General features: G+C 38.4%; 3 protein-coding genes across 9 annotated transcripts; 2 read left to right on the forward strand and 1 right to left on the reverse strand.

Annotated features, from left to right (window-relative positions):
* The first annotated feature begins 9943 nt into the window (after positions 1-9943).
* SERPINA10 (serpin family A member 10) lies at positions 9944-15207 on the forward strand. The gene is made up of 4 exons (XM_040559024.1): positions 9944-10649; positions 11929-12202; positions 12989-13136; positions 14528-15207. The coding sequence occupies exons 1-4, from the start codon at positions 9944-9946 to the stop codon at positions 14717-14719; spliced, it is 1320 nt and encodes a 439-aa protein (XP_040414958.1). The 3' UTR covers positions 14720-15207.
* Positions 15208-15832: 625 nt separating this feature from the next.
* On the reverse strand, positions 15833-90599 carry PPP4R4 (protein phosphatase 4 regulatory subunit 4). Of its 3 annotated transcripts, XM_040559020.1 has the most exons (25): positions 90386-90597; positions 89822-89895; positions 66485-66587; positions 57950-58097; positions 56597-56670; positions 54432-54538; positions 50938-51045; positions 46375-46496; positions 43681-43803; positions 40903-41072; positions 39758-39877; positions 37785-37862; positions 36255-36341; positions 34813-34995; positions 32157-32262; positions 31244-31391; positions 28864-29008; positions 27959-28000; positions 27793-27867; positions 25224-25299; positions 24728-24808; positions 24305-24398; positions 23814-23884; positions 23057-23204; positions 15833-18461 (listed from the first exon to the last, which is right to left on the reverse strand). In XM_040559020.1, the coding sequence occupies exons 1-25, from the start codon at positions 90491-90493 to the stop codon at positions 18437-18439; spliced, it is 2616 nt and encodes an 871-aa protein (XP_040414954.1). In that variant the 5' UTR covers positions 90494-90597; the 3' UTR covers positions 15833-18436. The 3 variants fall into 3 exon arrangements, with proteins under 3 accessions (XP_040414954.1, XP_040414957.1, XP_040414955.1); XM_040559023.1 differs by lacking the exon at positions 37785-37862 and having other exon boundaries at positions 90386-90599; XM_040559021.1 differs by lacking the exon at positions 27793-27867 and having other exon boundaries at positions 90386-90599.
* Positions 90600-100219: 9620 nt separating this feature from the next.
* On the forward strand, positions 100220-114989 carry DDX24 (DEAD-box helicase 24). 5 transcript variants are annotated; one of them, XM_040558863.1, is made up of 9 exons: positions 100220-100319; positions 100588-101331; positions 104226-104603; positions 106071-106224; positions 106610-107125; positions 109285-109360; positions 109946-110134; positions 111956-112085; positions 113818-114989. In XM_040558863.1, exons 2-9 carry the CDS (start codon positions 100605-100607, stop codon positions 114060-114062), a joined length of 2415 nt encoding a protein of 804 aa, XP_040414797.1. In that variant the 5' UTR covers positions 100220-100319; positions 100588-100604; the 3' UTR covers positions 114063-114989. The 5 variants fall into 5 exon arrangements, with proteins under 5 accessions (XP_040414797.1, XP_040414798.1, XP_040414799.1 ...); XM_040558864.1 differs by having other exon boundaries at positions 100226-100269; XM_040558865.1 differs by having other exon boundaries at positions 100248-100343.
* Positions 114990-144179: the final 29190 nt, after the last annotated feature.

Consider the following 144179-nt stretch of genomic DNA (forward strand, 5'->3'; position numbering starts at 1 on the left):
AACAACAAACCAAACACAATGCTCAACTATTTGCCAGCCACTCTGGACACTGTGGCTAACACTAGCTGTGCTTTTTTGGTACTTAGTAAACCTCAGCACATTTCACAAGAGCAAGGGAGCATCTTTTTGCTTGACTTTTACAGAGGCCAAAGGACAGAGATTTCTTCATTACGCCAGGTAATTGCTTCAGGCCAGACAGTCAAATAGTATAAGACACAGGAATTCAACTAGATTATTGCAGCAGTAAGGAGATGCATACACAATGCATGTAAACACAGAATATGGATAAGCAATAGCAGGAAAATACATCATATTCCAAGTTCAGAAGATCACAAGCAGTTGATGCAATATTTTCTGTGACTTTGCAAATGCAATAATGCCTTCCTTTTTCTTTCCCTAGACATACAAATCACTTAGACCCTTTGTAATTCATGCCTTTAAAGTTGATTCTTTCAGGAATTTAAGATAGAAATGCACTTGCATTTCACATCTACTGGAGAAGCTTTGGGATGACCTCCCAAGAGGACAGAAATACTTTCTAGGGATTTTTGTTTCAGTTTGTCTCTCCTGCCTGCTTAAGTCCTGCCTCATGATACAGACTTAGTAAGGCACAGGAAAGGGCAGATGTCCCAGCACCCAGAATTATCCTTCTTCCCATCGGAGAAATAAAGGTTCTGATGACACCTGCTGGCTCCATAGGGACTAGACAAACACCAACCACTCTGCTGTAGGTCTTGATTCTTATATGTAAAGGCACATCTCAAATAAGTTATTCAGAATAAAATTGTTCCTTTGTTGTGAGTCAGAGAATCACAAGAAATAAAGCTGGGAGTGGTTTTAAAGGTAATTTACTCCATTCCCTGGAGCAAAGCAGGATTCAGGCTACTTCCATCACAGCTGGTGGTTGTTTGTTTTACCTGCTATTGAAAACCGATAGTACTTCTCTGGACACACTATTCCCATACTTAACCATTTTCATATTCCTTATGAAAACTTTCACAGTAAGACGTCCTACTAACAAGAAATTACATTTGTATTTCTGTGCTCAAGGACAATTAGACTACATTTGACTGTGAATTTGAAAACAGAATGGTGATGCTTTAGCTCTATACTAAAAATCCTACAGTTTTACTACTTTGTCCATCCAGTACTACTAAGCACTGTAACACAGACAACCCACCCCAAGTGTGATACAGGAATACGTGCCTCTCAGAGATGCTTTCACTGTCACCCCATATGAACAATTACATGAGCCTAGTTCTCTATGGTCAGGCTTATAAGCAGCAGAAGTATGGAGCCATCAGGGTGTTTACATCCAGCTGATTTCAATTATAATGCACACTCTGAGTGGGAGAAGCATCAGCCACCTTGATGAATCATCTAGTTGACAAACTGTGCTCAAGAGACTTTATAAAGAACTGTTTTATAACTGTTAGAGCATGTTAGTTTATGTGTTATGAGTAATCTCACTGTGACACTTCAGAAGAAATAATACAGATCCTTGAAAATCATCACTATGTCTCTCCTGCACTACTCTTGGTGCACTGGTATTTGTTTAGTCTAGGAAGAATGGAAGAGGTTGGATCACATTTAACTAAAACCCAGTCCCAAACATTTTCCTAAATTAACAGTTTTTACCTTAATTCTTCTCATCAAACTCCAGCCTGCACAGAATTTCTGACTGACCTCAACTAGCTCCATCAAGACAGGGAATTATCATGTGTATACCCTTAAGAAACTAAATGGGTAAGAACTAGCTGGAAATTCCACAGTGAAATGTATCTATCTGGTTACTAGCAGGAAACAACCTTGTTGAAAAAAGGCAAGAAACACAAGTTCAAAAATCTCTTACTGTGACCCTGGTAGTGATAAACTTAATTAAACCACCAGCTTCCTCTCTGGAACTTGATCTTTCGGTACTGGGATTATGCCCATCATATAGGCATTGGAGGCTTAGCTGTGGTCAAGTTACAGACCATTGCTGAAATGGGGCATGGCATGTGAAACAGTGGCACTATCAAAGGAAATACGAATGCTGTACCAAGGAGCTTGTAATTGGAACCATAGTTAGCACAGGGAACATAAACCCAAAGCAAAACAAATACTAAGATAACACTGATTGATAACTAAGATGACTGATTGCTCCACTGTGTCTGTGTCTCCTAAACCAGACTGAGAAAAGTAACATAATTTGGGGTCAAGGAAAAGCAGCCACTGAAGCAGAGGAGTTGTCAGCCCCTCAAGAAGAACTGCAAAAGGATGAAATGGACTTGAAACAGTATTTGGAACAAGCATGTGAGCTTGTCTGTGCTGTATTTACCCGCAGGTAGCCAAGACCCGCAGGGTATTTGACAAACAACTTGATGAGAACCTGGTCTACATGTCACTGCCAGATTTGGCAGAGTTTGATATGCCTCCAAAAAAATTTGTCTATCAGAGGAGAGACAGTCTTCAGCTCCACTGATGACTTTGCAGTTGCATATTGCCCATCCTCAGCACTGTGGCAATGCTGTGCTGCCCGAAGTTCCTACCAGAGATGCAACTGGGTGGCAACACATATGTACTGTTATTGCTGGTTTTGGTCCCAGGGGTGGTTTTGCCATTAGCTGCAGAAAAGTGCAATTTTGCCAGTGTGACACTCTGGCAATCCTCTCGCAGAAAATGACTCTTTAAGTATGTATAATTTGGGTGCTACCCATATGCTGTGTGCTGGTTTACTGCTCAAAAAATTCTGCTGAATTCAAGGGGTGACTGACAATATAAATAGTATTTGGTGGGAGGAATGTGCTACTCCTGGTCGTGTGTGGAGGATACTCTCAGCAAGGTGTTACCCAGCATGAAAACTAGCAGGGGCTTCATGAGTAACTAGAGAGGAAGACAGCTCCCTCTGAGCTCTGTGCACAGCCAGTACATCTCATAATAGCCTAAATAACATATATGTGTTTTATGTGCTCCGGAAAAGATTTAACTGAGAGATTTGAAGACTTTAAGATCTCTTCAAACCCTTCTTTTCATCACCTTGTATACACAAGACTTCAGCTGTTGAATATCAGATATCACTAGTGCTGTCTTAACTCAAGCAAGGCTTCCGGTGGTGACTGTGCATGCCAGGGGCCTGGAGCAAGGACTAGGAAGAGGCTCTGTTTCTATCATCATTGCTAATAACAACGTTAATTTTGCTGAGTACAGAAGCTCGGTATTGCTTTGTACAGATCAGGTTTTCCTTGTATTGTGTTATTGGGCCAAGACCACAGTACAATGGAACACACACAGATTCAGACCCACATTACAGAAATGTAGTTTTCTTCGACCATATCTGATGCAAATTTCCTCTGTGCAGTGAGAAGAACTTTGAATTTCAAGTCCAACTGAATTAACCATAAGTAAATATAGACCAGAAAGTAGAAAAAAAAATAAGTCCAGTCATCACAGAACTGAAGTTGTGGAGTCACTGGGGCATTTTGGTGTTCCCTGTTCCCTGTCAGGGAACTGTGGACATTTTGGTGTTCCCTGTTCCCTGTCAGCGAACAGGCCGTGTGATGTTAACTCTGTAGCCCAGTCTTACATTTGTGTATTCTTTAATAAAATGCCTATACTTGGGGCTTATTAGTAGAGAGGAAGGATATTGTAAAAAGGAAGAATATTTTAGAAGAACTTAAACTAAGGAATAGTCTGGGCACCTAGAGCCAGTGACCATTCATGGCTCTGTTGTACATATTAAGCACATAAAACCTACAAGTGCCCCCCAGCAGTGCATCCTTGCGATGTGGACACAAAATGGCCACACCAGGGAGGGCTATGTTCAGGTCTTAAGCACTTCCTCAGTCAGTCTTGCACTTTGTACACAAATGCTGTTGTCACTTTTAGAGAAGTAATGCTCGTCAGCAACACACATCAGCCTTTTTGCATTGAGTCCTGGATGCCCAGCCCCTTTGTGGGCTTTCCTTTGACTAAGCTCCCACTTAGACTGCAAATGATCTTTTTTTTTTTTTTTCAGTTCAGTTGACAAATAGAGACCAGTTCTGTCATCTCCAGTTTTAAGGCCAATTTTTTTTTTCTTTAAAATCCAAACCAGAATGAAATGTTCTATTTCATTTGGGAGTATTTTAAATGTAATTTAGGAGCATGAGGGGGAGAGAAGGAGTTCCATGTTTACATTTTATTTGGAATTAAGCCAATGATCAAAATAGTGAAGAGTTTAGATCATGCCCACACTACAGCAATTGCTGAGTAAACACTCTGTCTTAAAGTATGTGCCTTGCCCAACTTACAGTGCTCAAGACCCAAGAACAACCTGTCAAATCCGTTCAAGCAAGATCAACTGAAAGTTCAAGCAGCTTACCCTTATAGCTCTGCACAACTTCTGCAGGAGTACCCGCTTCCCACATTCGGTCATTTTTAGGAGAAACATCACTTGGTGCCTATCAGTTGGTTAATTTTGGCATACTGCTACTTTACTGAATAGACGGTATGCTCTTGAAGAGGGAGATGAAAAGGCCCTGATTTCTCCTTTGAAAGGAACGGCCTCATTGCAGGGCTGGGGAGCTGGCAACACCCCTACAAATGCTCTGCATCTGCTCCCTCCCTCCCTTTTGTTTCCTCTGCCTCAGTGAATATTGACCTATTCTTTTACAAAATGGCACATGTTAAACAGGATTGGATACTGCTCCTGCCACTAACTACTTTAGTAACATAATTCTCATGGGCTATTGGATGTATGGGACCAAATCTTGTTGGGCTACTGAAGGGTTGGATGCAGAGAGTTTACAGTTCTCTTGTTTCTCATGAAATATATAATGTATTTACTGGAATATAACCCTCCCTCATTATGCCATTTATGGGAAACACAACACTCAGTGTTTATCAAGCAGTTAATTTATAACAGACAAAACCAGGTTATCACTCTTCGGAAGAGCAAATATTTGATGAAAAACTTCTATATGGGACAGCCACCTTCATTTGGTTTTTAAACGTAGTTGATTAAGTAACAGAGGAGCTACCTAATAGGTAAGTCAATCTTTAAATGAAGCATTTGTATTGTAAGGAGGAGGATTACATTATTACGTATATTGTCATTCATATATTATATTTGTCAGCTATTCTCTAAGATGCGATGTTTTAAATGGTTGTAGATCTTAATCAATATTCTAATATATTCAATTTTTCTCTTTCTATAATGCCTTCAGAAGAAAAATACACTTGAACAAGAAACTTCTTTTATATTTGAGACTACTAAAAACATTATTTCTTAAAACAGGGAAAAAAAAAACTAACTTTTCTCTGTCACAGATGTTTATTAAGGAAGTGCCTATTCTTTTTGTAAAGGTTCTCAAAATTAGTAATAAGCTTCACTCTAGAAGTCAAAAACTGCTAGCCTATAATCTGCAAAAATATCACCTTATTGTTGCCAGAAATGTTTTTCCCAGTCCTAGAGGACATGATGTGTTTCTAACTCTGTTGTCAAAGGTGAATGACAAAGCTGATGTAATGTGTGTTTTAAAGTGCTGCAATCTCAGTCTTTTAGTTACTGTTTAGTGAAATTGTGAGGTTCTTACTCCCGTGATGTTCGTGACATCTGAACCAGTAGCATTTGTGTATGCCTGAGAAAGCAGGACTCTTTTCTTGAGTGCTGAAGTGGTCTGGGACGTCTCGGTAAACAAGGGCTTCTGAGTTTGCCCCATCCTTTCAATCTGAAATTTGTTTGTGCTAGGGTGGCAGAGCCACCTGCAAGGCAGATCATGGCATTCCCCTTTCGGTCCTGGGGGGGCGTTTGGTGGCCCTCCCAAGCCAAGCACCAACCAGCCTGTTCTGAATGAGACACAGCAGTGACGCCTGCCAAGCACAGCACTGTTACACAGCAACAGTGCTGTCCCCAGAGAAGGTGGAAAGAGATGGTTCTCTGCAACCTCTAGTGAGCAGTTAGGCCTAGCGCTCTTTCAGGGGAACTGCTGCTGTTGCAGAAAGCCCTTTCTCTGTGACGGGTTATCAGAAGTGATGCTTTCCAGTCCCTGCCTCTGTGCTAAGCCTGACTCTGCAGTGTCCTGTTACCTCTTTGAAGAAGGGATGATTTCCTGGGGAAAACCAGCCCCAAACATGATCAGATCCAGAAGAGGTCCTTCTCTGCTGGAAGTGCAGGCATAGCTCTGGGGCAGGAACATATCCTGTGCCTATCTTCCTTCCCACAGAAGGGGGTCACTACATAAGGGGCAGAGGTGCTTTGCAGTTGCTGTAAGAGCTCTTAACAGATTTATTTATGGCCCATCAGGGAGAGCAACTGTCCCAGCCCCACAGAAGCAGCTGGTGCTCCACTTGTTAAGGCAGGAGCTGAATTCAAGGCAATCCCTTCCCTACTGGGGTTGTGCAGAATCCAGACCTCCTGGGTGCCAGGAAGGGCTGCACATCATCTTAGCTGAGAGCCAGCACATAGAGCTGAGAGCTGGGTTTTCATGTGAGATTTGGGGATTACATCAAATGAAGACTAAACAAACACGAAGATTTGCACGATCTGCCTCTTTAGCCAGTAAAGGCAGTAGGAATATCACTGCAGATAAAGCAAGAGTTAACAGGAAAGAAAAAGAAAGAAAAAAAATATTCACAAATGCAGTAAGCTGCATATTTTACTATGTTCCCTGGCTGTCATGCACTCAAGAGGAGGCACAACATTCAGGGATCTCACTGCCTCCCGATTAAGTCATTACAGCCCATCTGTGTTTCACCAAGTACAGAACGTGACCTATTATCTCAAAAGAAAATAGCACACCACCTGACTGCCAAAAGCACCCTGTGACTTGGCACCCAAATGTCTCAGTACTCACATCAACATACCTTTTCAAGACTAACTCCCACAGCCTGAATCAGGCAACTGTGAAATTCAGTTGAACTCTAAATAAATGGCAATCAAATAAAACCAGCTTTCCCATATGCCAAATCACAAATTGTACAATGACTGTAATTTGCTGTTATAGATCCTTAACTAAAAAGGAGTAGTTAATAGTTGCCATGTGTTTTCTAGATTGTTGAATCACTTACTACTTTAATGATGGGCCATACAATCCATCTTTTCATCTCTTTTATCTATTAACATGCCACTGCAACACAAAAGGATTCTGTGCAGGCTTCATAGTGGTCTTGAACATCTTGTTTAATTTGCAATGGGAAAATGAAGTTCCAAAGATTTTAGCCATTTAAAATTTTTCCATAAGGTGCAATTCAACACTGCTTTAAGGGAGAAGAGTTTGTATATTGCTTTGATGGAAAGATGAATGATGAGCATATTTGCATTTTATGCTTGAAAATTGCATTTGCATGTGCCACTTTACACAAGCAATGTGTAAATGATGCTAAAGTTTGCCTTGAGTCTTTCTGGAAAATGTGTCCAGTTCTCTCCAAACATATTGTTTGACAGATGAGAGACCCTGTACTAATTTTGCTTAGAAATCACAACTTGTGTAAAAGACTTTATTTGCAATCACAGGGCAACTGTTTCATCCTCATGCTATTTGGCACTGAAACATGGTATTTTCAGGCAGGAGATGGCATTGTCAAACCTGCTCCAGCATTTGCTGGACGATGAAGTGTAAAAGAACAGGGAATCTTATGACAAGTGATTAGGAGTGATCTAAATGGACATAAGATCAACCTGTATCAGAAGAAAGAAAAGTGAACGGAAGTTATGAAGTGCAAGTATTCCTTGTAATGACATTGTATTTTCAGTCCTGAGCCTCATAATCTTTTGGGGGCTTGGTAAGTATAGGCAGTAACATGAAATTTCATGTTGACTTACTAGAATAAACTAGAAAAAACTGCACTGCAGGCTGCCAACAGGAGTACATTAGCAGCTTCAGCACTTCAACACATGATACTGAGGTTAGAACTTCAACCTGTTTTCCTGTTGAGTTAGAGGCTGGCCCTCTTGATAGAGCCACATACCAGGATGTTATCACTAGGGATTCAAACACAGCAGCCACAATGTTTCCTTGAGTGCTGCCCTGTATGTGGCACAGAAAACCTTGTATGTCTCAACAATATTTATCTGGGCTTTCACAGAACTTTCTGATGTTGCTTTTGGCAGTGGAGTGCTGATCAGGTTCACTGACAAAAATTTCCTATGTCTAAATCTTCCCTGTTTCTCCAGGGCCACATTAGTACTCTCCTTCACATTTACAGAAATACTTCACCTACTGATTGTACACTGAGCTCCAGATGTTTTAGGGATACTAAAAGTGAAATAGATAGAAACTCTTTTATTCTTGTCATGAGAGTAGCTGAAGCCCAGCTCTCCAAGAAGAGTTGACCAGGCAAGAAGTATGATTACAGATACAATTAAAACCTGCAATGTTTCATTTTTTCAACAAATGAACTCTTCTGCAAGTGAATCAAAGAGCATGAGAAAGTAAAAAGCGTTCAAGTTGTTGGTGTTTTGTTTTTTTTTTTCTTTTTTGAGCACAATCATCTTTCAGTAATAGATAATATCTCCAGAAGAATGTTATTACTTGACTAAGAGCTGCTGGTGCCATCTTATCATTAGGCTCTGTTTTCCTTCACGTATGTGAAAGATATCTCATCTTGACTAAGTGTCATTGCTGTCTAGTTCCCTATTAAACCACGGCTACATATTTCAAGACTGTTGTTTGTTTTTTAAACATGGTTAGATGAATGAATGCATAAAAGTCCCATAGGCACAGATTCTATCTTGTCTTGGACCAGCTTTGTGTGATCTGTACGTCAGTGGAGTTAATCCTGATTGATTATGATGAGCTTGGCTTAATACCCTTTCTTTTAAAGACAGACTGGTTTTGTCTGATTTTCACTTTCTCCATAACTAAGTAAACGTATCCTTCCAAAAGTTTCTCTTGGGAAAACTAGGCATACGTTACATGGCAAAACTCGGTTTTTCAAGTTTGCAAAAGTAATTCGTAGTGCAGAACTCCAGCATTCTCCAAGTCATTTCTGAAATATTTAGCAAGTATTTATATACTTAAATATTTTTCTGCTTGGCTCTTGGAATTCACCATTTCTGGAACAAAACCTAGTGGCTGTAATTTGACTTTTGGGTCTAACATACAGGTATTCAAGTGTCTGTTTTAAAAAGAATTTTTAATGGAATGTTCTCTAACTCCCCAAACCAGGTCGTTTTCTGGCATTTATCAAAGCAGACAGTTTTTGTGCTCCTCTAATGCTTATTTTTTCCTAAGGAGTTGTATCTTGTTGACACAACACGGCTCTGACATAAAACAGGTAAGGTAACAAATACGAAGTGTCAACATCCCTACAGAAGGGATCGTGACTGTCAGGCCACCACTGACAGATGGATCCCATAAGAATGGCAACCATGATTAAGCCCCATAACATGGAGACTGCAACCCACCTGTCAGTGCCCATGAACAGCAGAAAGTTACAGGTGTCTCATCTCCTCAGCAGATTGCCATCCGGGATTAGTCTGTGTCAGAGCTGTCCAGAGAAAATATCATTTCCAACGTGTGCCGCCTAGAGAGCTTGCGCTTATGGTTGGCATCAGTTTCACAGGAGCAAAAGCTGCCACATTGTTCCAGCAGGTTGATTTTTCCTCTTTGAGCTGGATGTCTCACTTGAAATCTGGGTTTGATTTTGTAAATGAATTACAAATTAGCAAGGGAAAATCAGCGAAATATTTCTGAAATGAACTGTCAATAGCAGATCATAGCATTTCTTCTGGATTCTGTTACTAAATTTGGAAACTTCTCTCTTTCACTGATTGAAATTTGACCCTTCAGATAGGAACCAGGCCTTGAATTTAGAGTGTATACACTGAAGATGCAGAAAGATCCTTGCTACATCCATGACTTTTCGTGTTGTGAATCATATAACAAACCAAAAAGTCATTGTGTTGCTTTCTTTTTTTTCACTTTTTCTTTACTAGGAAAAAATAAAATAAAATAAAAAAAGCTCATTACTGGATGCCAACATGAAAACAGGAATTTATCTACTCCTTTTATGTGAAATATGTCTTGAAATCAGCAAGGCTGACATCAAACCTAAAACTCCAAAGAAGGAAAAAAAGCATAATTTCTTAGGAAGAAATAAAAATGACAATATTTCTGAAGAATGGCATCGGCATAAAAATTTCTCTAAACCTTTTGAAGAGCAAGATCTTGAAGAGTTCACTCTTTACAACTTCACTGAAAAGACAGCAAATTTTGGATTCAATCTCTACAGAAAAATTGCAATGACACATGATAACAATGTCATAATTTCTCCCCTTTCTGTATCAACTCTCATGGCTACATATATGCTGGCAGCCAAAGGGGAAACACACAGACAAATAGTAAAAGGTCTGAACCTTCACTCTTTGAAGGACAGAGATCGCTATTATTTACCATCTTTGTTCAAACAACTGAAAGATAACATCACAATGAATGAAGAGCTTCTCTTTGAGCAAGGTATTCTTTCCTTTATCCAAAAGGACTTCATAGTCAGGGAGGATTTCCTCAATTTATCGAAGCGGTACTTTGATATGGAATTCTTGCATGTGGACTTTCAGAACAATACACAGGCAAAATCTGTTATAAATCAAAATATTAACCAAAGGACCAAAGGAAAAATCCCAGAGATTTTTGAAGAGCTCGACCACCATAATAAGCTGTTACTTGTGGACTACATTTTGTTTAAAGGTAACTGTTGTTTTTATTTTACAAAATTTTTATTTATTTGAAGAAACAGGACTTTGACTTCATCTACATCAGGGGAAGGTTAAATGAATTCTCGTCCTGTTTTCTCTACATAGATTTCTTTATTCTAATAGGCTTATTCAAAACAAAATTATTTTTCATGATAGGGAACCACATTTTTTAATTCTTTCTTCCATGCAACAAGGAGTCAAAGAGAACAAAAAGCCCTATTTCAATCTTTCTTTGAACAATCCCTCTATGTGACTAAAGAAGTTTAGTTTTTCTCTCAGCTCTTGAAATGAAAAAACCTTAATCACAATAGTTTTCACTGGGCGTGAAATCATTGGCTGATTGTCTGAAGTACACAAAATCAAGACAATAAAACATGTTTTTCTATTTCATCCAAGTACCGTTTTCCCTGAGAGGAAGCAAAGTGATAAGGCAAAGGGGAACCTGACAGTGACAGGGAGCAAGCCCACACTTCACTCTGACACAGCCATATAGAAGTCGTAGAAACCCAGTTAGGTAAAAGCCAAGCTGAAGAGTTAGGACGGCAAAGGGGAAGAGGGGAATGCTCTGCAGAGACCCCAGACTCACAGCCACTGCAGCCCAAGGCACTCTGCAGATGCCATCCACAGAAACCCCACTAAAGTAAACGCACCCATGAGAACAAAGAAAATTATGCTGCAGCCATACAGTCTCTCCACAGACTAAGCTTATTCTTTTAGGTTTACAAAAATGCAGTTCATCCAATGCCAAGGTTACTTTCCCTTGCAGAAAACCAGAGAAAAGAGATAAACGGCTGTGGCTAAGATTGAAAGCAAGTGTAGAAATCGGAATCAATAGCCTAGGAGAGGTCACATTCCAGTGCGCCTTACCAGACAATGCACTGCTGAATCCCCATCCAGGAGATTGTATAATTACTTTAAAAACAGGATGTTGAACAGCTGGTAGAAATTTTCAGAGAAGGTGGGATGTTAATAAAAGACAGATGCTCATATGGCATGCAATAAACAAAAGGGATATCAGTTCTGAACTTGACTGACAACTAATCCACCTTAGAAAAATATTTCCCTCCTTTCTCTGCGAATGAAGCAGTTTATTTTGTGCATTATTTCCTTCTCCTGCTGTAAAAAAGTATTTAAAGCACGTGCAGTAAGTATACTGCAGTTGTCATCTACTTGTCCCAGACACAATTGACATCAACTAGCTACAAAAATGATTATATATATATATATATATATTTAATACACATAACTATTTTGTTTCTTTCTTTCCTCAGGCAAATGGCTCTATCCATTTAATTCCAAATTCACAGAAATGGAAACTTTCCACATAAACAAATACAGAAGTGTACAGGTACCCATGATGTTCAAGTCAGATAAAGTTAATTCAACCTTTGATGAGAATTTAAGATGCAATGTGATAAAACTCCCCTACAAAGGCAAAGCCTACATGCTGGTTGTCATCCCAGAAAAGGAGGGAGATTACATTTCACTTGAAGACCATTTAACAACAGACCTTGTGGAATCCTGGCTTGCAAATATGAAGAGCAGGTACTGCTGTGACATCTCTTGGCCCTAATGTCTTTTATGTCTATTACAGCAAAGCAATAAAGCAAAACAAAGTAGCTGGTCTTCCTGACCCCTCTTAACATGCTGGTGTCTCTGTATCTACAGAGTAGACACCCTTTGATAGCCTACCCACATCCCAGAGTGCAGCGGCATCTATGGGCACGTAACATGAGAAAGCTTCTCTTCCAAGGTGATGAGTCTATGCCTCATCTCAGTTAGAGATGCCTCTCTCTGAGGGCATAGTCAACCTAGTCTGCCCAAACTCCTCATTAGGACTTCTCTCTCTTTAAATTTAGCCAGATGTAATAAATCCATATATTTGTGTTTATGAAATGTATGTATAAACATGTATATATATATGAAAAAATATATATGTATAGTTAGGAAACCTCTCCTACCAGTGGAAACCCAGAGTAATGGATACATTTGAATATGAAAATGTAAAAACAAATTATTCCTGTGAAATGTGATTCCTGGAGTCACAGTCACTTCCACTGGTCTATAAGTGAGTGTGTCGCCCTGGTAGCAGGGCTCTGGAATTATTCATGGAAGTCTTTTATTCTGAGTAGGAAATTATTTCTAGCATCCTTGGCCTGCAACAAAGCAGATGATGTCCTGGCAGCCTAAACTCAAGCAGAGACTCTGTAGCCTTTGCCTCTTGTTGTACTGTCTGTGTGAATCTTAATTCCCAAGTAGTGAGCATTTCAGCATTCCAGTGACCTACATATCTCAAGTTTGTATTGATGTATTTATTTATTTATTTTAAAGGAAAATGGATATTTCATTTCCAAAGTTCAAACTAGAACAAAAATACAAAATGAAGAAATTGCTTTATGCTCTTGGAATTAAAAATATCTTTTCACGTACAGCAGATCTTAGTCATCTCACAGACCAAGAATATGTAACAGTTTCACAGGTAAGCCTTCTAAATTTATTTGCTAAGGGTCATACAGACTTCTAGGCACACTAGTAGGATAGGACCTCATCTGCCAAGTATATGGAATCTGCATGCCTTAAGCAGCATGGATCCCACTGCGAGTCTGAGGTGTGTAGAAGTAAGTGGTGGTCATATTTCACGTGTGCTCAACACCTTCTTAAGCTTGCCCGTCACCGGAGAAGAGCCCTGTCTCAGGAAGTATATAGCTTGGGGAAGGCAGGGGGTACAATTAAACACAAACTGTAAACAAGACATTGTAAGCAACAGTTAAATAGCAAATGCCAGAGTAAGGAAGGAAACCCTAAGAGGGAAACCCTCATACACAGTCCAGGGATAAGTATTCTTCTCAACAAGGACTTCAGAAACCCCAAATAAAAAAATCTCAAAAAGGTAACAGCTAGAAAGAGAAGTCAAAGCAATCCTGCCTTCAATTCTGCACACTTTGGCAGGGAAGAAACAGAATCTCATAGTAAAGCATCACAACACAGCTGTATTCCAAACCATATGAAATAGACCACTGCAGACACTGTAAAAAGGAGCATGCCACCCCTGCAAGTTGTGATGGCCAGCTTTGTTACTTAAGGATATTTAGCAGAGAGCTTGGCACTTGGGAAGTCTTTCAACTGTCCTGACATGAGTCATTCCTAGAACTAGGAGTCTGGGAGTTAGGAATGTACCAGCTGACCAGGCAGCTCACCAATACAGACCCAAAAACAGAAGAAGTACTCAGAAGTGCTGAAGGCTGAAAGAACAAAAAAGGAAAGAGACACAGAGCCTGTCAGGCTGTGGTTTCAGTGTGAAAGGAAGACCCTCGACCAGTGAAGGACTGTAGCCCATTGCTGTCCATATTTACTCTGTGCTACCAAATGTAAGAAATAGAAATATACAGGGAAAAAAAATAAGACTGGTGCATTTTCCTAAGTTCTTACAAAATCAACTGTGAATGACAGCCAGTCATTAAGTGTTTGTGACCAGTGAAATCACACCTCCCACTTACAAAAAAATGTCTCCTGTACAGTTCAGTGTCAAAGAGGAACACTGTACAAATGCACTGGTTGCTGCACGCCACCAGCTGCAAGAACAAAATCTCTAAGTGAGGCTGACACTCGGGAACATAGGAAAGCATAATGATACCTGAGCTAGCATATCTGCACCTTAGCTATTGTGGTCACGGTGCCTGTGCCAACTCCTCCGCTTCTGCAGGAGACAACATATGGTCTACCAGTAACAGACAGTGATAGATTGCACAGACCTACTCATCACAGTCCTTAATATAGGCCTACTTCAACTGAATTTCTGGAAGGTTGAATTTCATTCTTCTTGTTCACATATATTTCTGTCACTGATTTTATCTCTACGTTGCATTTCAGGTTGTCCAAAAGGCTGTAATTGAAGTGGATGAAAAAGGAACTGAGGCCACAGCAGCTACGGGGTCAGAAATAATTGCATTCTCAGCACCTCCTGTCATTAAAGTAGACCGACCATTTCTGTTCATGATTTTTGAAGAAACTTTTAAAACTTTACTTTTCATTGGCAGGGTGGTTGATCCAACTGAAATGTGAATAAAGGTAACAGTTTTTATTGTGATATGTAAGAGGCTTTATTTTTTATTTTCTTTAAACTATTAATGTACATTAGAATAAAAAGAAGCACAGTTTGAAAAGGTGAAAGTCTGTTTTGCCTCTCCAGCTAGCAGTAGGTCATCGTATCAATATTTCTTTAATCCCAAAGTGATGAGTTTACTTCAATAGGGCACAAAATGACAAAAATCGTTTTATTGTAAAACCTACCATGCAAATTCAAAAAACTAAATCACAGAACTGAACTTTCAAAATTCAACATTTTGGTGATAGTTCTGAATGAAAACCAGAGATTCACACACCAGAGTACTCAGGAAGCTCACCCTCAAACACTACAGCTTGATAGTCCTCAATGCTATTTTCTGTTGCAAAGAGACTTAAGAGCCTACTGACATCAGTGTTAACAGACTTCTGCCACTTACAACAACAGAAGCAGGATCAAGCCCTAAAAGAGAATTTACAGCCTCTGCCTAGAGATCTTTAGATCTGTAGAAATTGTCTATCATCAAGCCTGCATCATCCAGGAGGGTGACCTCTTTCAAAGTGTTTATTCGGAGTATCAAATCACCTCATTTCCTCAGGGTACATGATGTGCCTGCTGTTAAAACCTTCTATCTACTAAAGATAAAATAATTCTGAAAAATAACTCAGGTATTCTGTACCTGGAAAATCTGAATCTGTACTACCTCATAACACCAAACTGGACCTCTCCTAAAAACAGAACTTTTGTGTGTATTATCATCTAGGTTTCAGAGAGAACGAGGTCACAGGACTCTATGCTTAAACTAAGACAGACTTTGGTAGGAAAAAAAATACCTTCCCCAAATTGGAATAAATTTCACAGGGATAATCCTAAAATGCAAAAGGTGTTTCCAAAATGTTCCTGAAGACTATTTCCAAGACTATTTCCATTCAAATAGAGTAGTGATTCCAAAAGAACATTTAAAGACAGAATAGGAAGATCTTTATAACATTTAGTAAATTTTAATTAACAGAGTCCATATAGAGGTTTGAAATAATGCAAGAAGCTACTTCTCGCTATATGTAACCAAAAGACCTAAGCATTCCTCTGCTTTCTTATATCTTTCAGAAAACAGCTGCCCAAAAGGGGGCAGAAGAGTTTTCAGAATTATTTGGCAGAGAAACTTCAAAGGTATCTATTGGCCCCCAGATGTATCCACATGAGAAGAAAATTTTCATAAGACCCAGGGAAGGAATGAAAGACAGACTTCAGGATAAAGCTGGTAAACAGCTCTAAAAATAAAAACCTCAGTTACTATCAGTTGTCTATTTACAGCAACCCAGACACTGGTATAAGCCACTCAGAAAAGGATTTATCAGGCAGACTGGTACCTGACTAGACTAATAAAGTACATCTAACTTGACTTCACATTGCAGTATGAATGCACCCAGAAAGAAGAGGAATCACTCCTTCCTGCCTCAGACTGATTAATAGGAGGGATGCTACTAGAGAGAACCACACAATTATTGTTGTACAGTTGACTTCCAACTGACGTTCTGAATTGCAGGTAAAAAAACCAAACAAACTGCAGGTAAAAAATTGCAGGTAAAAAAAATTGCAGGTAAAAAACAAACAAACAAACAAACAAAACCCAACAACAACAAAAAACACTACAGAAGATTCAGAAGTATTGGTGCTGTCCAACAAAAGTAACCCAGAAGTAAGCAGCCCAGGACTGATCAAAAACACAAAACACCGTGTGTATTGTGCACCTGGTGTACAAGAAGATGTACAGACAAAAGATGTACAAGGATGTCTAAATATAGCACTTAAAGATTACATAGCACGAATTTAATACATGGCAGGGTTATTGAGTGGAACATGTGTTACCACCATTAAATAAATTAACCAGTTAAAAAGTGATGGACAAATGACAGCCAATAACAAACAAACGACAAACTGTATACAGAATGCATTACATGCTTATAAAGGGGAGAAATAGCTTGGGTTCAAGTTTCTGAACTTACTAGCTGTTGTGAATAATTCTAATAAAGGCATTTGAGGGTCAAACATAGTTATGAGTCCTGTTCTGCAGCTGGGCACTGCTGACTTGATTTGGTCCCTGGCAGAAGTCAGACTGAGAACAGATTGAGCAGTCTCTTCTGGCCCGTGGGTGAGCAGCTGTACCTGGTATGTTGAATCTGTTGTCCCTGGGGAAGTGAGAGTGGAACAAAAGCCAAACCAGGAGGAGCCAGCATGGGAAGTCTGTATATCTGCATCAATACTGCGTGTCAGAAACATCACGATACTTAAGTAGCTTTTAAAGAAATCTGTGATTTACAAGATCCTATGCCAGGCTGCAGAACAAACTGAAAACTTGGAAGTTTCCACAGAATCCAAACAATGTTTATGACTGGGACAGAGAATACACCTAAATCCAGCAGCAGTGTAAGAAGCCTAAGTATTCAGACAGTAAAACACTGCTAAAGTCAAAGACACTTTTTGTACTCCACACAAGACAGCATAAATCTAGCACAATTGTTATGTAAAATAAATACGTTCTGTAGGTAAATGCTTTTATTTAATTATAAAAGATGCCCTGAGAAAAAAAAATATTTATTTCAAGAACATGCATGTACAGCATTGTCCTAGCTTTTATTTTGAGTAAATTCATCATTCATATTTTTACATTATAAAAAGTAACCACACACGCATATGCATCCACAAATCAGATCATCTTTATCATATACCAACAGATTTTAAAAAACAGTTATTTCTGCTATCAATATAGTTATGCTGCTTCCATTTTGAAATAGAGAAGCTGACAATAGCTTCATACATACAATCTCTGTCAAGTATTGGCATAAATAGAACTTTTCTTTTAAAATAAATTGCATGTTTTTTCCACAGACATATTTTGATAGAAACATTAGCATTAATACAAACAAATGCAGATGACATCACTGAAGCATGATTGCTTGCAATAAGAGCTAATTAAAAACTAGATTCATCATTATAAATTATTCAAGTGAAAATACAATCTGAAATACTAAAAATTAAAACAAGTATTTATACAACAAAAATTATGAAATAAAACTTTTTTTTTTAATATTATCTGGAGACATCTGCTTTTAGACTGCTTTGAAACTTACACAGTATTTTTATTAACTTTACTTAGTACTTGTAAAAACATTACCCCCAAATTCACGCACAATGCTACTGAAGTTTATGTTTTATCTATATAAAACTGATCAATGGTTCTGGATTTTGGTCTTAAATTTCAAAGTTTGAAAGTTCCTTAAAATGTGGGATTACTTTTTCATATTCATAACAATTCCTTCTATTTCTTGCATAAAATATGGATGCTAAGAACTGCTAAAATTGTAAATAGGCCCAATTAAGTAATGGATATACGCATCCTAGATCCAAGAACTTGAACTACAAAGGCATAACTGAAAAAACCAAAATCCTCTCTTTAGCTGCAGCAGTTAAGAGCACATAGCTGAAGTTATATTTCATAACATTTCACTACAACATTAGAATTCTGCAACCATTACGTTACTTACTGGAACATATTTTACAACTTGGGATTTTATTTAAAAGATAAAAGATTTTAACAATGCAAGATACATTTTGTCACTCCAGGCATTATAGAGTCCCATCTGCTGCTCCAGATTTATCGCACAAGAATGTTGCTTCCAACAGTCTCCGGTTCTCTTCTTTTTCTGTCAGAAGATCTAAGAGTTTGATTTTCTGTTTTTTCTTCATACAAAAGAAGAAACACATACAATATGTTGTTGCTATATTATTAAAGAACATAATAAGCTGCTACTGTGTGCAACATTCTAAAATAACTGTTAGCTGCCATGCTTCAAAAATTTTAGCTGCTCTACTGCACTCACTGAAAAATCCTACAGACACATTTTGAGGGCATTCTTCACAGGAAGTGAGTATTTCCCCATTAAGATTGCTACAGTAATGTAGAGATCCCTTTAAGTGAGACGGCTAAGGTAGTACATGCAGTCTACTCATGTCTCTAAATAATGCATTGTTTCCAGCCTTACCCATGATAAAATCTGGCGGAAATGGAGAAAGCAAAGAGAGGGAAGCTTAGAGATCTCTACAGTGTTATTTCTAGGTCTTCTATAGATCATAATGTGATTTGGACAATTTCTGCACTTTTCATAGCCTAAATTTTTTAATCTTTAAAAATACCGGTATTTAACTTCACGAAGTTGCAGCTATGTCAACTAACAACTTTCTGTAACTGTCAGAGATCTTTGGAAGATCAGGACTTAACTTGCAGAACTCCGTGGAAATAATAATTTGCATCAATATTTTATAATATCATTTACAAAGCAAGATATTGTTCTTCTTCACTCTTTAAAATTGCTGGTGGAACCTATCATGACAATACACCACCTTTAGGGTATCTATTAGCTTCACCGTAGAGGTGGAACCCAAACCTCAGAACTCGTACCATTTTACATGGCAGGAAGAAAACATGACTCTAAGCCTTAGGTAATCAACTCAATGGGTAGTATGTCAGTGGCAGAACTGTTTAATCTTGTGCTCAACCTCCTAAAGCAATTATATGACTACTACTTCAAGACACTTCAAGACACCACTTCAAGATACTTATGCATATAATTGTTACAACACACCACTATGGATGTCTTAAAGGTCAGCTGTGGATATCTTAAAAGATACTGATATCAATTTATCAACAAATTGATTTCAATGTAACAGTAAATCTACTCCCACCTTTTAGAGAATGGAAAACCTGTACTCCTCATTCTTGAAGTTAACTTTTTAAATTGAAAATTAAATAAACTCAAGCAAAAGAGCATTTCTTATCCCTAAATCAAAACATTTTCAAGAAAATAATAAATCTATGCAGTATGATAATACAAGATTGGACTACTTTATGGAACTCATTGTTTACAAATGGTGTCAATTTCTGCCCTAGGATGATTCATGATCTAACTAGCATCTCTTCAACAGAAAGTCTGATCAGCACATTTGCTCTGCAAATTGACTTAAGTATGGTCTCCTGTGAGTTGAAATACTCAACCAGTGTTCTTTGTGATTCTTTCCTACTCCATAAGGTGCTCATCTCTTCTGTGGCTCCACCATTAATGTATACAGGTGCATCTTCAGCATAATTCTTGCATTTCCCTGAGTATTGCCTGACTATTACCTAAGGTTTGGCAAATGACACTAAATCCAGCAGTCATTTTCCAACTACCTGCTTGTAAGCACTAGATCAGGCTTTACAGAGATTGTTTTTCTTGCATCTATATTATTTTCAAAAAAAAAGGGGAATATTTTAATCAGTGCAAACTTCTCTGAAGTGGGACAAACGAAATATTTGAGCTCTTGAGCATGGTAATTAAACACCTCAGTTCTGCATCAAAGTAACTTTGGATTTTGGAAAGTTCCTGGAACAGCATGAATACATGAAATATATGGAAACAGAAATTCTTCATCCCTACAAATTGCAAAAGGACTCGTCAAAAGTGAACCTTTGCAGATATGCTTTAGAGACGTTTTATGGAAAAAAATACATTTAGTCATTTAAGTAATATTATGTCCAAACATACATCACTTTTGAGTAAGAATCACTAATTATATCTGCTGGTATTTAATTATTAAACAACACATTATTGCTCTAATCTTCTATTCTTTAAAGACACACGTAATTACTTAGAAAAAGAAGCATATTAAAAGTTACCTTATGCATTCCAAAGAGTGAATAAACTAAAAGGTAGTAAATCTGTGGTCAACAAGGTCATGAGGGAATGCATCTACCACCAACTGTTCCTGAATTTGTAGCTCTTACTATCTCTTTGTGGGGCTGCTCCATTTTTTAATGAAAACAATTAAGTACTAGGCCAGCTTACAAAAAAGAAATTGAAGGTACCGTACAATAAACATAATACTAACTCGAGAGATATGTTCTCCCATAAGAACACAGAATATTAAAACTCACATTCAGAGCTAAATGTAGGCCATCCAAAGCCTACTCTTCTTTTTCCAAAAATCTTTTTCTTCCCCTAGTATATCCTCTTGGCTTCTGACACTATGCAGTTTAGGGACTTTCTAAACCAGAGACAGCATCCAGATCATTTTGTATAATCAGATATCTACTTTCAAATAGTCTGTCAAGATATTCATTTGGGTATGGCACACTGACCCTTGAAGTTGGGCCTCCTAAATTCCATTTTCCTGCCTGAAGTCAAAGGTATAGGCTGCTCTGTGTGGGTCTTTTTCTGCCCCTTTGTATTCAAACAAAATATATTAGTTTTATTTTAAGTTGCAAATAGCAAAAAACTTTGAGATTTGAAATTTTTTTATAAGGTGTGAAAAAATGTCTAATTAATCTTAGTATCAAACTGTTTTGTTAATACTAATCAATTTTCAAAAATCTGTGCAAGATGAATGAGTAATTGGAATTTCTACAATGGCTGCTAGAAAGTCACAATGTGTGAACTATTATTCTAGTTTTAAGGAGAGGGAGCAAAGGTATACAATGATTAGTGTAAAAGAACACAAATTTTTGAAGACTTAATTTTTCTAAGTATGTAGCACTGTATGTCATTTTATGTGTTCAAGGCATATGTCCCATTTACTTACACAGATAGCTGAAAATGATCAGCACATCTACTAATCTAAGGGTTTAGTATGCAATCATGCACTTTGAAATAAGCGAGCACTTAATGACTACCTATCAAAAGTAAGCACTGTGTGGAGTATTTAAGAGAATGCATTAGGCTCTGGCAAGGACAGGAACAGAGTGCAATTTGACTTGGCACCTTAAAGTACTTCTGCTGTGAAAGCACTGACTCAACATATAGTGTCCACTTTCATTCAGTACTCACTGTCCAACTTTTTCTACAAAGAAAATGCAGCTTAAGAAACAATAGGTCACTATGCAAGCTTGATTTTGTTCCAGAATAAATTTATCTTGTACAAAGAAGGTGGTAAAATTCTAGTTGAGAAAGAGCAAGAGACTGTATCATAATGTAATGTATACAAGTAGACGGATGCAAGCTGTTCAGAGAACATTTCTGACATCTGTTAAACTTTTGAGTGATTTATTTTACAATTAAATAATTGTTTAAACTCATCTCTGGGTAAAATGTGGAGGGAATGTCTTGATCTTTTTTTAAGGAACCTGAAAATATTTAAGTGGAAAAATATGAGTTCATACCGATGCTTATTTAAGTCACCAGAAAGAGTGATATCACTATTGTTTCCTCTCTGTATGTAGCAAACTAGTGTCAGGTCTCTCCTCTCCCTTATCTGGCCAAGCATCCATATCTCAGCTCCATTATTTTTGTCCAGCAAGTCATAGCCTCAGATTCTGTACTCTCCTTGGTCTCTCCTACCTTTCAGACTTCCAAGTACCAGCCTGCATTTCCCCATCCTTTTCAAATAGTTTTAATTTCTATTACACTCAAGTCTATTTTTCCCAAATAACCTCACTTTTGTGCTATATCTGGCTCCTATCCTTTCTATCTTTTCTCCATCCTGCTTTGGCTCAGCAAGCAAATATTTGATGGAAAACAAAGATCTGTTTGAGCACCTAAAATTACAGCTAGTCAAATGACAGTAATTCAGAACTATAAACTATTCTGTAAAATGAATCTGCAGGGAATTAGCTACTAAAATCTACGGAGGTTTGACCAAGTAAGTACATATCACAGAGATTTTCTAAGAAAATCGTTACAATTTTATCAAAGGACCAAAGAAATTCATCTTTCATTTTGTTCCTTCAAAACGTTGAACAGTTCAGGCTACCATTTACAGAAAACCAGCCTGAGGAAGATGCCTAGGATTGAGGCTTTTTTTTTTTTTTTTTTTTTTAATCTAAATGATTAACATAAGGCAAAGAAGGCAGCCTTAATAACAACTAGCATTACCAGTTCATCAAAACTCTCTAAAAATCTTTGGATAGTAACACATAAACATATACAAACACATAAAAAGAAGGAAGAGGAAAAATTAAACACATACATTCTATTTCTCCAACTACAGGCAGCTAAATCACAGTGACTATAGTTGTTACATATCAGATGCATTAACCTTCACTTTGTCCCATTCCACCCTCCCCATATCACACCAGCTGAATGCGAACATGTGCAGAGCAAACAATGAGAAAGACTAATTAAAAGGGAACGTACAGCAATCTTGAAAGCATTTGCACACACCACATTTCTATCCTGCTGGTTTTGTATTTCAAAATCTGGGAAAAAAAGGTATCATAAATATAGGTTTAATTTTCCAGGGCTCTTTTGCGTTCCCTTTGAAGATGTTACCAATAAACTTGGCCTAACCTCTTGTCAACCACTTACATGCTCATCTTTCGGGACTGACTCTCTTTATTTCCATTGTTCTTTTGGTCAGCTGAATTAAAGGAGTTGCGAGAAGTTGTGAGGGAGGAACTGGAAGGGAAGGTAGCATTCCCACTATTACCAGTGGAACGAGTCCGGAATGTATCATCTGAAATAAAGAGTTGTGGGTTAGACAAAGAATTTTGTCTGAAAAAAATACACAGAGAATGATCAGAATGAGACATTTTTCCTACAGCAATAACAGGATATCGTCTATTTCAAAAGATTAACTTTCTGTATGTGAATGGTTTCAACTTAACAATTCTTTAAGTACAAAAAAAACAGCTAATTATCTAGTGTCTACTGGTAGTGAATGGAAAAAGACAGGTTCCTCCTGAAATCATTCTAAACTAATAATCCAAACTCTTCAACTGCAAATGGAGAGAGAAGCACTTCAGACAGTGATTTCTCTCACCCAGTTCAGTAGAAGTTGTACACGATATGCCTTTGCTCACATAAGATGGAAATGCCAAATTCATGTTTATTTTTACTATTTTTAACTGTAACATTAAATGAACATGAAGAAAAATATAAATAAATAAAAATCAGAAAAATAGACTAACTAGACTAACACTTATTAAGTGCTCAGACATAATGGATATCTATTGTTTTAAGTTCTTTGGGAAGACAGTATCTTACAGTATGCCTGTTTGACAGGGCCCAGAAACTCATCACCCTCACAAAACCAAATGTAAATATAAAGTAATAACCTACTTACCAGTAAAGGATAACATACAACTCTTCCCCATTCCTGATACTGAAGATGTATATCCCGTAGCAGAGCTTTTACTTAAATAACAAACAAAACAAAACAAAATTGCTTATTCTTCTCAATTGTATAATTTCCCATCCTACTCTTTGATAATATTTGAAGTAATTTCTGAGTTTATCTGAAAAAATTAAGTGGGAAAGATATGCTAAATTTTTAAAAAGAATTTAGATAAAGCAGTTCATATTGAAAAGAAATTTATATGTGATAAAAGGTGGCATATATGAACTTAAAAGGAATTTTTAAGAATTTATAGACCTCAGTATACCTTAAAATGGTATTTCTTCCCTCAGTTCAAAACTACATACCTTACCCAAGTAAACAGAAAGCTGAAAACTTAGGTCACAACTCAGTGAGCACATCACCACTTCTATAGGTTAACATGCCTACAATTTCATTAGAGCTATCTATTAGGTAGCAATTAATATGCAAAAAGATACTTAGGACACTTGTCTATGTTGCTGTATTTTGGATGTAGTGCTTGAGTACTGAAAGACTGGCTTCGAACCAACTTGGATTTCTTGTCTTCTTTGCCTAAAATTATAAGTAGCAACAATTTTTAATATAGAAATCATGCATTTACTCAGTAATTAAGAACACCTTTTGATATTATATTCTGTCAACCTATGGTAACTGAAAAACTGATATAATACCTCAATAATTAATTGAAGTTGCCTATTATACACCAAAGAACAAAATAAAACCAAAAAGCACAGAAATTACACTCAGTTCTAGGAACAGATTATTTTCCTATTTACCTAAGTGAAACTCCGGCCCACAAAAACCAACAGCAGCTTTGCTGGTTTTTAACTTGCTTATATGAAACCAAAGCATTCTAGAATAATTTTTTTAAGAATCTTCACCTGCTGATGTACCAGAAGAGCTCCCAGAAACAGAAAGAGTCATACTTTTTGCCAACACTGATGACGTTTTATTGTCTCTACCTGAAAAAAAAAAAAAAAAGCCTACTATAAATTACTTGTCTCTGTTTAATAGCCTTACGTTATCTAAAGAAAGCAAGCATAACATATTACAAGTCCTGTGGTAATAATCCAGTGCTACTAATACTTTGGAAATACCACAGACAAGTTCTTACATTACATCCTAAAATGAAACATACTAGAGTCATATATTTTATTAATAAAGCCAAAAGTCTTCCTTCTAATATCAGGTCAATTTTCCTAAGTATCTTTAGAAGCATACAGAAAATAACAACAACAAAAAAATAGTTTTCTTGTCACTTTCTAAAGTTCTGGTATTAACTGTATAAGCAGTGTCTCCTTTCTGCTTCTTTCTCTCCTACCTATGTAAAAGTAAGAGCAATAAATGTACAAACAATATGCACACAAATAAACTTACGCTTCTTTTCAAATATTTTATCATTAACATTTGTAGATCTTCCTTCACTTTGCTGCTTCTCTTTTTCAAGCTGTTCCTAAAAAATGAATAAGTTACTGAGATGTTACTCAGCTAAAAAAAATAGTAATAATAACAAAAAAAACATTTGTTTTACAACTAGGCTGGACATTTACAAAAAAGGGCATGCTTCCAACTCACCAGAATAACAGTTAATTTCTACACTTTCCTACTATCACTGCAGAGCCTAATGAATATCCAGAGAACCAATTAAGTAGTACAGAGTGAAATGAGAGCACATATGCTATATCCTATATAAAAATCATGCCAAAAATGTTGATTTTAATTATGAAAAAAACTCGGAGTTAAAGTTCTTGTTTCTAACATATTACTAAAATTATGCCTGGCTTTTTTTTTCTCCCCCTTTTTTTTTTGAAAAGGTACAAAGGATATAGAAATTGACTGTTGCCAATGGAAAACTGTGGTGCTACATACATGCTCTGATAATAGAACATGCACGAAATACTAGATGTGGCTAAAGGACACAAAGATACAGGACTGTCTGCAATTGAGAATATTATTAATTCAAACATCAATTAAAATATTTTTCTCAAACAGTAAGGTGTGTCACATAGGCTTAAACTTTTAAAAGACCAAAAATTAACCTCTAAAGTTGATAGCCTTTATAAAAACCAAGTATTACAGTTCTTCAATTTTAGGGATTTTGTTTTTTGCCTTTCTGTAATATTAGCTAGCCTTAGAATATCTTCTGAGAGCACATCCACAGACAGAAGAGTTAACCCAGATATATCAGCAATTTGAAGCCAACACTTGTCTCATGATTCTTGGTGAATAGGTATCACTCCATCTTCAAAAACCTATCTAATATATTAGTTTATTTTCTGTGCTATATTCATAATGAAAAGTGATAAGTGAACCCAAACTATTCTAAACTTTTCTTCCATTTCACTCTAATTACTACCCAAGTTAAAAAAAAAAAAAAAAAAAAAAGAGGTAATTAATTCAGGTCAAGGTTGCTGGAATATAGTTTCTACTAAGCCATTTTCTAAAATTAAGGAATCTTCTTAATAAACTTATTAAATGATATTAAAAACTGTAGCAGTCAGATACATCTAACTGGGTCCAATAACTCCTCATCTATTCAGGACTGTGACATGCTACAGTTTTCTGTGTACACCTCTGATTCTTCAAAAGTATGCCACTCAGAATATGCTCAAAAAGACCTCTGTGATACAGAAGGCATGTCCATATCCATGTCATACATCATAAAAATACAGGCACTCTTCTGACGTCTAGCTGTAGAAACACGGTAAAAATAAATCTTATGAAACACTACAACACAGGGCTCACTAAAGGCTATTTTGCCATAGCCCCAAATGATTTCACTATAAAAAACAGTAATTGTATCTACCTAAAACCTGCTAAAGCTAAGATCAAGTTTTGCACTAAGATCAAGTGTACATAATGAATATGCATCCTAAGAACAAATGGTTGAACCATAGGCACAAGATAATGGGAGGTGGCAGGATGCACATGAGACAGATACCATATAATTGAGAAAATTAACTGCCCAAGAGAAAGCCTGTAGTACCTATTGATATCAAAGTGGGCCACAAACACAGGCTCTGTAACTATCCTGCAGAGGAATCAGGGAAAATTTTTGGACAGTCTTGAATCTGTACTCGTTCACTACAGAGGAGTTCTATTGCAAGAAGTCAGAGGAACTGTGCTAACAAAACCTGGCCTCTTCTAAAGCCTGTCAGCTTCCTAGCATTGCACACGCTGGGCTGCAGAGGAGGCAACAGAATGGAGGACTACAGTCCTTGAAAGTCATTTAACTGAGGCTCTGTGAAGATGTAGTAGGCTATGTGGTGAAGTGCCTGCTGCAGCTTTTGCTTACAGCCATGAGAGATCATAAATGGTTACCTAAGTTGGAAAAGCACTCTGCAGACTTCTCTTCCAAATCCTAAGTATCTTGTAGCTGATTTTGTTCCATATAACCTACACTAGGGCTCCCTCCGGCAAGGCTACAGATGTCAATGGCCTTTCTTGCTTTCTTTCTGGCTAACAGGAAAGCCTGTAACACATAGGCACTGACTCTTCCTTCAGTGTCCTTAGCACAAAAGAAGTTGTAACATTAACTTCTTTGCTTGTGGAGGCTGTACATGAATTCTGAGGTGTTTCATTCATTGCTGAAAAACTGCTAAGCTCCCTCAAAAGATTTCAAATGTGTATCAAAGTGCTTGGGACTTTAGAACTACAGAGGGGTTGTGTGTGAATATTTATTAAGCAATTCCAGTTTACCTTTCTAATTGACATGGTAAAGTTTAGGTAGCAAAGGAAAGGAAGATCTTGTTATATTTTACATAGTTTATGCTATTTTGAAGGATTTAATCCTAGTGTAAAGGGTAAAATGAAATCACACACAGATTATAAACCTACCACGTTCTTCTGTAATATGCACTTCCCTTCCATAAAACTATTGCCTCAATCATATTTAGCTACAAACTATTATAAATAAGAAAAGACAGGTTGTACTGATAAAATATACCATTTCCAAAAGGAGATGCTCTTGTCTCTCTTTTTCTTGGTCCAATAAATCATTTTCGTAAAATCTTTTCTGAAACTTCAAAATAAAATCAATAAAAATAAAAAATCACTACATGAAAATGGGAATTAGAAGTACTTGGTAAAAATGAAAACTAGTAAGTACTTACAGCATCTAAAGAGATATCCATTCTGTCCAATTCTAACACTGTCTATAAAGAAAATCAAAATATTATTTATCTTTACTCAATCGCAAGCCACACTTTTAACTCAAAAACTTGGAGATAAGAAAGTTTAGAATAGCAGTATTCAAAATGAAACATGCCTTTTCTCCTTAAACACTTGAAGTCTAGGCTTGTATTTTTGTGCTACAAATGCTTGAAGTCAGAAACTGTCAGAGAGTATTCTCAAAGCACTGCTAAGTCTCATAGTGAAGGACTAATAGACCACCTATATGCAACTCAAAATACACTTGAGGAGAGCTTGGAAGCATGACTGCCTGGAACATAAACCTAGGAACCAAGAATGAAAAAATGAACAAGCCAGGGAACTCTAGGCAGGTGCTCATCCAATCCCTTCTGCAGACTGGCCCTGTAATGTAGACACCTCCTTTAGCTACTTCACAGCTTCTTTGAGACTGAGCATGAACATGCCTCAAGAGATTAACCTTTTGTGAATGTTCACATTCCAAAAGTATTGTAACATCTGAAACTACTGAAAAGGTTTTCTCTTTATATTGTAAAATAAATAAATTAGCCAGATACCTCTACCTCAAAGACTTTTGATCATTTTTACTACGGTCACACTAGTCATATCTGGAGACATATGCTATTTTCTCCACAACAGACATTGAGCCAAAATCCTCTATCTAGAAAATAACTTCAATATAAGAAACCAAGGAAAAAACAACTGTTAAATTTGACAGAATGAAATATATTACATCATCTTTTAATTGTCCAATATTATAAAATATCTATAGGTCTTTAGTCTCCTATTCCTATATTAAGAGACTCAACAGAAAGCCTCACTTTGATCATCTTAACTTTTAATAACCCCAACATGAAATATTGCTTACTCTTTTCACAATAGTCAGGACATCTTTGTCTTTCTCTTGACACAGAAGTTTCCGTATACATAACTCCAACTGCTGAAGCAAATGTTTATCACTGGGAATCTTCAGAGTAGATTTAACTTTCGGCAACAAATAGCACAGCTTCATTCTATCAAAAAATAATAAGAATGATAATTCATCTTTTGATGCAGAATTTAATAAACATTATTGATTTTTGACTTGCATGCTGCTATTTGACTTTAAAAAAATAAATTATTAGAAGATAAAGCATGAAATTAGTAGGTGTAATTATTCAGAAGTGATTTCTGCTTATGGGTTATCTCCAGACATACTGTGACATTTTCAAAAAAAATCTCCAGAGATTGGGACCACAGGCACATATTTGAAGCTCAAAAGATTTTTTTTATTTTTTTTAAACCTCAAAAGATAAGCAGACCTCTAGATTTTCAAAATGACCTACATGCCTAGCAGAAGCTGTGAGCTGATATATTGATTGAAGATGCAATTTTAAAGGCAGTAAATTAAGGGAGAAACATTCATACAAAATATTCAAGAACATAAACTTCAAACTTAACAGCTATTCTGCTCTGACACTCCATGGATGCATTTTTATTTGTTACTACAGTGCCCTTGTGTAACTCAAGTTTGGCTACTTGCAAACTGAATGCCATAAAGCACTTAGATGAACTTAACCATGTCTTTTCTGTACTAAGGACCGAAGCAATTATCGGCCTTAAACTCTGGATACTGCTTCTAAACTGGTTATATAAAAAATGTATGCATTCCTTTTTCTAACTTTAAAATCAAAATGCTCCACATATTAATTAAAAGTATTTAATACATTTAAGAAAAGAAAACTCTGCATTTGATCAGACTGTAACAACATAATAGTGAATACTTTTAATCTAATAGAATTTTAAAAAATCAAGAATATGGTGATATTCTCTGTTGTTCTCAGGTTCCACTCGCTTGATCAGAGACAATCCTACGTCAGAGATGACAGCACTGTGATGAACAACATCCTAAAGATTTTTCTTACATGAATTTCTCTCATGTTTTTATACTTTCAAAATATTTTAACCTTCACAACTTCCCATTATAAAGAACTACATCACTCAGCAGAAAGCTGAAATTTCATCTCCCTAATTTTTTTCTCTCTTTTTTTTTTTTCCCCCTTTTTTAACATCAAGAGGTAAGGTCTAGTTCTGACTTTTAAACTTCACTCCACAACAGACTGTGCATTCCTTTTAAAAAAATGTTAGGGAACAGTCCAGCAAAGAATTATGCCAAAAACATAGTAAACAGATTACAAGTCAATTAAGGTTTCCATTAAATTTTAATATTGTATCAGTAGAGCTTTCAACTGAAATGTGTTTAAAAAGTAATAAATTACATAAGATTATACACAAATTAAGGTGGGTTTTGTTGGTTTTTTTAGCATAATCACCTTAACATAAGAACATGAAACATGAATATCAATCTACATGCACAAAATGACTTTTTTTAAGTTTGGGAACTTGTTGACCTAAGATGTGGTTGTTATACTAAACACAAGGTCTATTTAAACACTGTTTTGCTTGGCAATAAACTGTATTTAGTGAACTTTACTGAATAGATACATGTATGTGCAAATTGTGCTTACATAAGCCTCTATGAAGCATTAGTATTGGATGCTTAGACATATTAAGGATGACAATATGATTTATACAAATCAGCAAACAAAGTTCAAAATCCCACAAAATACATGACAAAAACAAACAAACTACCAAAGTAACAACTTTTTTATTGGTAATAACTACTGAACTGCCTGGACTGATCTGTTCAGGGAAGAAAAGATAAAGTCTCTATAAAAATAAAGTAAAAAGTACTGTATGAAAATGAGTAATATACTAAATCCCCCTATATTTTTCTTTTCTTCTTCAATTAACTTTAACAATGAAGTAGAAAATTTACTCATAAGGAAAAACCTATGCTAACTGCTAAACTTCAACCACTGAAAGAATTGTTTGTGTTTAGCTTTACATATTATGTTGAAATTGATGGAAATTAATGGAGACTGCTAAGGTTCAGATTGTGTCCCTAAACCCATGAAACAGATTACTTTCTTCTCACCTACCAGCGTTTCCTTTAGCTTCATGTTCTTTTTCACTCCCAATACCTGACACTTTTGATCAGTCCCCAAACACTCAGACTGACCTGCTTCTGTGGTTTTTTGACATCATGCCCATAAGTCCTCTACACCTTTAGAACTGGTCGTGCTGAAGGCACTGTACCTTCTTATTCAAGCCCCATTATTTAAACAAGACATAAAAAAAATAACAGTATTTGTTAATATATTATTTTTTTTTTCTCTGTACACTGCTACATACTGTTTGCACAGTACCTCACATTTGCCACTGGGTCATGTGTAAGTTCGAGCACAGGCAGAAAGAAGTATTTACAGAAGAATGACTTTGAAAAGAGTTCCATAATGAATTCACAAGTATCTAAAAAACGAAGTCTGTTCCAATAACTTTTTCCTTGGCCCAGTTCTGAAAAATAATCCACAAATATTAGCTGTAAAGTTTTCATTGTCAGCCTTTTAAAGGTTATCCTTTGATTCAAAGATGATAATCACGCTTGTCATGAAGCACACCTTTTCAGCCTGAATTCTTCCCATCAGTGAAAGACTAACCCTCTGAAATCAGTGACCATTCTGTCAGTGAGCTCTTTTGTCAGATATCCAACCCCTGCCTTTAATCATTCAAAAAAAATGAAAAATATCAGGTGAACTTGTTACTGGATATAACAAAACCCAGCATGACATTTAGATGATGTCAGAGGTGTATTAAAATTACTTTGTAAATGTTAAATAATGTTAATGAGAACAATTCAACCTTCTACCTTATCTTTAGAACACACAACATAGGCCAGAACATCAACTTACTCATGTGACTAACTCATTCAAAAATTAATTTCTGAGATTTATTCAACATTTCTTATGTTGAAGCCTTCAGAGGATTATACTTCTCTATACTTCTGCAGCACCTACAACTAAATAATTTTGGATTCAAGAAGTAGGGTTGGAGGGGTCTTGGCATATCAGTTTCCCACATTGCCACTCCCCAGTTCTTTTGCATAAGCTTCAGAGATATTCCTGAAGTATATATCCAAAGTATGTTTTGACTGGTGATAATGTGAGCAACTAAGTATAATCCCACCAATGATGGAAATTACGCTGAATACATATAACCATAAATAGATCTTCAGCCAATACTAACTCGCATCTTTAAGTAATCAAGGAAAAATTATCTTACGTTCAATCAGTTTCTGAATAACCTCATGCCTCTGTTCTTGTTTGCGATTATAACGTAAATAAACACAGAGAGTTCGAGCAGCTGCTTTTTGGACTGGCAGGACATTCTTGAAAGAAAGAAAAGAAATACAGTTAAACATACCTGAAGGAGTATATAACCAAAAATGTATAAAAATCAAGAAGTAGAATAAATAGCTAAAAGTTAGCCCAACTTTATAAATTTTGGTATAATAGCCCCATCCCTGTAAGTGTTCAAGGCCAGGCTGGATGGGGCTTTGAGCAAAATGATCTAGTGGGTGGCATCCCTGTCCGTGGCAGGGGTGGTGGAACTACATGACCTTTAAGGTCCCTTCCAACCCAAATGGTTCTATGATTCTATGATCAATTAAGAATGTATATATCAGACTTGCAGAATGAAAAACTGATATAGCCGTACACATTTTTACTTGGTAAATCAAACCTGAAGAGGTACTATTAAAATTTTAGAATGTGTTGAAATTGCTTATGAATCCAAGCCAAAAAATAAAGTAGGCCAAAAGCTCTGAAAGATATTAAACGTTCTCAAACCCAATGATATCTGATGTTTATGAGGTTAAATTGAGGATTTTCCAAAATCTTGACTTTTCAAAGTCAATACTTGTATTCAATACTTCCACACACTTCTTATCCTTTAATACCACATAATTGGCATTACTAAGGACTGGGCTCTTCTTTTTCTCAAAGTGAAATGTTATCAAACTTTTCTTTTCTTGCAATATAACCCCATCATACTTCTTTCAATTCAAGATTGACATTCAAAACCATTTCATGATTGTTCAGTTTAATTAGAAATATAGTGTTCCCCAGGGCTCAGTAGTGGGCCCAGTTCTCTTCGATATTTTTATCAGTTATCTGGAAAATGGCATCAAGTGCACCCTCAGTAAGTTCACAGACAACAACAAGTTGAACAGCAGTGTTGATCTGCTCACAGGTAGGAGGCTCTGCAGAGGGATCTGGATAGGCTGGACCGATGGTCTGACAGACTGTATGAGGTTCAGCATGGCCAAGGGCCAGGTCCTGCACTTGGGGCACAACAACCCCATGCAATGCTACAGGCTGGGGAAAGAGTGGCTGGAAACATGCCTGGCAGAAAGGGACCTGGGGGTGTTGGTTGACAGCCAGCTGAAAATGAGCCAGAGCGTTCAGGTGGCCAAGAAGGCCAACAGCATCCTGGCTTGTACCAGGAATATCATGGCCAGCAGGAGCAGGGAGGTGATCATCCCCCTGTACTCAGCTCTGGTGAGGCTGCGCCTCGAGTACTGTGTTCAGTTTTGGGCCCCTCACTACAAGAAGGACATCGAGGGGCTCGAGAGAGTCCAGAGAAGGGCAACGAAGCTGGTGAGGGGTCTAGAGAACAAGTCTTAGGAGGAACAGCTGAGGGTGCTGGGGCTGTTTAGCCTGGAGAAAAGGAGGCTCAGGGGAGACCTTATCACGCTCTACAACTAACTTAAAGGAGGAAATAGCAAGGTGGGGATTGGGCTCTTCTCCTGAGGACCAAGTGGTAAGACAAGAGGAAATGGCTTTAAGTTGCACCAGAGGAGGTTAAGGTTAGATACAAGGAAAAATTTCTTCACTGAAATGATTTTGAACTATTGGAACAGGCTGCCCAGGGAAGTAGTTGAACCACCATACCTGGAGGTCTTCAAAAGACGTGTAGATGTGGAGCTTAGTGATACAGCTTATTGGTGGCCTTGGCAGTGCTAGGTTAGATGTTGGTCTATAATGATCTGAGAGATCTTTTCCAACCTAAATGATTCTATGATAGTCCTTTAATATTTTTATTACCTTTTATAACCCAAACTTTTCTCAAGTTGAATAGATATGTGGTTGGCATAACTGCCTCATTTTTAGGTGCAACTACTTGCAAAATGCTTTTTTTTGCCTAGAAATTTGGTCCTGAAAAGTTTAAACATCCATATGTTTCCATCAAGCACAATTTATCATGTACCATTTTGTCTTAATTTCATTTCCCATAAAGCACTGTCTCCCTACATTGAGAAGAAAGACCGTAATTCATTACAGAAAATACCAGCCTACCAAGGAGAATGGAGGAAGAATAGGAATATTAGTCAACTCAAATACAATTCCAGTGAAGCCTGGCAACAGTCTGTGCTTTTCATGACAGAACTGTCATGGAAAAATGTAGATTATTTGGTGTCTATTTGCAATTTTAGTTATTTCTGTTATGCAAATTCAGACTGGTGGAGGTTATGTCTATGTAGAATATTAATCATACACTTTTTGATTCAAATATGACAGGCAAAAACAAAGAGATAGCAGCTTTGTTTAATGATTTTAAGGTGTATCTCAGAGGAAAGTGTTTTGATTTACCTAGAAACAAACTGGTAACAAGCACAAAGAAAGGAAAGAAGAGTTGAGGGAGTGGAACTTGATTATCTGTCAATACAAATTTTGCTCCTCCAACTGGGGGAAAAGAGTTCATGGAGCATTTTTTTTCAATCTTACAGGAAATAAAACACAGCCTGATATACTATATGCAATGGGAAATACTACTTTAAGATAAATGTTTAAATAGTGCTACATATAGCAAATATCTAGTGCTAATTGTTTTAAATACCGTAAACAAATGAAAAACAACAGGAAAGAGACGGGCTCACATTTGTCAAAATGATTGTCAACATTCTGTGAAGAAAACGGTAATAAATCTGATCACTTGATATGATATGAGGGAGACATGCATATTTTTGTAGTAACTTCTCATGAGTTCTCCACTTTAATGAAGTTGCAGCTCTCTGTTCTGCTGTTGTTAATGCAGGAATCAAGTCAGGAATAGAGAGTAACTAGAAATAAAAATATAAACATAATTTCATATCTTCTACCTGTATGACATGTTAGTAGGCTTAAAAACAAAGCAAAACAATGTAAGGAGAAAAAAGATTTTAAGCAGTCAATTAATTGTCCTAGGCAAACAGGATCAGCCGACCATTGCCAGGAGGTGTTAGTCTAAGTTTTTCTTAAAAAAATCTGATCAGAATTACACTACCTCTCTTACACAGTAAATTTCATGGTTAACTACTCAGAAAGCTATTCCAGTAACTAACTAAATACACCTTCAGTTCCAACCCCTTCTCCTGACAATGAAAAACAATTTACTGTTCTCTTTGTAATATCCTTTTACAGGTATGAAGACAATTATGACAGTCCTCTTTGTCTTTTCTTCTTTAAACCAAATAAATCCCCTTTTCCTCCTAGACTCGTAAACTTTGCAGTTACTTTTCTCAGCTTCCTACTTCATTTTGGAAGAAATTGTACACCTTATCTCAGTAGGAAGCAAGGACTTTATAGTAGTCAAGCTAAATTCTCTTTTTCACTAAGCAAAGTGAAATACACTGCCACACTTGACATGGCATTTGTTACATGTTGTATGCATTTACAGTTATAAACATCTGATAAAGTTTAAATAATAGTGTCAACTTTTGTCCATAAAATAAAAAAAAATACATTCTCTATTCATTTAGCTCAAAACAGCATCTTGAAGCAGAAGACACCTTTTATGTTTCATTTTTCAGGTGAGGAGTCAGGGAATAAACCAACACCCAGAGCCACATAAAATTAAATTAAATAAGCAAAGTTGAGAAGTAAATTCAGATTTCCCAAGTCCTAATTCAGTGCCTTTACCTTAGGAAACAGACTTCCTCCTACCAGCAGCCATGTCTGAAAATGGCAACTGTAGGCAGTTGTAACATCAATATACCAAAAAATTAGGTATTAACAATCACTTTCAGTGTGAATCCAATTATTAAAAAGCACTGTCAGTTTTGATTCGACTTAATGACTGTTTCAAAATCTGATCTATTTCAGCAAATCTGTGGTTAATTAGATAAAGACCACTGAAAAAAATCATTTGTACAGTAAGTCTAATCTTTAAAATCTTTTCTTCTTTATTAAAGTTTAAAAATAAAAATAAAAAGCCAGAAGCTCTGTGTTTCTCCAGAGCAGAAGCTAATCATGAAAACCTTATTATACAATTACTGAAATAACTTTGCTACCAGCTTCATTTAAATTTAGAAAGTAGATTGAAAAACATAGGATTACCCACCTTGCTTTCTGATCCACTGTTTTCTCCTCCATTAGTCGTCATTAGTTCAAGGATTTCAGGAAGGTGACCTACTAGTGCATCTAACACCTATTTAAAGACAGGTTGCATGAATGAGGTTTGTAAATTAACTCCAGTCAATTTTTATCTCTCACCACTATATCCCTTCTATGTTACTGCTGCTCTGTCACACCAATGTAGAGGAAAAAAAAAAAGAGGTACAACTTATTTGTACTGATGAAGCCTGGTCTGGGATTTAAAACTGATGTTTTAATATAGTAATATAAGTATTATAGGATTCATTTTAGGAAAACAGAATTATAGCTTTGATTTACATCAATACCACAGTCAGTGCTTTCTAAAATGTTCACAGCATACAATATTTAAAAAGGAACATTCATTTTAAGAAAGATCTGCATTTCATAGACAGTTAAGTAACAGCCTAGACAAACATGAAGAAATGTATTTTGGATATTTTCCATCTGAATCTTAAAAGCAACTTTTCCTCATTTAACTGCCATTGATAAATTAGAACAGAATATTTAGCCTTTATTAATAGAATAACCTTACATTCAAAGGTTGCTAGATTTGAAACTAGACTAGAAAATTATACCATTAAGTATTATGTGGTACCAGTTCTGACTGTTATAGTTTATAATACTGGATATTTTTATTAGTTAGATATAATTAGGATAATTTTTCAAAGTCACCAGCTGCTTCTGAGTCTCAACCTTCAGGTATTTGACTTGAGAAATCTTTTAAGATTGGTCAGAATTTCATAAGCTAAAAGGAGTTCCAGGAACACTTTTAATTCCCTTGAAAATGCCTAACAAAGTATATCAACAGGAGCACCTCAAAGCAAAATTATTTTTTCTATGCCATATCCAAAGATCCTATACAGAAAAAAATGGATCAAGTATTGGAATAACTGGTACAAGAGGAAACAGCAGTTTTGTCTCAAACAAAGACCTTTTTCAATCCAAAAGTTTTGCTACGGTATCTGTTATACATACCTAAGTGACTCATGCTTTACATAGGTTGAAACTAAGGCACACTAAACTAAACCATCTCAAGAACACCCAGAAATTCTGTACCAGAGCTTGGACTAAAAACTTTTCTACGCGTGTTGATCTTTGAACCATAGACAACTTCATCTCCTCTTCAATGGGAGAAATGTAAATAAAAGAAAGCAAAAACCTGGAATGCTATCAACAAATATTTTAACACAGTAGCAAAACCAAATATTTCCACAGAACTTGTAAGGTAATAAACAATAAAACAATCAATAAAATATTTAGAATGAATATTTTTTAAAGGTGCTGAATTCAGCGTGGGTTAACTGAATTCAAACACCTTCCTATATTCCTCCTTTTTATTCACAGAAGGCTTGCATCTTTATGAAGTGTCTGTGAAACAGAAGTAACAGCTACAGATTATTTCAAGCAGTTACTGTCTTATTGCAGAGTTATTAAACATCAAGATAATGTGCCTCAATGTAACAAGCAAAATAAAGTTCCAATAAAAGTATATTACCTCCAGTGACTCATCTTGTAATAGCGTAACCAGTTCTTTATGAATTGTATACACACCAGAATTTAAAAGCTTAGCAACCTCAAAAAAAATGAACAAACAAAAAACAGTGAGATAGCAAGATAAACCATACTTTATTTCCATGGCACTGTAGGAATTACGCTGCATGTGCTTACTTTTCAACAACCATGAGGGGATGCAAAACAATTTTTTAATATCAGCCTTCTAAAGTTATGTACTTTCCTGTTGATCACATTAAAAATATGCTTATATAAAGAATATGAAACAAGAAACGTATCTATTACCTAACCATGAAACATGGTTTTAGAATAAACTCTATTTCACATTTTCCAAAAAAATTTAGGACTGCATTGCAAGGTTATAAAAAAAATCATTCTGGAATATTCAAATATCAAACTTCATGATCCATATAAGTGTAAACAGTCAGATATATAATTTACAAAAGATAAAATATAAAAATTGGCTTAGGCTGTTCTGCATTTCAAGGTTCCCCAACATAAGAAGTTTTCACTCCTTCATTATTTGTTTTGTTTTTTCCTGTGATTCCTGTGATAAGCCACATATAAATTTCTAAAAAACATCAGAAGTCCATCTCCAAACTGTTAAAAAAGTCTTATAGCAAATATGATAAAAATCTGAGGAATGAGATTTTTGCCATACAGAATACTTAGACAATGATTTTTAATGGCTTTCTTTGTTTATATAAACCAAGTGAAGCTAAAAGGTTACTTCCAATCAAGATTAAGCTTTAAGGAAGTGGTTACTGGAGGTTACTGAAATATATATACATATATCCAGCTACCAGTGAATGCCATAAAATACTTACATCTGCCTGTCATGTGGTTGCTTAGCTATGGTTTTAAAAATATATCAACCAGCACTAAATGTACATTCAGACTAAGGTATAACTTTACAGATTTTTCTTAATGAGCTAAAATACTTTACATATATTCAGACAGAACCTTAAAAGTGTTATATATCTGACCTAAAACATGCAGAATGGTATGCTAACCTAATAATTTCAACAATTAGCTGGATTATAATTCATTAAGGCAAGGCATCAACAGGCATGGAGAGGTGGAAATCAATCCATCTTTCTTAAGCTGGTGGAAATAAAGCCACCTTAGCTTCATGGAATCTATGATTCTATGATTCATTTATTTCCCTACTAGCGATTTAAATGCTTTCAGCAAGCTGCTTAGCTTATCATTTTCCCCAGCTACATAATTGCATAAAAGGCTAGTTTGAGGATTTAAATACAAAGATTCTATGTAAAGCACTATTAAAACCTTGAAGATTTCCAATATGGATTACTACAATCAGGAGAGAGTGCACATTCGTTTCTGGAATTCACTCCACATAGCTAATAGTATTTATGCAGTTCAAGAATTTTTTGAACTTTTATGAAAATAATGTACTGGAACTTTTGTAAACTGAGTGGCATAATAAGAATACATTGGCTTTTAGATCTGCATAAATTTCCAAGTAGTTTCATCTGAAATTTGAGCATTCAACCTAGTCTTGATATATATAAATATTCTACACAGAATGGCAGCATAGTAGCACACTGTACAGTTCTAAAGAAGTTTTTCAGGACCAAAGTGGCAAGCTCGTTTCTCCTGTGCCTCTCACAATAGCATTCAAAACATTCAAATATTCCAATTACTGCAATTGCTTATGTTTGCGGTACTAGACCAGCTTTTTCGAGCTTTTGATTCTTAAAAGCTCACCTCACAATAAACCATTGTAGTCTAATGTCACACAACTTAAATACACTAATATGTATACAGGCTATAATTATGTTTTGTAAGGGACTGAACACCTTTGACAAACTAATTTTAACAAGTTTTTTTCAAATCTTTTTATTTGGGTTGAACAGTCATAAATGTAACTTTAAAGAACAAAATATAAACCAAAAACATCTAAGTACTAACAAAGAAGTTTAGTAGACTTACTTCATAGAAGCTTATGGCCATAGTATATCTGACAGGAACTTCAGGGTCATGACAAAGGCAGAAGAATATAGAATATAGTTCTAAATGAAAGTTCTTTGGATCCACAAAAACTATCATGGCCTACGGAAAAATAAAGTCTCTAATTAACTGTATTGCTAAAGGGCTACACTATCAGAGAAGAAAACACTGAATTACAACCAGCAAGACACTTGGAGAAAACAGGTTGATTTTAAAGACAAAGTGTGGTATTTTGGTGGTTGTGTCAAAACACAGGCAACAGACAAGTTAAAGACTTAAGGACTAACTGGATTTACAGATCTTCCAGATGTGCTGGAGGCTTTTTTCTGAAGACAGAGATTAAAAACACAAGGTATAAAACCTCAGTTTTATACATCATGTTAATGTTTTGGTAATCTAGCTAAAGCTGCAATTGGAGACCTCAGAACATTTTAACGAGCGAAAAAACAAGCATCTGAATTTCAACGTAATTGTGTGTGTACATACCTTGCTTTTGCTCAAATAAACCAACAGATTTCTACCTACATACTTGGTGCTTGTCTATAAAAAGTAGAATAAAAATAACTGTCTACTGGCTCTTGGTGCTATCTTATTTTCTTTATAAATGCAGAATGTCAAAATACAAAATAGATTTAGAAAATCATGAGTGGTAAATTTAAATACCTCTTACAGACTAGAAAATCCTTTTTGTATTCAGGCAGGAAAATATCTAAAATATGAATCTAAACATTCACACAATCTTCAAGTCCCTGTAATGTCATGACACACAAAAAAAAACGAGCCTTGGATGGTTTGAAATTAGCTACTCTGTTTCACAGTCATCTTTTCAAGGCCTTTGTACTAACAGTTTGGAGAAAACTTACAGGAAGAATGCAATCTCTTGGAACAGCACTCTCTCAGACAAAATTTTCTGATGGTTTACTAAGAATCTGCAAAGAGGAATCTTTCCTAGTAACTCTTTTGAACAACCTCTACTTTAAGCCGTAATCTTGAACTTTCCAGGGGAGAGCTGGAATCTAGCTAAAATGCATAACCGTTGCCAATAACTTCTCTATCCTTTTCATGGTTCTATACAGTGAACAATATATATGACACAACTTAGTTAACTTCAAATTAATGTTACTTACTGGAAAATTGTAAGCACAGTTCTTCCTCACTGAAATATACTTCTTTTCCTGTTCCAGAGTTTGAAGTTGTAGTTGATTATCATTGTGTCCATTTTCCTGCTGCAAACCCAGTGTGGAAAGCTTCTTATAGAATTCCAAAAACCGTAAGTGCTGCTCAGGAGTAAAAATGCCTCAAAAATAAATAAATAATAAATAAAAATTAAAGAAGCTTACTTTTCTCATTACAAATGCTATTAATAATGTCCAAAACTCATTTACAAATCTTTCAAATATGCCAAGTTTTACTCTACCTTCCCCCCTTGAGCCTAGTGCAGTATCATCATTATGAATTATACAGATAAAGTGATTACAGAAAAATGACACCTAGCTATAACAGAGTGAATCTTAATTTCTGTCTATATAATTTTTGAAATAGTCAGGTTTTTAAGAGCAGGACTGTGTATATATTTGTTTGTTCGATTAATATTGGTTTCATTTTTATTAAATATTTAGATCTTTATGGAACTCAATCACATGAACACTCACTCCTTGCCTCCAGAAAGTAGAAAAATTGGGCCACCTTGCAACAGATAGTAAAGAGGTATAAGAGCAAAATTAGAAAACAAAACAAGCTGGAATGCAACTAGCAAGATGACTTCAAAAATTAAGAGGTCATTTCATAAGTACGCATTTCTAAGGGAGCCATCAAGGAAGGGCTGAGTTTTCTAATCAAAGGAGACAGGAAAGCTATCAGTGATTGATACCAAGAGGTTGAAATGCTTAATGCTTTTATTTTCTTTTTCAAACTTCACTAGTATAATCAGGCTCAGTACAATTAATGACTGACAAAGGTGCCAGCTTCAAGTACAGAAGAAAAAGGTCAGTGAATACTTAAACCATGACAGAAGTTTTCAAAATGTGTAAGGTCAGATGTCCTTCAGTCCACTATGCAAGAATATTAGAATTACTAGCTGCTGAAATCTTACATAAGTGGCATCAGACTGGAAAAGGGCTGAAGTGGTACTGTTATCTAACAGTCAGAGGGGGAAGAACAAGCCATATAATTATAGATCACTCAGATTAACTTCATGTTTTTGAAAAATTAAAAAAAAAAAATCACAAAATCTACTTGTAAACACTGAAAGGGAATCAAGAAAATAAGCAACAGCCAACAGGGCAAAGGAAAGCTTATCAAACTGATTCCATTTCCATCTAATACTGGATAAGACCTGTGAATACAAAAAATACAGTAAAGGGCATGTGTGTTGACAGTTTCGTAAGTAAGGGATTGGGAAATAGAGATGAAGATCGATAAAGTGGCTTCAAAACTGCATGAAAAAGCAGGTAAGAGAAAGTTACCAAATGGTTTGCTCTCAAAACAGACAAATGTATGAAGAAAGGCCTATCCTTGTTCTGTTGCTATCCAATATTTTCACTTTTTTGGATGTTGCATTACAGAATATGCTTATTAAATATTCTGACAACATCAACCTAGAAGGGAGACTTATTCCTTCAGAAGATAGCCTTACAGTTTAAAATGATCTTCAGAACCTGGACATACGGTATTAAAACTTTAGGCTGTTATTCCATTAGGACAGCGGTAAGGTATCATGCTTAGCCAGATATGTTAAGAAAGAGAAAGAGTAACTAGATGACAGTATTATAAAAATAAAAATAATAAAAAAAAGAGAAAAAATAAAATTTTGAGCTGCTTCTGTTCATAGGCTGCACTTGAACAAATAGTGTCTAACTATTGAAAACTATTGAAAAAAAACAAAACAGGCTATTTTTCACAGTTAAAAATGTAAAAAGCAATTTAGCTTGCAAGACGCATGAAATAGGCCTTCCACTTTGTTCTGCTCTACTAGGGCATAACACTTCGAGAAAAATGGGAACCAGTCAGATGGCGTTCATAGGTGAAAAGAGATCACAATTAAAGTCAGTCAACCTTAAGAAGAAGGGGAAGACATGATAAAAACAGGATGGACTCTTCTAGCTCTTCATTTTTGTAAACAACACCTAGGCCCTGTGGAATAGCCCTTTCAAGTTATTTGCAGTGAAGCAACTGTCACTTTGATATTGTCTAACCTGATCATAAAGAATCATTTTAAAGATCTGTAAGAAATATCAAAGGGCTTAAGAATCTAGGGGAAAATTCTCTGTTATTTAAAACTGTGTTCTACCCCTTCCCAGGTAAGCTCTGTGTAAAGAGTCAAAGGTGGGCAGAATGATCAAAGAAAGATCTGCTGAGCTCAAGTGCTAAGGTACAGAAAACAGGAATTATGGGTACAGATTTGGCTTCAGCTGCAGCTGGGAATCCATATGGTATTAGATCTCCTTTCTCCCTTGAAGCTTGAAGAACCTTGAACCTTGAAGAACCTTGAACCTTGAAGAATACAGAAAAGATACCAAGCACAAAAGTGAACGTACAAAGTTAGCATCATACTGTGCTGTCAAAGGTTTCTAGTTTCAAACATTCAGTCACTCAACTCAGATGTTCCAGAATATCCAACAAAGTATCAAAAAATAATAAAATAATAAAATCAGTCAAATCAATACATAAAAGCCATTATGTTTCCACTTCTGTCCCTGTCTAAACATAAAAGAACGATAACCAAACCTTAAAAGAAAATTCACAAAACCCAATATTTATGCAATAGATTATTTCAGACTTTTCATGCCATATTTGCTATTATTTCATTTCATGTATTCAAATCTGGACATTTTCTAAGTGCTTCAAATTTTCTGACCTTCCCTTAATCTTAAAAAAGATTATTTTTAAAGAACATTAACTCGTACCATATAATCCATTGCACAGTTTCCCTAAATGGAAAGACAAAGAAACTAGGATAGATTCATCTGCTTTGAAGGACTTTTCACAGAATGATTTCACTAAGGGAAGCACAGTTTGACTCCTATCATCTGTAAAACAGAAGACATTTTTAAAGTTAGCCATTTGTTATCAAACATCTAAAAAGACCATATAGAGTGGACTTCTAAAAGAAGTTATGACAAATGTAATTTAACATGTTTAGGGGTCTTTTTGGCAGTCACTTACTGAGGCAGAAAATAGGAGGTAAAAGAGAGTGATGAGCACTACCATAACACAAGTCCTGATTTTTAATACCTTACCTGTTTTCTGTCTGTCTTTGTGCATTTACAGGGAAAGGGCACTCACCACTAACTGACGGGACAGAGAATAAATGAACAGCTACTAACTTCTTTGTTCACAGGGAGATAAAGAACACAACAGTATTCCAACAATAAAAATTCCTACAATAGTAGAAATACAGGGACATCTAGACCAAACAGGACCATGATGGCAAAAAGAAAAATCTGGATCTGCTGGAAGTTAATTTTTTCAACCTAGTGAGAAGAAGACGTTGCAAGTCTTTTGGTAAACAATAAATTCACAGAGAAATGAAATAATTGAGAGGAAAGAAATGAAATCATTTAGAAATTGAAGTAAAATCCAGCAAATAGTGGCAGGCACCCTGCTTCCCCATAAAACGAAGGAGCAAATGTTCAAAGAAGTTGATCCATTTCGACTTCTTTTAAATAAAGCCATTGTATTTTAAAACATTCAAATTTTAAAGGAATGAGGATTTTTTTTAATGGTAACTGAATTCTCGAATTCAGCAAATTCATACAAATGAACAACATATTTAGGTTGACCTGAATAAATATTTTTTTATTGTGGGAAAGAAACCCTAGGATATAATTTTGGGTGATCTACCTTCAAAATGTTTGTTTCATAGTTCAGCCATGAAACCAAAAATTATTCAAACCAAACTTCTACAAACACATTCCTTGCAAAACTGTTAATAATCCCTGATTGCTTTCTCTAAGTTTTTTGGGTTTTGATAATTCTTTTTGATAGCTAAAAGCAGTAGTTAAAAGCAATTGGGAAGGTGGGGGAAAGAAAGGGAGGAAAAAAGAGAAGCAGAAATTTGACAGCATCAATGTAATGGCTCAAGAATTTGAAAATTAACCTACTAGTGTACTTGCTAATAAAAGCACTCATTGCTAAAAAGTTCACCGATTGTATTTTCCCTAAAAATCTTATTTTTTTATGTATGTCTCCATATGGCTTATACGCAGTCATGTATTTCAGTAATTCATCACCAAATTCCTGTAAAGTAAATATTTGCTCCTCACTCATGTATCAGAAGGGAGTAGTATAGTCAGTAAGACGGGAGTGGGAGTGGGAAATGTGCAAAATACAGAGTTGCTAATGAAGATAAACAACTGAAGAGGTTGGAAAAAGACTGTATAAAGAGCAAAGTGGCAAGCTACGAGCAGCAGTCAACAATCACTAACAGAGCTTATAATAGAAAACTTTTTACATGTACATTATCAAGGAACTTTTGTGTATTTCACTTCTTTGTACTGCCTCAGTTGTACACAAACAGTGGAGAACACAACTGATACAGAGCCAAAGCTGCCTGCTATTGTCTACCTACATACCACTGAAAAATTTGGGACAGGAATGGTGATTGTAGGACAGGGCACTGCAGTTACCCAGAATGCTACATGGGAGCAGTTACAGTAGCTCTCCTTAAAGTTTGCTCCAATCACTGTTGAACTGAACCTGCGATGGGAACTTGAGCGCCATGAATGTCGGCATCCCACTACCACTAAGCCAGAACCAGATACAACAGAGAATTTCTCCTTCCTCCCATGAAGATGCAGATACTCAACCCTACACCTGGACAAGCATGAAATATTCATGCTGTTTACAGGAACAATATAGAGCTCTGGGAAAATTGCAAGAATTTACATTTTCCATTATAAATAAAATGAAAAGCTTTATATAGTACACACACTTTCTCATTGCAATGAAGAAAACTTTCAGTGCCTTTTATGCACAAATTTACAAGGATTAAAATGGCAATTGCTGATGCTTAGTGCCTCTAAAACAAATCAGTTGTGCACACTGCAGTTTATGGGACATGAAGATTTTTTTTTCTGTTCCAAAACGTGTAAGTGCATTTGATATACAACACTCAGTGTTGAAAATTGAAACATTTACTGATACACACATGGATATAGTGTCATTGCCCCAGCCTGGTGTCTTCAGCTCAGAAGCAGGCTCCAGTCTGCCCAGGACTACCTTTACTTAGATTAAGAGGCAAAAAAATTTAATAGCAAAAAAAAGACAGGCATCTGCATATGTTTAACTAACATTTTTGTATTATGCATATTAATAGTATTAAGTAAGTATTAACAACTCAATATTCCTATCCTTTATACAGTAATTTTACTCATTCAATTTAGTTTCATTATACAGATGCTTAGAATAAGAAAGTAACTTACTTTGTGAACAACTGATTTACCTTTGTTAAAATAAATTCATGCATATAGCATTGCAGGACATGAAATACATACAGGATAAATGAAAAAAAAAAAAAAGATTGCAGAGAGAACAAAAATGTAATTACATTTATAAGATGTATTAAGAACTGGGCTCCCAAACCTAAATTAAGTCCTTACCTGCATCAAACATATCAAGCAGATTCACTAATGTCTCAAAAGCTGCAAGGCGTACACTGCTGCCCTCATCTCTTGCCAGCTCTACCAATTCAGGAAGCACTACAGTTTTGGTTAGTTCTGTCCTGCAAATTGAGGCAAGCATTTAAAGAGAAAACATTATGAAACAATGTTGCCATAGCAAAAAATCATAATAATAATAATTTCCTGAAATACCAATTTAGACATTGTTTGGGTGGCCAAGAAGGAAAAAATGACTAAGTTGTAAGAAAATGAAAATCAAATAACAATCTGCAATCAATCTCAGGACTTTATTCTTCATCAGCCACGGAAATAAAAAAGTTTAAAATGTGAAACTTCATTTATATAAAATCATTCAAATGAACTCAAAATAAATCAGACAAAATGCAATCTGAAAAAGCTCAGAGGAGTCCAGCTATTTCACTAGGCCACTAAGAAAACTGTTCTGATCAAATATTCAGAAAATACAAACGGCTTAATGCAACGAAAGAGTATGTTCCAAAGCCAAAATGATTAAATATGGGTCATAGAAATCATAAAATATCTGGAGTTGGATTGAAGTATCCAGAAATACTATGTTTCAAAGACAAGCCTTCTTTACAAAGGGTACACAACTACTGCTCAGAGAACACACATTTTCCTGACTAGTCCAAACACGAGCTTTTAGGCTTGTTTTAAAGTAGCAATGAAAAGGTTCTGCTTGCCTGTTTTTGCCTTGATAATGACTATCATTGTCTGCGTGTGTGCTGGTCCTGACAACTTCAATCTCAACACTGGCAGCAAACTGCTATACTAGGGACTGAATTAGAAATCAGAGTTTCATCAGAGAGGTGACTAAGAAGGATTGAAAGACTCTTGACACAGAATCATTTCCGCAGTAAGGTGACTGCAAAGTAAGATGAAAAAAGATTCATCTCCTGGAGCAAGAGCACAGCTTCTGTAAAAGCTACCAACCAGCATAACTTTCCAATGTCCCAGTGAATAGCTAATTCTTAATTGCTTGATTGACCCTGTCATGCTCTTTTTTTTTCTTTTTAATAGAAGTCAAGATAATTTGTATGCATACAAGTTAAGAAGCTCACTTTGTTCTGCTCTCATGTACAAGCTCTTGGTCTGACCATCAATTAGTGAAAGCTGTTGTAAGCACCACATCTCAAGAATGGGACCTCAGCAATTTATAACAGCCAGGGATCTGGCCCTCAATGTTTATACTGGGCAAAATATAAAACTGCAGGGAAATGCTGATAGAATTATACTACATAAGCATTAACTGAGATGATAAAATCAAAACTACATTTGACACTTCATGGAAATGTATACAAAGAATTTATATTCTAATATTTCATTCACAGTTTTTAATGCAAAACTAATCACAACCTCTAGGATGACTTTTACAGAAATATAAATGCCCAAAACATCCTTACAATTAGACTAAACAAGTAACAACTATCCCTTTTGTAAGTCAATATGAACAGGAACACTTGCAAATTTTATAAATAACCAGCATCACTGATTTGCACCTTGCAAAGTTTATTATTGTTACTAGTAAATCAAGCTGTAGCTTAAAAGTATTCTTCCAAACAGATGATTAATCATTAATTTAATATTATGAGAAAATCACACTGTCATTTAGTGATAACATCACTAAATAGTAACAACAGATCTTGGAACTGCTGTAGCATTATGCTTTCATCATTTACATGAAGATGTGCTTATTTCTGTTAATTTAATTGTCTTTATTTTCCTATTACCTATTCATCCCCAACACAGAACACAGCAACAGCTTAGACCTTGAAAATACCGACAGTTTGCCACTTCTATGAACTAAAGCATCTAAATCACTGGGGAGGGACCAGGCAGAAAACTCGGACAGAAAGCAGTGCGTATGGGTATATAAATGCTAAAAATACAAGCTGGGGAGAAAAGAATTAAAGAAAATGATACAAAATGGACCACTAATTGATAACTATGTATTTAGCTCTATTAAACTACCGTACTAATGCTGGGTAAATTGACTAATACTGCCATTTGCCACTGAGTAATACCTACCTCATTTTTAGACTTTCATCTCCCAGGCATAATACATCCAATTTAGTTCATTTTATAGACACTCACCAGAATGAGGAAAATGTTATTTCCTTTCCAAAATGGTCATTTATTAGTATAAGGTATTACCCCCTTGTTACACATGAAAATAATTGTATTGTTTCTTCTTTCATACCAAGCATACCTTGAAATTAAAAAGCATTTGGAGGGGGAGTACAGAAAACAACATAAATGCACACATTTCAAGTGTATTTCAACACCTGCCTGTCCATATATACCTGTCTTATATGTGAAACAAAACTACTGAAAGCAAATTCACAGATTCACACAAGTGTTTCCTAAAAGCTGCTACACAAAACCACTTTATTCTTCTCAATAGACTGAGTTACAGGGCAAGGGAATCTATGCAGCTGTACATTTTTTCAAATATATAAAAGGTTTCCAGGTTTATATGAAACCAATATTCCGTGACTATATCCATATACTAGATAAGAGTTATTTTACTCAGAATAACACATAGATTATTTCTAAAAAATTATTTTGCTGTATTACGTGTAAATCATTTTCAAAGACAGATTCATATGATTGTTTCTCAGCTCTTGATTATAAAAGAGATTAACTGAAAAGGTTAGAGAAATCTATGGAAATGCAGATTATATCTCATATGAAAACAAGAAAATCTCATAGTATTGAACAAAAACAAACAAGAAAGGAGGAAGGAAGATGATTGAAAAACACAAGAACATACAGTGTAGAAAGAGCCAGAGGAGAGAAGTAAAGGACTATATCCCAAGTGAAGACTGAAATCAGGAAGCAAAAATTTAAAAAAAATGTTTTGCAGACATGTTTTTGTGGCTTTCCATTTTGGTTGCATCTAAAGACTTCAGACTAACATGACGGGTTAGAACCACCCCTCCCTTTAAAGGAGTTTTTAAGTGGTCAGTCCCTGAAGAAAAACAGAACCCTCTCTTTCACTCATCTTTAATCTCCCACTAAACAGAATTCAATTTTAAGATACTTAAAGATACATGAGAGCAATAAAAATAAATACATTTTCAAATTATTCAGCCAGTTTAGTAAAGTGTATACTATTTTTTCAGTTTTATAAATACCAACAATATCAACAAATACTATCTTTGTTTTCTGCAATCAGGTTCTTTTAAATACAAAGCTGTTCAATATGAAAAATGTTAAAACGATTTACCATGCTAAGCTCCCTTTTGTTATAAAAGAAAATAAATACAAAAACAAGTGAATACTTTACTTAGTTATGAATAACAATGAATAATATTATGTTTTCAACATTATTCACATCCTTTGAATTTTCTACTGCAAGGACCTTGCAGTAGAGCCATCTAAAGCACAAATATAAAATTATTTTATATGCGATACGGGCAAGTTTATCTGGGAATCTAGAAATTACTGTTCAGAATGACATTACCAAAACAATGTGAAATTAAGTATGTTACAGCAATGCTTAGTTCTTGCTGTGAATATTATTTCCCCTCTATCTGAGTAAGCTAAAAAACAGCATGAACATGCGTTTCTTCAGTATTCCCTGACTCACAGGTTAACAACATTGTTTGCAGGAATTTCTGGGTCTTTTAGTTTGTTTTAAAAACTCGGAATCTAAATAACAACATAACTCTTCATTAAAAAAAAATCTACCACAGGCACAGGCATAACTTCCACAAACATCAGTACTAACAAACTGAAGTGCATTTTTACAGTATCTTTCAAATTATGTTTCAGCCTCATCCCTGAATCTGCTCATAAATTCACAATTTTAAAGGCCAGAGGGACTATTAAGATTTAACCTATCCACCTGGGTAACAGCACAGGGAATATCACTTGATTATTTCTTCAAGTCTGTAAGACAAGGTACTGCTTTATTTATTTATTTATTTGTTTTTATTTCCTGGCACAGGAACAGGTGGACAGACCAAGAATTTTAAAATAGCTGTTCACTTAGGGCCTACCCCTGAATGTGTGGTTAATATGGTCTGTGCTATGTTAAAATAAATCTTCATGAACTGTTTCTATTACTATATGTGCATTATGAAGGTCTTCAGAATTAGAGTCAGAGTTGACAATGAACTGAAATTTGCTTGCAAAACACACATTCTTTTGCAAAAAATGGCATAATAATAATTAGAAACAATACTTGCCATAGTTCTCATATTTTTAAATATACCTAGTGTCATCAACATAAAATTGAAATGATCTCAAGAAGCTATTGATAAACTCATTATTTACAAAAAAAAATATGTTTTTATGGTTCAGCAATTCTACTATCATAAAGAAGTAAAAATCTGAAAATGGAAAACAGCCAACTGTAACTCCTAAGAACAAACCCGCACACTCCAAATTCATTATTAAGTATGCAAAAATTAAGTTAGAAATCTTAAAAGGGTTAAAAAAAAATCTCTTTTTAGGTTACTATTAAACATTTCATAGGAAGATTTTGCATTTAAAAGCAGTTATGCAAATTATACTCACCCTATTCCTTGAGCTATATGCTCCAGCTGCCGACACATGCAAGTTCTTACTTCATACTCTACATCCTGGCACAGTGATTTTACCAATGGAAGAATCTCTCTTTTAACACTAAAAACATGAACATTTTTTATTAATATATAGAACAATAATATATAAAATCCACTTTATAGTACTCAAATTATAACCCTATATGACTTGTAAGATCAATTTTTTAACTAATTTATCAAACGTGGCAAATGACTTTTCTGAAAACTTGAAATTACAAACTATACGTTATTAAGAAAAAGAAAAAGGATTATTTATAGTCATTATTATTTCCTCATATTTCATCTATTATGTTTTTTAAACTAACAAAATAGCAGGTAGGCTTAGAGATGCTGTCCGCATTTCATAACTATTTTCAGTACAATTTTTGAACAAGCACTGTAAGAATACAATATAAATGGAAGTGCAAATCCCAATTAATCTTGTCTTTACTTTGAAAACAGAAAAGACAGGAATCCTAATAAAAGTTTTTTGTTTTTTTTTTTTTTTTGAGTCAGAAATCATCAGGGAATAAGACAGGTCTACTGATTCAGATGTGGATTAATCTTTTCTTGTGTATACCAAAGATGCTCCAAATCAGCACTTGATTGATCTCCAAATCAGCACTTACACACTGCTGTAGGTCAGTCTTCTGTCACCTTTTGAAACTTTGCCACAAAACTTAGTCAGCATTTTCCTGAAGATAAACCTAATTCTTACAGCTTGTGAAGATTTCATAGGACCTGAAGTCCAGCCTGGTACATATGCCAAGTAGAATCTTAGCTCCCATGGTGAAAAACAGTGTCTTTTTTTTTTTTCTTCTCTATTTTCACATTAAACAGTCCAAATTGCAGAACCTATTGAACATTTATCTAATTGTGAACTGAAACTCTGATCCATATACTACCATAATCTCAGAAGCCATTAGGCTATTGTAGGATTATAAAATACATAGAAAAGTTTAATTTAAGCTTCACTACAGCTAGGTGAAGGCAGTAATCTCTTCCACATCTTTCAGCCTTGAGGGTGAGATGAACGAAGGATTTCAACTAACGCACTCTTTGGCCTTCTGTCAAGAGGTTGGAATACTACTGTCTACATGTTACAGAATTCAACAGACCAAAAAACATCCACACATAGGAAAAAAAAGAAAACACAATGACTGAGGTAGTGACTAGTAATGCTGTGGGGTGAAAATTAGCCTATGTATTTTTGCCATCTTGTGTATTTGTGTGGCATTTAATACAATGAGATATCACTCATCAAAGCTTTGGGGCCTACTGAAATAAAAACAATAGAATGCATTAGGAGAGACAGCCCACTTGGCAGTCTCTAATACCTCAGCTTTGATATGCATGCATAACCAAAGAGATATTTAAGAAGAATGTAGAACACGAATTTAAGATCAAAAGCTCCAGCACTGCAATGCCTTTAAGCAAGTAGATGCGAGTATTCACATTAAATCAATGGCAGATACAAAACAACTATTTTGAATTCTCTTTAAGTAAAAACACATACTACAACTTGGCAGATTCAGCCTTTGTGTTTCCTTTCATTGCCCAAGATGCTGTCTTGAGTATTCATAAAGTGTCTCTATCCAAATCTTTACATTGTTTTAAAATTCAAAAGAAAGAATATGAAGACAGCCAAGCAGATTTTTAAGTCACTTTGCACAGCCTCCATTTATCACAGTGAAAATTAATTTACTTCTTGTAACAAAATTTGTCTAGAAGTTTCAAAGATTATACATAGTCTTGGGAGCTTGGCACTTCAGATTCCTCTAAAGTAGGGAGTACTTCCAGAAAAAGACTTGGTTTTAGCTAGCTGTTGGAACAGAGGGTAGACAAAGTAATGCTCTATTCCACAGTTGTGACTTCGTCCAAAATCTATAGCATAACCTGGAAGTCATGTGAAATATGAAACATGAAAGAAAGGTTTTTAATTATAGTGCGTATTTTATGAGGAAAAACAGTGCCATTCTGAAGAATAATATGAAGATATGTTTATATATTGACTTCTCCTGAGGCCAAACACATCTCCTTAGCCAATACCAAAATCCGTCCTGTAAGGGGAATGATAGGGTGTTTTGTATCTTACTTGGCCTGTCACATTCTAAACCCGTGGATCAAGGTCTCTTTTCAGCTCTCTAAACTGCACCCAGAGAACTCTACCACAGGATCAACACGTCCCAGAAAATTTTCAACCAGTTTCTTAACATGTAGCTTCTATACAGAAATGGTGCTACTACATTCACTGAAATGAGGGGTTTCATATTCCTAACAGCATGGAATCATACCCAAAAAATAGCATTATTTGAACTCATTATGGCTAACATTATTTTAACTTCTCATAAGATTGCTTGTAATCTGGAAAGCCGCTTTATTTTCACAAGAAAGTAACATCAAATAAATAAGAGAAATTGTTATTCTGCTAGAGTCCTACAAATTTTGTAGAAAAAAGTTTTGAAGTCTTTGATAACATTCTCAAAAAAATTTACTTTACCATGCTCATCAACTTTTTCATGTCTGATATGTGTAATCGACATAGCAAATGAAGGTATAGATAGCTTCATTTTAGTTGCTTCTAGTTCTTTTTTATTGAAGAAAAAAAATCATATTTTAAATAAATTTATTCCTAAACATCTTGTCATACAGTCCTGTTGTTCATGTTTTCTGTTATGCTGAATTTTTGCATTTTGTGGTGGATAAAAGTCACTATCAGAGTGAACTTCCTGAGCTAGACATGGCTGCTGTGAATTTAGTAACCCTCAGTGGATTTCTTTGGTAACAGCAAAAAAAAATAAAATATGACCACAAATGTCCAATTGCCTGGACTGGAAACGCTTTAGGTGAAAAGGTGCTACTATCATAAGACTGGATAAACTCCAAAGAATGCACTGTACCAACTGTTTTGGGCAAATAAGGTATTCAGATTTACTTTTCCTGTTGTGAACCAGTCCAAACCCACAGACACTGCATCTAATAGCTGGATAATATCAGGGAACAACAATAGCTTCTAATGCATCTCCACATAGCTATACGTAGAAAAAAAAATAAAAAGTGTCTACATGTGAAACTTGGTTAGATAAAAAATTAGGAACAAGAGTTCTTAAGGGTTTGTATTTATGACAAGAAAATCTAAGGTGATGAAGTTGTGTTTTGTCTCTCTATGTTGCAGAGACATCCATTCCTAGAAAGACAAACAATATGCAAGAATGATGTTTAAATGGCATCCATTTGAATCTGTGGAAGACCATACAATCTGAAGTTATAACATGATGTACATCAGCAAGTGTGAATATGCTAGTTACACAGCAAACATATTTTATTATTATTTGCTACTCTGATAAAGGGGTCTATAAGAGGAAAGCATTTAAGTTTTGCAATGAAGTCTACTCTTCCTGTGCTAACTTTTGTCTCTGAAAAAGAAATACTGATATGGAAAAGAAAATATATGGACAGTCTACTTACATATGAGCTTCAAATTTGTAAGCTAATTTTCCCATGATTTTACAACTAACCAAGCGGGACTGAAGTGTTTGAGAAATCTGTGCCTTGGAAACAAGTGGATTCAGTATCTATATGAAGGAAAAGAGAAGAAATGTCAGCAGTAAATAATGTATTCCCCTTCTTAAAAAAAAAAAAAAAATCCAGGAAAACATATAACCCAAATGTCATCTAACCCGTTCATGGAATTAAACAGTACTAAAAATAGTAATGCATACGTACATTAATAGTCTATTGGAAACCTGCATTTAATATTCAGTGCTAATTATAGTGTATTGAACCAATATCTTGGCCCAAATAGCAGTTTGTGATTCACATCACAGCCAGTTTTACATCTGTCTACTTGTGTCTTTATTTTGAGACTAAGTTGTATATGAATATTTATAGCTATTAGCTGGTAATTTTGACAAAAGTTTTTAAATATGTTCTTGTAAAAAAAAAAAAAAAAAAGAGAGAGAGAGAGAGAAGTTCTTTCTCGTGAGTTTTCCCAGGAAACACCACTTTTAATGTGAAGTTTTGAAGCAACAATCCCTCTCATTTAAACATAATTTGGGGATCTGTAGGGAAAAAAATTCATTTCCATATAGATGCAGAAAACCAGCATCTTAGCTGTGCTGTCATTTGTTGGATCACCTCTATGGTGCCAGAAACAAACTGAGAAAGGCCAGCAGAACTCCACATTTAGATACACTGTTTTTTGCCCAGAAATAATAAAAGAAATCCAGGTGCCAGGCCAGGGAATACATTACAAAGAGGTTTCTCCTGAAGTCTGCTACAGTTTTTCACTCAGGAAGAACTTCACTTCTCTCTCAAAAAAGACTTTCCTGCCCTGTATATTATCCTAACGGTATTCTAAGAGCATTTCTCTCCTCTTACTAACCAAAATTTTGAGGTGAGAGCATCTTTCCATTGTAAGGACAAGTAGTTCACCTAGACTAGAATTAGTACAAAAGGTATGCTTCTAACTATAATACTTCATAAACAAACATTTCATCAGTTATCTATAAAACTGTATATTACTTACTTGGTCTTTGAACTATGACAGCAAACACACCACGTCTAGTAACTCCACTTACTGATCTAGACAGTCTCTCCCATGAAGTGGCCATTGCCAGAGAGAGGATACTGGGTTAGGCTGACCTTTAGTCTGGCCCAGCACACATTTCCTTACAACCTTGGAATCTAAGATTGTACTATGATTTTTACTTATTTACTAAAAAATTAACTACTAGAATATTCCTAATTTTCTGACATAAAGATCCTTCAAGTAACATAAAAGGCTGGTTTCAGTCGGTATCTGTATAGTTGCTGAATCAACACTCTATCAACTGTGATCTCCTCAAAACATTTTTGTGGAAGCATACAAATGTGTTACTATGTTCTAGTGAAAGATCAGAGTAAAAACTACATTCTGTTTAAATGGCATCTGTAAAATTACATTACACTTAGATTTTGGAGCTGACTGTAGTTTATTTTCACCTTTTAGAAGTTTATTTTTTAAATAGTGCTGTATTTAAATTACCCACTGATTTTAATCGGTATTTTTAAACTACAGAAATGTTTATATATTTGCATCTCTATATTAGACATCAAAATATCATTGTCTCAAAGCTTTTAAACTTAACAGTAAAATATGAATTCTCAAAATAAAACCAAACAAACTAGCTGAGAAAAAGGGAGACATTATTTTCTAGTTCCTTGCTCTTCCTACAGCTACATGGTAAAAAATTAAGTGCTTGCAGGGCATTAGGTTTTTGGTACATCAAGAACAACTGAAGCACACAATGAAATGCATCTCTAGCATTCATTCCTACTCAGCAGAAATACAAAATTTTTGTCCACTATGAAGAATGAGATACTATCCTGTAATCCAAAACTGGATACATGAAAACATGTTACTAAGTGTAAGGGAAGTGTTAGAAAACATAGAGGATTCATTTGCTGAAGAATACTAAAGCTTTCTACGGTGACCTTCCTGTCTCGCTTTAGCACATTCCCCTCTTACAGTATGTTCCATAAACATTACTGCTTTCACAGGCATAGAACTGCAACAAATCGTACTGATGTGAAATGAGCCTGGCAGGAAATCTTTTATTTGTTGCTAGCGTAAGTGGGGAGAATATTATTACCTCGTGTCTGATAGTCTCTTTGGGTAAAGCTTCTATTACAGCAAGAAGGGTTTCTAGCCATGCATTGCTGACACCTGTCAGAAAGAAGTGGGTTATATGTTATGTTGTACATATAATAACAAAACACCCATCAGTTTTACAAAATTACTTCTCTCTTTTTCTATTCACCTCTTCAAGGAGATATATAATTAAAAGACATTAAATTAATATTCAAAATTTCAGACACTCATTAAAACTGGGCTGCATCAAAAGAAGTGTGACTAGCAGGTCAAGGGAGGTGATTCTCCCCCCCTACTCTGCTCTCTTGAGATCCCACCTGGAGCACTGTACTCAGCTCTGGGGTCCACAACGTGGACCTGTTGGGGTGGGTCTTGAGGAGGGACATGAGGACAATCAGAGGGATGGAGCCCCTCTCCTATGAGGACAGACTGAGGGAGTTGGGGTTGTTCAGTCCTGGGGAAAAGAGAAGGCTCCAGGGAAACCTTACAGTGGCCTACCAGTACCTAAAGGGGGCTTATAAGGAAGCTGAAGAGGGACTTTTTACGAGAGCTTGTAGTGATACGGCAAGCTGTAATGGTTTTAATCTGAAAGAGGGTAAATTTAGATTAGATGTTAGGAGGCAATTCTTCACTCGGTGGTGAGGCACTGGAACAAGCTGTCCAGAGAAGCTGTGGATGCCCCATCCCTAGAAGTGTTCAAGGCCAGGCTGGATGGAGCATTGGGCAACCTGGGCTGGTGGGAGGCGTCCCTGCCTATGGCACAGGGGTTGGAACTGGACAATCTTTAAGGTCCCTTCCAACCCAAACCATTATGATTCTGTGATTAAGACGCAGGATAGATGAGAACCAAATTCTGTCCCCATTACTTTTGCCTTATTAATTCTTCTACAGGAAAATAATTACTCTGTTTTGAAAAGACAATTTTTCTCATTTAAGAGCTTAACCTTTTCTTGTCCCCACTGAATTTTCTAGTGTTAAAAGAGGCCTTTTTGTTTTTCCTTTGTATCCTAAAAATAGTGTAACAGAAGTTAAGAAAAACTAACCATTAAAGAAGAAATATCAACTCTTCTCCCTTCATTTTCTCAGCCACAGAATTCTGATACTTCAACAGAAGCGTGGACTCAGTAACAACTTTTAGATTTAGTCTTTCAGAGTAAGTGCTTTTGATTGTTTCAATCAGTATAAAGAACTACTTTTAAAAATCAGTATGTACATGGTCAGCATGCAAAAACCTTTTATTTCGTACAAGTCTAGATATAAAGTCACTTAACTGCTTTACACAGTACTGTACTGTCACTAAGGAAACAAAATTAACAGAAATACTCAGTCATCAGTGTAGCTGTACAGCCCTGACCTGCATCTCTGTGTTCCAGGTTCTGGAGAATGATGTGTAGGAAGGAGTGGGAGTACGTATGAATGGACACCGACTCATCTTGCAGAACAGTCAAAAACGAAACAGCAGCAGTTAACTGCATTTCCACTCCTGCAACATGCAGCACCTCCTGTATAATCAGAAATTATATCGGTTTAGAACATGAGGCAGAATTGTACTGAAAGAACATTCAAATTTTTATTCAGTTTTAAGAATGAGTATGCAAGGACCTGGGTAAACTACAAAATTGGTTGTAAAATTATTTTCCCTTAACAGTGATTAATTGGGGATATTCAGATCTCTGATACTATAAAATGAACTTTTAAAGAAAAATAAAGTTAATTATATTTTCTCTGACTTTCAATTTCATTAGTGTGGATGTTTCTACTTTACAAAATGAGATGCAGAAAACAGGCCAGATAACAATTGCACTTCTGCTTCTCTTTGTGCATATGAATTAAAAAATATATATATTTCATTCATCCAGTGAGCAATACTAAAATAATGGAAGGTAATTTGAATTTCCTTTCTTGCCAGCTCACATGAAACACAAATGAAAATGTAAATATAGAGATTATCTTAAAAACAGAGCAAGATGTACCACAGTATTTACTCAGGTAACTTGGCATTTACTAGCACTTGGTTTTAACACATAAGAAATATAACTATTAGGTTGTCTTTAAAAGCATCACTTCAAAAAATAAACATACAGAATATGGAAATGAAATATTACTGAATTTTTGGAATGAAGCAAAAAGCAACTTTAAATTTCAGATTTGTTCACATCCCAAAAAGCTTGCAGAATGCAATCTAGGACATAGTATTCATTTTAAGTATGTACACATCTATCAGCTACATGAAAATTTCATCAGTTTACTTCTCTAAATGTATCATTCTACTAAAACATTACAATCATTTTACAAGTGATTCCAAACTCTGTATCAGCTTAAAAGCCTGTATTTCCTATTCAGCACTCTATATATTTCGTTTCTGCTTTTTTTAATGTGCTTGAAATAAAGTGCTTTCTCACATCACATATTAAAAATCAAACGATAAACTGATTCTTATGTAAAGAAAAACAGATGTAAACCAAATAAGAAAATGTCCGTTATACACCTAAGCATTATATAGAATTATGCTGAGTTTACAGTTTACAGAGAACACCTGAGAAATGATTTAGACTTTGCTTACTTCAGAGTAGAACAACGAAGTTTTCATTACAGAAATGCCAACCAGTTTGTGTGCGCAAATGTGCAGCAAAGCCTAATTTTTAGTTTATCTGATTTCCGAGAAAATCCTTATTTATATCTCAATAACTCTTTATTTTTAATATATATTTATTTATTATATAGTATTTATTATATAATATATAATATATATAATTATTATATTATTTATTATATATTATTTTTATATATATATATATTTCTGAATATTTGTAACAGCATTCCCACCACAAAAAATGACAAAAAGAAACAGCATTGTGCAGCTTACCGAAGTGTGATAAAATGTTTGCATTCAATAGCCATGGAAACCACCCTCTTATCTCCACAGACTGCCTGTCCTTGCTCCTCTCCTGCTATTACTAAAGCCATAGCCAAGAATAAGACTACCAATGAATTTTGTAATAAAAAATGTTGCTGGGATCAGAATACCAGTGCATACTGTTCTGGGATTTTGGTTTACACTTGGTTTACACCCCCAAAATAACCAAAAGAACTATCACTCACACTGTGGATGCTGAGACTTCACAGATCAGACCATAATGGAGCTGCACTCCAGTTATGGACATACTTGCTTTGTATGCAATGCAAACAGGCTTACTTACTATCAAATCAAGTTTCCAAATAGTCTCCTCCACAGATCCGCACAACTCTGGATAATCATGCGTAAGAAAACATTCTTTGGATGTGTCTCCTCATAGACCTCAGGAGACATTAAATTGTAAATTTCTAGACTGCTTACGTATCTGCCTGCATTGATGTTTGCAGTCAGAACTGTACAGATCCACCTACAAAGATGTATGGGTCTCCCCTTCTTATTTCAGCCGGACTGAACTCAAGCTGGATGATTTAAATATACTTAATATAAATGTATATATTTAGAAAGTAGTGTATTTTTCCACATATGGAATTTCCAAAGGTTCCCACTCTGGAATAAAAAAAGGTTTTTCTGTCTCTCCTATTCAGACAAGCACATTTAAAGGAATTTAAGGGTACTGACATATTCTTGAATTTTCCTGAAGTCTAGAAGTTAAATTCAGGCTTCAAAACTTGGAAAATTTAGAAAGCATGACTTATTCCCTTAATCAGAAAACAGAAAATTAACTAGTTTAATGTGTTTTATGTCCTGCAGCAACAGAATCCTCTTGAAAGAAAGCTGTAAGTAGAAACATAGTCTGTCATTTTAGTAACCGTGGTGACATGACAGAAGTTTTCATTTAGGACTCAAAATACACATCAAAAAAGGAGAATTAAAGAAGATACAATGAGAATGGACCTCAAAATAGGTATAAGGCAGGGTGAAAATCACCCCAGATCTTCCTAAACTATAAAATCAATGAGGAAAAAAGAAAAGCTTTCAAGGGGAGACTGATATATCAGGAAAATCAGTAACAGTGAAAACAAGTCTGGAACTAATCACACAGCTTTGGATAAGGCTTGATTTATATACTTCAACAAGAGTAGCCACAGTTTTATGCAGTTACAGAATTTGGAAAAATCAGATAGACACCTAAAATCGGACAGACACCTAAAATCAGATAGACATTTGAAATCTCCCTCCGCTGCTTCTGGTGGCAGCAGCCATGAACAGAAAATGATAAACCTGCATGTGACTTCCAAGATTCATTGCTAAACCAATGAATTCCAAGATTCATGAGGAGGTGCATGTAGAAACCCAGAGTGGGGACCTCTATGCAAAAGAACCGATACAAGGATGCCACTTCATTTTAACCATACAATTTAAAAGATATTTCATAATCTCATTCCTTTTTTAGCATCTAAATGAGATATATTTGTTTTATTGCCATAACCAAAATACCGATACTCAATTTAATCATTAGATCTTCTTATGTTTAATTCAGTGTTATTTTATTATTTTATTCTGCATATCTCATATTATCTTCTGCATATATATTCTTATTTTATTCTGCATATCTCAGACCTAAAACAATTATGTTAAATATACACAGAGTCTTTGGTATCATTTTAATTGCTTGTTGAAAAAAGATAAGCAATTTGCATATATATGTTATTTTATTTATTTATTTACAAAAGTAACCAGGTTAATAAATTTCCCACAAATTAAATTGAAATTTGTAATCCAGACAGCCAGAAAATTTGTTGCATTTATTTCTGCCTGAATCTGTTTTATTCTCAGCTCTAATAAAAACAGTATTTTTGCTTTTGTGTTTCTGCAAATACACTGAAGAAGTACATTGGTTTTCCTATCCAATCACATGGTGACAATACTTTCAGATAAATACAACCCTGAAACTACATTGTAACTCATTTTTCACATGCAAATTTGAATTTACAAATTATTTTTCCCAATCTACAGTTGTGAAACCAATTGCAGCAATTTAAGTCAACTTAGATCCTTGCAATGCCAGACTACATTTGCAGGAATGTAACTGCAGTCGAGTAGTTGGCTATGCCTTTGTAAACTATACAGTTTCCATTTAATGGTCAGGACTATTTCTCCAATAAAAACTAGGATAAGAAAAAACAAAAAAATCAAGTGACTAGGGATGCCAAATACTATTTTGCAGTCAAAGACACTGAAGTACATGTTAAAAATACAATAAACGTGCATACAACTGTTCTGTTACCAATAATAAATATTAGATAACAAAACAACATTGAAGAACCAGCTTTGTAAGAGTATATCCGCAGAAATAGATTTATCACATATACATATGAAAGTTCTAATTTATAAGGTTTAAAGCTAAAAGGTACACTTGGATTTAGACTGGCTGTCTATAAACCAGAAGCCACTATATTTCACTCTTTCACCTCTGCCTCGAGCCCATTAACTTAAATTTCATTTAATTTACCATCTAGAAAGGCATTCAGTTTGGATTTAAAAGACACTGCAAGATGAAAAATCCACCACTTTTCTCAGTTAGTCTGTTAAAGATTGATCATATTTATTATTAATAATGTCTGCTTCATTCTAATTTTTCTGTCTTCAGTTCCTAACTTGTTTCTTCATATACTGTTTCCAGTTAAATGGCTTTTATTATTATGCAGGAAGATATTTTTACAAAGTAATTAAGTGCCTCCTGATCTGAATAAACTAATCTCTAACTCCCAGTGTACACCCAGATATTTTCCAGGCCCCAGGCCTCAATCATGCTAATGATCATCCTTTTAAAATTTTTCTCCATTCCTGTATAAAAAATAAGACTAGAATGAAAAACTGTATTCCTATGTTAGACATTTTATTAAAGAGAGAGAGGCAAATTCTACCATTTCTCCAGTTATTTCCTGTTCATACATAATTATTTTGTTGCAGAATCAAAGCAGAATTTTCGTTTCCAACAGCTTATCTCGACTCTTAAATTGTAACAAAAAATATTTTTTTCCCTTATATTAATATATAAAAACATCAGAGTTCACTAATACTTAAGAAACATAGCCTGAAAATGGCCTTGATGGAAACACATCAACTCTGTAACACCTGACATATTAAGTTAAAAAAAAAATCACCACAGTTTCTTCTGTTTCTTGTTACTCCCTCATTTCGGAAATACTCTGCTCTCAAAGTAGAAAGACCAGTGACAAGAATTGATTCAGTATTTTAAATAGAAAATTTTAAAAAAGATTTTCTTGAAGCCAGTAGGTTGGTTTAAGAAAGAATGCATTATGGTATGTCAGAATAACATGTGGTAGTAACTGCAGAAACTTGGTGTAAGTTAAAAGGCTTTCAATTACTTTGCAACTTCAAGTCACTCTTTTTCTCAAAGCATTATATATATAAATATTTTTTAAAATAGTGTCTGTTGGCCTACATTTTATAGCACAGAACATGTCAAATAGAAGTACTCAATGTTTTTAAACAATCTGTCAGTCCTCAGTTCTGAGGACAGCTACTTCTTGGCCATTTGCTGAATTTAAGCAATCACATCAAAGTTGGAACAGATCCTCTTAAGAATTAGAAGTCTCCTGGAGTCACAGAATTCTCAGGAGATACTACAAAGTTGAAAGGTGATCTCTGATATTCACAGAATCACCTCCTACAACCTGCTGGCAATATCCTGCCTAATGCAGCCCAGTATATCACTAGCCTTTTTTTTGCAGCAGGGGCACATTGCTGGCTCATGTTCAACATGGTATCCATCAGGACCACCAGGTCCTTTTCTGCAAAGCGACTTTCCAGCTGGGTAGCCCCCAGTATATATTGGTGCATGGAATATTACTGAGTACATCTACCATGCAGAAGCTAAGACCCTCCTGCTGAAAAGTATGTGGTACGGCTTCCATTTAAGTATCCTACAGAAAAGTATTTGCTATATAATCATATTGAGGGCTACATACATATTTGTTCATCACCTCTCATTCTATCAATTCCTAACAAAAGAGCAAAATATCATTACATTTATTTCTCACAAACACTGAACTGTCTCCCAACAGCCTCTCCTCTTTAATACCTTTATTGATGATTTGGATGAGGGAGTTGAGGGCACCCTCAGTAAGTTTGCAGATGACACCAAGTTGGGGGGAAGTGTTGATCTGCCAGAGGGTAGGAAGGCCCTGCAGAGGGACCTAGACAGGTTGGGTCGATGGGCAGAGGTCAGTGGGATGAGATTCAACATGGCCAAGTGCCAGGTCCTGCACTTTGGCCACAACAACCCCACGCAGCGCTACAGGCTGAGGAAAGAGTGGCTCAAAAGCTGTGCAGAGGAAAAGGATCCAGGGGTGTTGGTCAATGTTCGCCTGAACATGAGCCAACAGTGTGCCCAGGTGTCCATGAAGGCCAACAGCATCCTAGCTTGTATCAGGGATAGTGTAGCCAGCAAGACCAGGGAGATGACTGTCCCCCTGTACTCAGCTCTGGTGAGGCCACACCTTGAGTGCTGTGTTCAGCTTTGGGCCCCTCACTACAAGAAGGACACAGGTCCTGAAGCGTGTCCAGAGAAGGGCAACGAAGCTGGTGAAGGGCCTGAGACACAAGTCCTATGAGGAGCAGCTGAGAGAACTCAGGTTGTTTGGTCTGGAGAAGAGGAGGCTCAGGGGAGACCTCATTGCTCTCTACAGCTACCTGAAAGGAAGGTGTGGGCAGCTGGGGGTCAGCCTCTTCTCGCAGATAACTAGTGATAGGACTAGAGGGAATGGCCTCAGGTTGTGCCAGGGGAGGCTTAGGTTGGAAATGAGAAGACATTTCTTCTCAGAAAGAGCAGTCAGGCATTGGGACGGGTTGCCCAGGGAAGTGGTGGTGGCTCCATCCCTGAGGGCGTTTAAGGAAAGGTCGGACGTGGCACTTCGGGACATGGGTTAGTGGGTGACATTGGTGGTAGGGTGATGGTTGGACCAGATGATCTTGGAGGTCTTTTCCAACCTTAACAATTCTATGATTTTTTTTCTATGATTTCTATTACGAGACAGAGGATACAGCTTAAGACTAATTCCACAGGCAATAAGAAATGCACCAAATTATTTTACATAGTATTTTTAAAATTATTTTATTAATATAATAAGGTAGCTGGCTTAATAATAGTAATTTATTTTTTAAAACCTGAGAGATATATATCCACACAGCTTGTCAATAGAAGAAGCAATTAATTTCTTCAAAATTTCAGCAAAGAAAACCACGAAATATAAATGAGAATTTACTGGAACAAACAAATACCATTATCACATGGGCCCACTTTGCAATTTATTAATCATCTCCTCGATAGACAGAAAACTGTAATGTAAGCATGTGACTCAGCCATGTCACCTTTGTTACTAATATAATTATATTCTTTCTTACATCTAACAGTGAGAATCCGATACAGACACAGCAAGAAAACTCACAGCAGCTACTACAGAAGACTGTTTTTCTTCTTATCCCTAAAGTGCTTCAGAGAAAGAGGGGAAGAATATAACTCAAGCTTTCAGTTCTACATATTGAAAATTGTCAGATTGATACTTGAGTCAGTAACTAGCTAAACTTTCCATCTTTTTGAAGTGATCTAAATACTCTTCTCAACCATTGGCTGTTTGCAACAAAAAATTACATTCCTGTTGGCAAACTGTATAAAAAGGGTTAATAATTTTAAATTCACATGGGGAAAAACCCTAACTTCTACAAAATGGCTAGTAAAATCATGACTGAATTGCATTACTGGAAATGTCAACAGCTTCTCTAAAAATGTATGGGGATGCTCAGTCTGTCCATAAAGACATGAAGGCAACTCAGAGCTTTAAAAATACAATTTCTACAAGCAATCCTCTGATTTTCTACCTCCTTTCCCATACAGAGCATATGCATTCACCTAAACAGCTACTAACAAACACAGTGATCTTTTAGCTGATAATTTGTATAAATTAGAAAAAGACTCAAATCAAAGTGATCTGTTGCGTGAGACTAGGCCACAGATTGTTCTAAATCAAAACACTGATTTAATCACATAAAAAATGTTAATGGTACCAACAGAAGACTTGACAATACCCTGATCAAATGAAAGAAAACTCAGCAATTTGCTGTTATCAAAATAAATTTTCAGATATTTTGATACCCAAAAATAATATATTTTTCCACTTTGCTGATCGTCTTAAAATCACTGAAAATCAGGCATGCTAACGTATTTGAAATCTTAATTCCTGCTGTAGCCTTACATACCTTTAGACTTATTAGGCTTTGCATTTGACTTTATATACCTAAAAGGAATCAACATCTGTTTTGTCATGCAGTCGTATTTAGTTGAAGCTGCTCCTAAAACCACACCTTAAATTAACTTTGTCATTTCTTCTAGGCTACATCAACCCATGGGTCACACCTGGGGCGGAGTATAAATACAGAGATATTTTTGTTTCTTAAGATATCCTTTATCCAAATAAATACATGCATAGAAATACTGTTTTAACATTGCATGGACAGCATGCATTTATCACAGCTAGAAGTGGCTTACTAAAAATTTGGAGGGCAGTAAATGAATCTTGGGACAGCTAAAAGCAAAGTGTGTTTTCTGGATTGCTGCATGAAAATCTTAAATGTTTGAATGGGAGGAGATTGAGAATGTCAAAACGAACCATTACGACTGGCTGGTCCTCAGAAAGAGTTCTCAAAAAGCTGTCAAAACATTGGTAACTCTTTAGAATATGTAAACAGTATTACTTCTGCTTTCTTTTCCTGTTGTAACATTTTTCAAAACTACATAAATTCAGTCAATTAATGTCAAAGATCTGTTGGACACACCTCTTCCAATGAGCAAGTCTGCAATAAAAAATATTTAAGTTTTTTTTTTACCCTTTTAAAGTACATGGACTGGCAGGAAAAGATGCATTCAAACCTCATCACACACAAACTTACTCGTATTTTTGGTAAAACACGACGAAGTGTTTCTGCAGGATTCTGTCGCATCAGAACTGGAAGATTTGCCACCACACTGGTTCCTTGGATATCCTGGCCAGAACTTACAAAAACACATACAAACACATTACTCTCTAAGATGATTACAAGATCACAATTGTCATCTAAAAAACGAAAAAAAGCCCCTCGCTCGCCCCCCCGCACAGGTTAGTAAGTCAAAAGAAGCATCACAACTTTTATATAATAAGCAGTAGAAAACAGTATTAAAAGCATATCAACCATAAAAAGCTGTTATGTATCATTTCTAATATGGAATGTTCTAAAATATATAAAAAAATAAAGTTTTTTTTCAAACTGGATGATCAAAGCAGTGGTTTTGTGCAATCTTTTTCTATTACATAAATACGAGTGATAAAGCATAGGAAGAAAGCAGACGGAAGAAATAAACGAAAACTACTCAACATATAATGTTATAACAGGAACCTATGATTTTTGCTTTTTTGAGGGAAAATAATCAGCTGTATATTGTCAAACATGATTAAAGATGTATGCAAAAGCTTGATTAGATTATAGATCCTTTGTTTTTCTTATCCTGTGTCTCTTGATAGTATCCCATAATTGAAAGAGAAAAGAAAAAAAAAGAGAGAGATGGATGGGTAGGTAACAATGAGGAAAAGGCATGAGATGAGAATAAAAACTATCCAAGTTGATAAACTTCCAAAACAGAATCAGAAGAGAAACGATCAAGTATTCCCAGGTGCCAAAATTAACAATAAAACTAAATATCAAAACATTTTTTCCTGTTTAAATGCATAATATCTGTTTTTCTAAACAAAATCAAGTTTGTTCCAACAGCCAAGCTCTTTTTTAAATAAGCATGTTACACTCAACTGTACACACGCAAGCATTTTTCTTAGTGTTTGTAATTAAGTGTTCAATATGATCATACATACATTTTTAAAAAGAAATCCATAGTAAAACTGCATTTAAATACTTCCATATACCACTCTGCATCCCCTGGTCATTCCAAGGTGTCTTAGTGGAACGCATGAGCTCAAGAGGGGAACAAGCACACAAATGGGTCACAAGAGAGTAGATTTACAGAACAACTTTCCAGTTCTGTTCTGCCACTGAGGTACATTGGGCAATTCACAGTTAAGATGCAAACCTTCGTGCAGCATTTAGAGCTAAAAAGATCTTTACACATCCACTAATGCTCTAAATCATCCTCAACATTTATGTCTTTCAGAAGATCAGATGAAATTATAGTTATTTACAGGTACCATCAAGCAGGCCAATTTAAATCTATTTTGTTAAATGCATATAAATGTACTTTTACAAACAAGAATATATTTGTATAATAAGCAAGAAGCTTTGGTTAAAATCAATACAGACTAGAATATCCTAACATTAATATTTTCACGTCCTACTAGATTTTTTTCTTTGCATTCTATAATTTCCTACTGAAAATATTTAACAATTAGATAACATCAACATTAACTTACTTGTGTTTAGATTAAGAAAGAGTATTCTTCACTGTCCTTGCAAAGACAGTTTTTTGTCTAAGACTGGGAGCATGTTTTGGAAGATTAAGTACAGGCTGGAAGGCAGGAATTCCAGAACTCAAATCCTCATTTGGTCTGTGGAAGGTGGAAAGTCACACACACAACAGTTCAGTTTTGTGCTAGGTTTCCATTCTGCAGACAGGTGTAATTACTGAATTCACCACCTGCAAACGATCACACTGTGTAAGGTTCTTAACCTGTGAAAACCTCTGCCCCAACAAAAACCTCCTCTTCCATAAAGTGTAAACCTGGCTATTGCCTTTATGTCTTATTTTTTGTACAGAATAACTTGAAAGTATGTGTCTAAAGCATACATGATGGAATTAAACTAACTTCAGATTGTGCATGTCTATTTCTGAGATAATTTCCCTTAAAAATCAATGAAGAGAATTAAGACTGAATAAGGAGCGATTTATTTCAGCCTAAATAAATGGGCCATGCCCCTGGTGTACCTGTTTTCTTCTACCACCTATAAGGGCAGACACAAACACTAGCTCTCCTGTGTGCACCTGCATGGTGAGCAAATGATGGATCCTGCGCACAGAAACCCATTACACCCCTTAGTCCTACAGGTATTCATGTTTGTGCTGAGCTTCACCATTGTGAGAGGTCCCATTGATTTTTCACACAGTAATATATAGCACCTTCAGAAATCTTTGCCTGACTACAGCAGCTAACAAACATGATGCTATAGCAGCTAATTGACTGATCATTCCTACTTCTCTAAAAGCCCAAGAGCAATCAAGAAGGATCTCTCATGAACTCAGTCATGGCAATAACTGTGTTCTAAATGGGAGCTACACGCCAGGAATCCCAGGAATTAGTATTCTTGTCTTTTATTTTTGGACCATACACATCTTAAATATTACGAAGATAAAAACCCAAATAGAAGAGTTATCATGAATTCTAATACGAGTAACAAGTGAGCAGGAAGCTGCGACCACAGCACTACGGTTATCACACATGCTGTAACCAGGGTTGCAATATTCTGACCTTCTGAGCAGAATTTGGGAATCATTCCCAGAGCAGACACTCCACATTTATTGTATCTGTAGTCTTATAATAAAAAGCAAGCAAAAATTGCAGCTGGGGAGAGAGGTCAACGCAGATGAAAAATTGACTGTGTATGTTACAGCACAACGCTGAGAACTATGTTTGTATCAGCAGAAGCATAAAAATACTCTTTTCCAATAAATATGTCCATTTCAGATTTTCATAAATTACTTCTTCTCTTTGTCAGAGATAACGTGATCCGAAGAAATGTTAACAGAGTCAGGGTCAGAAGATCCTGAGTTCCAATTCTGTCTATACCACTGATTTTCCATGTGGTTTTAATACCAGATCATTTAATTGAAGAATCTTGACTTTAGTTTCTCTTCCCTCGTTTTCCATTTTCTTCACAGCAGTAGCTGTGAAAGCAGCAACAATGTTAATTTAAAATATAGTTTTTTACAACTCAGTGTCATGCTAAGTTTCTCACTTCTCTGAACTTTCAGAAAATTATACTACAATTCTTAAAAGGTACACTGAAATTCACCATGGCAGAGCACAATAACAAAAATATTAATAAACAAAGTTCAGCAACCTGAAAACAAGACAAACTTCAGATACATAATTTCAAGCTCAAGAGAAGACTTCACAATATATAAACAATAAACGTTTCCTATATCTTTGAATAGGAGGTTATCTTTTTCTCCTGCTATCTACCCTGTTTTTGGAATAAAGAATATGACTATTCCAATAACGCATTTTTTTCTAATATTGACTTTTTATTTAATATGGTGCATACTCTAACTGAAAAAAAAATATCAGCATTTCTGTTTTTTAATGCTCTGTTCAGACTACCACTGATGTAAGCTGATGTGATTTTCTTGAGAAGTAGAAGGAGTCAATTTAATGGCTGGTTACCACACACGCCACTACATATTTTTAAATGTTGTCTGTAAACACAAAACTGTTGACAAGTTTTGACAGGGCAAAGCTACACCAAAGCCATTTTTAACACCATTCAAAAACAGTGATAATGGATAAAAGTACAGATTTTTAGACTGATTTTAATATTAGGATGCCTGTGATCTTATTTGGAAAACATGTATGAGTTCTCTCCATAAAAACATGTCTCCCAGTAACATCTAAACTCGATGAAAGAACAACACTGTGCCATCCACTGAAAATGGATTTAACTTAATTAATAACTGATCTATTTACAGCTTGCATTATTTTTGCATTATTCAAAGCCATTTTATTATCTAATTTAATGCAATGAATATTAAAGCCTTTCATGCTTATGGCAAATTTCTCTGAGTATTACATACTAATTCCAACAAAGCTTTAAAGCAGAATTGGGAAATCTAGAGCCCCCAAAGTGGAAAAGGGTCCCAGGGTAGATGAGGCCCACACCTTCTTACAATACAGCTTGCAATCCCTGCAAGGAAAAGATGTACACCTTCGTATTATCTAGTCATAATAATGCAAAAGGTCATAGTAACTTGGAGAAGCTATGCTGTTTTATTTTGAATAATTTATTCACTGTGTATCAAGGTGAAAGAAATCCTAACCACTAAAAAAAATGCAACCAACTTCATCCGACAGAAATGTAAAGAAAAGGGCAGTGTTCCCCTTTAAAGCCGAAATGCTTAGTATCTGGCTTGCTGCCAATTAAGAATGTGAAGCAGGAGGCATTTCAACACCTACACAGCCTGTAATTTTCCAACTGCAGAAGATTTTTCTTCTGTTTCCACCAAAGAGGCTGCACCATACATTCCCTTTCCTTTTAAATATTAAAGTCCTCGGGATTAAAGTGAATTATTGCTAAACACTCAGATTAAGACGTTTTTGTGCTAGTAAATCCATGAAAATAAATACTAAATAGTTATTCTCTTCAGTCACAGTATGCTTAATGCTCTGAAGGTGCTATTCCTTTATTAACAGTGCTAAGTATAGAACTCCAAGAGAGCCCTATACTTAGAAGCAATTTAGCTCAATCTCTTTTGTGCAAGCAACATCCATACGTATAATTTAAAGATAAAACTTCAGGACTCATCTTCTGAGTTCATCCTAGATGAGATCCCAGTGATTTTACGATGCTGGGAATCCTCAACCCAGGAGGAAAGCTCTGCCACCTGACCACTTCTGTCCTAATTCTCACCGTCTCTGCAATACCAGCTGCTCGCTGCAAGCCGCCGGTACCAGAGCTCCTCTAACCACGAGGTTCGTTACAGACCTGGTACTTCTCAAGAGCAAATGCAGCACTAGGCCTCGCCCTCCAGCTCCTGCGTTCACTTTTGCTTGTTTGTCTTTTTCTACCCTCATAAGACAAGGTCTACATTATATGAGACTGCCTTGAGATTGGAGCAAATCCTCCTAGAAACCCATTTACAAACATATGAAGGAAAAAATAAGGTGATTGGGAGTAGTCAGCATGGATTTGTGATGGGGAAATGATACCTGACCAGCCTGGCAGCCTTCTACAATGAGATGACTGGCCTGGATGCTATCTTATTTTAGCAAGGTTTTTGAAAACAGCTCCCATAAACAGTTCACAGATAAACTGATGGAAGTACAAGTGAGATAAACGGAAAGTGATGTGGACTGAAAACTGGATGAATTATCAAGCTTAAATGGTTGTGCTCAGTGACATGGCAGCCAGCTGGAAGCCAGCCACTGGTGGTGTAACTCAGGGGTCCACACTAGGGGCAAAACTGTTCAATATCTTCCATAATGACCGGGATGCAACTGGGTGCACCCTCAGGTAGCAGGAAGATGATACAAAACCAGGAGGAGTGGATGACACACAAGATAGTTGCGCTACCTCAACGTGCTGCAGAAATGGACCAACAGGGATCCTACAAGTTCTTCAATGGGAAATGCAAGTCTGGCAGCTATGTGGGAACAACCCCATGCACCAGTACAGGCTGGGGTCCGTCGGTTGGAAAGCAGTTTGTCAGAAGAGGATGTGTACGTCTCAGTGGATGATGACTTGACCAGGAGCCAGCAAAGCAAGCTGACAGCATCCTGGGCTGCGTTAGGAAGAACATCACCAGCAGGTCAAGGGAGCTGCTAATTCCTCTCTATTCACCAGAAACTCATAGACAGACTGGAGCTAGTAGTGTAATGGGGCCATAAAATGATTAAGAGATTACAGCATCTAATATCTGAAAAACTTAACAGGGATTTTTAACCTACAGCTGAGAAAGCTTTGGGTCTTACTTAACATGTATAAATATCTAAAGTGAGGGAGTAAAGGAGACAGAGGTAGGCTCTTCTCGGTGGTGCCCAGTGACACAAAAAGAGGCAATGTGCACAAACTGAAACTTAGGACAAAAAATAAAATCAGAGTGCTCAAACATTGGAGTGGGTTGCCAGGACATGTAGCGGAATCTCTATTCTTAGATATGCTCAAAATCCCGAGGTCATGACAAAACAGTGAATATATTGTTCTAATTGACCCTGCTTCGAGCAGGGAGGTGGCCTAGATGATCTCCACAGGTCCCTTCCAACAACAGGCCTGTGATTCTATCATTATATTCAGGACAGCTGTTTCCAGATTTTTACAAACTCTTAGTCAAGCTCAGGACAGATAATATTTCTTATCTTTCAAATAGGTACTTAAAATAAAGGCTTAAAAAGTCCAATTTGAGTTTAATTTTAAAAATATTCTGCAAAACAATATAAAAATTAGAGGTCTGTAGGTACTCCATTAGGAACATTTGTATCTGGAAAGGAAATGAAAGGCTACAGCTTCTTCTACAGCGTGAACAAAGATTAGCCACTGAATGTTCCCCAGAGGAACGTTACCACAGAGGAATTTCAAAAGGAGAAGATAGATGTAAATCTTTCTTTTTTTCTCACTTGTCGGCTCTAGCCTGCAAAACACAATGACAGGAACAGAACGCAGCATTGCAGGGAAGCCTGAGATACAATAATGGTTTAACCGCGCTCAAAGTAAAGCACTGTCTTTATGAACTGACTTCATTTAATGCTGTAGCTAGCTGTATCGTTCAGCAAAAATGATTTGCTAAATAGTCATCGTTGAATCAACCACTGAAGTCTGTTTTGTATAATTTACTTTTACAAACATAGAAGTTCTGATGCATGGGATTACAGTGCTAACCTGTCACCCCACAAGTGACATTTTCAGTTCAAGATTCCAGAATGTTTTGTTTGCCTAAATCTCCATTTGTTGAAAACAAACGTAAAAGTTTGCCAACTTCAATGAGTGAGGTATTAGTATAATATGAAAACACTCTTCAAAATCTTATCCTTAGTTTTCACAAAATGTATATGCTTTGGCGGACTGTGAAAGCACAAATCTAGCACCTTAAAATTCACCCGCAGACTTCAGCTACCTAGAAATTTTAGTTTTTCTTAGATTTGATATGGATCACTACTACAAAATTTCTACTTACAGGATCTAGCCCTTTTCACAATCATTCAGTATCGTTTCTTCCTCCACAATTTCTTTTATCCTGCAGAATATAATGGCTGCCAAGGCAAACTAGGTATCCAGATAAATATTTGTCAGTAACATAAAGATGCCTGGCCCATAAGATTTACTTAGAGAATCTTCTCTACTTGTAACGTGAAGATTTTTATATAGCAGTCTTTCCTACGCAGAAGGGGAGAGACAGGCTTAACATTTATTAAGGACTACTCTTGCTAACTAAAAATTAATACTTCTGCAAGTTTTTTATTTTAAAATTTTGTCTTTGATTGTTAAGTTCCAGGGGTTTGTTTGCGTTTTTGTTTTGTTTTTTTAAGAAAAAATCCTAGAAAGTAGAAAAGTGTCCTGAAATCACAAATATTAACAAATGATTTTATTTCAAGAAGAATGCTCATACACTCTGGTATTTTGTGTAATCCTTTCTCAACACTGGTGTAAACCATATGTGAAACGCAGTAATTTTCTTTTTAATTCACGTTATCTACACTCACATTTCAAGCATACTTCTGTAAGCATAAATTATGAGCGTCTAAACATCTATTTGACATATATTGTGTTAAGTATATAATAAACAGACCCAGTTCCACAGAAGGATCTGTCATTTTATTAAAATAACTTTCTTTCAGAGCTTTGGCTGGATAAAGATTTAGAAGCACGAGTTGTAGAAATATTAACAGTTTTGAACTTATACATATATTGCAAGGGAGATTTTATAGACAACATAAGTGCTGCAAAATTGTTTGCACATTATCCTCTACTATGTTGCAAGTGACAAATCAGAGTATCCAGAATCAAAAGTTTTTATCTTATCACTTGAAACTATAAAGATATTCGGGATACCTTTTTTAAAGACAGTTATCAGATTTGTCAAATTGTTTACATTTCTGACACAGTACAGGTGCTAAAAGAGACACTTCCTTTTGAAAAAATGCTCATATAAGAATTAAAAAAAAACACATTGCTCACTCATACACACTTCATTCCAAATCTATGTATCATTAACTATTTTATATGTTTATTATGTATCTTATGTATTAAAATACAATAATGGGGCTCCTACGCCATATGTTGCATGTTTTTCACTGTCAGAACAACTTTTCAGGGTCACAGTTAGCTGGGTACAGCACGTAACAACCTCAAAACTAATTTAAGTTGTCCTAGAAGCCAATGGCCTTTTTCTGTGTGTAATTATACCTGGTAAAATTTGTGTACCCCATCCTTCAATATACATGAAATTTAGGCTACTATGCAAGATTCTAGAATAGGGATATAAACCAGGCTGTAACTAAGCCCAAGACCAAAGTAGCCAAAGTAGCATCGAGCAGCTTTTCCCATCAACTGTTCCTGTCCCATTACCAGCCTCGCCAGGTCAAACAGAAAAAAACTTGTATTTTCAGGCTTCTGTAACTTCGCTGAAAACAAGATGAATCCAGAAATGCAGCACCTGATTAATACTCATTTTAAATGAATTCGGAAGTCCTAATAATATCCCAGTATGACCATCTCCTTATAGCTGGCATTCTTAAGAGTTTTCTATCAAAAATCACATTTTTCAAAACCACTTTTTCATTATCTTCTACTTCAGAACTATGTACCTTTGGTCATTTTAGAGCATATCTGAATCTGATCTTCATACATTATCTGAACATACACCACTACATACGAAACTTCTAGAGCAATTAAAATAAGAACAGAAATCCCCTATTTAGCTCCACAGTAGTTTTGTATTCATACTAACCCTGTTTACCAGGATCAGTTTAGTCAGCTGAAGTTTGTTTGCTGAATAATTGCCAAAGAAAGAAAGGATTTATAATTCACAGTCTTTTCTCTTCCTAAGCCAACTAAAAGATAGTATAATGATACAACAACTTAACTCTTCCTAATATTACCAGTTTTTAGTAATCAGTGTCTAAACTCACAGTGAGGATATATGAAGCTTTCCTGCCTTGAACTTTAAGAAAAGTTTCAAGAATATAAGAAGTGTCTCAAAAGAACATGTTTTCTGTCCCAACTATTAGCCTAATATCAATATTACTATCTCCTAAAAGGTGTTTTCCTCCTTCTTAGGTGACTCGTAACATATTGCATTTCGTATGGTCTCTGGGTAGAACATCCACCTTGGTGGTTTTTATTTTGAGTCTAAATTTGAAAAATAAAACCAGCCTCTTCACTCCAAGATCAAGATAATGCAATTTCCAGTCCCTAGATGATGTAACAAAAACGAGGTAATAGCTGATACTATTCTTCCCTCTGCCCAGTCTTCATCCACGGACTCATAATTTACAACTCTCAGCAAGAATTGCCATTCCACACTATGTACTATATGATATATAGACTCTCCTGAAAAAGTGCAAGGTCTGTAGTTTTTCTGCACAGGAAGTGAGGGGAAAAAAATTACACATGCTACCCAAAGCATTTTACCCTTCTAAGGGTAAATTATTTCTGTTGACCCAAATTTATCTTCTAGTCTAATTTAGGCACAGGATGTCTTTTCATTCTCCAACCTTATTTGTTGTATCACTATTTCATCCACAGAGATAGCTGTTTGTGGCATGAAAGGGATAAACACCTCAAATGACCTAACAAGTACTAAAGTCTACTTAGTCTTCAACTTATGAATCATTTAATTGAGGGGCATTATACACAACAGACCCAAAAGCTTTATTACTTATCTGTGTGTCTGTTTATCATGCATACTCATCCTTTCTGAACATAACATATTCCATCTTTTATCACTTCTACACTGTTTTTTCATAGCAACCCTAATCTAACACTTGTGGAAGCTGATGAAAATCTTGTCATAAATATTTAAATATAAAGATACTTTTTTCTAGATCAAGAACATTTCAACCTCTCCTTTAGAAAATGGACTGGCAGTTCTAAAAAAAAAAGTTCTCTATTTTTTCAAGATGCATTGTCTGATCTAACAGAAGATATCACTCCCTTCCACCTTATCCCTTGCAATGAGTCTCTCCAAACATTTATTTAAAAACTAATTATGCTATACTAATTCCATCAGCAAACCATTATGCAGGTATACCATTATGCACATCGCAGGTTAGAAAAGCAAATGTTACTGGTCTGTTTGTCTGTATCTGCATTGCTTCATTAAAAAAGCTTTTTATGTAAGAGTTTGTTTTAAGGTAAAGACGATAAGTCTGAGAAGGTGGTTGAGCACTGGAACAGGCTCCCCAGGGCAGTGGTCATGGCACTGAGCCTGCCGGAGTTCAAGAAGCCTTTGGATGATGATCTCAGACATAAGGTTGGATTTTCAGGGTGGTCCTGTGTGGAGCCAGAAGTTGGACTCGATGATCCTTGTGTCTCTCTTCCAACTCAGGATATTCCATGGAAAAAGCCTAAAATAACCATGATGTTCTAAGGCTTAAATACAAGTACAAATTTTGAGCCATCTTCCAAAAAAAATTTAAACTTTTTAAAATAGGTTCATAAGATCCAGAATAACAAACTAAGCTGCTGCATCAATCATTGTCAATTTGACAAATTGTACATAAAACACACTTGTTACTGACTGACTTGACTGTCCATTTCCAAAATGACACAGAAGAATGTACCAAAAGGAAATAGAAAAGAGACCAACAGACACATTTTAAGAAATGCTGAGTACAGGAAAAGTCAGTGAATGAATGAAAAGCAACAAGGAATAGAAAAACAAAAAAAGGGCACAGGGAGACTGAACCCAAGGGTTTGAAGCTATTGCTCACAGCGTTTTCATGCACATGCAAGAGAAATACACCTATATGTCTATCTGTATAATATCTAGAGAGATACTGTAGGTAGATGTAATAATATAAACTGAGCTCCTGTTTCAATTTGAAAAATATGGAAGTAAAATTGTGAGCAATGAAAAATGCAGCTGAAATTTTAGAAACTCTTTCAAAACTTTAGCTATACAGGCAGTTCTTTTTCTTCCCAAACAAAGAAATCTGATAGTGAACTCAGAATGACATCAAACCAATAACACTAGATTGTTATTAAACTATTTCTGTCATACTCAAAGGGCCTGGTGACTCAAAAGAAATAAAAAAAATTAGAAAAACACAAACCCATGAACCCTCATACAAGGTACCTTTTAGACAGGTTGGAATTGGTAAGCCTTGCTTGTTCTACCTCTGTTCATTATTCAGATATTTTCAAAAAGTAATGGACATCTACATCAGGCTGAAACAGTTACATGCATCAGCAATACAAAGTCATACAGCTTACTGTACTGTTGCTCTCTCAACCATCAGAAACTGACACAGATCAAAGGCAGCTTTCTGAGAGAAACATGCAAATAACTAAAAATTACTTCAATTCCAAGCTGTTGCTGATTCACATCCAGTCAAACAAGAAAGTGCTTTACTTGATTCATGTTCACTTTGGAAAGCATGGTGAAAATCAGCTTCTTAATTAAAATGAAGAGTCAGAGTCACGTCCCTCAGAAATATACAAGATTTCTTCCATTGACAGCGTACAGTTTGGACTGGACCGATAATCAAACCAGGTAACACAGTGAACAGAACGAACAAATTGAAGCGATGACAAGTCTGGCAGATTTCCACCTCTCTGGCAAAATAATTTCAAACAGTAAATAAAAATACATATTATATATACAGATAATTCATCTGTATTTACATTCCCAATAAAAACCATTAAGAGCAAAACATAAGAATCCTCCTGCCTACCCAACTAGGTTTAGGTAATTATAACCCCAGGCCTGTCTTAATAGTGTTCCCTACCTCCAAAATCACTACAATGATCTTTAACAGCCTCTTGTTAGACTATTTTCTCCCCTCACATACTCATATTTTAAATTATTTCTAATGGTACAATTATCCCAAAAAGAGTTTGACATTCTGCAATGGAAAGAATAAATAAAGCATTTTCCAGTAATTCCACCCACATTTGCTAAAATTAGTTCAGAATCATCTCTGAAAGAAAAGAATCTCTTTCTTTTGAATGCATCTCAAGTTTGCTCAGTTGCATAGCTCCTTCACAGGGTATCAGTTTTAACCACCAGAATACTTGGATTGTCTATTTACTATGTTAGTATCAATATCCTTGGATGGAAATAAAAGTAACATGGAAAAAGAAAAAAGTTACAGTAAAAGGCAACTACTGATACAATACTGTTTTTTTCCTTCAGTTTGTTCTTGTTTCCCCAACCCCCCCCCCCTTTTTTTTTTTTTTAATTACCAGAAACAGTACTAACGGATCACTCAAAGGTATAGGTCAGTAAACCCTTAGTCCAAACTCGTTGTGGGACGTTAAAGCAATGTATTATTCTTCCATGAATAATACTTTGATTAGGTATCTGATATGGCATCCTTGCAGATGGATATCCACAGGTGGAATTTAACTTTAAAAACTGCACACTTAGAATTCATTTTTAGAATTAGGCCTTAGAATTTCAATGTAATTTCAGTGTGTCCAAAACTCGAAACTTCTGTACGACAGGACCCACACAGTCTTTATTGGTGTCACAAAGGCCATCTCAACTGGTATTCTGTACGTAGTCTCCTGGAGACAATGAGTTTAAGGCAAGCTTTCAATCATAGGGATGATGGCAAAGAAAAGGAAAAATAAGATGTACGCACTTGAAAGAGAAATAATAGCATTGGGGGGGAATAATCAGTTTTCTGCATGTTGGACTCAAAAAGTAGGAGCAACAGAACATAAAAATACTTAGTATTTGTGTCCTTCACTAAAAGACATCCTCATTTATTCAGAAAGTAAGATGAAGTACTAGAAAAGTAAGTACTTAAAGTCTTCACAATTAGCAATAAATAAGATTCAAAGATTTTGTTATCAATTTTATCAATCTAAGTACTCTAACATTGCTTAAAAATAGGCGGGACAGTTCAAGTGATCAAAGTGAAAGCAGATTTATCTACTCTTACTAGCTGATTTTTCCATGCCAGTACGCACCTAACCATTTATAACAAAGTCATGGTGCAAGTATTTTATTTGCATATAATACAACAGGCACACAAGGTTCAAAATATACAAGCAACCCTTAAAATGCACCTGCAGTTGGCCTTACATGGTGATTAAAAGGAAGAGGAAATAGACATACTCTTGGGTTAAACCCTGTACTAAAGAAGTAGGTTAATTTGTAGTCATCACTCTCTTTTCCATTGATTTAGTACTTTGCAATTTTAAAAGGCAGGAGCAAAAATAAATCTTGACCTGAAGAATGTATTCTACGTGTCTTGCTCCCAAAATGGCAGAAAAATAGGTACTCTAATCCTGAGCTTTTAAATGAAATTATTTAAGGGAGATTAACTGTTTGTAACAGAAGCATTTTGGTGCAAACAGCAATGAGGCAATGACTCATGTTTTGCTATTTAATATGGACATAAATCCTCCTCCTCAGAAAGCTCTGTTACAATTTCAGCAGTGAAAATGGCATCTTTTCTGTTTCTCCCTTCAAAGCCAGCATTTTTATCTTCAGGCCTGCACAATAATGTAAGTAATATTACCATGTAAACATGCATATTAAAGCAGAAGCCTTCACATTTCTCTTCTACATATGCTTATTCTGTCAGAGACAATACAATCAATTCATATTCACAGGGAAAACATGGTTAGCATTTTTAAAGTATGTATTTACGGCCCCTTGCCTATCTTAATTTAAAAACACTGAAGTATTAAGGTTGTCAATGTCTTTGACTAATTTCATCCCCATTTGACATGCAAGGAAACTGAACCATAGACATTACCAAGCAATTCCGGGAGAAGGGCACATACTGCTTCAGAAAGTCATTCTACAAGCTGGTCAGCTGCACCTTTCGTGCATTACAAGCAAAGAGTAGACCCCATTTTGCAGACCTAACCTTGCAAGCAGAACATAATGGTATTGCTAAGCGCAACAACGCTCCTACTGCAGAGCTCTGCTTATACAAGTGGAGTTACCAGTGCTTCAACCCAGCTTGAATCCAACTTCCTGCTCTTCTCCAGCTGGTAAAGAGAATCGAGCTGGAGCTACACAGGCAACTTGGAAGAGCTGCTCTTTAATCTGAGCGTAAACTGCTCCAGTGTTTAACTGTTTTCTTCACTGTTCACCAACACTTGTCTGGGGGTGCTGGCGGGGTGAAGCAGGTATTGATGGTAGAAGCTAATTGATACCTGCCCAAATTAACTCACTGTTTTTACTTCAAGAAGTGTGGACTCAAGTCTTTTTATTTGGGACATAACTGACAAATCTGTACATAAAACTGTCCTTAGAAAAAAAAAGCTCCAGGAATTTCTGCTTGTACCCTTCCCGTGCCCCTGGACTTTCACAGAAAACCCTGTGGCAACTTTTCCAATTTAATTCAAAGTTAAGAGTGCATTGATGTTTAAAAAAATAAAAACAAATTGCATCATTCTGATTTAAAATCCACTGAAAATCAGAACTATGTATTTTGTTTAAAATTAAGTGGAAGATTTAACCTTAAAAATCTACAGAAAATTGCCATAGGTAAAACTGTATTGATCCACTTACAAAGCCAGAAGAATTCTCTTAAACTAGACAATTACTGGAAAATGGATGTGGACAAGAAGGATAGATAAATTACTTTCCTCCACATTAGCAAGAACATAAGATTACGCTCTTTGAGGCTGCAGTCTTTCTTCATTACACATTATTTTGACTCATTGATGCTGGGCACCTTTGTTTATATAAACTTACAGAAAAAATGTCTGAAGTGCTATAGATACTTTCGTAGCTACTCTAAGTAAACAGAGTCAACAACAGCCATACCCCTGGTTACTGCCCTCAGCTTGGATTCATACACACTTAGAATGATGTAACTGCATTCATATCAGTTAATTTATCCCTGCTGCCACACACCCTCAATCCAAATTCGTTATGCTATAGTAAACTTAAGAACAGTGTAAGAACAGTAAAGCAGACATTACAGAGATACACTGGGACTGAAATCACACTGCAGCATGTTTCTCTACGCAAAGAGTGTGTGATTTTGAAATTATACAGTGACTAAGAAATATTCCCTCTCCATAGAATGTGTTAGGAAAGTGGTAGGTATCTAAAAATCCATTAGTACATACAGGGTAGATGGGCAAGATATTTTCAACAGCAGTTAACAAGTTCAAGAAAGCACAGCAATTGCACTCAGCCCTGCTGTGAATTGACACGGCTGACAAGGAGTGACTCAGCTAATCTGCACATTAGAGTAGTACACATACGCAGAACCCACAGCCATGCGACAACGTGGAATAAAGAAACCTGCTCCCGAAACATCTGCTATCAAGATACAGGCGATAATATCCAGAGCCTGATGCTTTTATTCCTCAACATTAACCCCTCCTAGGGCAATTCTTTGCAAAAAGAAACAAGCAGAAACATTGAGTTCAATGCAAAAGAAACGAAAAGTATAGAACTTAAATAAAAAAACTGCATCATCAACAGTCCATTAAAATAATAATGTGAATATGAAATATCTGGTACCTTTCCCTGCTTGTATAGAACTCTCAGCCAGAGGCACTAAGGGTTTGCCTCAGACAGATGTATCTAAGAGATCTAGGAGAAGTTTCCAAGTCTTTTGTCTTTTTTTTTCATTCCGGTTTATTATGACTCATAAAGCAGAAAGCCATTTTTCTTCCATAGACAGTGGCGTTCATCTGATAGCTATAGGGAGTTCGCATTCGGTGGGAAAGACTAGCTTTTCAAGAAGTGCCTCCATGAGTCCAGCAAGGTTATTCATGGAAAGAGTAGCAACATCAGAAACTGCAGTGACTGTGATAGCCGTGTAAAATTAGTTTTAACAGATTGAAGCACAGGATTTAGGGAACTCTTATATCCACAGACTGCAAAGGCTAATGTTATGGTTCAGACTGGTCAGACCTGTGCACAGACTGATCTAGGACAGTAATTATACAGGGGAAGGGAAATCGAAGCCTAAGGATGCCAATGCTATTAATTCTCAAACCATATCACCACCATGTTCAAAAGAAAAGATTCTTGCTACTTTTGAATCGCTAGCCTATCTTTAAAAACCTTACCCTGAGGCTATACCTCTGTCTTTGGCTAAAGATACCACTTACAGCACCTGTCTTCGAACCCAGAGCTATTCAGTTTCAGAATCTGAAGCTACTTTCTTTTTACGGCATATAATCCTATAATTGTGTATAATTTATACAGTTGGTTCTTCAGCCTTAATATGTTGGGTTTTTTTCAGACTTTGCCATTAGACATCCTCACTGTAGAAATTGCTTCCATTTTCCTTTTCAGTTCATCTTCAAGACCTAAAGAAAACTTTTCTTACACAAAAAGCTACCTCTGGAAGATTAACTAAGATGTCCCTTCCCAAAGTACTAAAACTTCTAAATGAACAAAGGAGACGAGATCTCCTTGAATTTCTTCATCTCAAGAACCATCTACATTCCCATCGCGCTTACCCTGGCATAAAAGTCTCTGCTCAAGTGATGAAGTAATTCTGGTTTCTCTTGTGTAACACAAAGCTTCAGACTGAAGTTTGACTGTCAGTATAACCTTACCACAGTGTATAACCTTACCACCGTGTTGGCATTTAGACCACCACCTGGTGGAACAAAGGCAAAAACATTGCTAAAGTTATCCTAAAATTAGCTAAATAAAACTGTTCTACAAGTATACCCCAGACAACAAGGATTAATTTTAAGTCTTGACAGAATGATTTCTTGTCACATTCCAAATCATTCCTGTCACAGCACATCAACTCAGGCATAGACACAGACCCAAGCTTGCAGTCCTAGTTCCTGAAGTCCTTAAATTATAATCTGATTTTCACCTCAGTAAAACAACCTCACCTTTACGAAGTGTGAAAACGTGAACCAAGACATAATGGAACGTTACCTGCCTTGGTTTGTGGAAAACTGGGAGTATGTCAAAGAGCTCTGAATGCAAAAATATGTGAAGTGGTATATCAGCACTAAGAATCACTATGCAGAAGAGTCTTGAAGTACTCACACAAATGACAAGCATTTGTCAAATCCCTGTCACTAACAGTGTATGCTACTACCCTGACTCTCTTAAAACTCAAGCGTCTACTATAGGTTTTGGGCGAAGAGCAGCTGGACTACTATTCTCTGCTGATTCTACCTATCAGCAGAAACTGAATTTGAGTCACAGTGCAGGGCCGTGAAACTATCACGTCATGATGTGTGAAGGGCTCCCAACACCTAGAGTCAAGTAGCCCTCAAGACAACAGAAGGAGCCACTGGCATACTGCAGTCACTATACTAAGGGGCACCATCTTGTGACAGTGTTCTCAGACTTACCATAAATGACCTACTCTTTGAGGGGTCTATACATTGTGTATTCTAACACTACATTTTACCGTCTCTTGAAGTTTCCATTGGATGCACCTTCAGGTCCTGAAAAACTAGCACAATGCTATTATCTGGTGCCAAATCAGGCAAAGGATACAAAAACAAATTAGTAATATTGAGCAACCATGAGGATAAAAGCTCCTTACAAGTACACAATGTTGTTATGAACAGTTGGAGCTTTCTAAGGAAGGTGATACAAAGGAGAATTATTGTACTTGCACATTAATTATGTGCCATCTCAAAATGAGCTGTGCAGCTGTTAAGAAGTTATTTATTAAGTGACAGTGTTCATCTAAACAAAAGGAAAACAAACTCAGTCTCCTGCTGGGCAACATGCTATCCCTGTACAGGATTTATCATGTAGAAACGACAAAAAATTGTAAATACTTAGCTAGATATTCCTATGTAGATTTTTTTCTAGGAGAGCATGACAAGGTTCTCTGAAGTCAATAGAACAGGTTTTAGATATCAAAAAAAAACAGTTCTTTCAACTGTTTATACTATGAAAAAGGGCAACCACACAGCTACCTTGTTTCTCGTTATTATCTTACACCTGAAGATGATCTGAAACAAATTTAATTAACACCTCCAAAGGAGAGGTCGTCAATGCAATAAGGAAGAGCTACCACTGCCCTGACACATCACAGCTCTCACACAGACTTCTAGAAGTCCATTTAATGTCAAAGGGCTCATTAAATACACCATAGCTGATACCTTACACTCTTCAACCATTTCAATTGGTACTTAACTTCAAAGACTCAGAGCATAGACTCAAGATTAGCGTCACCTGATCTAAATCTGTTCTGCTATTGATGGAAGAATGATCTACCAGGTGTGACCCCCTCTCCACTCGTGCTCCCACTTATACTAGCATGAGTTGTGCAGTTGCACATTTTACTGGAAAGGAGTACCTGGAAATCCTAAAATTACTGTCAGTTCCCTAATTGGATTGAGACTGCATGGTTGCAGTTGCAGGAGAGCTGGCACACAAAAAGCATGACAAACATGCAGTTGCACAAGGAAAGGAAAGAAGAACCACTCTTTCTGATACTGCAAGAGCTTCATCCAACTTAACTTCACCATGAAACTATACCAGGAAACCTTACCTTCATTAATACCATAAACTAATGAAATCTACTGGTAAGTCTGAAAGCCATTTCATCTGCTCCAGAGACTTACTCCCATTCTGCTACCCACTTCTCTTGGGTGTTTTTTTCTGTTGCACAAAGTACTGGATGACCGAAGTGATCTGTTTTAAACCTAACCATTACTTTCATGGTTTGGCTCAGGTAAATTCCCCAATGAGCTTGTGAGGGAGAACACAAGGGCTAGAACAGGGAAATAACTGGCAATGACATCTTCCTGCATTGACTGTGGCCTGAAAGATACAAGAAAAATGAAACAGATTTTTCTCTTTTGTTTTTGTTTGTTTGTTTGTTAGTTTTTGAGGTTTCTCTGAACACCTTCCTAGCATATACTGTGTACGTTTCCAGCTGCTTCCTTAGCTGTAGTTTCAAATCAGCAAGTGTGATCAATGGAGGTATTTGCACAAATACAAGTTTTAATAAAAGCACGTGACTTAACATTGTTTCAGAAGAATATATGTACACTTTTCACTTTAAGGAAGCAAAAATATCTACTACATATACATGAATTTATTTGCATAACAGAGTCAAGGTCATGCAATTAATTTATCCATCCAACTAAGTGAATCAAGAGTGAAATTTCTATATAATATATATTGTAATTAAAAACAAGACATTATTACCCTGAGCATAATTCAATAAAGACTGAAGAATACAGCTCGCAGGTATAGTTGGAAGAATTATTTTCCAACACGCTTAATGTGACAGTTGGATCCCTCAGTACACTATCTAGGCAACAGGAGCATAAATTCAGAAGCTGTATAATCTGTTATATTAAACAATGCTTATATTTGAGAACTAACTCCTAGAGTTATATTTAAAGGAAAGTTTTCATTTAATTCAAAAGCTGAGTTGCTTGCCCCTACAGAGCAAATAAAAATCTCAGAAACTAATACCATGAAGACTACAAACTAAAGGAAAAAAAATTTAAAATCTCTGAAGTACTAGTTAGTTGTTTTGATGCTCACAGTTAACAAAATATAAAGTGTAAAGAGACATTTAGAATTTAAGAATACTCTAGCTAACCAAAGATGGCTACAATAAAGTACAACTTTTTTTTTTTTTAAATAGGAAAGTACTAGGTTTATAAGCATTGAATTCTTTCCAATCTAGATAGAGTATCTATTGTATTGTCAAAAACTGTGTTAAAGGTTTTGGAGGGGCACTGTGTTGTTTTCTGAACTGGGAGATAGATTTCCTCCAAAACCAAAGTACAGTGTGTTCCCAAGAGGGTGAATAATTCAGTCTTCCACCTTGATAACTCATTATTACCCTGTTATTTTGAGTATGACAGAAATGTCAAGGCCTGTAAGCTTTAACACTAAGCAGGCACAAATAAACAAAAAGTAGCTGAAAACAAAATAATACAATACACACAACAATGCAAAACCCCTAGGGAAAGCTATCAGAAAAGCCTTCAGAAAACAAACCACTATACAGCGTGCATGCTAGTAAATATCCCTGAATCCAAACCAAATTGACATCAGACAAACAATGCATACTTAGCTATTGGCTTTATGCCCTAAAAGGGTAAGTTACAGTAAGACAACTGAGAGTAAGTGCTGCCATTAAACATCAGCAATCATGGAAGCTACAAGCAAAGGTTCATAGCACGAATAAAAATTGATGTCCCTGAGCCGCTTATTGTCACTCTCCTGGCACAGGTCACAATGCCCTGAAGAGTCAGCGCAATGCACAGCATTCAGTTGGCTTCAGTGCAAAGTCTAGCAGCTTGTCTTAATCTGCTGATGTTTTCCTATGATAAGCCATCAGTCTTGACACTGACATGGATGAGATAAACATGGCTGTTCTGCTCTCTTGGCTCTTCTGTAGGGGCAGCAACATCGAAAACTCATTCAGAATACAACTCTGGTGTAACCCAGCAGAACACCAAGCATTCAGGCTAAAGCTCTAAAACCTAGTTCCTAGACATTTAGATGCCTCTCCCTCTATAGGCACTCAAATCCATTTGATTTCAATGATAAGTTCATAGACATCTGACAGCCTGGTCTAAAGAAGTCCAGTTCCTCAACCAGAATTAAGGTTAATTGAGATTACAACAAGTGACATTCTTATTAAGTTAGAACTTGATCAGTCTCACTGCAGAATGTTACCTAATTAAAATTGAGTACTCTCAGCAACAACAGTCCGGAGCTGCAGTTCACCCATGCTTAGGTCATATTGAAGGGACTCCGGCCACCAAGAGAGCTACTGAACCTGTTCCTTTTGCTTGCACAACTGTTTCTGTAGCTACACGATGAGCCAAACCAAGGAGCAATGTATAGTACCACTGTCAAATGAGAAGCAACAGAAGAGACAAAAAAACCAAACTGCTGAAACTGATATGAGAGCTGTGAAACAAGCATCTCCTCACATACGCTGTAGAGCAAGAATCAGTCAAAAAAACACAAACACGTTATTCAGGTACTAAAAACCTCAGAGAGTAAAAGGCTGTGCTGTTCTCTCCAACTAGGATGTCAATGCATCTATTTTCAGACTACTATTGTAAGGCTTCAGAAGCAGATATGTAACGGGGGGTGGGGATTCTACTAAACATAAAACAGCTCTGCGTACAAGCAGCCCGGAGCATCCAAGTTCGAGGGTGGGAAGGAAAGGCTGGGAGTGGGTTTTGGGGGGAAAAGAGGCTAGTAAATGAACAGAAAGTGGCTGTTTTTTTTTTCCTGTTTAGAATGAGAGCCATTACAACATGAGGACTCTTTTTGGACTTTCACAGAAATTAATTACTAAGCATTAGCTTTGCTGTATCATACAAAGGCTTCACTCAGTATTATTCAGCTCCACTGTGCTGTACAAGAAACACTGCTTTAAAGATATCCCCCTCAGTAAATTAAACATCTCCAGCTTGCAGATCAGAGTTACATAAATAAGTGACAACATAAATATGAATGTGCCACAACATCAAATATTTCTATACTACTTGTAGATACCAAAGGTAATAGATTTACTTTCTATTATTGTTTTTGCAGGGTATTTTTGTTTATTTGTTTTGGGGTTTTGTTAAGTATATGGATTTGGCATCATCCTCTCCAAATGGAGCACAACACACAAATCATTAACAATTCATTTCAATCTCACTAAAGGCAGTTTTCCAGGGGGATTTTCAGAAATGGCAGTGGCTTTATGGATAACATCAAGGAGAGTCCCACATAAGGGACAACCTGAACAAAGGCAAATAATGCATCTGTGTGATAAAATGAGGCATGAAAAGACCAGACTGTCATTACTGTCAAACAGGAACAGGCAGAGATATTGTATTATAATAGATGAAAAAAATACCAGACAAGCCAAAAATACATACCTTTGTGCATTACATAAAGGATACTACTCGTGTTACAGGCAGCTTTTCAACTCTGCTTATGCCCTACTTGATGGGGGAAAGGCAATATAAAGCAAAAGCTTCCACTGGATTAGTGTATTAACATACCTGGACAATCACAGCAAGTGATTGCCTCACAAAAAGCTTACCAAGCAGAGATGAAGCTACCTTTCAGCAATAAAAGACTATGCAGAAGCAAAAATGAAAACTTCAGCACAAGGAAATGAATGTTATGCCTCCAAAACAGCTGTTCAAGTACAGAGAAAGCTGATGAAGATGTCAAGAGAAGTTCAAGGCCAGGTTGAAAAGCAATTAGTAAGATGAAAGACATGAAGTAGAACCTTTTACCCTTTAACAAGGCAATGATCCAGTAATGATATATTGCTAGAAACATGATCTTTAATTGAGAAAAGAGCAGAAAGAACAAAGAAATTTGCTGCCACGGGGCTAGGGGGAAGTCAACCATGCTCCCTGCTGTGAGGTAAAAAATGAAATTGACGTGCATCTTTCCAATGATATGCACCACACACAAACTGTTTCCTCTGAATTTCCCTAGAGTCAACAGACTACTTTGATTACAAGTACTACTTATAAAACAAAAGTTTTTAAATCCAGTATTTAATAAGGTTTGGCATTAAAAATATATATTTTTTTCAAGAGTAGTACTAGTGGACAAAAAAACACTGAACTAAAAATAATTGCACAGACCCCAAGAAGGGAAAATTAAGGCACTGGGAATACGTACTCTAAACATTGAGGACAGTAATAGACTAGAAGAGCACTTAAAATAGCAGAATAAGCAAACTGTGAGGAATCTGCAGCTGTTTCTCCAATTACTAGGTATTGTTTAAAAATGAATATGCAAATCAAAATCCTTCAGAATACTTGCACTCTCAACGCTGACTTACACAATAGTTGAAAGAGATCTGTATTTTAACTATCAATGTTTAAGTTTTTCCAGTAACTGCAGATAAATACTTTAAAGGACAAGGAGGAGGTAAAATGAAAAACCAGAACACAGGGAAGCATTAATATAGTATCTTCCACAGTATTTCCTAAAGACAACTTGAGAGATCAGTTTTGCATTCTCCTCAGAAAGCCCAGATTTATACAGTATGCTCAAATAGCTCTGCTACCAGTGTGTGGTAACTGCTCATGCCTTAGAGCAAATACGAAGGCATCAAACAATTGGCATTATTGATGTTAACACTCAGGGTATCTTGCAAAATCAACTGCAGGGGAAAAAGAAGATGAAGTGCTAGTCAGTGTTGGTGAGGGCCATATTAGAAACTCAGAAATGTTGGTACATCTACACGGGCAGCCTATTGATGCAATATAAAAAAAAAAAAAAAAGAGAAAAAAACTACAGTACCTATTTTTATCTTGTTTATACAATCAACGTAGAGGAAAGTAAAAACTACTACTGCAAGACAGAAAATAAAAGGAGCAAGGAGTAAATACACAAGAAAAAAAAAAAGCTATACATAATCATGAAGGTCAGTAATGTTTGACAGTAACATTTTTAGGAAATACCTGAGTAGGTAAACAGCCCTTTCAATATCATTGAGTTCTTCATCAACTGTCAGTCTTTCTATTTCTTCTGGTGTCTGTCAAGCGTGAAATAGAGATTATGAGTTTACAATGCCTTACTATTTCCTCATTTTAATCTTCTAAAAGCAACCCCTTCCTCCCCACATCCAGGGACAGCTCCAAGAGTAATTTAAATTTAATCCTTGAAATCTCCAGCTTCAAACTGAGTCAAATAAATGGTTCACCGGGAAAAGCTGGGAGGTAATGAAAGTACAGCTCCATGCCAGGCACTACCGCAATTAATCACTGAAAGGAAAGTATAAACAAGTCGCATGTAAATTAATCTAAAGACTTAAGTTAGTCTATTTTTTTTGCAGCTTAACATGCTTATTCTGAAAATATTAAGTCCCTGCTGTATGGGACTCAAGACTGTTTATTCCAGGAGGAAGGAAAGCAGGCTTTAACACCCGGGTGCCGGGCAAGCAGCCCGCCCGGTCAGGTAGCCAGGCACAAGCAGAGACAATTTCACGCGGCTCGTAAAGCACCGTTCCCCGTCGGAGCAGATACCTTCAGACTCCTGCGGACCGGCCTCTCTATAATAGTTAGCTCCTGCAGGTCTTCTATGTATCCGAACAGATTGCCCTGGCTAAAATCCATCCTGCAGAAGAAGACCATCGGGTGCACGCACCACCTAGAGCCTCTGGCGAGGCGCCGCTCCCCCGGAGGCTGGCGGAGGAAGGGCCGGCACCGCGCAACGCCCCCGAGGAGCGGCCGCGCCGCGCCCGCCGCCGCCGCCGCCCGCCCGGAGCCCGGCCTCAGCGCGCACACTGCGGCAGCGCCCGGTGCCCCGCCGGGCCCGGCCCCCGACGGGAAACTTTCCCCGGCCGGGCCGGCACCGGGCCGGGACAGCCCCGCGAGCCGGTCGCCGGGGCAACGCGGCGCTACAGCGGCCTCCGCGGGGCAAAACTGCTGCCGAGCGCGGCAATATCTGAACGCGAGGAGGGGGCGTAGCTCGATGGCAGCCCCGGCCCCCTCAGCGCTCAGACACCGGGGGCTTGTTCTTGTCCCCGTCCCCCGTCGCCTCCCCGGGGGGTCCCCGCCGCCGCCGCGGCCTCCCCCGCCACGGCTGTGGGCCGGGAGCCCCCCTCACAGCGCCCGCCCCCGGCCAGGTGTGCTCGGCCGTGCCTCGCCTCCAAAGTGCTTGGAAGGAGAATGACACGGGAGTAAATCTGTAAAAATTCAGCATTTAATGTGAAATGCCCAAAGCAGATTTCTCCCCCAGTGAATGCTTTCAAATTAATTTCATTTAAAGGCGAAAGATAAAAAGAAACCTTTGACATACTTATCAGGGAACTGTGAACCTGCAACGAAGACATCATTTCCGCTCTTCATAACTTCTTTTTCTTCATCTTTGCGGTGCTTTTCCTCAGCCCTGGTACAGGAGCTCTTCCTGAGGCATGCAGTTACGCCTTGGGAGCCGTAGGACTGCTTCACAGGGTGCACTTGGGGTACAAGGGAGAGTGTTTCAAAATAAAGGTATGCCACTTTCACCCCTGAAGGATGGACAAATAAGCATGGAAACACTACCTTTCTGAAGAACTTAATGTGACAACGTCTTTGGAGGTGGGCTACCAAAGCAGAAAGCATGCAGGGCGAGAATCAACAAACACAACCGCACCTGGCGCTTACCTAGCCAGGGAGTTCTCTGGGCTTTGAGACAGTGGCCTTTGCAATTACTGCAAAGGAAACAACCAAACAACCACGTTCATAACAAACAAACAACTGTAGATACTTTACAAGAGCTTATCTGAGGACTTCATAATATTTCACTGCTGCTTTGAAAAGCACCCGTGACCCAACAAGTTTTGTTGGTAAAGATAACTCCAGAAGTTGTAAGGATTAGACAATATTATGTAGCCCATTGCCAAGAATTTGGTTGACTTTTATGATTGGTATCTCAGCTTTTATTTAGCAAAAAAAATAAATAAATAAATAAACATTATGCGTTATTTCTCTGTGTATTGGATAGGCCAAGACCTGTGCTCAGTTAAGCCACTAAAACAATAAAGAATTAAAGCATCTCCATTACTTCAAACGTACATCAAAATTGCCAAGAGAAAAATCTGAACCAAAGTACATACAAAAATTAAATAATTAATTGTTATGTAACTGAAAACTGAAACAGTCAGTGTTTTCAAGACATTGTGATGAGCCAACGTGTACAACCAAAAACACTATTTTGAAAATGTCTTTTGCATAATCCTTTTAAGTAGGGAAAGTTACCAGACTGGAAATTGATTAGCTACCAATGTCCTCTCAAAGTCATTAACTAACTAGGCAGAAATTAAGGAAAAAAAAAAAAAAAAAAGAGCTTAATAAAATGTTCTCAAATTCAGAGTTCCGACAACCAAGACATCCAATGGTAAAATATTAGAAAAACTTCTTCAAATCCTAATCTGAGTCAGAAAAATCCTTTCACAAGTTTGTTCACAGCCAGTTTGTAATTATTTCACCTTGCAAATAGTTCTCATGAATCTTAAAGGTCTTCTGAGAGCAAAGATGTTTTCTTTCATGTTCCTTGAATTAGGAGCTCACTGCAGTTTTCAAGTCAGGTATTTCAAAAGTCAGTTTTAAAGACTGAGGCATGTTGAGTTTAGCTTTATGATTAGGATATTTTTTCATATTATACATTATATAATTTTTGTAAGCCACAAAAGAAAAGGCTTTTTTATAAAGATGCAAACAAGTCCCTTAATGTCTTTAAAAAACTGTGCTTATAACTCAGTTCAGGCAACATTACACATGCGTAACTCCTGTCAATTTTAAAATCAATAGATATGTGAAATATGTTTATAGTAGATATGTTTGTAACATCCTGAAAATGTGAAAAGCAGAATAAAGATGAGATTTCTGTTAATTAAATACCAGACCAGAATGAACATCACAGAAGGAATTAACTTGCCACTATTCAATATACTTATCTCCTTTTGACCCACAAATTTGTTAGATAGAAAAAAAAAAAAAAAGGCTTTCATATTTTGTTCCAAAATTACATATATATGTTAATCCCCCCAGTAGTAAAGCTGCAGGCATATTCTTCCCAAATGGTCTTTCATTCTCATCTGTGATGAAAGTCACGCATGATTTCACTTCCACTGCTGCTGCTTTCAGCTCCTCCCTTTTCCACTGCTCTCTTCTCGCAAATAAAGCTTTACTTCCAGCTTCATTCTCAACCTTGTCAGAGCTATTGTAATAGTATGAAGTGCTATTTCATACTGCTTTTGTGAAATCCAGAGTGAATTGGGACCTCCATTTTAACAGAGGAGCTGTGTAAGCCTGTGAAGTCAAAACAGGGTTGATTTTAAATAATCCTTCATTGACGGAGAAAATTGCAGAGCACCTGGGACAATGGCATGCATACCTAACTGAAAGAAGAGAAATAGTGTTATTTATGTGTTCTACCGCAATAAACTGTACATGCAATATGGATGATGACTAAAACCAAAGACAAGATAGTGGGGAGGACGTGGCTATTCCTCCAGTACGCTGGCTGAATCCACAGACCCTTGTGTGTATGGATTTACCATGTTTCATACATGTGCAGTTCTCCTTTGCTGCCCAGCAGCTGGGTGTCAACATTCTGGAAACTGCATTGAAAAAGTTGCAATTCTTTATCTGTCACATGTTCCCAAAGAATTAACCTGTAAGTAAATTAGTCCCAAAAGTCAAAAATTCTGGAAGTCTCAACATGCATTGCAATGCCCATGTCAGCTGAAATTTGAAAGAACTGGTTTGGAGGATATAGAAGGACATGCCAAGAAATGCTTTCAGACAAAGTGTATGTACTCCACATTAAAAGCTAGTATTTCCTGTGCAAGGGCCAAACCAATAAAGGAGGAAAAAAAATCAGTAGAATATATTTAGATTATTTTGTAAAAGAAAAAAAAAATGGGACAAAGCACTTTTTCCCATTTCCTTGGCTTTTTTTAACATATTTTTAATTTAGACTACTTTTTAGCTGAATATTTCCTTTCAAAATGAAGAGTTTCCTTAAAGGTCAAAATTAAATGTTTCATTCTGTCATTTCCCCTTTTTCCTGTTAATTTAATATTAAAAGTAATAATAAATGCCCTTTCATGCAGTACACTATGTAAATTAGGCACTGCATAATCACAGTTCTGTTCAGGACTCAATCCCTAAACTGAGTGTGCAGAAATTTGATTCAATCTTTTCACCACCACCAAGAGACAGCCAGAGCTGTATCAACTGTTGCCAACATGTCCAAATGAGCAACTTCTGATGGGAATGGTTTTATTTTATTTTATTTTATTTTATTTTATTTTATTTTATTTTATATTTTATTTATTTCTACAGTTTAACAAGCCATTAAAAAATGCAGCTTTAATGTTCAACCTAATGCCTTTGCCTTGCAAAATAAGATTTCTTATTCCATACTTACTCTAAGAAAAAATGTGTCCATGAACAGCTATTCTTCAGAAAACCTCCATGTCAAGGCAAACCTGTAAGAACATTCCTCTAAAAGAACCACACACAAAAATCCGTGTCTACTTCGGAACAATGCTTGGAACGTAGCATACACAAACCTCAGCAGGAAAAAATATTATTTAGCATATTTTCTAGTTTGTTGCTAAGAAACTGTTGCTTCATTTTCCTATTGCCATTTGCAGAAAAATTCTGATTGTTCATTTGCCACTTTGGTCAACTCTTTGTAACAGCTATATAATTAAAAAGGAAAACACTGGAAAGTACTCATTGTGCTGTCATCATCTGTACACTGGTCCCCATACTCTCTCCTATAATTTAGTGCCCTCCAATAATATAAAAATAAAATAAAATAAAATAACAATAAATATGTATTTGTAAGATTATAAACTGCATTCTTCATATCTTTCCATAAGAAGAACTACCAATGCCCTACAATGTCGAATCTGCTATCCACTCTCCAAAAGTAGTTAATTGCTCTTGCATGAAGACAGAGTAAGAACAGAAAAAATACATTTACGTATGTCCTCATTCCAGGTATTTGTAGGATTTCTGACCTAATAGTAGCATCTAATAGCATATTACTTGATGAAATTTAAGCAAATTATTTTCTATTTTAAAAAGAACACTTTTTTTTTTCCCCCAGGTTTACTATTTTTTTTTTTTGAATATCTACATAAAGCAGAATTTACTTACATTTTAAAAATAGGAACACAAATGGTAAAAATCTCAATAAAGTTGGTTGGATATTAGAAAAAATTTCTTCACTGAGAGGGTTGAGAGGCATTGGAACAGGCTGCCAAGGCAAGCGGTTGGTCACCATCCCTGGAGGTATTTAAAAGATGTGTAGATGTGGTACTTGGGGACAGGGTTTAGTGGTGGACTTGGCAGTGCTAGGTTAATGGTTGACTTGATGATCTCAGAGGTCTTTTCCAACCTAAGTGATTCTATGATTCTATGATTTCATTAGGGAGTTCTATATGATATTGTATCAGTCTTCTCAACCCTTTACAATGAGCAGGGACCTGAAAACATCTCTGGAACTAGTAACGCGGATTAAACAATACTGGGCGCAGTAAAGGGACTGGAGCTCAGCCCAGCCCAGACACTCTTCACAGGCAGTAAGGATGCCCGTGCCCCAGCTTGGGAGGTTAAGTGGATTTGTGTGTGTGGACAATGGTGAGAGAGCCTCAGAGCCAGACTGGCACCGTTCATTTCCTAACACAGAGGTAGCCAGTGAGTCCAGTTCCTTGCTATGACAACCATGAACGCGATCTGTCATAAACATGTCAAACTTTATATTAAAACTAACAACTTTTTTGTCTTTGAGTAATCTTTACTCTCTGGTTGCCATAGAAACTTCAGATTTCCTACCTAAAATTACTGTTGGCCAGTTTACTGGGTTTCTTCTTGTGCCAGTGTTGTCCTGTACTTTAAATCATTCTTCCTTTCCTGTTATTTAAAGACTGTAGTTGTATCTATTCTAATCCTGGGTTAAAACAAGCTAAGGTGAGCATTTAGTCTTCACTCCTAAAACAGGCTCTCCATTCGCCTCATCACCCTTACTGTCCTCTCTGCATCTGCTGCAGTTAGACTTCACCTCTCTTGAATAAATGTGACCAGAATGACAAATGGTATTGCAGAGAGGAATTTCAGGGAAGTAATTCCTTCCATGAAGATCTCTGTACATGAATTAGCTTACCAAATATACCACATTGGCAGCTCACAGCTATCTTGTGATCAATTAATGCATGAGGTCATTCTTGTCCACAGTCTTCTAAAACTCATTAACTCCTATCTTAAAGTCTGAATTCTCAGTATTAGCCTTAGCTGAATGGTGCTGCACTTCGTGGGAGTAAATTCATCCCATTATTCTGGTCCTTAAAGTCCTTTCAATCTGACTGGTATCATAATTCCGCTCTGTATTAATAACCTTGTGTCATCAGCAAATTTAGTATTGTATCACAGTTATTAATGAAATAAGATTAGTCCTTAAGAAACTCCTTGAGTTAACTCCCTATACCTGATAGGTTAATTTATCAATATACACACCAATGTGCTCTTACAAATAAAATATGCTTTTCCCTTCCATCTTTAGCCAACTCCTTTCATCTCAAAATTCTCATCTATTCCTCATTATTAACCATTTCTCATATAGCAGACATTTTGATGGTGTCCGGATGGATTAGATGAACTATATATTTCTGTCCATAAAACCATTTCTCTTTTCTCCCTTCTACCCTCCCTCCCCCAAAAAAAATTTAAAAAAAAAAAATAGAGAGGTCAAGTAAAATAGCCTGATTTCCCATCTCCTCTTGACTCACCAATACAGGATTTTATTTTATTCCCTGCTATCTTCATCACTTTCTTTGTTATTCTTTCCTTTAAGATACATTCTGAAGTATCTCTTGCATCTGACTATACTTGCAACTATTGCAAACATTTCCCATGTCTTAAATGAAGGCCTCTCTGCTATTCTTCAGCCACACAGAAAAATCTTCACTTTGATATATCTGTACTTGAAAAAGTCTTTGCTATTGTGCCTACTGTTAAATGTGCCAGTACTCTTGAAACTCATGCCTGGAGATTATCTTGCTCTCCTGTTTTTATAAATGCATTAGCTGAAGAAGAAGCACTGTCTTTGACAAAGCATCCTATATAGCAGAAATGTTTCACGCAGATTAGTAAGCAAATCAGCTGCAAAGTTAAAAGAAAGAACAAAGAGAGAGAAAAAAAAAAGAAAGAAAAAAAGAAAAAAAAAAACAGTGCAGGCAAGGCAGCATATGTTTTCAAATGAGGTTTAACAACAGTGGAGAGACATAGGAAAAATGTTCCAGAATACTATAGAAGACAGAAAGAAGAAACCATCCTAAAATTCTCTCCCAGTTAACAGTCCATCTCTCAGATTATTATTTTTATGGTGCTATGTCTTAATGGATCTTGTCAGTCCTAGAACGATATTGAAGAACTAAATATGGGAACAAAGGTGTTGAGCCCAAGAGAACCAAGAGTTTACCTTCCCACTTCAGGGCCAGGGCGAGAGCCTCATCTGAAATTCCATAAGAGAAAGACAGAAGACCAAATTCTACAGCCTACAAAGCACAAGAGGTTTCAAGTACCCCAGTGGCCAGTGGCCACATATTCTTCATGTGCAAAATGTGCCTTAAGGTCAGTACCAATATAAATCATTACATGGTGACATTCTTTTATTAGCAGAAGTGGCTATTAAGATCAGTAGTTAGGCAATACTGATGTTCCTGCCAGAGAAAAGGACAAATCAAGAAATAAGCAAAAGCATTACAGACTTGATTACTAAATGAAAACCTACATCAGTCTTTCACATGCAGATTCAGCTGTTCCTGGCACTGAATGTAGTTACCGTATCACTTATCCCAGAATTAAAGGTCAAAAAGATCTCTGGCTCGACCTACCCTAAGAGAAGTCTTCTGTATTTTATAAAACATCAAAATATTAATTCACAAAACATGTAATGTCTAATATATAATACCGCATAGTAGGGCTTAAACCATGATCTCAGGGCTACTGATCTACAAGTTTACAGTTGGGATGGATAGAAGGATCTGTTGTCAGCTAAAGGTTGGTAATAAAGACATCAATATTCTCAATTTCTCTTGGACCCTCAGACATATTGGCCTAAATCATTTGGAAATTATTGATAAAATAATAAAATATGTATGTAACGACATGAGTTATACAAACATACAGCTGGTATGGTTTGCAACTATTATTAATACACATTATTATCTTCAATTCACAATTTCCTGGTATTTAAATAACTGTTGATCTACAGAAGTCCTAGGAGGAAAAGCAGACCTTGAGAAGCTTTGTTTGTCATTGGCCTTTTAACCAACAGCTCACTTTGCACTGTCAGTAATGGCATTGTATTCACCAACTGCTTAACATCTCACTTCCAGGTATGACAGAAATGTGCACTTCTTGTAGATAAAGGCTTCTCACAAAACAACAAAGCTGTGTCACTGAGGTAACAGAGACTCAGGAAGATTAATGTTACTTGAAAACTAAGAAAATGTTTAGTTCCTTTGGTTATGCCTTTTCAAAGCAACTCAGAACATTAATGCCTTACACAAGTTGATGCCATGGTAGTAAGTAAGAGTTGCCACCTCTTATGCAGACTGTTCTGAACCTCCATGCTCATTACAAACTGTCATATGCCTTCTTTCAAATTAAGATTTAGGGACTGTAATTCTGTCTCTTTGTCTACAAATAGTACAGAGAAATACTGATTAAGAGGTCAGCTGCATCCACAAATGGATTTTTGAGGAATAACCAGAATACTCCTATCCTCTGTAAAAATATGTCCATAACTACATTAAAAAGCATAATTCAGCATAGTTTGTCAAGTCATTATCCTGTTAAAACTTTCTTTCGGGACAGATCTACAAACTCTGAAACTATTTAAGGCCAATATATCGGTAAGAACTCTACTGTCCACATTTGTTTACTCTTTATTCAGAAGCCCACCACATCTAAATTTGAGAGTAATTAGTCTCCTTTGCTTCTGAGAATTTGCTTTTGCTAATATTCAGTAAAATAAAAAGAGATAAAGCGGACAAAATCTAAACTAGCGAAATTTTCAGTGTTAAATTTGATTCTACACAATTTGGATGGAAAAATACTTTTCACGAAGAAATGCATAAAGACTGCTGAAACCCCCATTAAACTTAGCTGGGAAGATCCAGTCACAGCTTCTACCAGCTTGCTAGCTCTAGCAGTCATCAGTATCTCCAGTTCAGTACTACATAAATAAGGTTTGCAGGTTAAACTATATCAAATCCTGCTCCCTGAACTCATTTCAGGACTCTCATTGGTTTCAACTCATTTCTTACAGAATATGAGGACAGAGCAGCAAAATTCATATGCTCTTTAGCATTGCTTATGAGTATATGAATTGGAAACAGCTCCTCACGTTATGCATTGGCAGATATGTTAATAATGGTTACTTGGAACTGAAACTGTCCTGGAAAACATTTAATGTGCTTATTTCTGTCCTTGGCCTTAACACATTAGAGGGGAAAAAAGAAAAACACTTCCACTTTCCCATCTTGTCACACAACCAGGAAGCACCTGCAGATACCACAGAGACCACAGAGAAGAAATAATTGTAATTGCTGCTGTAATTGCACTGTAATCTACCGCCCTAGTCTTGCCTACGTTGAAATCTCCCATTTTTCCTCTCTTCCCCATGTCTCACAGCAAAGAAGCCGTTCAGAGCATCTGCCAATCTTTCAGCAGAAATAAAAATCTTCCATTATCATAGCCTGTAATTTATGATGTTCTCTTCCTACACCAAGCTGAAGCCACGAGGAGCGCTGGATGACGGAGGAGGGAAGGAAGAATCACACCATGACCTCAGCGGTGTGCTTGCTTCAGGAGCTGTTTGCAGCCTTCCTCCCAGCCACATTACTTCACCCACATTATGAACAGGGAATAATAAAGAACACAGTAACACACAATCAAGCATGAATAACGAGGCTTTTATTGAAAGAGCAACGCTGATGACATTCAACCTTAGGTGCTAATTTCAGAGTTGAAATTTAAGAGGCCCTTAACGCATTATTTCATGAATGAGACATACTAGGCACATAATGATGCTGAAATAATCTATGGAGATGATGATTATGTTTTGAAGGAAACTTTTCAGTGGCAGGAAGGTAAACACATTTTCTTATTCCTCCTCTGTCAGAGCTCCACCAGCACGTCTCATCAAGCAGAAATTAAGCAAACACCACCACAGCCCCTAACGTACCGGGGAGAGACGAATACAGCCCCTGACAGGAAAAGGGCGGGGCTTCCCCCGCCCCCGCCCCAGTCCCGGCCGCCCCAACGCCAGCTCCCGCCCCGCGGCGCGCATGCGCACACACACACCCCCGGCACGGCGCAGCGGGCGCCATGCAGTGACGTCACGGGTAATGGCGGCGCCCGCGGGGAGAGCACGCGGCGGGTACCGGCACTAACGGTAACGGCTGTAACGGCTCTAACGGTAACGGCGGCCGGGACGGGCCTGCGGGCGCCCGTCGTGGGCAGGGCCCGGGCCCCAGGGGAGCGCCTGGCCCCGCGGCGGGGCCGCGTCTGCCCCGTGTGCCTGCTGCCGGGACGGTTCCCTAAAACTAAAAGAATTATGCCTCGCATTCCCCCGTCTTTTTTTTTTTTTTTTTTTAATATTGTCAGTGTAATCTTCATTCTTTTGACCTGACGCCCTAATTATTATTTTTTTCTCTCCGCAGTTTCTTTTTAGGTAAAAATGAAGGCCAAAAAAGGAAGGAGATTTACATCTTCCGTTAAACTGAAAAGAAAGGGTATTGAAGTGATAGGGAAATGGAGAACTGTAGAAATCGACCCCAATCTCTTTGCTGATGAACAGTTTCGAGATATAGTATGCCTGGAGGAACTTACGGAGTACAAGCTAGTAAATTCTAACAAAGTGGGAAAAGTAAATGAGCAGAAAAGAAAGGCTCAGAGTCTTTCAGAAGGGAGCGGGGAGGAGGAAGAACCTGTTGTCCCTCCCAAAAAGAAAAAGAAAAGCAAAGATTTGAAAACCAGAACAGATAAAAGTGATGATACTAACACCACAGAAGTTGATGTGCCAGTTGATGAAGAGACAAGATGTGAAGAAATAATCGAAGGCGCAAATTGTGAGGACAACGGGCATATAGCTGAGAGCACTTCGAGCACAAAAAGTGCTGTGAAGAAAAAGAAAAAGAAGGTAGATAAAAATAAGACCTCTCAAGATCAGGAAGCTCTTCCATCAGTAACCACTTCTAAAAAACTCAAAAATTGGTCAACAGAGGTTTTATCTGCCTCAACTGATCACAAAGCTGATGTGTCTGCGTGGAAAGACCTGTTTGTACCTAAACCAGTATTGAAGGCCTTGAGTTACTTGGGGTTTAGTGCTCCAACGCCTATTCAGGCATTAGCCTTGCCTTCTGCAATCCGGGATAATATGGATGTGCTTGGTGCTGCAGAAACAGGTACGAGTCCGTTAAACTGGTAGTACGTGCAGTGAAGTTTCCATCTCCCCTCTTCAAATGCTCCTTATTGTTACAATATTGTAACAAAAAAAAAGGTTAAGGGCATGTGGATCCTGAGTATCCAGTGTATTAGTAATGGTTTGTGGTAAAGATGGAATATTTTGTGTTTGTCAGTTACTATAAATTTTAATGCTTTACAAAATAGAATGTGCATAACTTTTAAGTCTCAGTGAGGTTTTATCTTTTGACAGAATGGTTTTTTTCTGGTCCGTCTCAAATTCTCTATTATTTTAAGAACTCTGAAGTGATACATTACAAACAGCAGAATTAAGGAAAGAAACAGGGTCATACTCCAACAGCCTACATTTAGTGAATGTCCCTGTGTCGAGACAAGAGAGCCAGCCTCCTCTGGATATGATTTGGTACTGGCTTAGAGAAGCAAATAGGAAAGACCAGGTGGAGAGTGTTAAGCACTGTGAGTATGGCCCAGCATATCAGAGCATTATTGGAGCAAAAGAGGCCCAGACAGTGCCCTGAATCTGGACTTGGGCTGTAAGTTGTTACCACCTGCAGCCATTCTAACTGCTTGTGCTTGAAGTGAGTATTACATAGTACTGCTGAAGTTAATGGAGCAATCTCTTGTCCAGATTGTGACTGGCTCATGTCTTTTATCTTTGGCCATTGCTAGCTTGAGTGAAATCTGTTACAGCTTCTATCTTACCTAAACAATACTATGAAGTCTCCAAGCATTACTTTCCCTCTAACTTTTTTGCTGATAACACCTTTGAAGTTTTGTCTTCTCTGGGACTACAATGTGTTTTTCCCATAAAAGCTAAAAATAGGAAGCACAATTGCAAGCTGTGTTGGTTTAAAGGATTCTTTTTCATTCTTCTCATCTGTTCCAGTTGCCTTATCTCACTACTTGCCTTGTAAAGCCATTTACTGCTCTTGAGCATGAAGGTATAGTAACTAATAAGATATGCAGTCATTTGCATTTTTATTTTAATTAGAAGCCAGGCTGGTGTTATTAGGCTTTAATAAGATTAGAAAGCTCCTCAGGGAGTATTTTTGAAAATGGAACTGAAAAATTAAATGCTGTATTTGCGCTGCAGAAAGGTGCCATTTTGGCAGTGCTGGAAAACAAATCCCTCCCTAGCTGCAGAATGGAAAGCACAGTTAGTAACAGGTTGTGCTCTTGCTGTCTTAATTTTGCATAACCCTGAGCTAATAGGGCTGTTTTGCTCATTTATTTTGCTCCTTTATGAGAGAATGCCTGGTTCCCTCCAGAGAGCCCAATGGGTCTCGATGTTCCTGCAGAAGCTTGAGAGGAGATGTGAGCAATTGTCTGTTAAGAAAGTGCTGCAGGTGGGAGAATCTGAAACTCTCCCGTTCTGTTTTCCACATCATGCATCTTCCCTCAGTGTTGGGCCTGAGGGAGGACGCTGGCAGGTGAAAGAACTATTCTTCTTCGCCTTTCGGTAGCACCGTAGGAGAGGATAGCAAGATTTTGATATGGTGGTAGAGTCATGTGGGGATCAGACACAGGAAATTTCAAGGCTTTTTGCAGTGAGGGTAACTAGTTCTGTTTGTTACTACGTAATCACGGTGAAGAACTAGTGAGGTTTTGAGCTAAGAAATCTCTGAAAAAATCTTACAATGTAAAATTGTTTAAAAGAGCGTTCGTCAGCTTGAGCTGTAGGATCTGGGGCCACCGAGATGCACTGTTCTGGTGCTGCAGATCAGGCTATATGGTATGTGATCTGTGTGTTGTGAAGATAACATGGCCTATGAGTTAATTATTCAATATTTGAATGAATGTGGTGTCTACAGATTAGTTCTGAGTTTCACTGCCATAATCTGGCCGGGTGCAGTGCTGACATTTGCACCAGGCAGATCGCGTTGTATTTGATTCAAGATCAGCATAATGTCAGGCTAATGGTACTAATATTAAGACTCTCCTCTAAGTAGACAAAATATTGTGCTGCTGACTTTGGCAAACCACTGTGGGCTTGTAATACGGACAAATACTGCTCAAGGAATTGAGATGAGATTTCCAGAGGACTGCTTCCCAGCAGTGGCCTGCTGCAGGAATGGCGTAATAGTGTATGGTGCTCTGCGTGCTTTTTTTTATGACCAATGAACTGATGTTTATGAGAACCTTAGCTGAGGTTGCTGTGCTATCAGGTTTCTCCTAACATCTCTATTAGTGGCAGATAGTTCGGAAGGGAGTATGTGTCAGGGATGTGACTCAGTTTGGTGCAGTGAACCCCAGAAATTACAGCTAGGGGATCACTTCTTTTTCTTTGACAACCCCCTTCTCTCTTGAATGCCTTATCTGTTTAAATCAGGTGTATGTGTTTTGACCATAAAAATCTGAGCTTGTGATGGATCAGGAAATTAGAGGCTGGAGTATGTCAAAATACAGTTTTTCACAAAGTGGTAAACACTATGAATTGAAGATGGAAGCGAATCCTTCAAGTACTTTCCAGTTTGTCCTTGGCCTCATTTGTTATTCCTTTATTTGGAGAACATTGATCAGAACTGTCAATTAGGGCATGGTATTCTCCTTACGGGCATACAGTTCTTTAAAAAGATCTTGGCTGCAACTGCAGCTTTTTGAAACTACTTTCAGAACAAATGAATCTGCCTGACCTGCTAGAAAAAAAATACCTATTCCCCAGGAAATATGTTATTGGTGACCTCAAGATGTATGAAGGGAACAGGAGACAAGATGCTATTGTTGCAAGTTTCTGGTCTTCTGAAGATCAAGAGCTTGTGTGGATTGCAACTGTGTGTTTTAAGAACAGTGTGTGATTGGCTGTGGCTTTTCTCATCTTTTCAAATAACCTTCATGTCTTGTCAGTCTGTATTAACTCTGTTTGTTTGTTTCTTAGGAAGTGGCAAAACGCTTGCATTTGCAATTCCTATGATTCACTCTGTGCTGGAATGGCAAAAATCAAACAGCTCAATGAGCAGAAATGACAGCATTTCTGAAGAATCCCATCAGCATCATGATGAAACAAGATGGGAAAATGAGGATGAAGCAGAAAAACTAACCCATCAGCAGGTCGAAGATAGCGGAGATGAAGATGATGCATCGTTTGCAACAGGCTGTGTGAAGGTGCTGGAAAATGCTGAATTTGGTTCTAGTGACAAGGGACATACTGTTGGCGTCCATAAAAAGAGACCTCTTCTAGGACTGGTCCTTACTCCCACAAGAGAATTAGCTGTGCAAGTAAAACACCACATTGATGCAGTCACAAAGTTTACAGGTATGTAGACCCCAAGGGCTGTGTCCCAGATAACATGGGTTTGGGGCTTGGCACAGGTGTTGAGCCAGAATGTGTGCCACAGTTTTTCACAACATAAAATTGGGTGGCTTTTGAAGGGTTAGGGCTCACAGTCAGTAATATTTGGGAAGTGCACCAAGATTCTTCAGAGATGCACATGAAAGTAAATAATGTGGGATACTTTGCTTTAAAATGTTTATTTGTACAAATAGCTATTGACCTGGGCTTTAGAAACACAGAATCAATACTGGATACAAAGCCACAGTTTATATACATGTGTATGTATTTAAAAAATAAATAAATAAATTTAAGGGTAGAAGGCTTTGTTACATTGTCTGACTTACCTGCAACAGCAGTCAAGCACAGCATATTGCTGGGTAGTATGTTGATGAGAGGAATTTCATCCTGCTCCTTTCTCATCCAAACAGAGGTCAGCACATCTGTTAAGGGAAGGAGTGAGGATGTGAAACTACTAAAGGTGGGGACAATAGGGAAGTAACTCCCCCATTCTCAAAAGCAGCAATTGTTTATTTGCAACATCAACCTCAGGGTATGGAGTGCAGTGAACTGTTTAAGAGCATCTTCCTTTGGTGTCTACATATCCTGCTGTGCTCATCAGTCTGCAGCTGATTACAAGGCTAATTTTAACTCCTAGCCTAAAATAATCAATTTATGTCAGTGCAGCCCTGACAGGAGTGGTGCTATTTGTATATACAAATCTGCTGCCCAAGTGATGTGCGGTTGCTGTAGCAGGAGAGAAAATATGTTTTGATGTGGGCTAGCTTTGTCTCAACGCAAAACTGTGCGCAGTACTTGCACAGTAGCATTGAGTTCCTCACGTGTGCTGGTGTATCCTCTGAAGAAGTAGGGTGAAGTAAGCCACGTGTGGGGTTTCTGCTTCCAGATCCAAATTTCTGGTACCTAAGCAAATTGCTTAAAACTAGCTTAGGGTTTCCATTGCTACTCTGCAGTCCAGAGAATCATTAATTAGGCAGTAATATCCTTGTTCCATAGCAAATGGGTAAGACAGGCATTTCTTAGTCTTAGAGGGACCTGCTGGTTATTCCTAACAGGAACTTGCTTGCTCGTGCAGATATAATTGACAAAGCAGGAGTTTCTGCAGTACAGGTAAAACAAAAAGCTAATGGCTGTGGAGGACATACATGATTATTGCTGCTTTTGGAAGATAGGTGCACTAAAAGAAAGGCTATTATATGCACTAGGAGAAGGACTACTTTATTTTTGACATATTCCTTTAACAAAAATTTCTCTGCAAAGTTGACAGCATTGCCTTAATGTTGACAGTGTTGTATAAAAGCCCACGAATTTCCTGGCTGAGAAGCTTGATGCCAGTTGTGGTATAGACATTTTTAACTCACTTCTCTGAGTGGATGTATGTAAAGATACTCACTGATAAATTCAACAGAGGCTATAATTTATATCTTCTAGGCATTAAGACTGCAATTCTAGTTGGAGGCATGGCCGCACAGAAGCAAGAACGTGTACTGAATCGAAAGCCAGAAATCGTAATTGCAACCCCAGGCCGTCTGTGGGAACTAGTGAAAGCAAAACACCCACATCTCTCCAATCTTCGGCAGCTCAGGTAAAGGTGCTTTTAGACTAACTGCTGAATGCTGTAATGGGTGTTGCTGCATATAGTGATTGCATTTACTAACTGATTAAGCAATTTAAGCTATGTAAGATAAACTTACTTTATTGCCAGAGTATAGTGGTTAGTGCATAGTTTTTATGTGGAGAGAGGGAAACGTTAAAGTCAGTAACAAAAAAATTATTTTTCTTTTAGAAACCCGTTTTTTCAGAAAGAAATGCGGAAGGCTGTTGTAGCTACCCTGGCATATCTAGTGTTCCTTAGAGTTTTACATATAGATCTTTTCTTATGTGTTTATCAGGAAAGATTCTTTTGAAGTATATCATATTTGTATTTATCTACACAACTCTATTTATACTGTAAGTTTTCTATTTGACAGGTGCCTTGTGATTGATGAAGCAGACCGAATGGTTGAAAGAGGTCATTTTTTAGAGCTGTCTCAGTTGCTGGAACTCTTAAATGATTCACAGTATAACCCTAAACGACAGACTTTTGTTTTTTCTGCCACCCTGACATTAGTCCATCAGACTCCCACAAGAGTTTTACAGAAAAAGAATGCTAAGAAGATGGACAAGAAGACCAAACTAGAAATGTTAATGGAAAAAGTAGGAATAAAGGGCAAACCAAAAGTGATAGACTTAACAAGGAAAGAGGCTACTGTTGAAACTCTGACAGAGACCAGAATCCACTGTGATACAAACGAGAAGGACTATTATCTCTATTACTTCCTTCTTCAGTATCCAGGAAGAACCATGGTCTTTGCAAACAGCATAGACTGTATAAAGCGCCTCAGTTCTCTCCTCTCGATCTTAAATTGTGATCCGCTTCCTTTGCACGCCAATATGCACCAGAAGCAAAGGTTAAAAAACCTGGAAAGGTTTGCTGAGCGAGAGAGGTAAGTTGATTGTTCTGCTCTCTAGTAGAGGAGAAAAATAAATCATGCGAAGGATGGGGAGGGGAAGAGAGGAAACAGCCGTGTTAGAAGAGGAGAAGGTTTGGAGAGTTGGCTGGGGATGCACGTCCCTGGTTCCTGAGCCAAAGTTACTGACAATGAAGGATGGGGTCCATAGGGTGGCTGAGGCATTCAGCTGGAGTGAGTTCAGTGGAGGGGTCACTAAGATGGCTGAGAAGCACTTCCTCTGTGAGGGGAGGCTGGGGGCACTGGGTTTGTGTCACCTAGAAAAGAGGAGGCTTAGCGTGGACCTAATGGCAGCCCTCTAGTGTCTTAAGGTAATCAAGGAGACAGAGCCAGACTTTTCACAGTGGTGCATGGTGGGAGGATGAGAGACAACAGGCACAAGTTGAAATAAGAGAGCTTCAGACTGGGTGCAAGAAAGCTGTCTCTGTAAGAACAGACAGGCATTGGAGGAGACTTCGTTCTTGGGGGTTTTAAGGGCTTGATTGGACAACCTGGTCCCAGCTGTGTAGCTCACCCAACTTAGAACACAAGATTGGGCTGGAGACCTCCTGAGGTCCCTTGGAGTCTGAATTACTCAGGGATCCAGCAGGTCCTTATTGCTGAAGGAGTTGTCATTTACCTTGTTCTCATCTATATGCTTTTATAACCATCCTGCACATTCCCTCTGGCCCTCTACCTTAGCTCTACAGCTCCTGTAAGTTGGTTCCTCTCACCAAACTATCAAAAAGTAAAACAATTCTTGCTGGGTTAGGCTTTTGCAGGTTTTCTTAGATGAATTACCTTCCTGAGGGTCAAAGTATCATAGAGCAATGTGAGAGAAGGGGCAGTTGTGCCTTTCAGCAGCAATGGGTTGTCAGATTTACCCAGGCATGCCTATTGTGTCATTTTAAGAAAGATTGCTTCCTTCTGGCTTTGGAACGGCCTTTGGGAGGCAGGTGTGTGTTCTCAATACTTCAGTAAGCAAGAAGCCTCACAACTTAGTACTGGTGCAAAGTACTGCGTGCTGTCTGATTGTGCTGGAATGTGTACCACAGTAATAGACTCGGGCAGTGGAAGCAGATTGTATTGTCATGATAGATCTGCAGTATCCATTGGCAAAATGTAGTATCAATCGCCTTGCAATAGGCCAGACCGAGCATTTTCAGAGTCTGCATTTCCGCAGATTTTCAAGGCAAGAAGCAATCTACGAGGCCATCTATAACAGCCTCTTGCAGAATGCACACCATGGAATTTTCTGTTTATTTCTGCTTTGAACCTTGTAGCCATAGGGTATGCAGTCAGATGCCATAAAATCTTAACAAATTCATGCTACCTACAAATAACTCTTTTCAGCTGCTGGGAGTGTTTTTTGTTTTTTTTTTTAATGAACAAATTGCTCCATACCCTAGGCAGATTTCTGTCTCTGTAACAGGGTCTTTTATATAAAAGAATTACTTCTCTGAGTAGTACTTCATTTCTAGGGGTGAGGGGAAATACTAATTATCAGAACAGAATAACCACCTTATATTTCTAGTTTTTAATTTATGTAGAGAAATTATTTGAGTACGACTTGGTAGAAGACACTTCAGCCCCCAGAATTGTTAATTAAATCTATAATGTTAATAATAATGTGATTTTCTCGACTGGTGAAATGTGTAATAGCCTTTCTGTCCTGCCAAAAGATCAACTGTGTCATTAATGCTATTGTCATACCAAGCTAATGATATTTTTAAACCCAGCCTGGGCAGAGCGCTGAAAAATGTACTGAAGGAGACCTTTTAGCCCCCTGCCAAGGGGTTGGATTTGGTTGTTGAATAGTGATTTATGCTATTTCCTGTGAATTCCTGAGAATAAAAGCTTAGGAAAACAGGATACAGCAAGGTAGGGAATTTCATTATTAGAAACAGAATGAACCTGCTGAAGGTAACATTTATGTTATTTCTTTTACTGTAAGAGTTTCTGTTTCAAGACTGCCTGTGAGGTAATACTGGGTATGGTTTTCTGTAAGGGCAAACAAATAGCGTATTTCTAGCAGATGATAGTACAAATTTGTTCCTTAAATTGCTGTGGTAGAATTCAGGGTCATGTATTTTACATTTCTTGGCAGATGGTTTACTCTTCAGTTTTATGTTCATTAAATATTATCGCTTTCTCAGCTGTGTCCTCCTGACAACAGATGTTGCAGCTCGTGGTCTTGATATTCCCAACGTGCAGCATGTCATCCACTACCAGGTTAAATATCTTTGATGTTTTTGCTTTTACTATTTTGGTTTTGAAGTAAGTTTCTTTTACTAGCAACCCAAAGACTATAAAGCTCTGATTCTCAGTCCTGTGTTAAGAGTATAGGGATTTAATCATCTTTAATTAAACTGTCCTGTAGTGCTTTGTACCACTGCTACAGTGACTGTCATTGTAAGTGTGTGATTATATACAAGAAATGACATAACAGATATGATTCTCCTTGCTTTTTGCTTAACTTTGAAACCCAAAGGTGTCACATGACTCATCCTTATAATTCTTCTTTGAAGGTGCATACAATTTTTTCCTGCTTTGCAAATGAAATGTCAGAGGGTCAGAAGTTAGGAGAAGACTTGTAACAGATTATGCCAGGAAAAATAATAGACCAGGGGACAAAAACTGTCCCGAGGCAATGTCTTTCACCCTTACCTTCAGCTGTGTTACATGCAATGTGCCATGTGCATATAAAAAGCAATTTATCATAAGGCCTGGTACTATGTGGCAATCTCTTGGCCAAAGAATGACAAGCTGCTGCTAAGCTTCTATGGCCCGTTTCATCATTTGTCTGAATTTTTGCAGGTCCCTCGCACTTCTGAGTTGTATGTACACAGAAGCGGCAGAACAGCCCGAGCTGCCAATGAAGGCCTTAGCTTATTGTTGATTGGCCCTGATGACTTGATCAATTTTAGGAAGATTTATAAAACCTTGGAGAAGAGTGAAGAGCTGCCATTTTTCCCGGTTGAAACCAAGTATATGACTTCTATCAAGGTAAAGAAACATCAATCTCTTTGCAGCTTGAGTAGTTGCTTACTTGTTTGCTTACATTACTGCATTGCCCATCACGTTCTTTCCAGGTTTCAGATGAAATTTACTCTTCAGGACCTGGATTTGAAAAATGATACTTTATCTTTTTAAACCAATATTTGTGGTTTCTCCTCAATAACTGGCCCAAGAAAAGTATTCAGACATAAACAACACTTACATTTTCCTTGCCTGTCATTGCATAGAGCTTCTCATGACTAGATTCCCAAAAATGGTACAGGGAGGTGTGTATGCTTGGTGGCTGGGAAGCTGGGATGTTAAGTTGTTTAAAGTCTCCGTTAGGAATAGACTAGAACAGGATCTTCAGTGATCTTTGGCTGCCACTGAACCCGGTCAGAACCAGGTATGTTTCCCTTTTTTAGCTGAGAATTCAGTAACTCCTAAGATTCACAGTGGTTAGGATTTACAAAACAATACTTTTCAGAAAGAAATGTTTCTGCTTTCTGAAAAAATAACTTGTTTTGAGAGTGCTCCTGCAGAGGTCCCTTTGGCATTTCTTCATGAGTAGCTCTTGGCAGTTATCACACTCTGTCAATTAATGGGCAGGTAAATATTGTTCCCACACTTAAATTTTCCTGCTACCATCTCACTCTCTTCTCTCCATAACAGTGCTTCTTTCCCCAGGTAAGGTGTCTTTCTAATTGTAATTACAGAACTCTAGCCTCCTAGGCCCTTCACGTGGTCAGATGTCATTTACACTTTGCCCTGCGCTTAATCACAAAGCCCTTGTAGTTGGGACTCATAGTGCTGCTAGTTCTTTATGTCTGTCCCTTTTGCACTCTCTTCTCTGGTTCTGCCTGCCTTCATTCAAGTTTTGAAAAATCATAAAGAATTTCACAGTTGAAAGGAATAGAATTGGCAAACCGTGGTAGAGAAGAGACCAAAAAAGGACTCAAATTTTACAAAGATGGAAAAGCTATTTAAAATTCCTTGTAATGATCTAAGGAGACATGACCGACTTGTTTTATTAGTCGATTACAAGTTTAATTTCTTGTTTCTGCTGTTTTAATTATCTTGGCAGTTTTGGGTGGTGCTGTAACTGTGCAGCACCCAGCTATTCATTTGGGCTCGTAAGGGAATCCCGCACACAGTTTTTGTACAACCGCAGGCACATTCCAAACAGCAGAAGTTGTTGCTAGGTTGATTTATTATTTACTGTCAGTGCAGATTTTCTTTCCGTAACAAATTAGCTATTTAAGACAGCTTGGCCTAGCTGGAAGGCTGCAGGTCAGGTTAGGTTTGCTGGACATCTTCATTCCACATATGAGCAGCTGGGAAGAAGGATGGAACGTTTTGTCCTGTGCCTAAACAAAGTCAGGTGCATTTTTTGAAACGTGTGTGGCCTGCAGGAACTTGGTTCTTCAGAATAACATGAAGTTAGTGGCTGTCCCCCATTGCTGAAACTGGTAACTTTTAAGATCCAGCTGTACTTTGGAAATGATTGGTGATGCGTCCCTGATGTCTCTGAAGTGTTTATGGCAATTCCTTTAAAGAATGAGGTGCTAACATTCAGCGATGTTTAGAAGTTGAGATATTTTAGGAGTCAAATTCAATCTTGGGTATCTGAAGAAGGAAAACGCTTTGGCAAATGATGTGTCCGTATTACATAGGGTGTCTGCTGGGACAGCAGTAGGGAACAAATGCATCTGTCTCTCTGCAAGGCTGACCCCTAGGTTGCATCGTAATGCATGCTTTCAAACACTGATTCTGGTAGAGTGCCCCACATTTAAACCTGATCAAAATGTCTGAGATGCACTTTTGTTGCAGGAGCGGATGAATTTGGCACGGCAGATTGAGAAGGCAGAATTTTTCAATAGTCGAGCAAAGCAACACGATTCTTGGCTCCAGCAAGCTGCGGAGGCTCTCGAAGTTGATATCGACGATGACCTCTTTATGGGCAAGTAGTAGTGCTTGTTATGGGCGTGCTCAGTTGGTCCTACAGCACTGGTGTCCAAAAAGACTGCTACCATGGTAGAGGAACTTTTAAACCCTGCAGGGCAGAAGGGGAAGTAAAGCAGCGTTACTACTTAGTACGTGGCATTGCTAGTGTTTTCAGGATGGTTGTGTAGTAGTGCTGCAGTGAGGGAGCGAGTTGTGACAATTGTGGCAAGACACAGACAAGTCCAGGCAGGGTAGGATAGTTTAACTTGTAGCAACCGTTTTAAGGTAATCTAACGGTCTAGTATGTCCTATGGGAATCTTTTCCCCTCTGTGTCAAAGAAAAAGCTATTTATCCACTCCTGCTTATTTCTCCCATCCCCCTGTAGTCAAGCAGCAGGACAGGAGCCAGGCAGCGCTGTGGAGGAACACCCAGGAAATGCTGACAAATACCAAAAATTATGTGAGCCTTATGTGGGTTGAATTGTGTGGGCTAAGTGTCGAATAGTGGTATGCAAGTTGTTGAGGTCTCAGGTGGTGTGTTAAAACTATAATATTTTCTTGTACTTTAAGATTAAATATTCTGCAGGCTGTGCCTGAGGGAATGTATAGGGCTGTGCAGCTACAGGTGCCTATTAGTTGAATGCCATGAAGCTTTGCACTGCTTAGATGGACTGTTAAGTGCCACACTGTGCTCCAATTTTAGGAGCTGAAGGTATAATTTCCTACCAGTCCAGAAGGCGTACTGAATGGAGTTGCTGCCTGGGTCACTTCAGCTTAAGCTGCCTCTATCCTGGTAGCTGCTTAATATACAGATGCCTTAATGTTCAGATATATATTTTTCCCCTTTCCTTTGTCCATAGGCTAGCTTGTTTTCTCCTACTTTCCAAGCAAAGACTAATCAGATCTGTCCAAACTGTTCAGCAGTGCTCTCAGATAATTAGCACCCTGTCTGTTTTGACATAATCTGAGTATTCTGTGCTTTAAGTTTCAAAACAGCACAACTAATGCAAGTTAGTTGCGGTTCTTCAGTGAAGCGCTTTGTAATTGCCACCCAGAATCTTGCCAGATTCATGCAGTTACTCAGTCTCCAATTCTTCCATAGCTTGTTGGAAACAAATGAAAGTCTTAGTCATACCTGCCATAAATAAAATGCTTCTTATATTGTTACAATGGATGTAGTAATGTCCTTTCAATTTACATTACAGATAACCTTGATTTCATTTATTCCCTCCAGATCAGGCTTCTGATCCTGTGAACTATCTCAGGTCTCTTTTGTTCCCTTCCTTCTATGATATTAAATCTGGCCATCTCATTGGTTTTTTTTATGTATAAGAAAGAAAAGGGTTTCCCGTTTAACAGGTGCTGAAATGAGGCTTGCATAAGGTAACAACTTACAGAGGAGAAGTTTCTGCCAGAGCTGGAAACCCTCAGTTAATATTTTGTCTTCTGGACCCCTTTTCTTTTTGTTCCCGAGAGAATGCTGTGGGTTGAAAGTCAAGTGAATGATTTAGCAGAATGAAACCTGGGATAGAGCTACTCAGTCATGTTTATTCTTACTTGTTTTTCTTGTGGACAACCTCAGGTGATCTAGAAATGTCACAGATGACCGGAAAACTACATTGTAGTTGAGCAGTTTTGTTGGAGAGAGATTTGTAGCAGTAGGGGCAGATGCTAAAGGCTGATGAAACAGGCCAGTGCAAGTTCTTCTGTTGTTGTAACGTTCTGTATCTTTGATTTTCATTCCCAAGGAAGAAAAGCTAGTGAGCAAGAAGAAAGCCAGAAGCAAAAGATGCTGAAGGGAATGAAGAAACAACTGAAACATATGCTTTCCCAGCCACTGTTCAAAGTCTTTATGAAAACCAAGTACCCAACACAGTCTGGAAAACTACTCCTGCCTCAGTCCTCAACAGGCAATTCAGAATCTGCTCTGGGTACCGTGTCAAAACAACAAGCCAAGAAGAATAAATCAAAAAAAATTAAATCAGATAACTAAGCAAGATCTCTTGCTGTGATGGAATCATGGACTAGCCTTATCAAGGCTGACAGTTCTTATGCAGGAGCTCAGCTAGAAAACACGTAGTATCAAGGGGTGATTGCTGTGTCTTGGTTGTGCAGGCACACAGCAAAATGTTGATCTGAATCTGGGCACTGTTAACATGTGATTAGTTACTCTTGAATCCTGTCTTCAATCTTATTTTCTGATATCCGTTTCCTTACTGTCTATATTAATAGAATTTAATTAGTTTTAAGATAGTTCTGTTCGTTTCTTCTTTTTATAAGGTAGGTGGAAGTACTGGGTAAAACTCACTGTGGACATACTCTAATGTAACTTCATTTGAATTTTAATGTTATTAACGGGGAAGGTAGGCTTTATGCAGGGGACAATCTGAGCTGGTGGTAATGGCAGATTTGGCTTTTACTGCAGTTAGTTCAGTGAGAAAGGCAGTAAATACAGGTAGTGTTACCAGGAAGGCTAGAATTGTAGTTATGGGAATCTCTCCCAGTTTCCTTTCCCCTGTAATACTATTTCTCAGTTCTGTTATCCACTGTGTCTAATTCCATTACTCCTTTGTTAATATGTTTAAGAATGTTGGAAAAAAAGTCAAGGTGGCAATAGTCCAGGACTGACCTTGGGAGATATGCAATCCAGGCAGACTTTTCAGGAATGAGTGTTGCTATTCACCATGTTACTAATTAGTATCTGGAGTTGAGTCTGTGTTTGAAAACATGTTTGAATCATGACCTTTGTTCTGTTGGAAAAGATGATGATGTGAAATGTCACTTATGAAGAGTGTTTCCTGATGATTGTACTTCTGAATCATTTTAGCCTGACCTGGGCAAATACTTCTTAAAAATGTTTTTTAAACTATGTCAGAAAAATGTATTTTGAATTCTTGTTAAATTATATTTGGTATAAAACACAAAGTCTGTGTCTGCTTTCAATTCCTTGGAATTTCTAAATTTCTCATAGCTTTCCCTTTACATTTAGCAGTCAAGGAGAGGAAATTCAGGGGAGAAGCACCCAAAAGGTAAGACACAGCAGCGACATCTGTATTGGTGGGAGCACAGAAAACCTTCACCTTCCAGCTCTAGACTGAGCAAAGTTTTTGTGTCTTGTATTGAATCAGTGTGACTGCCCTGCTAGAAGGCACCAACTGACTCAACTAGTCAAAGAGAAATTTACCTATGGAGTTAAGTGTCCCCACCAACCACTTGCTGGTTCTGGGAGAGTAGCAAGCTCTTTGCTCTTTCATCTTTATGAATAATTGACTCTCCTGCTCCCCCATCTCTGACAAGGGCTTTTCTCTCACTTGCTGCCTTGCATTACTGAAGAAGAGATATGACAATTTAATCATAAGCATACAGAGATTATCAATTTATGAAGCTTTTCTTGCAATACACTGTTCATCTGATGTCATGTCCTTTGGGGTGGTTTGGGTGGGTGGGGGGGAGAAGTTGTAAGGCTCTTTATCCTTACCCATGTGAGAAGACAAAACATCTTTGCAGTATCTGTGACATCTGAGAAAATACAAATTTAAAGAATGCTTCTTGCAAGGAGAGCTGAAAAAATGAAACTGAGCAAAGGCAAGCGTGCCCTGTCTCATTCCTTTTTTGATTCCTGTACCATATTAATCATATTTTTAAGCTATGGAAAGAAAACTTTCATTGCTTTTTGCATCCCTGAAGGACTGAAGAACAGGTGGGCCTTTTATGTATCTTGTGATACATTTTTGCCTGCAATTCATCAGACAAAATCAAGGCTGACTCCTGACACTAGCGCTCTGCATCCCCTCCCTTGTCTGAAAATCTGCATGAGGTAGAAGAGTTTGGCAATTTATAATTCCACATGATGACAGGAAGAACTGAACTGGAGGATGATGAGTATTATTTCTTCTCCATCATTGCTGTGAAGTTTTTCAGCTGCTCCTGTTTCCTTGTGCTTAACAGCCTAGTTCACACACCCACCCCTCCGTCTGGCCCTCAGCCTACTGTCTTGCTAAGTCTCCCTAGGATGGAGCGCGACACCTCTGCCGCCCTCCTCACCTTCTTCATGCTTGCCTGTGGCGTGCTATGCTGCTGGTTTTCTCCCACAGCCCCTGACGCACTCAGCACGTGTTCTCTGGGCTTAATCTACTGATAAAGTACCCCATGGGAGCTCAAGCCATTGCTTGGACCCTAAAAATATCCATGTCTTAAAAAGAATACTTGTCTAGCACTCTGCAAGCTCTCTTCTGACTGCCTGCTTTCACTTGTCCTTCTATTGCTAATACATGGAGTCTTCTAACTATAGGAGGAACCTTATGCTTGCTTTAGCTAATTTAAGCAAATTATTAAACAGTAACTGGAAAACGTTACTGCTTAACGGTCCCTCTCCAGCGTAGACTAGGTTACTGCTGGAGGAGAAGAGGGCAGAGGAGCAGGTTTTTATCCAGCTCTGATTATTTGCATGTATCACCGGTGCAAATTAGACATGAACAGTTTTACATCGAGTGCATATGGGTGATTTAATTTAAGTATTTAATGAAATGTGTAGTAATGAATTACTTCTGTAATGCTCTACTGGCACAGCAGTTATGCTAAAGCATCCAACAAGTAATCTTGTGTCTTGTGGCAGCTTATGTCTGCTAAAATACTCATTAATTGACTAATTAGGTCTGTTTAGGCTGTAAGAGCAACTACCAAGTAGATTAATCAAGGCATGAGTTCAGCAAAGTGTTGGTAGTGGCCAAGCCAATACAGAGCCACCAGTAATACGTAACAGAAAATTGAAACCCTTCTAGCTTCTGAGCCTACGTTTTTATTTTGTGAATGTGGGAGGCCACTCAACCTTATCCTTGCCACAGAGCTCCCAGTATATCATCTGACTATCAAAAGAAGGAAGAGTCCCTATAGTTTAAGACATCTGCTGAGGAGATAGTTTGGACAGGTTCTCATACTTTGGACAGTAAAGTTTCCTGAAATTCGTAGACTTTTCTTTCTCTCTTCCCCTGTGTGTTAATGAAACAGCAAGTTAACAAAGGAGAAATTGGAGAGCTGCCTTAGCATATGCCGGCAGCCCAGGCGCACCTCTTGCCATGAGGCATATGGCAGGTAATTTGCACCTTGCCAGGAAAGGGACAGGTACCTCACGTTCACCACGCTCGCCACAGGGAAGGGGTGCACATGGAGGAAATAGCAATTAGGAAGCTGATGCAGAGCAAGTTCCTGCTCTTGCTCATTCCTCGTAAGCCTGTGTTCACATCCGTAAGGAGGAAAGGAGGAAGGAAAGCACGCTCATGGTGATTTCACTTTACACTGTCTGATCCCAGGAGGAAAATCTGGTAATAAACACTGTGCTTTCCTGGGTGTTCAAATACCCACTGCTTTGTCCTGTGCTAGCAGGGTGTCTTTGGGGGACTGAGTAATTCCACGTTGTCTGATGAGTGGCTTGGTGAAGGAAGTTGCTCAGAAGACTGAGTTAAGCGGCAAGCCTGATAACATAGCAAGCAATGTTTAATATCCAGCCAGTGGTCTTTGCAGAAAAAGAGGATGGTGTCAGAGGTCATAGGATTGAAGGAGGAGGAGGGACATGACAGACAAAAGGACTTTTTGCTTTAGGAAATGGTGCTGATTTTGTAACCCTCTATAGGTATCTTCCCTCCCTCTCCCCTTCTGATGCTATGGCAATTGTTTGATATTTTTCTGGCCCATGTGAGATTTCCTATTCCAGATTCCTTTTGTGAAAGGTACTTAAGGGCTCCAGTGTTTCCTCAAGTCAATCAAAAGCTCCTCATGGGGCTGGCCTCACAGAATGGAGACGAAAGAGGGAAAATAATAATCCAGGACTCCTGAGGCAAGGTCATTGGCCTCTGAAAGCAAGCGAACAGGGCTGTTACACTTGTTTGTCTTGGAGTTCAGTAGCTCTTGCTGTTAAGCTAGAAGAAATTGAGGCCTGTTTCCAGAGCAACCAACTTAAGATGGTACAAACTGCCAAATTTCTGTAGGTGACGGCTGCAGTTACAGAACACAGCCCCAAATCCTAGGTTCAAAAAGCAGAAAGAGCACTGCAAAGTACACATAGACTTCGGTACCCCTAGTTTGGTTAGAGGTATGGTGTCCTGTTATTGCTCATGTGATTGTATCGGCCTACTTGGTAGTGTGAATGCCCTTATAGCAGTGGAGTTTATTTTCCTTTCCTTGTGGAAATACCTACACAACTATAAGCAATTTTAGTACTGACTGGAATATAACTATTAGATTTCTGTACCAGCATTGGTTATAAGGTGCTATAACGTACAAGGTGTAAGGAGACTGCCAATGTCGATCCATTTTCCAGCCATTTCAGACTGTTTCTTTTAGTGTTGTTTCTAAGCAAGTGAAGTCAAATCCTCTCAGTTCTCAGATGACCTCACAGCATGGTTTTCTTGGCAAGTTAAAAAATTTGTGAGAATTAAATTTGCTGAAATACTTCTTAATATTTTTTTCTTTGTTTACCTAGGTTCTTAAAATCTCTTGAATTCCAAATGCAAATAAAGTTTATCCTTACATCATGACTGGAAAATATGTGCCTTTCTTCATAGAAGTTTTCCAAAGTTCATTTTCTAGCAGATCGTGCACAAATAATGTGACCTAGCTTTTAGCTAATATGACTATATACAAGAATAAAATGGGCTGGAGCACCTCTCCTGTGAAGACAGGCTGAGAGAGTTGGGGTTGTTCAGTCCTGGAGAAGAGAGGGCTCCAGGGAGACCTTACAGCAGCCTGCCAGTACGTAAAGGGGGGTACAGGAAAACTGGGGAGGGACTCTTTGTCAGGGGGTGTAGTGATAGGACAAGGGAGAATGGTTTTAAACTAAAAGTGGGGAGGTTTAGGTTAGATGCAAGGAAGAAATTCTTCACTCAGAGGGTGGTGAGGCACTGGCACTGGTTGCCCAGAGAAGCTGTGGATGCCCCATCCCTGGAGGCGCTCAAGGCCAGGCTGGATGGGGCTTTGGGCAACCTGGTCTGGTGGGAGGTGTCCCTGCCCATGGCAGGGGGCTGGAACTGGACAATCTTTAAGGTCCTCTCCAACCCAAACCATTCTGTGATTCTATGATAAAATACTGACATTAGCTAAATAGGTACTGATTGTATAAGTGTATGTATATATAAGTATATGAAGAAATTTAGAATTTCAAAAGAACTTGTAAAAACCTCAACATTTCTCAAAGGAATAACATAGGAAAGTGTCATTATGTCTGCTTTATAAACAGAAAAACAGCTCCCTGTGCCTTTCCCACAGCTCCTTGCTAGGGTGGCAGCAGAGCTGATACGCAGAGGTGTGCAGAGGTCCAGCCCAGTGCTGTGAAGGCCGTGCTCAGCTCACCTCTTGGTATTCCTTGGTATGTTTCAAACGTATAGGCACTCCCCAAGAACTAGACTCATCAGAGCAGGCAGTGAAGCACTATTCCCACTGCTGTTTGTCTGCTGCTGGAGCCTTCAAGCAGTAAAGAGCAGCAGGGAAACGTACAGGGAACTTTGTCTTCTTCATTAAAGGAATGAAGTATGAGTTTCCTAAATAATAAATGCTAACTGGAAAATATGTCATCATGCATTTCAAAAGAAACAAGAAAATCTCAATGTTCAGTCCCAACTAAATCTCAAAAAAAAAAAAAAAAAAAGGAAACGAAGACCTGAAATTTAGAGCATAAAAACCAAGACAGCTTTAGTGAGCAGAAATTTCACATTGTTTTCTTCTATTTAAAATATAATCAATGACAGCACCAAACAAACATTGAGTAATGTTTATCAGAAGCTGCTTAATTAGAAAATGGTACCATCATTACCCCTGCACTTTTCTGTACACAAAAGCCTGGTTGTCACCAACAGCCAGGGGCAGCTCTCTGCTTGCAATTAAGAAAATGTTTGCATTTTCCATTTTCTCACAATGCCTTATTATTAAAAAAAAAAAAAAAAAAAGGAAAAACTGACACTTATAAGGCACTGTTTTGACTGAGAAGGGTTTGTCTACATTTTGTCAGCAAAAGCTGTCTTTATTGTTCCTGCATTTAAACTAAACTTCCTCACATGCGAGGGATGAGACCAAAACTCATTTTGCAATGAATTCCAGCCACCAGAGCTGGGTTAAGGTGTAAGAAGAACCAACTGTGATGCACCAGTTCCCTGCTGGGGCAAGTAATGTTGTAAATAAACATTCCTGCTCTTTAGCATACTTATATTTATAACCTTTCTATATGCTCTGAATAGCAAGTCAGGCTCTTGATTTATGGCATCGTTTCCCAGCAGAGGCCCAATGCACAGATAAGCAGGGGTGGTGGATGTGCTTTGCTGTAGCAAATGGCCAAAGTGGAGGAGGTAGGAGGGAGAGAGAGAGTTCAAGAAAAAAAAAATCTTTCTGTGACCTAGTAATTGCCAGAACTACATGTTCTCCCTCTCAGCATAACTCTTCACAGGAGTCAATGTGAAAAGTAAACACTCATTTTTAAAAATTGATTAAATACCTTAGAGCGCTGGGGGAGACTGGATTCAAGTGACAGCTTGACAAGTGGAGCCTGCCAATCCCTGGCAACTCTTGTTAGTCAGTCTGTACCACAAACCCAACTAGAGCTGCCAGCTGCAGCTCCTGCGTGCTCGCTGCCTTACAAGCATTGAGCAGAAGATGGGCCAAGTCCCGCAGGCCTGGGCCCGTTTGGGTGTCAAGTCAGTTGTCATTCGAAATCACTGGGACTTCTGCCGACTGCATGGTTGGTGGCTGTGGGACGGACAGGCAGCTCGCCCAATTAAAACCTTAAAAGATCCTGTCTTTATCTGGTGAATGGTGAATTTCAGGCATCGTGTTATGTGCATTGTGCAGGAAAATGCCATGATTGTTCAAAAACTTTCCTCAGGTTCTGGAAAGAAACCTTCAAATTCAAAAGCTTGCTCTTGCTGTGAGAAGTAAACAGGTCTCTCTGCTTTATCCATTGGCTTTATCCATCCTGGCAAATATGACAGTACATTTTCCCTAGCCAGCACTGAGTTTTAAGTAAACAAATTCACTTTGCTGTCAGATTATAAAGTACATAGCACATTGCAGCAGTTGATAAATTGAGGGATAAGCTGATTATGGTGATCAGCTTGGGTGTTCATTTCACACAGTGGCCTCACAGAGGCACGTTTCTGTTCCATGCTCAAAACCTAACCCGGAGCAGTGGTGCTGCACAAGCAGTGGTTGTTCTTGTGGAGTCCTGCCTTCTTCTTGCAAGAGGAAAATGAAGTACAGCAATAAGAAAGGAAGAGTCTTGCTACCCTCTGACGTCTGCTTCTTGTGTCTCAAAGTCCTTCACCTCTGGCTATAGTTAGCACCCCACTGTGCTGTCCCACTTCTCTAGGCAGTATTGCAATTATAGAGCATGAGTTGTTACTGTGTCTCTGTGTGGTTCTCATCATGGTTGAATATAAATCCCTACCAATCCCTCTGTTCCTTTTATATTTGCTTCTTTCCTCATATTTATTTATTCAGCTATTGCACCAAAACGAGCTCTTGCCAGCTGTAGTTGCATTTCAGTTATTGTGAAGAACTGTTTCTAAAAGATGATGAGCACTCACAGTAATATTGCTGATAATCCATTTCATAGAAATCATAATGGAGTCAACATCGAAGTAATTAAAATGTCTTGTGTTAACATGATTTTTTTTTTAATTGAAATAGCACAGTGCTGTTTGAATTTAAGCCACTAGTGCCAGGAATTTCCCAGTCCAGGTAATGCATTTCCTTTCAGTGTCCTATTCCAAGCAAAATCCTCTGTACCTGCCTGCCAACTTCTCCATAGAAAGAGACTGTCTTTGTTCCAGAGGCATTTGGACAATTCCCTCAATAATCTGCTTTAACTTTTGGTTAGCTCTGCACTGGTCAGGCAGTTGGACTTGATGATCTTTGTAGGTCACCATTCCATTCCACTCCATTCCACTCCATTCCATTCCATTCCATTCCATTCCATTCCATTCCATTCCATTCCATTCCATTCCAAACCCATCAATAGCCCTTTTCCCAAGCACTTAGAGCACATGGAGGTAAACTAGCAGAGGCCATAACCTTGGCCTTTCCCCCTGTTAATCCAGAGCTAACATATTAGCTGTTTACATTGATGAAAAAAGGCATGCTTCATCTGCTGGACAGCTGGAATACCTTGCTGCTTACAGGAGCAAAATGCTGCCTCTGATGGCAGTGGAGCCTCCTCCACAGCACTGCCGTGTCTGAGTCACTTGTGGGAGAGGACTGGAGGAAGGCTTGGGACAGACCAAAACATTGGACGAAAAAAAAAATTAAAAAAAAAAAATGAGAGTCTTTTCTGGGGCAATTGGTTTTGTCTCAGCTCAGCTTAACATCACGCACCGCTGGCCACAATTGTAGTACAAGCAGTAAAGTTCTCTGGCTTCTTGCTGGTTTCTCAGAGCATTACCTTTGCCTGCATTTTGTCCCAATTTCTGCAGCATTGTTGTTCATTGGCTTGTGTCTCTACAGGATAAAGCTGGACTGAGCTGCCAGTGTTTTGGTCAAGAGCTGCAGCTCTGGGGCACACTGCAGCAACACCTGCAGGCAAATCCAGCAGGAGTGTTCAGCCTCAGCATCTCATCTGTGTAGCTACTCACTGCATCAAAGGTGCATCCAGCTGCTCTCTTTCTAAACCCAGGAGCCTGGCTGTTTAGCCACACCAAAGTGACATTAAAGATGTTACAGGCTAGGAGCTTTGATATACTTGTTAGGTTACTACTAAAATGTTTCTGCCATTTCTGGGTATTTTACTTAGCAAGTGACTCTTCTGCTTTGCATTTGTTACACAGAGCCCAAGGACAACTTGAATGACCAGACAGCTGGCCTGCCTACACCAGTGTCCTGCAGGACAAGACTTTATAGATAAAAACATCTAGAAGATCTGTACAGAATGCTCTTCTACAGCAGGAACCACTGACACTGGTGATACTTTTCTGCTTTGCTCTCCTCCACTCAAATGCGTTTTGGCATCTTGTGCTGAAGACCTTAAGCTTGCTGTGAAAGTGTGAGCAAGGGTTTTGTGGCCTCTGATAAGCAGAGACCATTTTGCTTTTTGCAGACCTGTCTGACTAGAGGCTTACAGAAGCTGTGATTATTTAGGGGCTTATTAGCTAGAGAAAGAGGAAACACAACATAAAGACAATATCAAGGCACTTGATGCTCAATTTAACTCCGAAATAACAACTGGCATCCATTTTAATGGATCTTTGTGTTTTCTCTCCAGAGAGAAATAGGCACTTAAAAAGACATTGAGATGCTATTTGAACGCCTTCTGAGCTGAATTTCATTGCATAGCTCCTAGAGGGCAAAATTGCAGCACTTTATTTTTCATGGGTAACAGGAAAAGCGACGGGCAGAAGGAACAACCCCCCCGTGCCCATCTCTCCCTGGTGCTTAATGACCTGGTGATGGTGTGTGTGTGAAAGCCTCACATCCCGTGCCACTTCCCTCACAAGTCGATCTCTACCCGGCTCGGGGTGCCGGCACCAGGCCTGCCGGCTGCTTAACACACAGGCCTCACCTCGGCCCTGGTGAAATTATGGCGCCGAGCAGCCGCTAGATGGCAGGCAGGCCCCGGCACAGCGGCCCGGCTGCTCGGCCCTGGGGGCCTGAGGGAGCTGAGGGGACTGGGGGGATTTGGGGGGCTGAGGGAATTAGGGGGGCTGGGGAGGTTAAAGGGGGTGCTGAGGGGTCTGGGGAGTGTCGCAGTCCCCCTCACAGTCACCACCCACAAAGAGCGAGTGTACCCCTGTCAGTGCTCCTCGAGGGGGTGGTGGGCGAAAGCCTTGCACGTTTGCATTGCCCCTTTTACCTGCCAAAAGGGCGTTTTGTTGTTGTTTGGGGGGTTGTTTGTTTGTCTGAGACAAAAGACAGAAGTGGTTAGACTTTAGGCTCGCTTAAATTCTCAGTGTTTCCTTCTTGTGCACTCATGTTGATGCCCTGTGCACCTTCAGCCCCGGCGAGAAGGATGATCACAGCTGTCCTTCATGTCTTCCCTCATGAGGCAGGGCAAAGGCAACTGGAGGGGTTCTTGGCAAAGTGCTGGTGTGAAGCGAGCGGACGGATGTGGGTCTTGACAGCAGGGACCAGGGGTTTGTAATCAGTCAGATGAGCAAATGCAGGTTGTTGTTCCAAAGTTGTCCAGACAGAGCAATTGGGAGTTATTTCCCCATGTGGCTCCTGCCAGGAACAGGAATATTTTAAATCTCCACATATTTACTGTTAGATGCCCTCAGCAGGCACCCTTTGTGGGATGCCCCTTTGGGGGACTCCCAGACATCTGCTTCACCCGTTTGTATTTGTGCTCTGAAGACACCTAATTGTGATGGTCCCACAGGCTGAGAGCAGGGCTCCGTTTAGGCCATTTAGACTGGCTAGCCGCATGCAGCTCTTGCTGGGTGGTGCTGGAACAAACCAAAGGAAAAGCTGTAGGGATGGGCCCTCCAGCCAAGTCCCCGTGTCCCTCTGGGGACAGCCAAGAAAAACAGCAGGGGATGCTGCCCACAGCAGCTGCCATCTCATGGCTTTAGTTTCTTGCTGTAAATACTGATGGTAAGAGAAACCCAGCCCACAAGTCAGGCTAAAAGAAGCATGTAACAAATGGGCAAGTACGGAGTCTGCTTTCACCTGATAAATCCTCTGGTTTTCAGCAATCAGTGATTTAGGGATTCCCAGTTCTTTTAGTCTCAAACTTCAATGCTGGAAAGACTGCTCAAGAACTGCAAGAACCTTTTCCATGGGATGGATAAGCCACAGCAAGGCTGCAGAAATATGGGGATCTGCTGGGTTCAAGTCACGGCTGTTACAAATATGAGGGATATTACCTTTAATAGCAATCTACCATATACTTGGTCTTAAGTTTAGTAAAGCTTTTATGCATTCAGTACTCATATTCATTTCATACACTTCTGTTGCCTGGTAGTAAATAAGTCAGCCAGTACTTTTTTGCTGTCAATATTCAGTGTTTTCAGTAATTTTCCCAGTTCATAGGGCAGAAACCCTACTTAAAGCTTACAATTCTTCCTCAGGTTCCTATTAAGAAGTGAGAATTTGAATCAAAAGTAGGCTAGATTTAATCCAGTCCATAACCTCAACACTATGCAGATTTAATACTCTCTTACACAAGGCACCCACTGAGTGACAGTCAAGCAAGGCAAAGACGCTTCTTCAGCTAGAAAACTGAACTGAGCTAGGACTGTGCGTGTTTAATCCTGTAATGTTGATGTGATAAGCATCTTGGTTTAATGAGATATGCTCATACCAGTTCTGTAGCTGTGGAGGGCATGCAGATGTTTGGCTGATTTCTGAAATGTAGGATTTCCCACTTTGGTTTGCAGCAGTAGTCCAGGCTGGACCTCTGAGAGCAGTCAGAAGCAGCTGTATGTTGAGACGGATATTGCAAAAAAAAGTAACTGACAGAACGCAGATGTGGGTTAATCAGTCCTCCACAGCGGTCTCATACTGATCCAAGAAATTAGAGACGGGAATAATCTTTGACATGTGCAGTTCTTAGTGACTGTTGTACTTCACAGGAGGTTGATTTTTATCCTATTCTCCTCCCATTCCTTTCCTTTTCTTTCCCTTGTCCCTGGAGAATACATTTTGGGTGGAAAGTATGTGGCCGCTCTACACAGATCACTGCATGTGACAGGAAGAAAATCTCTTGAGCTTGACAATCTTGCTTCATGAGTAAGAACTTCTTTATTTTATTTTTTAAGCAGATAGTTTTGGAAGTAGATACCGCTTTGTCAGATTGTTATCCCACCGGTTGGTGTCTTTTTATTAGTGTAAAAATAAAATAGTTTTCTTGCTGCCTTTTCCATTAGGTAATTAAGTTGATAGACATAATTCAAAATCTTGTTTAGGATTTTAATATTCTCAGTGGCTTTTTATTTTCATTTAACAAAGTCAATCTTGTTTAAAAAATATAAAACTTAAATCATTTGACCCCATTGCTCTAACACTGAGTGACTTATGGATTAACTTTCAACAGCATATAACAAGATTTTGATTGCTTGGTTTGAGTCAAATCCGTGTTTGCCTCTGTCTTGGCTCTTGGGCTTGGTATTCTATATGTTACTATATGTCTTTGACCTCTGTCCAGGGTAAGGATCCTGTTGCATGTAGAGCTATGTGTACAGGTAGTAAGCAGAGCCAGCCAAAAAATGAGAGATCATGGGATTTATTTTTTTTATTGTGGTTTTGATCCAAACTGGGTGGAAACCAGCATTTTTCAGAATTTCCAGCAAATGGAAACATCTGCAGTCCTTAGGAAGGCTCAGTTTAACCAAAACACTTGTCACTTCCACTGTTAACAGCACCTGCCCCCTTCCCAAGCAGCTGTAGGAGCTCCTGAAAGCCATCCCAAAAGCCGGGCAGACCCCTCAGCACACCGAGGTCCCTCAGCCCCAGGATGGGCATTGGGAGCACCTGCCAAACTGCCTTGACAAAAATTTGCCAGTTAGAACATTGCCTGTATTGCCAGTAAATGCATAATTTTGTTCTACCTGAACTTGGCTGATTTGAAACTTCTGCAGATCTTCAGAGGCAAGGATTAGCCTTAGTACCATCAGTACTCTCTTACATCTTTTCCTTTTGTGCTGTTGCTTAATCACTGCCAAGGACTGTGCCCTCCTAATGCTTTTAAATTATATACATATATATATACATTTATATATGTCACTGTATTTGTTATTCAGTTTGTGCAATAAAGTTTAAATATGACCGGAGTCAATAACTCTTTAAATCAGCAGCTTTGACAGCACAATTACTCCACGGTATGAGGCAATAAGCACATTCTGCCATACCTTGGATATCTATATGACATGAGAAGCATTTTATCAGTGATATGCCCTCTTTGTGTTTCTGCATTATGAGTTTTTATCTCAATGTTTTCAAAGTCACCAATATGTCCTAAACTGAATGATGCAACCTGTTGTTAGGGAGGGAAGACCACATCTTAGGTCTTGACAGTCCTCTTGACTTTTGGTGGAAAGCTGAAATGGTAAAACACTCAAACAGCGGTTTCTTAATAGCATCATTAAACACTTTGATTCAGAACTATATTGATTCCTGTGTATCAACATGACTTGTAGTTACTGCTCTTTGTAAAACGTGGTTTACTCTGGAAACAGGCTCTGTAACAGGGGAGCGAAAGGGAACCTACAAAGCATTAGCACAAGATGTCTACAAATAACCCTGCCATCCTCCCGAGACCCACACTAAAAACAAACAGCTCTGCCAGAGCCTGGAAAAGTCTGATTCTTTTAACTTGTGTCTTTTCACATCATAAAGCACTCTGGAGATTTCAGGCTTACCAGCTTTTGCCAATAATCCATTAAAGGAGAAACAAACTCTTCATGCAGAAAGCAGAAAATGAGTGGTTGCTGTCATGATCCTGTACTGGGAAAGGAGATCAAAATGTGGCATAACCAGCCAGATAGACTGAGCTGCCCAAGCTTTGGTTACTGCTTTCTTCCATTGTCTGGAACAGGAAAGCGTGATGCTGAGCTGTTTGTTCCATGTGGAGAGGCCAGCCAACACTTCAGGATCAGGGTGGTCCTGCTCTCCTCACTCCTCCTTCCTCCCTTCCCCTTGCCAAGTAAACTAAAGCTTTAGGGGCATCACATTTGCTTTCTCCTGCAACTGGAGGAAAACGATGGCTCTAAACTGACTGTGAGCAACAAAGGGTCTTATTTTGCTGAACCTCCTTTTGCTTGCTGCAGTGGCAGATGCCCTTTCTGAGGGGAGCATTGCATGGAGGGGATAGCTGCAGAACCACCTCGCCTGGTGAGGAAGTCAGTCCACTCATCCCTCCTCAGCCCAGGTGATCTGGCCTTCATCAGCAGCATGTCCATGCAGCAGGCAACGATGAGCAGCTGAGGGTAGAGATGTCCAGCAGAGCTGGAAGAAGACAGTGGGGAAATGTAGGTGAGGAATAGCAGCACATGGCTGCTGCTGCCTTGCACCCCAAGCTGCCTGGGGCAAGTTTGATTCAGTTGTGTTTTACAGTCTGCACAGGCTCCACAGGGTTGCAAAGAGGAGAAGTGAGATGCTTCTGAGTTTTTTCCATGTAATTGTCTGGGCTCTTGATTTTTACCAGAGGACCCATGTGCAATTTTGGCACCATTCTGCCCTTCATAGTCCTGCCACAGAAACAAAGTGCAGAGCGACTTCAGCGCTCACTTTTCTCATGGAAAAAGGACTTAGAGTGGCCTAAAGAAAAGAATAAAGAAAGAAAAATAATAGGCAGCAGTTTGCAGTTTGGGTTGAAATCCTTTGAAGAATTTCAGTAGGGGAGGGGAAGCATGGCAAATTGTTGCTGAAATGGAAGTGTTTCATTCAGTGCTGAAATGGAAGTGTTTCATTCACTGGAAAATTCTGACTTGTTTTCCAAAAACATGAAAGAGCACAGTTAAAGCGGAGCTGTAGTGCCTCTTAACAGTTGCAGTTCCCATTTGCAGCTGCCTTTCTCCTCCTAGGGCTGGAATCCCAAGCTGGCTCCTCAGCCCCCTTGCCCTGGGAGGCCCTGGCCTGGCTCCCCGAGGAGTGGGCAGTGCAGTGACCCTGGCCTACAGGACAGCTGCAGGATGCGGGGAGCAAAGTGCAACTCTAGTCTAAAGACCCTACAACTTTCATTTTTCACCCAGGCATTTACATATTTGTTGTCATGTCTCAAATTTGGATTTTCTGACAAAAAACACGTATGACTGGGGTCATATTTTCACATGTATAAATTCCTTTTCAATCATTTCTCTTAACACATCAGCAACAAAAATGCTTGCCTTCATCAGCTCTTCATACGTGTTCTTATTTTCTTATTTAAAAGACTCTTAGGCTTCAAAAGACTCTTAGCTTGCCCTCACTTCTTCTGAGTTTGTCCTGGGGGTGAGGTGGAGATAGTCACAAGCCCTGCCTTGGCGGCAGCCCAGGAAGGAGCACAGGATGCAGTAGGTGGGGAGGGAGCGGGATCCGCAGATCAGTGGTGGGATGTTTTGGAGAGTCTGTGTGTGTGTGTGTGTGTGTGTGTGTGTGTGCACGCCTCTGGGGTCTGGGCCCAGCTCCACAGCTGTCAGCCAAGGCAGCAGTGCGAGCTCTCACCACCACTCACCACCTGTGCTAAAGGCTCCCTGGCACCAACACCAGTTCTTGTTGAGTTTGGCTACAAATGCAGGGCGCAAACACTATTCATCTTCTGTACCATGGGGTTTTTACTAGCTGTGTAATTGGTGAGTCAAGGAGGGCTAATCTTGAGGAGTGGCTGGAGCTATTAAAACTGATGCTACCTTTGGACTGAGAAAAAAGGAACAAAGTTTGAAGCTAGATCTGAATGAACTTGATGCTGCCTGCAATGAATGCCTCTTCTTTCATCAGCCAGTGACTCACTCAGGAGTGTCTAACTCAGTGACTCTTCAGAAACTAAACTTTAGCGACCAGCTCTTCTGTTTAGACTGGTATCAGGAAGAATCAAGGGCTTGGTTTGTTGCAGTGCAGTGCAAAGTAGTGTGAGATGCTTCCTTTCCCGATTGGTAGTGTTCTCCTGCAGCCTTGGTCTGGCACAGAAATTTGGCAACCTGCAGGACAACTGTGACTTGAATGTGCTTTTATGACACTGGAAATCTTGGCCAAGATGTTTACCAGGCAGCAGCCAGCAGAGCCCTTGTGCTTTATAGGTAAGGAATCACTTCTCGTACAGGGTGGTGGATGCTGTGATAGCAGTGCGGGGAGTAGTGTACCCCCCTTCAGCGAGGTGACCCAGGCAGAGTGAGGAGCTGCTGTGGGGAGAACAGGAGAGCCAAACACCTCTGAACTCCACTGGCCTCACACTGAAATGGCTCTGAAATATCACGGTCTTGTCTGGGCATAGTGAATGGCTCCATGAGCATCACTCAGCACAGTTCCCACTGTGACCCAGTATGTGTTATCCTATCCATTTTGTAGCCCCTTCTTTCTCCCAGAGAAGAAGGAACAGAAATGAGGAATTCCAGGTTGATTTCCAAGTGGATGCCCTGAAGCAAAGTGCACATAACTGTACACTGATCCCACTCATTCCCAACATGACAGGTGTTATGACAATGTTTTATTACCAGTGTGTACCCATTGCACAGCAGTTACATCTATTATTACGGAGCTTGTATATGCAGAGGAAACAAATGAAAAACAGAATTAGAAGAAGGATTAGTTAAGGAAAACCATCTAGCCTGATGCCGACGTTTGCAATTTTAATCTGCTGAAGTAGCACTGCATTAAAATAGTGTCGTGTGAGTGCTTTCCACTTTTTCTCACTGCCTTATATTATTCCACCACTGCCCACCAGTGGCTGCTTTTGTGCCTTCCTCGTAGTTTCTTGCACTGAGTTTGGTTTCCAGAATTAGACTGCAACTTCCCAGGTCCATCAGACTGTGTCACTAACTGTACAATTAGATTTTTTTTTTTATTATTTTTTTTTTGGAAATAAATTCCTGGCAATGAAAAAGATCCTTCTGCAGGAAACAATTACTTGCCTCCAGTCCCCTCCTAATCCATGGGATTACAGCTCTGCTCTCCTCCGCCTGTGCCCTCCCTGTTGCCTACGCCCGCGGGAGTGGGGCTGTCCCTTGCTGGCACCTAGTATAGTGGGGAATGTAGGGAGAGCTGATCAGAGACAGTGCAAAAGGACTGATTCTGCACTGCTAACTAGTCTGGGACAGTACCACGGCTATTTATTCTTATTAAAATATTCTACCTTTAGGATTTCCTGCCCTCACTATGAAACACGTGAAGATGCAGATGAGGTCTTCATGATCTGGGTTTTGAGACTGTAAACCGAACAGTTTTTCTCCTTCCCCTTTATTTTTGCAAGGTAAATTATTTTGTCTTGTCTCAGTAGGGACAGGATTTCACCTCACAACTGAAAGAGCTGAGGCAAGGTTCAGACTTAGACCCAAAGCTTGGGAACCGTCGTTGTGGCCGTTCCCCTGGCTCCACCTCTGACCAAGCACTTCCCCATGTCTCTGTATCTCTCTGCTAAAACAAGATTATTCTGCTAAACCACTTTAATACAGGGCTCTGGGAGAGGCTGGAGAAAGCTCTTGAAATACTAATGGAAAAACCATAGCAGTTCTCACTTTCTATACATGTCCATATATAGCTCAGCTGGGGCAGTCTCCAAGCGGAGTTATTTATTCCAGCAGCCTGTGTGCTCTGTGGCTTTCTCCAGCACTGCTCTGTTGCGCAGGTTTACATTCCCAGGGGCTGAACCCTGAAAAGATCAGCTTTGAAGAGCACATTGTGGCATACCTCAGCCAGGAACTGAAAGTCTCCCAGTGCTGGCCTTATACCCTGTCTCTTGCCAGATCAGCTAAGCAGAGCCTCATCTGCTGCTGTTAGTGTTACAGACCGACAGCAAGGTGTGACCAGCAACGCTTTGTGCCATGTGCATGCTGCACGTGCAGATGTGCACAAGGTGATGATGATATTTAGCATTTAGCTCCTTTCCTTCCCATATTTCAGTTGTTTAAGGTATCAGTTAACACCCAGAAAAAAATGGGAGAGGTGCAGGCACGCTGGCAAGTCTCTGGGACTTCAGTGCATGCTCCTGGAGGAGTGCCACGTCGGTGCCATGCTCCATGTGTGCCCAGGTGTGAGAGCGATGCCACCTCCTGCAAGGGCCCCAGGGCCGTGTGTGACACTGTCCTGATGGAGGTGGCTGCCGGCAGGTGCCTTGGTCTTGGCTCTTCCCCCACACAAAAGCCCCGTGTGAATTTTTGCCGCTGGCCCCGAGTCTCGAATTGCCGAGTTCCCTGAGAAGGCCATTCCTCTCAAGGTGACAGAGCCCAGCACAAATCCCATTGTGGGATCCAGTTTTTCTTTTGGGTGCTTCCCAATTATGCTGCTGCTTTTGTCCCTGTCCCTGCTTCCTCCCCGTGATCCTGGCCAGCCTCAGGGCCACCTGCTCACCTGATATCTGGAGTGTCCTTGCTCCTGGGTGGCGTGTAGCTCCAGCTGTCTGCTTGTCTCCAGCGAGATGCTGCCCTTCATCTGAAGCTGAGAAAGCTCACACATCAATTCTGGATGAAGAAATCAGAAAGTTCGCATGAAGCTGCACTTCTCACTCACAGAGAAAGCCAGCATTGATGGCTTCCAGTTAAAAAATGGCTTTCCTGGTGATTACAGGAGTCTTTACAAATTTACCAAGCCTTCCTCTGGGGCTGGGCCAGGACAAGCGTAGGCTAGGCTCCCCCACAAGCATTAAGGCTCTGCAAAGGCCTGTGCACCTCTACGTTTGCAGGGCCACCTTATTTCCTCATCGGTGCCAAGGTAAACCTCAGGCAGCACCAGTGCGAGGACTCAGCCACTGGTGAGCAGAAGGTATGGCTCCAGGAGGAGTGCCACCAAGGAGCAGCACAAGCCTGGTAGGTGCCACTTGAGCCGCTCAGGCATCTTTCCTGAGTGCTGGCCAGAGCATCAGATCCAGTGTTATCTGAGGACAGATATGGGACTTTTATGGGACTGCTTTCTCTCCCATGTAAGGACACAATTTCTCTTTTTATGCCAATTAAAGTATTGAATAAGAGTGATTAATTTGACCAAAGTACCATGAGAAATCTTTTAACCATAGAAATCAGCTTCAGTCACAACATTTTATAAACGTGGCTCAAATTAGACTTCAGAAACCCTGTCTGTGTAACACCATGGCCTGGATTGCACTTGGCTGCACTCCAGGAACCCATCCGATACCCATGAGAGATTTCCAGCTGGGAGGGAGTCCAGGTTGTAAAATGGCCACTGACACAACTCATTTGACAACTGGTATTTTTTTCTAGCATGTTCAAATGAGGGGAATATATTTTATATTTACAGTCAGCAATAGTTGGAGAGACAATCTCCTCTTCAGCTGTTATATACAATTCTGGGCTCTAAGGCTTTCTTGCAAATCACAGCATTCAGCACCACAAAAAAAAAAATCATTTTTAGATGATGTGACTCTGTTGAAGTAAATATTGTCCTATAAACTGTAAATAACAAGCTTAATAACGCTACAGTTTCTGTGGTATCATGTTCCCACAGCACGGCTTCAAGGTCACGCTGCCTCTTTTGTAGTCATCTGACGGGATGCCTACATTCTTTATCACCTTCTGGTTTGTAGCTGAGAGTCTCGTGCTTCCTGATGACAGCTCTTGCCATGGAGTCCTCACTGTTTTCCAAGTAATCGTTAGAAAGACACAAGGGAAATAGACTACAGTGTGGATATAGGTGCAACCTACCACCTATCACTCATACTTTGTTGTCTGCTTTATATGGGTCAAATCCTGCTGATATACAGGTTTCTTCCTACAGGATATGTTATTCTGACTGCTCAAGACCTTGAAGAAGTGCCTGCACCTTACAAAATCTATAAAGGACCAGGACATATGCAACAATCTTGCTGCTGGGGAGTATGTCTAGCAGTGGGAATTGATTTAAGATGGCTAGTTAGGAGCACTCAAGTCTGAGCACTCAGCTGCTCCCTCTACCACATCTTGAGGTCATCTCAGCAGTCATGAATTCCAAAACCAGAATTTGGTACCTCTTTGCACTTGCTAGTTTTTGAACGTTGGAGCTTCACATTTTCAGTGTTTTTTGTTTTTTTTTTTGTTGTTGTTCATTCATTTGTTTGTTTGTTTTTTCCCTGCAATTTTGAAGAGGCTTGAAACAGACCGTTTAGAAAAAAATAAAATAAAATACCCACTGTGCTTCCTTCCCCACCTCCTGCCTGAACAGTGTAGATTGCTGCCTGATCTACCATCCCCAAAGCATCAACTAGTCTGAGGTGTGAGAAAATCATATAAAGTGCCTCTGCTGGTGGAGTGCTCACAAAGGGAAACAACCCCAGTCTTCTCAGAGAACATGGAAAGCTAAGAAAGTAAGGTAGCTGAGGTGATTGCATTTCAAGATTTAATTAGGAAAATATACTGGACCTCATATGTCTGCTAATTGTGGGCTTTAAGCTTCTGATCCCAGGGAATCTAATTTCTGGAAAAAAACAGTGACAAAGATGGAAAAGAGGAATACTCTTCACCAAGGAAGGTATTTTTACTGTAAAGTAATGAATGGAGAATGAATATAGCCAGAGTCTGTAGTGATCCAACAAGGAAATCAGTCTAGTGTGATATTTCACACCAATGAGTGAAATGGGTTTTAAAGAGAACCTGGAAAAAAAAAAAAAAAAAAAAAAAAGTCTGTATGGGGACTTCTGTGCTCTTGGAACAGGCTATTACTTCAGACTTGACCTCTTTGTGAAAAAAAGCCAGTGACTTTTCATAGTTCAGGGTCTAAATGTTGCCAAGAGATAAACCATTTATAGGCTTAACACCTGAGTAGGTGTTAAATAGCTGTCCGTGATAAACCTCTTGGTGCAGAATTATTAATTCAGACCGAGACTGGACTAAAAAAAAAAAAAAAAAAAAAAGGAATGCGGATTTAAGATGCATTTTTTAAAATTTTGTTTAATGCATTTTCTGTAAGTTATGTGTAACCCAGCAAGATTAAAGACTTTGGGAATGACAGTCAGGTCCTTTACCTAGATGTAAGTAACTGATCAGTGAATGTACATATAAGAAAATCACCTAACTGTTTAAATACAGCACTATAAAGGAAATGGGTCTAACTACACTAAATGCCTCAATCTGCAAGCTGGATCTGTGCTTTACTGCATTCCCTGGGAGGTGGCCCTCATCTTGCTAACACAAATATTCCCTTGACCCCAGTATATTTGTTTTAAAAGCAAGAGAAAAAAAATATCAAAGTCTGTTGGACTGACTTGCTTGTTTGGAGAAGCTGACAGAGCACTATTGACCTTAGACATATGTGGGGTGGGGGTGCGGATCATGGAGCAGGACTTTATTCATTTTATAGTGTAATAAATGTTTCAACATATCACAGCCCTCTTGGTTGCCTTGCATGGTGCTACAGGGGTCACAACCAATCTGCCGAAAAGCACCGAGCTATAAAACAGTCTGGAGCCTCTTCTACTGCAACTCTAATCCTCTAATAAATAAGTGGAGAAAACCAGCCTGTGTCAATCACAAAAGAGAGGATGCACAAGTTTGGAGTTGTCTCCCACTGCTGCCATGCAAGTGTGTGCTCCTTGAGCCATTTTAGGGCAAGCTCCACAGTTGTCTGGAGGGAAAGAAGCCAAGCGCACTCAAACCCCAAGTCCTAGGGTCCAAGGATGTGTCTGTGTGGTCTAAGAAAAGTCCTAAGCAAGGCCAGTGGGCTGTAATTTGTCTAGGCAGGCTTCTTGGATTGGCTGTAGCCAGTTATTGTATGGCTGTGTGGAGCCAAGAGCACAACAGAGCCACCAGCCAGCCATGGAAGTGGGAAGCAAGGGGGCCAGGAGGCTCAGAGTGCTTATAGCCACTTTCAGTCCAGCCTGTGATTGCAGTGGTGGTGGTGAAGCCATCCAAGCATCACTGCCCTATTCCTCATGCACAGCACCCCTGCTGACTGCTGTACGTGGGTGGAGTTTGCAACCCAAAAGCTCCCTGTGCAAGAGGTGCACTTTAGACCCAATAGCAGACAAGCTCAGCAAGAGAGAAAAGAAATACAGACTTTGTGAATCCTTTCAACAACTTCATGTCCTCTAGGCCTAAACCAATTCCTCAACAGACATCACCAATAAATTGCTGCAGTGCCTGACAGCTGCGTGATGCAGTCCTGACTTACTGCTTCCCAAGCACAGTTGTACTGCTATGAGGCGTTTTGTCTCTTGCAGTGGTATCAGCGAGAGAAGCGTGTGCTCCCAGTTCATGGCCATGAGGCTATGCAGACGTCATGGCCAAACCGGGCTGTGGCTGTCCCGTAGAAGGGACCTGGCTGCCCTGCCCTGTACCTGCAGCTTGACCCTGCTGACCCGGCATGCAGGCTTAGCCCCAGTCCCTGCTGTGCCCCTGGCCCCTGAGCTGGCAGCCATCAACTCTCTGCACAGCTGGCTGGGATTCACTGGACCGAGGCTACGGAGCAAAATCAGGCAGTGACAATTGCTGTTATTACCGTAAAGAGCCAGCAGATGCTTTGGAGTAACACTTGCTGTCATGCAACTTGTCACTGGTTTTCAAGTAGGACGTCTTCATACAATTTGAATTTTGCAACTTTCTTCTCTAGTTTTGCTGCCTGAAAGGAAATGAAGAAGTACTCAAGGATGTGTTGGAAGAGTTAGTTCAAACACTGAGAATAAAATATGTTGGTAAAGGGATCCCTCAGTGTTGAAGGTGGTTGTAATTGTGCTATGCCACACAAGGAGGATTTCCACAGTGTTGGAGGAGTGTATAAAAATAAGTGCCCTTTGAGGGGGAAATCTGGTAGTGCTTAGATAGTTCAGCTTCCCAATGGCCTCCTGAAATAGTCATAATGATAGTAATCAAAATACTTAATGATAGTAAGCACTATTGTCCAGTGGTACAAGACATTAATGAGATCTGTTCCCAGATATCATGTGTAATGTTCTGGAAAGGCAAACTTGCAGCAGACAGGTGCAGGTGGGGAGAGCTGAGCAGAGCAGGGGAACTGAGAGCTCGTCTGGGATAAGGGGAACTTGGCTGGCTTAATGCTAGCGAGAATGTGTCCCAGGGTGGATACCACTGCTTTCTATAAATAAAGCAAGGGCATAACACCAGGGAGAAAGAAGAGCTTGTTAAGCTAAACAGCAGAGTTGGCAGCAAAAGAAATAAAGGGCCATGAATCAATTAGAACAAAGTTTCTAATCAGAGGCAAGAGGTCTTGAACAATACATCACTGGGTGTAAAGGCAGCTGGGGTTAGGGCTGTGTTGGCATCCAGTGGTCCCTTTGCAGACTGTCATTGCAGGCTACACTCTCCCGAGTGCCCTCTAAGGCTGGGGGTGCCTAAATCACTTAGCCCATAGGCACTGAAGGTTTCCTGGGGGCTAAAAGCTCTGCGTCTCCATGTGCCCAGCACTGCTTGGGTTGAATAGCTTCTTGCTTTTGCTCGCACCTATGCCCCATCAGAACTGGCTGATCACCAGCTGAGATCGTGAGGGAGAGCTCACCTCAGTGGGGTGGCAGTAGGCCATCAGGACCAAGTGCTTAGCGATATTCATCAAGACCCACTTTATTTTAAACATGACTTAAAGAGGGGGAGGCAGTGCTCCACCACCCACACTTGTACAAAGCAGCTTTACTGACAGCCAGGCTAAACAGTGGTGGCTAATCCCCACTGACTGGCAAGGAACCTGAGCTCCCAGATCTCAAGTCCCCTTTGGCTCCTGGTGCCTATAAATCAGGATTGGCACTGCCAAGTACTGTTGTTCTGCAGCCCCTTACTGTGTCTAGCCCAGATTTCTTAACTCATTTTTGATGGGTCTCATTATATTCTGAATGGGGATTATACATGATGTTTGCTGACAACAGCAGGGGACAAGACTTAAAGATGCAGTGGATTCGATTTAGTACCTTACTCCTGTTACTGTACTATCATGCTAATTTATTTTATTAAGTGAATAATTAGAACAAGGGAGATGCATAAAGTTGGATGGAGACCGTGTGCAGACAGCGGCAGTCCTATGTTGCATGATCTGATATTGTGGTGAGGGGATCATAGTCCCTGCAGTCACCTTGGGACTGTAGCTCTACTTATCCTATGTGGAGATTAGAAGCAAGCTGAGTGGCTGCCCCATCACATCTGTACTACTGCAGCCTCAGAGGTGAGAGCTCAAAGGCAATTAATGGTCAAAATGAGGTTAGGCAAAATAGAAACAGCAGCAATGTGTAAATGGTGATGGAAGGGGAGTTCCTCAAATTGTATGCCACATACCTGACTCTCAATTTTTCAAGCTATGCTAACAGTTTATTTTTCTTTCCCTTTGTTATTTCATCCAATTCTACTTCTACCTGGGACTTCATATTGGCCATCTCCTCTTCACATCATTACCCTTAAAAAACACCTGAAACTTAAGAACTTGGTTCCTGCCTGCCACAAAAATAAATAAATAAATAAATAAATAAATAAAGTAAAATAAATAAAATAAAATAAAATACATAGTGCACTTAAAATGTCGATGAGGCACCTGAATGTGTTGGGTGAACTGCCAACCTATCTAATATCCTGGACAGGCTCATTAGTTTCCAGCAGATTGACAAGTATAATAATCAACATGTCCACAATGAGACTGGAGCATGAGGGAAGATGCTCAGGGTTGTTGTTAAACCCAGCCCAAAGGACTTTACAGCACAGGCAAAGACATAATAAGCTTCAGTCTGCAGAGGCTGTGGTGCTGACTCACGGGCCATGGTAAAATACAAAAGCACTGCATTCGGGTTGTGTACTCGTGAGAAAGGAGGGGAGAGAGAGCACATCCCTTTGGAGAAAGACTATCGTTTGCAGCTCTTCCCTTGCTCCAGCACACTGCCCGCTGCTTAAATGCCCCACTGACTGCACCATGTATGAAAGTGCAAATGTTCCCCACAAACAGCCACCACAGTCACCCAGGGACACATCAGGACTAAGCCCTGACACCGAGGCTCTTCTGCTACCTCAGAGTGGGAAGGATGCTTACATCTTGCTGCTTGGCAGCCACCTCTGCTTTCCACTGGGACGCGGCTTCCATCCCCTCTTCAATTTCTTGCCTCTTGGCAATGAGCTCTGCTGTGACACGATTGACTTCAACCTCTCTCTTTAGAAAAAGAGCCTTCTGGAGCGTATTTGTAGAGCTTTCCAGAGTCTTGCTGGGGGCCTACCAAGTGAGCTGGCTTTGCAAGTCAGTAAACGCACACAGCAAATCCCTTTGTGCTTGCATTGAGCCAAGTCAGAGTACAATAACTTTTTGTCTTAAAGCTGGCCAAAATCTCAAGTTCCACCCCCTCGCCCTCACAGTGCAGGCGTACACTTACATCAAGGCCCCAAACCAGAACAGAAGTGTGACAGATTTAAGTCCCCATTTAGTCGAAGTAAACCACTGAGACATCCTTGGGCCATGCTAGGAGCTACTATGACCCAGGGTCCCATCTTGCCACAGCCCCCAGGAAGCATAAAGTGGGGAGAGCCCCTTCAATCGGAGGTGCAGCAAAGGGCATGGTGGTGGGGTTGGGCAGGACCTGCCCCATCACAACCTGTAAGGCTGGTGGGACGCTGCCACGTGGGTCTGAACAGCTCTGACATCCATGGAGATGGCTGGATGAGGCTGGGAAGTGTGTGAACTGCAGCCAAGTCTCACTCAGGGCTTCGTTATGGTGGGATTGGTGCATGTTGACTGAAATGAATAGTGAGTTGCCACACACGGGTTTGTGTGTGACAGACTTGCCAGATACGGGCCTCTCCTCTGGAAAGATCTAACCTCGTGTGGTGTTTTTAATAGAACATAGAGTAGGTATCCTGGTTATCTCTAGGTATTTAAAGAGGTGCCAAAGTTAGAAGATTAATCAACTTTAAAGTTGATAAACAAAAATAAACACCCAAGAGGTCAGTGCAGCCCACTCAAGCTCTGTGGTGGCCGAGGAGTTACCACCTCTCTTTCTCATGGTTCACTGGAGTGTGAAGTGATGAGAACATGAAGCATGGGTCATTACCTACAGTTATGTGGGACAAAAATGGGCAAAGGAGAGTGGAAAAGGAGCTGGGCAGGTGCTGAGGCACTTTCCACTTTCTGCACAAAGGAAGGAGTAGCTGAGGTAGGACACACAACATGTCACAGACCAAACAGGAGTGGTCCATAACTAATGATGCTATTGTAGAAGACTTGGAAGTAAGTTTTATTTCCTTAACACAGCATGTTTTTCTTCTTCAATTTTATTACTGGTTTGTTACCTTATTCTCATCATGAATTACTGCTTTTGGGTTGTTCTGTGTGTGAAACTAAAACCATAATATTCTGATGTAAAATTTACTTTGAGGGAAGTCCCCAGGTAGTAATGTGGCTTGGCCCAAATTTGAGCAGACATTTTGAATCTACTGCATGTTTGACATCCTGCACTCATGACACTGCTTTACCTGGCTGAGAGGGCTGGATATATGCACTGTACACTGAGAGGGCAGCATTTGATTTAAGAGTTAAGAGGTTGCTTTTATTTAAGGAGAGAATGCGGTTTTCTGGGATTCTCTGACATATGAATAGGCAAAAAGATTTGTCCAACCTCAGGGATGATGGAGATGTGAGTGACACCTTTGTCTTCTTCTTCCCTAGGAAAATACACAACAGTCAATCAAATCAACCAAAACATTACCCAGATCATGATTTTTTTACTCCCTGTTAACTCATCTGTATGTGGTGAAATAGCCCTTGGCTTCAGCAGGCATTTTGCCCTTTGAAAAAACTTCATAACCAACCCTCTCTATAAAGCTGTTAAAGAATGGTGTCACACAAGAATACACAGAAAAAGCTGAACCTCACGCAGGGCTGCCAACCTCTCTGGCCTCATACCCCAGTATGTGAGAGAGGAAAGCATGACTTGTCCCTTATTCCTTGCAGAAAGCAGGCTGGAGGTGGCTGTTTTTCTTTCCCTTCCCTTGGGACCAGAGGAAGGGACTGACCAGATGCTAGTACTTTTGATACTACCACCCAGGCCATGCATGACACAATTGTAGGTCTCCTTTGTTATCTTTTGTTCCAGACTTGAACTATCTCTGCTGGCAGGTAATGCCACCAAAATGGGACAAAGTGTTTGTGTCAGCCAGGAAAAATTATTGAATTGAGGTGTTTTAAAAAAATTAGCATTACTTATTTGCCAGCAGAGACTGATCAGGCAACAGCTTTCATCAGGTTCCTTTCAATAATATTTCTAGTTACTGAATTTATGTTAGAACACAATTATTTAATTCTTTGACCAAGTCATAAGCTCAATAATGCTGATGTAAATTGAAAGAGAAACCATTTTATTCATTGGTGTTACAATCTTGTAAGTTAGAAGAGCTGAGGGCAGGATGCATCTCCTTGTTTCTAGTAGATTTGTCATCAAAATACTGAATGCAGTGATGGCTTGTGAAAAGTTCTTAAAAATATATGAATTGTTGACAGAGAACTTTTAATATTCTGATTTTTATCATTCTTGATTGGTTTCAAAAGCAATTGCGCTACTTGGAAAATTTTATTTTATGATGCAAGGTAATTTCAGTGGGTTTTTATATTTCAACTTTTCTTTTAGATTTAAGATTAAGCTAAATAGAAATGAAACAAGAAATCTGCTGTATTTTATTAGATTTTGCCTTTTTTTTTTTTTAAGAAAGGCTATGTTGCATGTTTTCAAACACATCAAAAATTTGCTCCTGGAATCAGACCTTGCGTGAAAAATATCAGCCGTAGTGATGGTTTTCTTAATACATCTCTTAACCCTGAGAATAGTAATTACATGTGGTGCAGTCATGGCATATAATTACACGGCTGTGCTTGGTAGTGCATGATAGCAAAGATGAGAAAGGACTGCACATACACAAAGAAAAGAGTCACTCTGGCATCAGCACTTTCAATGCCAAAGGGATTTTGGTCTGTATTTTTACAGAGATTACTTACTTTGAAATGTGTACAAAATGAATGGGTGCCTTTATTTATTTATATATACATATGTATATCCATACACATATGGGCAGGGCTCCTTTTGAGGACAAAGTAGACGAAATAAAGACCAAGGGAATATAAAACAGACCTGTGCAGCTTCTTGACTAGTTAGTGCCAAGATTATACTTTAGTATGTACTTTAGCATACAGGGGCCAGGCAATAAACAAATAGTACTATATCTTGCAATGAAGAGAGGCATCCAGGAGGTAGACAGGTTTCCCAACAAGGTTCAACCCACAAAGTATCAGCAGGGCAGTCATATAAGACTTTTCTCTTAAGTTTAAAATCAGTGTTTAAATCTGAAGACTTGAATTTTTATAAATCCACAAGCCCAGATCCTGATAGGCAAGAATCATGTATTTTTATCAATATAATTCAGTGTGTCATGGTCTCTTGAACAGATCCTTCCTTATGGATGATGCTAAACAGCTCCTGAGGATTTTCTTCAGGTGAAACATTTGTCCTGTCACCTCCACAGAGATTAACACAGTGGTCAGAACTACTGGAGGCTTGGAGAAAGTACTTGGATGGTTTTATAGGTTCTACAAATTGCAAAATGAGATATGGTCCCAGTTAGTAATTTTACTAATTTCATATAATAATCCTGGCAGATATGGGATGAAAAACAAGGCTTCTGTTACAGGGCTAGTCCCATTCAAAATGCCTTAAGTGCTCTTTTGTGTTTCATTTGTTTACGGTTACAAATTTTGGAAGTCTCGAATGTCAAGACGGAGGCCTTTGAGGGCAGGTTGCAAAAGAATGGTCCTGAAATGTGCAAAACTAATGGGCATGTCTGGTATGTTGCTGATTCTTCTGAAGAGAGATTCTGTTGGAGAGAAATGCTGCCAAAACACGTGGGAAAGACTCTTTTGTGCCATTTTGAGAAGATACACAAGCAAGTCAGCCAGATGTAAGGCAGCTAGGCAAGTAGGTTTGGACAGTAATTCCAATCAAGCTAGTCGATGCATGTATGTGTCAGAGCTCTGTGGTATATAAATAAGTATCACAGTGGTAGGCACGTTACAATTGAGCGGTGGATTAAGTGGGCTCACACATGAGCAGCAGCTGCACACACTCCGTTTCCCAGAGCTGTCCTAAGCTTTCTGGGGCTTAATCAACCAGTTGTGCACATGTGTCATATTACCTCTTTGGGGTTGTTCTGTCTTTTTATTTTTATTGACTCCATATTATCTGCTATAAATTTTAATTTTGAAATGATGAATCATCTCACTGCCTTCTACAATGTGCCTTCCCCATGTTGCAAGACAGATTTAAATTCTGTCAATGTAAGCCATCTGTAGAAATGTAGCAAATACCCAATAAATGGTTGGTGCCTACTGACATCACTCTGGCTTGTTTTTATTTTCTGGGATGCCACACGTAAATGCACAACACTAAGTTTACACAGAGCTGTTTCACATGTACAGGAAAGCTGCTATTCAGTCACTCCTCCTCTCTGTCCTAAATGCTTTAGAAACACTTTTATTTCTGAGAATTCCTTGCCACTATATTCCCCATAGAGTTTCCTTCTAAATTTAAGGATATGGCAAGTCTCCTACCAATCTCTGGTCAGCAGGGAGAGTGCATCAAGGAGTTGAGCTCTGCGGTGCTACAGCTGCCTTCCTGCCATGGTCACAGTGGTGTTCCCCTGGCAGCCTCAGCCATACCCAGGCAAGGGACAGAATATCATGGGCTTTGGGGCTTGCCCTGGCAAATACTTCTTCTGCCACTATGCAAAGCACTGCCCAGTCATGCTAACACCCTTATGTGGGTAAATAAAACCCTTCTTTGCTGCACGTAACACCTTGGGGGAAAAATTCAGCCTTAAAGTTTTAAAATCTACTAAAAAATATGCATATACATATATATATAATCAGTTCCCAAAATGTAAATGCTGCAAGCAGAATTTGAGGTTCAACATTAGATTTCTTTGATTTTTTTCAAAAGCTGCCCAACTTACTTGGTGCTGTCCTTTACACACAGTTCCCAGTCCCCTTTCTGCGTCTGTGTGTGCATGTGGGTATGTCCACTGTAGCGTACACAGAGATACACAAATTTTATCTTCCTCCAAACTGCAGCACTGTGTATTTTGTTTTATTTGCACTGCAAAGTACGCTTTCCTCTACGTAGTCAGCAAAAGTGGTGCAGAGCCCCGTGCTTGTATCTGGTTTACTCTATTTAGTTATATGTAGATTAGTTTTTGTTTGTTTGTTTCTCTGCTAAGATACACACAGCGCTGTTATTTTTTATGATTAATTTTTCTTGAAGATGTTTAGCCGATATAGCTTTGACCTGTCCACCTCGTGTAATAAAGACATAGACTTCCTAAGCCAAACTCTTTTTCTGCTTGCTTCAGTTCAGCCTGTCTGCATAACACATATCTGGTTTTGTTGTTGTTGTTGTTTGTTTGTTTGTTTGTTTGTTTAAATATATATTTCACTGATGCTCTGCTCAGACAGAGTGGCGAGCTCTGTGCACAAGTATGTCATCAAGGTCCTTTCCAGATCTATTTGCAAAAGTGGTTGTCTTTCTGTGTCAGCAAATTACCTTGAACCATATGGAACTGACAGAGAG

Source organism: Cygnus olor, chromosome 5 (genome assembly GCF_009769625.2).
Source record: "Cygnus olor isolate bCygOlo1 chromosome 5, bCygOlo1.pri.v2, whole genome shotgun sequence".
Classification (NCBI taxonomy): Eukaryota; Metazoa; Chordata; class Aves; order Anseriformes; family Anatidae; genus Cygnus; species Cygnus olor.

Coding starts and splice junctions, on each gene's coding strand:
- SERPINA10 (XM_040559024.1), top strand. CDS start 9,944: ATGAAAACAGGAATTTATCTACTCCTTTTATGTGAAATATGTCTTGAA. Junction 10,650..11,928: donor GGACTACATTTTGTTTAAAG/GTAACTGTTGTT, acceptor TTCTTTCCTCAG/GCAAATGGCTCTATCCATTT. Junction 12,203..12,988: donor CTTGCAAATATGAAGAGCAG/GTACTGCTGTGA, acceptor TTTATTTTAAAG/GAAAATGGATATTTCATTTC.
- PPP4R4 (XM_040559020.1), bottom strand. CDS start 90,493: ATGGTCTTCTTCTGCAGGATGGATTTTAGCCAGGGCAATCTGTTCGGA. Junction 32,263..34,812: donor TGACAATCATTTTGACAAAT/GTGAGCCCGTCT, acceptor CTTTCTTTCAAG/AATGTCCTGCCAGTCCAAAA. Junction 24,809..25,223: donor TAAAATATTTGAAAAGAAGC/GTAAGTTTATTT, acceptor TTTTTTTTTCAG/GTAGAGACAATAAAACGTCA.
- DDX24 (XM_040558863.1), top strand. CDS start 100,605: ATGAAGGCCAAAAAAGGAAGGAGATTTACATCTTCCGTTAAACTGAAA. Junction 101,332..104,225: donor GCTTGGTGCTGCAGAAACAG/GTACGAGTCCGT, acceptor TTTGTTTCTTAG/GAAGTGGCAAAACGCTTGCA. Junction 107,126..109,284: donor AGGTTTGCTGAGCGAGAGAG/GTAAGTTGATTG, acceptor TCGCTTTCTCAG/CTGTGTCCTCCTGACAACAG.